At 43.8% G+C, this 142,635-nt stretch overlaps 2 protein-coding genes across 2 annotated transcripts; one reads left to right on the top strand and one right to left on the bottom strand.

Annotated features, from left to right (window-relative positions):
* Nucleotides 1-240: 240 nt before the first annotated feature.
* HORMAD2 (HORMA domain containing 2) lies at nucleotides 241-68,078 on the top strand. Its single transcript, XM_054594349.1, has 11 exons — nucleotides 241-291; nucleotides 3,950-4,091; nucleotides 8,813-8,876; nucleotides 9,617-9,653; nucleotides 13,178-13,198; nucleotides 13,816-13,842; nucleotides 18,490-18,557; nucleotides 20,604-20,612; nucleotides 21,722-21,870; nucleotides 22,046-22,299; nucleotides 67,974-68,078. The coding sequence occupies exons 1-11, from the start codon at nucleotides 241-243 to the stop codon at nucleotides 68,076-68,078; spliced, it is 927 nt and encodes a 308-aa protein (XP_054450324.1).
* A 56,335-nt stretch (nucleotides 68,079-124,413) lies between these two features.
* On the bottom strand, nucleotides 124,414-127,376 carry LIF (LIF interleukin 6 family cytokine). Its single transcript, XM_054594002.1, has 3 exons — nucleotides 127,358-127,376; nucleotides 125,481-125,659; nucleotides 124,414-124,824 (listed from the first exon to the last, which is right to left on the bottom strand). The coding sequence occupies exons 1-3, from the start codon at nucleotides 127,374-127,376 to the stop codon at nucleotides 124,414-124,416; spliced, it is 609 nt and encodes a 202-aa protein (XP_054449977.1).
* Nucleotides 127,377-142,635: the final 15,259 nt, after the last annotated feature.

Consider the following 142,635-nt stretch of genomic DNA (forward strand, 5'->3'; position numbering starts at 1 on the left):
GTGATTTAAAATATTTGTCTCCCCCAAGTGTATTTGGTAACGAGTAAGGCAACTTCATTTTCGTTGGGTGGTTGGAAACTAATTCAGAGACTTCATGCCAAATTTATAGAAAATTGGTAGTGGAGGTCAAAATTAATTTCTTAAACTAATTTTTCCAAAGAATATTGTAGCAAGGTCTCTAATTGATTTTTTTTATTTTGCAGTTTAGTCTTCTTAAAAGAATCCTGATACATTACTATAATGGCCACTGCTCAGCTCTCTCACTCCATCAGAATTCACAAGGCATCTAAGGTATTTATTAAGAATTAAAAGAAAATCGATGACTATTAGTAAATTAGTTCAGAATCATGACTTTAATCTTTGGCATTGTTTTAAATCAGCAGTTTATCAGTTAATTAGCACAAAATTTCTAGCAGAGTATGTCTACACTTCCACTGCTTAATGGGCCAAGAATGTTCAGAAAATTAGAATAGATTTCTACAAAATAACTTACTGGGTGCTTGCTTCATATTTATTTAGACTTTTCTAGGGTGAAGGAAATCAGAAACAAAAATGATATTTAAAGAGAGCAGTTCTTTGTTAGACATTCACTTCCTGAAACAATTAGGAAACTTCTGAGGCACAACATGATGTAGTTTTAAGAACGGAACGGGGGGAACAATGAGAAAAACTTGGATGCTGAGACCCTGGAGGAGCATGTCAGGTCTAGGCAGCCTTGCTGGACTCACCTGGTCAAATTTATCTTGTCCCATGACATTAATTAATGAATTATTTATGTATTCACTGAGAGCTTAATATTATATAATAGACATCTAATACTGTGTTACCTTCTGAAAGAATAAAAAAGAGTCTTTATCTTCCAGAAGTTTATAATCTGGTTGAATTAAGATTTGCTTGAGTTAAGTCAATATATAAAGTAGCATGTGCATTACTTTATGCAGTATATATGAAAAAGAGTAAAGCAATACAAATTATAAGCATTTATAGATTTTATATAGACTGGAATAGTTTGTATATTCCTCATGAAGGATGTGAGACTTAAAGAAGATCTTGAATGATGAAAATTATTTGGATAGAGGAGAGAAAAGAGAATTTCATGAGGAAAACCTAGTGTATGCCTTGGCTCAGAGTAAAAAAAAAAAAATGAGCATGACATAATTGAGAGAATAATAAAGAACTATTCTTACTGGAGTGGAGTGTCATCATGTTGAACAGAAAGAGGAAATAAAATTAAATGGGAACTTTGAGGGCAAAATAATATGGATCTTAATAGCCAAGCTAAGGAATTTATGCCTTATTCTGCAGTCAATAGAAAGTCAGTGGGTTTGATCAGGAGAGTGAGTAAAACAATTGTTTCAAGAATATTAAACTGTAGCAGAAGTAGGAAATATTGAAGTAGAAGGAGAATTAGGGCAGAGAGAAAGCAGTCATCTTTCTGGCTCAAATTCAATATACTCACCAGGCAGGCTCCTGATCTCATTTAGTTTTCTAAGTGTGCTTCCTTCCTGGGAGGGGGAGGAATGCTGAGCTAAGTATATGAATTACTATCAGCTTGGCAATTATTTTTCTTCTGATATAAACAGATCTTTGTAGTTTGGACTGCATGAGCTACTTCTCCCAGTATAAGTGACTGTGATTTTGCTATTTAATACTTCCAAAAACAATAACTATAGAAGTTAACATTTACTCATCACTACCATGTGCTGGGCACTGTGCCAAGGGCTTCATATTATTATTTCAATTAAACCTTGCAATAGTAAAGAAACTGAAGCTCAGAGAAATAAAGAAACTTGCCTTAGGTCATGGAACTTGCCAGCTAAACTGTCAAATATCACTTATGTCATTAGCATACTATCTTACCAAAATAATTTATAATAGTGTTGTTTTATTATCAACCGATAGTATTTTCATGTATTAGACATTTATAAAAACAATGATAGCTCTTAAAGTACTAGACCAGCTGGGCTGAGGAAAAAAACCCTGGTGTATAGAGAAGTAACAGATCTCCGGAGGCCTCTTCTTACCATTGATCTTATTTGCTACAAATAGATTTTAGATCCTATATTTAAAGTAAACATCTTTATACTTTCAAGTTGCTTAATTTTATAAATGATTATTGCTCAAGTATTGCCTCTAAGTTTGGCATGCTTTAAATAAATTACTATATATGCATGCCATACCAGCTATTACCGAAAAGCACCTTAATTTTTCAGGATCCATGGGTACAAATATCAAAGAGCAATTTTTTATAAAATCTTATACACATACATTCACACTCATACCACATACATTGAAAATTCTCATTCAGTATCAATATTTCCTTCTTTCCCTACAGCTTAATGTTCCTGAAACAATTATTTTACTTATTTACTTGATAAAACCTGCTGACTTTCCATTGATTGCAAAATAAAGCATAAATTCCTTGGCCTGGCATTTAAGGTCCACATTAATTTCTCCCCAAAGTTTTTATCATAGCTTCAAGAGTAATACTTTCATTATATACCTTTCTTTTTTAGATTCTGGAGGTGGTGGGATTGGGGAGGGGGGCATGGGAGAGAGAGAGAAAGGGAAAAAAACATCAATGTGAGAGAAACATTGATCTTTGCCTCCAGTATGCAAGGGCCAAGGATGAATCCACAACCTGGGCATGTGCCCTGACCAGGAACTGAACCTTCAACCTTTTAGTTTATGGGACCGACACCCCAACCAATTGAACCATACAGGAGGGGGTGGGAAATGAGGCAGGAGAGCTAGGCAAGGATGAGATTTAGATACATAATTCTCAAATGTCACTCTAAAATACTTGAACTCTATTCTGTATTTACACTGGGAGTGTCATGATGGCAATATGAAATACAGATTGAATAAAAGGAACTGTTGGCAGGGAGATCAGGAACTGCTTCAGTGATAAAGGGGAAAAGTGACTATGTCCTGAGCCAAGACAGCCACAGTAAGAAGGGAAAGGAGAAAAGAGATTTAAGAATTCTTTTACAAAAAATTAATAGAATTTAGTGATTGGTTATGGGGTATGAAGGAGAGAGAAGCCAGGTGATTCTACTACTGTTCTGGGTGACCAGAGTGATGCCGATTCACTTGAGAATGGATCTTGAGATCAGGTTTCAGTCAGGGATGATAGAGATAAACTGAGTTTGAGGGGGTCTATAAAGTGGTCTAGAAGCAGATGTTCAGAAAATAGAAATATAAAAGTGGGGCTCAGGACAGAAATGAGTATTAGGCTACAGCTATGGTTGAAGCAGCAAGACTAGACGAGATGACCCAAAATGAGAGAGTTTTTGAAAAGAGTAAAGAACTGAAGACAGAATCCTGGCATGGGACCAATATTTAAAAGGCAGAAAAACTGGAAAAAAATAAAAGAGACTGAGATATATATGGAGGGATAGGTGAAAAATCAAAATAAAATAGTGTTAGGGTAGCTGAGAGAGAAGAGTGAGAGTATAGGCAAAAGTGTCAAGCTCTGCAGAGAAGTTACATAGCATGAGGACTGAGAGGAGGTGGATGACAGGATGTGCTTGGTGACTTTGGAGCAAATAATATAGAACAAATGGAAAAAAAGACAGATGACAGTGGGTTCTGAGGATTGTGTGAAAGGGAAGGAGATTATATAATTATAATTAAACTCCAGTTTTACCTCAAATCCATGGATCATTGTGAGATAAATTATATTATTGAATAGTTTTAAATTACTTAGGTAGCTCTCTGCCTTTCTCCTCTGTCTTACCTGTGGAGATCCAATGTAATGCAATATTTAAAGCCTGTTTCCTTTTGATTACTGTAAAGGTACTGGATTTGAAGTCTTGAAAATATTTTCCATCATATGTGTGGTGACAGTGTGATGGGCTGACTATTACCCAATTACCCAAAAGAACCTTAATTTTTCAGAATATTAAAGAATACTAATCTTCTTCATCTTTGTTTTTCTTTTTTCCAGGAAACAATTTTCCCATCCCAAATTACTAATGAGCATGAGTCATTGATAATGGTGAAGAAACTTTTTGCTACTTCTATCTCATGTATAACATATTTAAGGGGTCTGTTTCCAGAGAGCTCTTATGGAGAACGCCATTTGGATGGTAAAGTTTAAGTGGTTATTTCAGCCGTTGTAGCTCTTTTCTGTATTTGGCAGGAATAAACCTTTAATTTCTCAGAGTGTCCTAATTCCAAGGCATGGTCCTTTTTTTCAAGAACAATTTTCAATTCATTTTCCATTTAAATTTCACAATGTTTAATGGTTTTACTTATAGGAACCATTTATTCCTGGCTAAATTCCAAATGACTGACTGAGAAGAACAGAATTCTGTGTGGACAAGCCCAATAATTCTAACCTATACCTATAAAAGCAGCAGTGAGATCAAAATCTATTTGGATGCTATGGGTTTGCAAATTTTTGTACTTCAGTTGAATTTGTTTTTTGAATTATACTTTGGCATTGAGAAGCTTCATAGATCCAGGTGAAAAACTCTTCTTCCTGTTAACATATATGTAAATATGCTGGGAAGACGCTTACTCATGCCAAACCCAATTGTTGATTAACATGGATATTTAGTCAGCTTTGGTCTATTCTCAATTACCAGATCCTCAACTTTCTTTTTGTTTCTTGTGCCCTTAAACATATCTCATTTTCTTATATTACAAACTATTTCTGGATCCTTTCCTTCTCTTGCATTAAAAAAAAAAGTACCTAGGACTGCTCAATTTTTCAAAATCTTATTATTTGTTTAAAATGTGGATTATGGTAACAATTCAGAAAATCTTGCTGCTTTGTTACTACAGTGGGAGCGACCATTTGAAAAATAGAGAGCCACAAGTGTCCTTGTAACATATTTTTTAAAATCTAACTTTACTTTCAATTTATCATATCTGCATTTAATGATTTACTTTGGCCTCATTCCAATTTAATTTTCTTAAATATTTGTTATTCTACAGGAGCATCAATGAAATACATGTATGCCATAAACAAAAAAACATGATATTTCTAATTATGAAAACCCCACTTGTATTGTGTCCTTTTTTAGTTTATTGGATATAAAACTGTAATAGTGAATATGTTTATATATAGCACATAGTTTTAGTTTCTCCTTTTGTTTGGAACATAGAATTGGAAAAAGACATGTCTAGGGTAGATAGTTGTTAAAAATAATTCATCTGAGTAAATTTGACGAGCTAATTGGCTTTATTTAACAATTCATAAATTGAGCAGCATTCCCTCTAGCAACTAGAAGGGCACCTTGAAGGGTTGTACAAAATGGAAGCTTTTTACAGGAAGAACAGTGGAGCAAGGAAGCTATTAATAAAAGAATAGATTATTTTTGGGCCAGGACACCTTTTCTTTGGAGGAAGATAATGGGAAGGGTTTTTATCATGCAGATTTTTGGAGCTGGAAAGAGACCATAGTGGCATATTACCTGACTGGTGCTGGAACAGAAAATTTGATACTGGTTGATTAAGATTACATTTCCCATTTCCGGCCCTGACCAGTGTTGCTCAGTTGGTTGACCATCCCCATTAAGTGAAGGGTCACTGGTTCAATTCTCTGTCAGGGCACATGTCTGAGTTGCAGTTTCAGTCCCTGGTCGGGATGTGTACAGAGACAACTGATTCATGTCCTTGCTCACATTATGTTTCTCTCTCTCTCTTTCTCCCTCCCTTCCCTTCTCTCTAAAAATAAATAAATAAAATCTTAAGCTTACATTTCTGGGAGAGGTTGAAACTGCAATTAGATATGGTATTAAATCTAGGTTTGAAATTATGGGCTTTTAGCATAATTGACTTTATTTTGAGCCTGTGGTTTTTTCTTTAACATAATTAAGCACTTACTGTGTGTCAGTTATTACCCTAGGCATGGCAGGGTTGGGAGGAGGGAGGAGGTAATACTATTCCTATAGCTTTATTTTTTGTGACAGTTTATGTGGAAGTCACATGTGTCGCTCTCTCTTAAAGTAGCATACATCATAAAAATGCTCAATACTTCTATGTTACTCTCTTTTTTTTGTAATCTAAATGTTATAACAACATGGAATAATTTTAATATCCTTCTATAGAGGTAGAGGTGACATTTAATTTAAGGACAGGAAACAGTATAAAAAGGTGAAGTGACTTATACAAAGTAATACGTGAATCGGTGATTGATTTTGGATTGAGCTAAACCAAAACTCTTTTAATACAATTTTCTTTTCTTCCTTATGTTCACATAAGAATATCCAAACCTGTGGAGAATTTTTTTAAGAGTTTATTTGAGCCAAACCGACACCATGCCAGGAAGCAAGATCTCAAATGCTCTAAGAGAATCAGTTTTGCAGCTTCTTTTACACATTTGGAATTAAGGAGGGAACATAAGAAAGATTACATGAAGATGGGAGAAAGCAAGACAGAGAATTTCTGTGACTGGATTACAGGATAGTTACCCACTCTTGAGGTGGTTAGGGCTAAAGGGGCCAGAAATAAAAGGATTACTCTGGCATTTCAAAGGTGTGTTAACCTAGATGCATAAGAACAATGTGCAGGGCTTGCTTAAGGCAAGGATAAACCTTTTATTAAAGATATTATATGGCTGGGGTGTGACTACTCATCATGACTTGCCCAGTTAGGAATTTATGATCAGATCACCCTGTTGCCAGTGGAAATGAGGTTCTTCAGATGTTGCAAAAAAATCATTTCAGGGACCATGCATGGGAGGATTAGTTGTAATGGTAAGATTTATTGAAGCTGGAGCAAACACAAAGGACTGTCCCCAGGTGCCCTGAGTCTGTATCGCTTCCACAGCCAAGTGGTTCAGCTCCATCCCACTGCAGAAGTCCTATCTTGTCTTCATCAAGCCCAGAGGAAGGACCAACGTCCAGAAATTCTGCACCATTAGTTCATTCCATCCCAAAGCTTAGTCCAGTTCAGTCTGTGTCTATCCGACTGGTTTAGTCTCTGTTCCTGGCTGTGCTCTGGCCAATGCTGCATTGCTGTACCCAGGCTTGCACTTGGAGCCACACTTGGACCTCACGCTTGGGCCCATGCCACTGCTATGGAGAGAGAACATGAGAATGAATGAATAAGTGACTGTGTATTACTGAGTGAGGCCTTTGTTAAGCTTTGATTATATTATGTTGGGCTTGGGGAAGACTAGGTGCCCTTTCAAACTAACCAATCTTTTTCCCAATTCTTTGTGGGCTTGTGCTGGGCCCTTCCCCTAACCAATCCATTTTCTAGATCTTCCAAGTTTCTGTGTCCCTTATCCAATCCGATCCTTTTCACAGGCTAGACTAACAGGCCTTTATGGGTGCCATCTTGGCTCCCCCTATTCATGTCTCATAGTAGAAGGGTGTCCCTTTGCACCACCTTGGCTTCTATTGGGAATGTGCCCAGCAGAGGGATTTCCCCCTTATTGTTCTATATCTACCCCGCCCTCCCCATTATTTCCCTGGGGAGATTGAAAAGCTAGTCCTGGAGGGATGTTAATCCTCTTGGCAGGGCAATTCAGCTATTCCCTGGAATGTGTGAAGCTGTAGCTTTCGATCTAATTAAATTTAACCAATTTTGCTCCCTTCTCTTTTATTAACATCTATGTACCTATGCTAACAACCCTATGAGACTACTTTTAATTGCTGGACTTGTCAGATGTATTACAGAGCCTCTACACCTAAGGCAGTTGAATTTCAGGTGGATATTAATATGTGAGAACAATCCATGGAAAAATTTTCTTTCTTTTTTTTTCAGTAAGAGAAAGAGAAATATCAGAGAAGTGACTTGATTTTGAGGTATATGTTTTAAATTAGAGATGATCTCAATACTACCTTATAATTATTTAGAATTCAACAGAAGCAAAGAAGTGACACAAGTTGATTTCATAACCAGTTGTGCTACTGTAGGGAATGAATTTTTTTTCTTCTACTCTTTTAAATTCCTTGAATTATCTAGTAATTAAGTTGACATAAGGCAGATTAAAATGAGAAAAACAAATTTAATTTTGTACATACTGGAGCCCCATACAAATATGAGACCAAAGACAGTCAAGCAATTGAGGCTTATATGCCATCCTGAGCTAAGGAGTAGGAGAACAGCCTGGGAGTTTCAAAGGACAGGAGAGCAATTCACAGGAAGGTAAGAGGAGCAGGTGTTTGGTAATCAGATGTTTTCCCTGTTATATAGATAAATCTTTCAGATAAAAAGTTATCTCTGGTAATAGCTCTCTTTCTGGGCCAGGTCCCATATCTAAATTCTTTTTTTTTTTTTAAGATTTTATTTATTTTATTTTTAGAGAGAGAGGCAGGGAGGGAGAAAGAGAGGGAGAGAAACACCATTCAGTTGCCTCTCACAGCCCCCAGCTGGGACCAGGCCCCCGCAACCAGGCATGTGCCCTGACAGGGAATGTAGCCAGTGACCTTTTGGTTTGCCTTTTAGTTTGCAGGACGATACTGAACCCACTGAGCCACACCGGTCAGGGCTCTAAATTCTTTTAGTCAGTAAGGAAAAGGGAAAAGTTTACCTTGAGTCAGCTGGGTCTTGATTGCTGTCAGCTCCAAATAATCCATGGGCCAAATTGGCAAATTTTGGGATGTCATATTTTGTTCCCCTTCACTACATTGCATAAGAGTAGACTACTAAACTATAATCAAAATTGGAACTAACCTAATTATCAATGTAGGATTTATTTTTTGATTATTTAGAGGTTCCAAAGGTTTTTATAAGCTATAAAACTAAGTTGTATAAATAAATTAGTTGAAGGAAATGCCTTTGTTTAGGATGGACAATTTTAGTACAGCAGTCATTTAGTAGATGAAAACAGACTATGTTTGTATTTTTGTAGACCTCAGTTTAAAAATCCTCCGAGAAGATAAAAAATGTCCTGGGTCACTGCATATTATCAAATGGTAAGTAAGTGAAATTTTACAAAAGTTCAGCATTATTTTTATCATGACTGAAATAACTCATAAGACTTTATTTAGTAACATCATTTCTTTAATATGATTTCTTTCTATCTTTTTAAATTCCTAAAAATTTGTAATAATTATTCAGTATTAAGATAATGATTTAGTGTTGTTTTTAAAGTAAATGGACTTGTATAAAGAAAGGAAAATACCAATCAATATTTAATTACTCATCATAAGCATGTCAGTGTCCTAAACATTATGGACACCAACAAGAAAAATAAGATGTGAATCTGTGCCTCAAAATTGCTTACCTATTATTTATAAATTTCTATTAACATATTAAAAGATACTGGGATTTTTTTTAATCCTCACGTGAGGATATATTCACTGATTTATTAGGGGGTGGAGAAAGAGAGTTAGGGAAGGAAGCATTGATGCAAGAGAGACACTTCGATTGGTTACCTCCCTTATGTACCTTAACCAGGGCTTGAACCCGCAGCCTAGGCATATGCCCTGTCCTGGGATCAAACCTGCAACCCTTTGTTGTACAGGACAACACTCCAAGCAACTGAACCACCTGGCCGGGGAAGAAGATACTGAGAGTTTTAAATAATTGATTAAATGGGAATGGTAGATGGTTATTGATTTAATGTAATTCAAAGCAAAATATGTAAATCAATTCTGTACTTGAATTACTTTTGGCTTTGCCAAGTTGACATCAAACATTTATTTCTTGACAGGATTCAAGGTTGTTTTGATGCTTTGGAAAAGAGATACGTAAGAATGTTTTAACATTTATGCTAGGATCAAAGGCTCATTTTTATCCCTTAAAAAAAGTTTAACCTTTATTTTGTTGCTGCATTTTAACAGTATATCAGTGCCTGCATTTGCATTCATAAACTAATTTCATTTTATTATGTCTTTGTTGTCCTATTGCTGTCTCATTTACATCAATTAGAAATGAAACCCTCAGTTTTCACTTTTACATACTCATATCTTTTGACCACAGAATTTCCTCTGAAGTCACTGGAAGAGATCCTCAGGATGTGGAAGAGGGAGACAAGAGTCTGGCATTTAGCGCACTGAACATGTTCAAAATAATGACGATTTAATTTGCAGATATAAAAGGCAAAAATGAACTTGAATAATCCATTTTTATGTTATTTTGTTAATTATGTTTGGTGCATATATAGAACCTGTTTCCTCAAAATAACTAGTATTGTAGCTCAAATTTTTTAGAAATGCAGCTTGAATTTTAAGTGCATCAAATCTTTCTTGCTGCCCAAGACAGCTAAAAGTGTGTAAAAATGGAAGTTCTAGTCCTAGTTGAAGAGAAAAGATATACATATATACACTTTCTATCACTGCTTCCACCACTTTATCTCCATCTGTGTCTTCTTTTTACTCTTTCTCAATTTCTATTTCTTTAAGAAATCTTGAAGTAAATAAGTCTTACATTGGATTATTTAGTTGCATACATACATTTCCTTTTTCAGTGAACTGTTACTATTTCTGATTTACTCAACACTGACCTGGGGAACTGTGGGATACAAAAATAAAACAGATGTGGGATTGTGCACTTAAAAAGTTTATAGACCATGGCAGGAGATAAATGATATTCATATGCATGGCTGGTGATCAGTTATTACACACTGATCCAGCTGTACCTTTTAAAATTTCTGTATCAGGTGGTGCATAGCTGCTTCTCTGAGACTCAATGACTCCCATAATGGCCTCCCTCTCACCCCACCAGTAGCTCTTTTGGGATCCCCCCAGTAAGCTTCACCATCTAGCAACTAAAGGGTTAACAACCTAGCCCAGGGGAGCTTCCAGAAACCCAGCCCCAGGGCTAAATTCTCATCCTTTTGATTAGTCAGCACCTATGCCATATTGGGCTCTTAAATATTTTTTTTCCATTTCATATTTTAACTATCACCTCTATCATAAATATAAGTACCTATAATACTCATTAGAAAGTGATGGATGCCAAAGGATTGTGTGCAATGGAAGTATGGAAAAGGAAGGGTTATATCCAGTGAGGGGCAAGAGGGAGATCTTCGGGAGAAAATGACTTTTGAGCATTGAAAGCCCTTAGAATCTGGATAGGTTGAGAGGGGGAGAAGATCATCCCCAGCATACTGAACAGTGTCATTCTTCTTCATCCATTCATTTAGCAATACTTCCTGAGTGTCCATCATTGAGGGGCAGAACAATATAGTTAAGACCTCGAGTTTTGAAATAAGACACAGTCTTAAGTGAATCCCAGTTTTGCCACTTGTGGACCTAAAAACATCCAAACCTGTAGAAAAATTTGATGAGAGTTTGATACTAAGAATAGCAGTTTTTCAGTTTCTTTTGTACATTTGAGACTAAGGAGGGAACTGAGGGAGGTTACTTGAAGGTGGGTGAAAGCAAAATGGAGATTGGATTACAGGATAGTATGATTTTGTGCTCTCCTGAGGGTAGTTATTTCAAACGTGTGTTAATCCTAGATACACAAAAACAGTGGACAGGGCTTCCTTAGGGCAAAGATAAACCTTTTCCTAAAGAAGTTAAATGTCTGGAGCATGACTATCCACCTTGCCCAACTAGGAATTTATGATCAAATCATACTGCAAGGTTAGTTTTTGTAGAACACCTTTTTCTGTCCACACTCTTAATACCTGTATGACCTTGGACAAATAACCTACCTCTTAGTATTCTAGTTTCTTTGCATATAAAATAGGGATAATAATAGAACTTAGCTCTTAGGTTGAGAATTAAATGAGTTAATCTAAAGCAGTGATTTTCAAATGTTAACTTGCATCAGAACCACCTGGAGGACTTTTACAACACACATTGATAAGCCCCACCCCAAAATTTTTGATTTGAGAATTTGCATTTCAGACAAATTCCAGGTGATACTGAAACTGGTGGTCTAGGGACCATATTTTGAGAACCACTGATGTAAAATGTTTAGAGCATATCTGGCACATGATAAGCATCACGTGAATGTTCTCTTCTTTCTCTCTCTTTTCCTCCCCCTCCTCTCTCTTTCTCTCCCCCACTCCCTCCCTCCTTTCTTACCTCCTTTTTCCCTCCCTTGCCCATTCTGTGCCTGACAGAAACCTAAGTCTGATCATGTCATTCTTTTGCCTAAAAATCCCCCATGGCTTTTAAAACAAAGTTCAGAATCTATCATATGATCTGGAAGGCCGGTATGATCTACTCTCCATCTGCTTTTCCAAGGTGTCACTCTCACCATTGTTCTCTGTGTTCAAGCCACACAAGAATCTAGAACATGCCAGGTGCCTTTCACCTTTCTACATATTGTTCCCTTTTGCCTGGAAAATTCTCTTCCCTACCCAATACCCTTTACCTGGCTAACTCCAATTTATCCTTCAGGTCTCAGCCTAAGGTCTCTGCCTAAATATTTACTTCCTCAGGGAGGACTTCCCTGACAGCTCGCTTCCCCTAGCCTATATTGTCCCTGTTTAATATTCTAAAACACCCTGTGCTGCTGTTCCTTCATAGCAATGAACACAATTGACACCTATCGGTGTGATTTTTTGTTGTTGTTGTTTAACATTTTCTTCTTTGCTGGTCTGCATGTTCCATGATCAGGGACCATGTTTATTTTTGAATGAATGAACTTTTAATTAAATAGTTGATATAAAATAGATTTGCACTGTGTAGTCTTAAAATCAGTTGTATGCAGTAACCAAATCAGCCACACAGTGTCACTAAAGTTTTAGTCCTTTGGGTGAAATAGGTGAATAATTTGTTATGGAATTGTGGTCCTGATATTTTCTCATTTATATTCTAGTTTTAAAAAATTTATCATAGACTTTATTATATCTCTATCTGTATATATATTTAAGCAGAGAGAATCTGTTTATAGTAATGGATATATATAGGGAGAGCAAGGGTTTTATAGATCTGTATAAGACAAAATTTTTTACTTTAGTAGATAAATTTCAAAAGGCACATTTTTAAAAATACTTGTGGCATATTTAATTTTTAGTAACATAAATTATTTTTATATCTTTTACCTCCCAAACTATGATATAACTTATAGAGAATAAGTTATTTCCTTTTCTTTTGTATCTTTCCTCTCCCCAGCAGAACCCTGGGTGTGTAATAGGCACTCACTTGAATGAATGAATAATTAGTATCCCTTTTTCTGGTCTTCTGCATGATATTTTTTTCTACTTAAATCTTTGAAACCTCTCTGAAACCAGATTTTACTTAACCTTTAATGAAAATGACAACAATATAGGTGCAAGTATATAAAATATAACAACAGTTTTTTTCTCTTTAAGCTACACATGGCAGTACTTACAGTAAGTACACATTTAAATACCAGGCCTCTATCTCTACTTCATTGTCTTTTGAAAAGTGAAATATTGAAAGAGTACTCTCCCTCTGCCCTCTTGAATTTATTTATCTGTCCTATGACATCTAGTAAATACTTATGACAGAAGTTTTGGTAAAAGACTACAAGCTATGTATTTCTTTGGTATATTATAATGCATGGAAAAAATACATAGAAAATGCTATCTGCTTCATCTGTTGGCTTATCAGAATTTCATTTTATTTTTCTTAGTTACTTTACAGATTGAAGTTTTATAGACTTTTTTGTAGTTTTAGATACTTCTGGGTATAACATGGTGAATGTAATTAAGAAAAGAAAGAAATTATTTAGAATTTATTTGTAGTTCAATAATCATAAATACCTGGTTATCAATGTCTTTATAGCCAGTGTTTACAGAGTACTCTAAAGACTATGTTTACAAAATGAGCTTATTCTATCTCTAGCTTGAACAATATATCTTAAGATACTTATCTCAGTACTCAATTAATATAGCATAAATTGAATTCTTCACATAGAACATGTATTCTGTGAGGAGTAATCTAATATCTTTCAGAAATTAAATGCTGTTTATTTTTCCTTAAACAGCTTTACGCAAATCCCAAGGAACCTGAGGTAAGAGCACACATAGAGATGGACAGTATATGTACATTATATTTAAAGATTTTCACCTAAGTTGAGGCCATGCATTCTGTTACTAGACTATCATATGAGCAAAGTAACTCGTAGTGAGCTCTTTCAGTGTGTTTTATTATAAACCACCAATTTTTAATTATGAGATTTAAAAAACTATTTAGGGACATTGAAAAAAGGGCAGTGAATAGAACTAAGCCTATTCTCTAACATGTTAACATTAAGCATCTCTGCTTGTATAAAACCACATTTTATATATTTTAACTGATTGTGAATCTTTTCTGTTTGTGGCCTTTTGGAAGATATGGTATAATTCTAAATTTTTTTTGCCAGCTAAATTCTCCCCTTTTGGACCTTTTCATAGATTTTCAGAGCTTTACCTCTTTGCTTCTTTCTCTAAATTTCTTTCCTCACTTAATGAGTTCTACTCATCCTCAAGCCCAACTTATGTCCAAATATTTCATGAAAGCCTCTGCCTATTCTGTTCACACTAATATCTTCCTTTTCTAAATTCCTTTTTCATCAGGACCTCGCAATTTAACACTCTCAATTGATTCATGGAGGTTACTTTATCTTCCCCACCAGATTGTAAATTCTTGAGGACAAGAGTCTTATCTATTTTCTGTCTCCCAAAGGGAATATTATATATATATGCTTGTGGTGCTTTGAAGGGAAGCTGTGGCCATGGTATAGAAATGGAGGGAGAAGCCTTCTGTTCTTCTTCTTATTTTCTTCCTAGCTTTCTTTTCCCTTTGCTTTCAATTTTCCTTCTCTAAGCCAACAGATTTAGCCAAATTAGTGGCATTCAAGACTACAGTAAGCATTTTTAGTCTTTAATATCTTTTCTTGGCAAGGTTATAAATAGCTGTTTGAGCAAGGTGGAAGAAAAACTGGTACATACAAATGGGTAACAATTCCTTCATGCCAAACTACCTCTCTTTATCTTTGTCTCTTGTATAATTTCAAAATGCTTTTCTTTCCCTATAGGTTTAAGGGGAAGTTTCCCAAACTAAACTCTCCTGATAAATTGTTAATAAACTGGTCACTTCCTTACTGCAATAAATTACTGTTTTCTTAAGTGGTTTTGAGTAGTGAAATGTTAATCAAATTGGGCTAACTATAGAAAAATCTTACAAAATGGGAAGAAAGCTATTAAATGAGTTTTGCTACATGCATTTTATATATATATATAATATATATATAATATATATATAATATATATAATATATATATATATAGTCTGTCCAGGAGGTACCCAGCCATGTAATATGAAAAATAGATACCTTTATTGAAGAAGATACAACATATAACAAACATTGAACGTAGAACAATGACCTTCAGTCCCCTTCAAAGTAGGCACCTTAGGACCTCATATATTTCTCCCAATCACCGTCAGCAGCCCTGTCATATTTTTCTGAATCTCATCAATGGTCTGAAATCTCTCCCCTGTCAAAGGTGATTTTAGTTTTAGGAAAAAACAGAAGTCGCAGGGTGCAAAATCTGGGCTGTAGGGGTGTGAGTCACCTGGGCAATTTGATGTTTCACCAAAAAGTTTATGAGATGTGATGCATGAGTGGGCATGTTGTTGTGATGAAGCTGCCAATCACCAGTTGCCCATAGCTGCAGCCTTCTGAATCATCTGCATAGTTTCCATGGAGGAATGTTCAAGTGTAATGCAAAATTTGATGCAGATTCGTTGCTCTACTTGCTCAGTCATTTTGAACGTGGCTGCCATACAGTACACGTGCTCACTTAATGTCATCTACCACCCCCACTGATTAGTACAGTGAAGTCATCGTTGTTCACGCAGGCACATGCTAATCACTCTCCTTGGCTGCTAGGCTACATTGATGTTGTGCAAACCATTCTCATTATATTAACAATGGCAGGACTTCTTCTGGACACACACACACACACACACACACACACACACACACCCTTATTCCTTATTGTATAAATTCTGAGCTATCATTATGACCCAGAAGAAATATTTTAAATGCTTCCCTATAGCAGTGATCTGTAACCTCTCTGTGTTCATGACACAATTTTGAGTAGTAGAAAACTTGGTTGCATATTTGAGAGTATTTAAAGACTCAAAAGGACTCCAAATAAGTCAGCAATAATTACAGTATATCTATGGTATAACAGTGTTCTTTGTGCCTGAAAGTATCCATGGGGTTACACTATGTTATGGTTGCTATTAACATCAAGTCATTAATAGAACTATTTACTTTACTGATCTAATTCGTTTATATACTCACAAAACAACATTCTCATATAAACACAGTCTTTCTTTGGCATTTATATGATATTGTGCCATGTTTCTTGACTCATATCCATAGAAGTATATCCTCCCCTAAATAAAACTACACAAACGATAATAATATTAATATTTACCTGAAGTAAAAATACACTTTACACATGGATTAAAATTTGTAGCATACCTCTGAAGAGTCTGTCATGGTACAATTGAAAACCTATGTCTTAAATAAAGTGTGCTTAACCAGTCCAGGACCCCTGTGGATACCAAAATCTGCAGATGTTCAAGTTCTTCATATAAAGTGGTGTGGTATTTGCATATAACCTATGCACATTCTCCTGTAAACTTTAAATCATTTGTAGATGACTTACAGTACCTAATACAATGTAAGTGCTATGTAAATAATTGTTATACTGTATTGTTTAGAGAATAATGGCAAGGAAAAAATGTCTGTACTGGTCAGTACAGATGCAGCCATTGTAGTCCTGATTACATAGTGAACGTCAGCAACCACGTAACATATTTTTTCCCAAATATTTTTGATGTGTGGTTTGTTGAATCTACAGATGTAGAACTCGCAGATGCAGAGGGAAGACTGTACTCACAAAGCAGCCTTCTGCACTTGGTTTGATTTTTCAAGTAGACCATCTTGCTGTAAAAATATTTTTTCTTTTTTAAAATTAACTCCATTATAAGTCAGTCTTCTTTGAGTTTAAGCAGATGAGCTAATTCCCCTAGGACCTAGTCACTTGTGATTAATGAGATACCAAATCTTGTAACAGAGAAAAGTATCAAGAACATTGAGACTGTTTCTGATCAATCTAATACCCTCATTCCCACATTGTCAAGGAACAAATAGTGAAACAGATGAATAAAGGGTACTTTTTGTGTTCTGACTTAAACTCATAGGTTTTGCCTGTCATTAGCACCTCCTCCAGCTCTGTGAACATGCTACAGTGTATCTGGGCCAAATGTTTGCTTCAGCTATTAGACAATCATTTTAATTTAAATGGAGTACATCTCATTTGAGGAAGTTTGCCCTTTTTATTTCTAGCTTTTTTAATAGTGAGGAGAGCAGAGAGTGGTAGTACCTAGTTTTTAGTGCAGGATCAAAAAAACAAGACCTGAAATCGTAGATCCTAGTTCTTTTCTAATTTTTCCAGTTTTCCTGTTGCCATTTTAGTCTTCCCTGAATTACTGCAGTAGCCTCTTAATTGCTCTCATAGTTTCCACTTCTTCCCTTATACCTCTTAAAATAGCCATGGTAATCCTTAAAGATGCAAATCACTGCCATGTTTAAAACCCTTCAATGGACTCTGGTTTACTTGGAATAAAATCTAAACCATTTACTGTGACCATGAAGGTTCCCAAACCTTCTCTACAACCTCATCCCCTCTACTCTCCCCTTTGCTCACTCACTGCCAGCCTCTCAGCCTTGTCTCTGACCCTGAAAGAGGCTTTCTTTCCTAGTTTAGAGCCTCTGTATTTCTGTTACCTCTGCCTGGGACAGCCCATCTCCCCCAGATTTGCACATGACTGACCCCTCTTGTTACTGAGCCTCAGCTCAAATATGACCTCTTTAGCAAGGACTTTCCAAACTATATCAGCACCTCTCTTCGTCTGTACTCTCTGCACAGCTTCATAAGGTTCACAGCACTTATTAACTGTCATTAACACCTCCTCCAGCTCTGAAATTATTTTATTTGTTTACTTAGTTATTGACTGTCTCTTTCACAAGGCTCTATATTCCAGAAAAACTGGGACCTTTCTGTCATGTTCACCACTGTGACTTCAGTGCCTGACACAAAATTCAGTAAATATCTGTTACAGGATTTTTCAACTGGTTCTACTCTCAATTTACCTATGTTGAGTCACATACTTGACTCTGTGCCTTAGTTTTTCCAGCTTTAAAATGGTAACAGTAGTACTTGCCATCTTACTCATTTTTAGCATGGAGGAGAAAAATTGTTATCTCTATATCTGCAAATGTTCCTCTGAACAATGTAATGTTGTAAGTAGGAAGTATACTAGATATGCAATGAAAATATTTCTTATCTATTATCGGATAAGATTCTGGATTTCTTTTTTACTATATTTTTATTTTTCATTTATAGTTTACATTCAATATTATTTTGTATTAGTTTCAGGTGTACAGCATTGTGGTTAGATAATCATGTACTTTACAAAGTGTTCCCTCCAATATTTCTAGTACCCACCTGGCACTGTACATAGTTATTATGGTATTATTGGCTATATTTCATATGTTGTACTTTACATCCCCATGACTGTTTTGTAACTCCTAATCTGTACTTCTCAAAGGCTTTCTTTTTTAAAATAATTTCCTTTTCTATTTCTCTCACTGTCTCTAGAAAGTGACTGAGATATACCAGTTCAAGTTCAAATATACAAATGAAGGCGCCTCTATGGATTTTGACAGGTAGACTCTAATTGTTCAATAAACATGAGAAATATATATGATTGAGGTAAACATAAACCTCTTGAGGCCAGAGATAGGCCTTATACTTCCTTTGTAACTTTCCCAACAATCCTACAAAAACTGTTAAAAAAAGGATTGTAATAATTGTTTAAATTTCTGGTGGGAATAAGGACTTCCTTTGCTTCTTTCTTCTTTTTCTCATAGGTATGTTAGTAAGGCCTAAAGGCAGTTACATTTAGTGGTTTACAAGTTCCAATTCCTAAGGCAGAAAGACCTAGCTTGGGACCCCAGCTCTGACTATTACTGGTTATATAAGTTTGGACAAATTACTCAACCTCCCTAAATATTAGCATTTTCATCTGAACAGTAGAGTTAATAATATCTACTTCTTATGGTTACTGTGATTATTAAGTTATAATGCATATATAATGCTTTGCTCATGCCTGACACATAATAAACACTCAGTAAATAGTACCTAGTAGTGGTGGTAATGGTGGTGGCCCTTGAAGGCAATGATGGTTGCTAGGCAGCACAGCAGATGAGATTATATTAATGAGGCTGTCCACATGGTGTTGATTGAAGAACATAGGCTCTAGCCACTAAACCAAAATTTCTCTATTGCTATGCCAAAATATAGATCCTCTCTGCCCTCAGTATAGCCAGGCTAAAGCTGGGGTAGATGAAACCCCTGAAATATTTGCTTTATAGACACAATCATTCTCATCTGCTTACCTCAGTATGTCATACAAATATAACTTTCTATGTGTGTCCAGGTATGGAAATGACTGGAAAGCATTGGACTTTTCTATCAAGTCTAAAATTCCAAGTTTTAGATATACTAATGGGTTAAACAGCAAAGACGGGACACTTGCTTCAGAAGGTCCTTAGTGCAGATGGAGATGTTTCATTGAGGAACGACATTCATTTTCTTCCCGTGAGCTTTTGGGTTCAGAGAGAGCTAAATATTGCTATTGAGATGGAATAGAAGTGGAGGGGGTGAATGGTGAGAAGTGCTTTGTAATGGAAGGCTCCATGTCAGGGGGATGCCCTTCCCTGAAAGGAATGACTCTGAAGAGAAATGTGGCCCCAGTCTCAATTTTCCGTACTATTAGCTTTGTTTTATCATTTACTTCAAGTTTGAGGATTTCTCTCCAAGATTTACTTCCTTAATCATTTTCTTATTTGTAAAACTTACAAATGGCACTAGGATGTAAAGAGGAAGTTCTAGGAATGAGAATTAAAACATTAACCATCATTAGCTAACATTTGTGTAGCACTTTACAGATTGTTCAGCATTTTTAATACATAAAACAGTTTCCCCATTGTTCTCTAAAATTCAAATATAAGTACTACTGACAACCAGGGTAATGTCTCTTGTTATGAAGGCATATATGTCCAAAGGTAAGCAGTAAAACAAATGGCCAAATCTTGCAGCTACTAAGAAGGGGAGAAGATGATACATATTACTAATTTCCTAGAAACCAAAGGTAGACATATGTTTAGATGATCATCATATAAAATTACCTCATCACCTCCTCCATGGTAAAGATAATTTCCCTTTTAAAAGAGTGCAAGGGGGTCTTGAATATTATTTTACATAAATATTATATGTACTGAAGGATTCCACAGGCTACATGGCTATGTCTGGTTACCTATTTCAAATTGGTTAAATCCGGGTAGACAAAACTTAAGGTTGTTCAAAACTGAAATAGGAACAAATTTATTTACTTAATAATGTTTGTTTTATGAATTTACACTGCCTCCAATAGTTATTAATTACTTAGGATTATTTACATAATATCCCAGTATTGAGTGCTTATTATGTGAAAGGCATTATGCAAATATATTATAGTCATACTTCTTCCTGGGAACTACTTAAATGTGAGACTAATTGAAGAAGAAAATATTGGAAAAAAAAGAAAGAATGTTTATAGAGTTGGAAGGTAACTTAGTCTAAATTGTTCATTCATTCCTTAACTCAGCAAATGTTTATTGTGTACCTACTGGCTAGGCGCCTAACTTAGTCTGTGGAAATGAAAGGTATAGCCATTCATAGTCTAGAGGGGGACATACAAACAGTTATAAACAAGGGTGAGGTATGGGGTTGTCAGGGAAGACATTCTTGACAAGGTGACACATGAGCTATGTATTAAAGAATGCATTTGGGAGAGACAAGAAGAGAAGTGGAAAAAGCACAATAAAGCAAAGAGTAAATGCACATGGATTAGAAGTAACTGGGTAGCAAGTGCACGTGAAGGTGGAGGTAAGGGCATGGCTGATCATGAAAGACATTGTTCAAGTGCCATTATCAAACTTGATTGAAAAGTGATGGATGTAATAGAAGAATTTTAAGCAAGAGAGTGACACGAGCAGTTTTTCCTATTAGGAATATTATTTCGGCAGTGGTATAGGGAATGTTTTTCTGTGTGGACAAGAAAAAAACAGGAAGAGTAGTCATTGCCATAACCCATATAAGAGTGAAGAGGAAAAACTTCTTGGAGATAACCAGATGACAAAAAGTCCCAGAGCTGATGATTGATTTTATACCTGAAGAGGTTTAGAAATATGTGTAAGCTTATCTTACAAATGAGCTAACTGACCTAGAATGTCTAAGTGACTTGACTGAGGTAATTCAGCTAGTTAGCAGAACCAATATTAAATGTCAAATCTCCTAATTCTACATCCATTTTTTATCACCATTATAGCATGTGATTACTGGTAATCAGATTTTCGAAATTCAGGTCCTATTGAAAATACTTCAAGGGAACTCACTATGTAAGAAGTCCTTTGTATATACATTGCAAAAAGTATAATCTTGAATTTACATTCTAAAAATAGTCTCAAAAGTGTCCTGATGTTTAATTTATATTTATTTGATCATATAATAAAAAGTGTTGGCACTGACCAATGTGGCTTAGTTGGTTGGGCATCATCCTACAAAGTGAAAGATCACTGTTTTGATTCCTGGTTCAGGGCACATGCCTGGGTTGAGGGTTTGGTCCCCAGTCTGGGTGCATACAGGGGCAACTGATTAATGTTTCTCTCACATATCAAAGTTTCTCTCCCTTTCTTTCTCCCTCCCTTCCCCTCTTTCTAAATATATATATATTTTCAATATTGTATATGATAGAAAAGCATGCTGTTTTTCTATGTGGTTATAGCAGTAATACAAGCTTTGAAAGTGGGACAAAGAGTGAAGATATTAAGAAGGCCAGTACTTTGCTGATCCGTAAGTTGTATATGCTGATGCAGAACCTTGGACCCCTTCCTAATGATGTTATACTTACTATGAAACTCCACTACTATAATGCAGGTAGGTGGAGACCTCTAATCAAATTCCTTCTTAAGTGTTGAAGTAATATTTTATATAAATAGAAGGATTTTTCCAAGCATCAGAAAAAGATGTCTGTTGCTACACGTGAAAGATTAATCTGATTTGTTCTGTTGAAACCAAGTTTTCTTGGTTTTCTGCCCTTTTTATTTTGCAGTGACCCCAAATGATTACCAGCCCCCTGGTTTTAAGGAAGGGGTAAACTCACACTTACTGCTTTTTGAGGGGGAACCTGTAAACCTGCAAGTGGGAATGGTCTCAACTGGCTTTCACAGCATGAAAGTTAAAGTCACAACTGAGGCCACCAGAGTGTCCGATTTGGAGAATAATCTCTTCCAGGAGAATAGCACCACCGAGATTGCTCATCAAGGTCTAGACTGCGATGAGGAAGAGGAAGAATGCAGCAATCATGTAAGGCAAAGCTTTAGTGAGCCTCTGTTGCTTCCGTTAAACACAGTTGACATTTTTCAGTTGCTATACAGGTCTTGTCGCAGCAACAGGGTCTAATGGAGTGTGCCAGGTACAAAAACTGAAACAAAACTACCCCCTAACCTTAAGGAGTATTTATCCTAAAAGAGTATTGTCTTTGTTAGATAAAATTGGCCCTGACTATGAGAAGAAAAAGACTTCCTAATATACTTCTTTTATAAAATATACTCATGAATTTAGAAAATTTTGGATTTTCTTTCTTTTATTTATAAGTAATAAACATACTCAAAAGAATCTTGAGGCTTTACTGGAAATAAATGATAGAGATTTGTTCAAGGGTCTTAGAATTTGCAAGCTAAAAACACAGCTAGGCAAAAACCTAGAAATGTTCCAAAGAGAAGGAAAAGTTAAAAATTGTAATGGCAAAAAGTACATTCTTGAGAATTATCAGTCCTTCATTTTTAGCCCTAGAACTGATCCAGGGTAGTTATCAGTCAGATGACAGGTAGTTAGGATGTTGGATGCCAGGTGGCACAGAAGATGGGTGCAAGGAGGTCTGGTCACATACCAGTGGTCTAGATATGGGTATCAGGTGTATGTATACGTGAGTCTGTTAAGGGGTAATCAGGTGGCCTTGATATGTGTGTCCTTCAGGGAGTAATTAGAGCGTTACCTGGTCCAGATGTATATCCAGGCATTGACACAGGGCTGGAAAGTTGATGAAGTTAATGTATATCTAGGCATTTACTCAGGATTGGGAAGTTCAAAAAAATTTAAGTTTCCAGGGTAGTTATAAAAAGAAGTGTCTTTTTTCATGCCTCACCTTTCATAATGTTAATAATTTTAGCAGCTTGGTTAAAGTGACTCCATTTTATATATTTCCTGTCTTCCCCCTGTCTTCAGTATTTTGGGAATAAAAAAATGTTCTAGGTGTTTATTTATATTCACTGGAAGTATAAATAAGTTCTTGATTACTGGGGTAATTGGGCGGGAGGGGGTTGGGAGAGACAAAAGTTATGGATATACTAAAGTCAGAGTGAAGACAAAATGAGAGTCAATTCTTGGTTACGTGGATAGAGACAAGCTTTGGGTCTAGGTCCCCATGGAAAGCTAGGGGACTGGGTAGGAGCCACTGGAACCAAACAGGCAGGTCTCTGAGCCCTTTACCTTCCTGCTTTCTCCAGGAGAGGCTTGGAGTTGAGTACTTGCTAGGGCCCCACTGTGTTCTAGGTAAATTCACACTCTGTTGTCTGGATAAAAAAGTTTGCTGGATGACAACATTGTATTAAAGGGGTTCTGAGACATAAAGAATTTTCAGATACCTAGTAGAAAGAGATGCTATAAAATCTTTTTAAGGGCTATTTTAAAGTTAGGATGCTAATTTGCTTGAGATAGTTTGAGTCCTACTTAAAGATAGATGTCTATAGTAGGTAAACTTTGAAGTTTCCTGCTGATTCTTTAACTCTGTATGATGTTTATTACATTGAAAAGAGTGTTAATTTAATTAATAAAAAACCAAACAACAGGATTTTTTTTTCATTTTTAGTAAGTATTTTCACAATGTCACACATGATAATGGCTTTAAAGTTTGATACAACTTTCTTCTGATTCTACTCAAGGAAGATATAGCTAACTAACATAGATTAGTTAAAAAAAAATAAAGGTTAAGAAGAGAATGAGCATGTATCATATGGATTTTTATCTTTTAAAGTTGAGAATTTTTTTTTTTTTACTGACTGAAATGAGAGCAGGACAACTTGAGAATGAATAATTCAATTGATAGATTAAATAAGACATGCGATGACACTTTTTAAGCATACATTTAGTAGGAACCATATAAAGTTGAGCTTTGAACAACGTGGGTTTGAACTGTGCTGGTCTACTTACATGCAGATTTTTTTTTTTTCCAGTAAATGCTTATACTGTTTTTGATCCAGGCTTGGGAGTCCAGAGATGCAGAGAGCCAGCCTTAAGTGTTAATCTACACCATTTTATATAGGGGATTTGAACATCTGTGGATGTTGGTATCTATGAGAAGGGGGGACCTGGAATGAATCCCCCATAGATACTGAGGGACAACTTAAGTTTTGAGTGAGTTAAAGAAGAACTCAGAGGCATGGACAACAGTGTAGTAATTGCAGGGGGGAGGGGAGTATAAGCAGACTAAATGATAAGGAAAAAAATACAATGAAACATTAAAAAATAAGTTTTGAGTTAGTTAAAAGTTATACTCAGATTTTCAATTATGTGGGTGTTGGCACCCTTGACCACTACGTTGTTCAAGGGTCAACTATATACAAAGATCAGGACTTTGTAGTAAACTCTGTCCGTTCAAGTTCATCTCTCAACTCTCCAATCACATGAAAGAATGATTTAGTAAGCCTAGTGAAGTTTTCTGATGTTTTCCCACTAAAAATTCTGTTGTTCCTTCATGGAATACACATACATATACACATTCATATGTACAACCCTTTATTATTTAAAAACTATTTTGAAATATATCAGGCATACAGTAGAATATATAGAAACAGTATGTACCATATAAAGAATAATGAGAACATCCATATAACCTCCATTCAGGCTGAGAAGTACCTGTCATTGTTACTAGCTTAGAAGCCACCATATGACCGTTCCTTATTGCACCCCCTCCTTCTCCTCTAAGGTAACACTCTACTAAATTCTATGACAACCCTTCCCTTACTCTTCTTTATGGTTTTACCACCTGTGAGTATATCTGTTTGTCTACAATTTTTATACAAATGTAATCATACTTTAGGTATTCTCTGATTTGCTTGACCATCAAAAATGAGATTTGTCCATTTATATTGGTTGTTCATTCATTTTCACTGCTGTAGAATATTCTATCTACTCATAATATATATTGTTTCTTTTTAATTGCTATAAACATTCATGTACACACCTCAGGGTATACATGTGCAAGAGTATCTCGAGAAAATATATCGAAGAGTCCTAGAGCTTGCACATTTTCAACTTTATTAAGTAATGCAAAACTATTTTCCAAAGTAATATCAACTGATACTCCACCAACAGTTGGAGGAGAATACCCTACATTCTTGTGAATACTTAACATTATCAGAGTTTATTTTTCTACCTGTCAGCTGGATATAATATAATAATGTCACACAGTTTTGATTTGTATTTTCCTGCTAGTTACTGAGTTTGAGCATCTTCTCATATGTATTGGCCATTCTGATTTTCTTCAAGTCTTCCATGCATCTTTCTATTGGGTTATTTATCTTTTCTTCATTGATTTTAAACATACATTCTGCATAATAATTCTTTTTTGTGGCTTAAAATAACACAAATTTATTATTTTATAGTTCTGTAGGTCTGAAGTTTGATACGGGCTCACCAGGCTAAAATCAATATTCTGGCAGGCTGTGTTTCTTTTGGGAGCTTGTAAGGGAGAATCCATTTCTTGCTCATTTGGGTTGATTGGCAGAATTCAGCTCCTTGCAGCTGTATACTGAGGTCCATGTTTGCTGGCTGGCTGTAAACTGCCGATCACTCCCAGCATCTAGCAGGGGTGTCCAACCTGCAGCCCATGGGCCACATGTGGCTTAGGATGTCTATGCGGCCCAACACAAAACTGTAAATTTACTTAAAATACTATGAGTTTTTTTGTGTGTGTGATTCTGTATTGCAATGTATTTAATGTGTAGCCCAAGACAACTCTCCTTCCAGTGTGACCCAGAGGTGCCCAAAGGTTGGACACCCCTTATAGAGGCTGCTGCTTTCCCCAGCTCATGGTCTCCCTCCTTCATCTTCAAAGCCATCAGTGATGGTTGAATCCTTCTCACATCATATCTCTCTGACGTGCATAATTAATCTTTCTTACTTATTCATGTCACTACTTTTTTTTCAAGTTTGTGGCTTAACTTTCAATTTTAAGATGCATTTTGCTAAAGGGTTTTTAATTTTAATGTAGTCAAATCTTTTCCTGTAATATTTACTTTTGAATATTCTTAAGAAATCTTCTTTACCTGAGGTCATTTATAATATTCTCCTATATTTTATTCTAAAAGTTTTTTATTTTTACATTTAGGTTTTATTCCATCTGGAGTTTATTTTCATTTGTGGTGTGAGGTAGACCAGACTCCTTAACACTTTTTAATCCAAGTATAATATATATACAGAAAAACACATCATAATGATATGGCTCAATAAATATTTACAAAATGAACACCAGGGCTGATGTGAGGGCGAGGCAAACAAGGTGAGAGTGAGTGCCTCCTCAAATTTTCTCCCTAGGTATCTTGTTTGCCTCACCCTTGCCACAGCCCTACGAAGTAAACATGTTAAATCAACACCTAGATTAAGAAACAAAATACTACCAGTCCCCTCCCCCCCCACAGAAAACCCGGTCTTACTTTATAGTGACTGTCCCACTCAACAAAAATATCTGTATTCTGATTTCTATTTGCATATATTAATTTCTCTTGTTTTTATTTTACAGATGTAGAATCACACAGTATGAACCATTTTTTCACTCAGCACTTTGTTGTGCTCTGTATCTATAGTTTTGCTTATTGTTGTAGGCCATACTCACTATCTATCTAGTCTTCATGGGCATTGGGGCAATTTCCTATTTTTGACTCTTATGAATAGTATTTCTCTGAACATTCTGAATATGTTTGTTAGTACACATTTTTGGTAGGAATAGAATTGCTTAGGAGCAGAATTTCTGGGTCAAAGGATATGTGTACATTTAGCTTTTAATAGATACTACAAAACAATTTCCAGTGTGGTTGTGCCAATTTACACTTCCATCAGCAATATATGAGAGTTGTGGTTGCTCCACATCCTCACCAACCTTTGGCATTTTCCATCTTTTTAATTTTAGCTATTCTGGTGGGTGTGTAGTAGTATGTCATTGTAGTTTTAATTTGCATTTCCCTGAATGACTAATGAATTGAACATTTTTTCATATGTTATTTGGCCATGTTGGATATCCTCTTTTGTAAAATGTCTTTTTAAAGTTTGTCATTTTTTTTGTGTTGGGTTCTATTGAGCTGCCTTTCTTTCTTACTGATTTGTAGGAATTCTGCTTATATATTCAATATGTGTATTATAAATATATCTTTGACTTTATAAGTGGCCTTTTTACTCTTTTAATGGTGTTGTGATAAAAAAGAATATTAATTATATTAATCTTAATACAGTCCAACTTATCAATTAATTTGACAGTTTTTATTTAAAATTTTTTGCCTAGCCCTGGTTGGTTTGGCTCAGTGGATTGAGTGCAGGCCTGTGAACCAAAGGGTTGCCAGTTCAATTTCCAGTCAGGGCACATACCTGGGTTGCAGGTCAGGTTCCTACTTGGGGGCATGCAAGAGCCAACCACACATTGCTGTTTCCCTCTTTTTCTTCCTCCCTTCCCTTCCCTCGAGAAATAAATAAATAATCTTTAAAAAAATAAAAAATAAAATTTTTTGTCTAAAGTTTACAGAGATGTACTCTGTTTTTCTCTAAAAAGGGGAAATAACTACAAAAAAGAGAAGGGATTTTTTTTAATTATAAAGGACTTCCATGAATAACTTCATACCTAGAAATATAAATACCTGACTTTTCACTGCTTTCAGGTAGTCATATATTTTGGTATGAGTTATTCATGGAGGCTTCATAATTTTAAAAATCTCTTCTGTTTCTGTAGTTATTTCCCTGTCTTTGTATCCAGTACTGTTTATTTGTGCCCCATGTATTTTTCTTGGTTATATTGGCCAAGAATCACTATTTTTAATTACTTTTTTCAAAGTCATCTCTTGTTTCTACTGCTTTTATTGTTTGTTTTCTATTTTATTCATGTCCTTCTTTTATCTTTGCCTTCTTCTGTTTCTCTGGTTTGGTTTTGTCTCCATCCAAATTAATCTTTCCATCCATATATAGACATATGTACCTACAAATACCTCAAATTCAACATCTCCAAATGGAATTTCAACTTCTGACCAAACATGCTCTTTTCCCTCCCAGATTCCTTTTCTTGGTATTGCATCATCACTTTACCAAACAGCCTGCCGAAGAATGTGTTCAACTCCTATTTGATTCACACTTCTTACATCCTTTTGTGTGCCATTTCCGTCTCTTTTGCCTTTGAAATATTTCTCAAGTCTGGGCCTATTGCTGCTGTGGTGATTCAGGCTATCATCATTGCCTTCTTGGTCAATGGCAGCTGAGTCTTCTAATAGGTTTCCCTGATGTCATCACTGCCTCTCTAATCTGTCTTCCAGAGTCACAGAGAGTGGGGTGCTAAAACTATGATGATCATTTTTAAATATTTCAAGTTAATTTATTTTGTGTAATTTCAAAGGACAGAATGAAAGTCAGTAACTGAAAGACAATGGGTGGGAGAGGGAAGAGATTGATTTTTGGCTCAATGGAAAGAACTCTTTAAAAATTTTAAAGCAATATAAAAATGACATTAAAGTAATTTAAAAAGCATTGCAAATCTTCCAACTGTCCTATCATCCTATCAATACTGTTTTCATTTCTATATGTTCCATCCCCTCCAGTGTTTTCTCACAGATAGACACATTTAATCATGTGTATATGTAAATTTGTTTTACTTTTATACTTGAGATTAATTTTTTATATATATGTCCCACTTAATCTTCATATTGTTTTAAAATTTTTATTTATTTGTTTTTAGTCAGAGGAAAGGGAAGGAGAAAGAGAGGGAGAGAAGCATCAATGTGTGGTCCATTACTGGGGACCTGGCCTGCAACCCAGGCATGTGCCCTGACTAGCAATCTAAACAGTGACCGTTTGGTTCACAGGCCAGCGTTCAATCCACTGAGCCACACCAGCCAGGGCCATATTTTTAATTTTAATGACCTTTGTTTCATTTAGGTACTTGCATTACCATTTTTCTACTTTAAACATTTAAGTTAATTCCTGATCTTGCTATTATAAAGTGTTTTGATAAATACTTCTGTATGCATGACAGACTTTTTCCTTATTGTCTAAGGATATAGTATTGGGAGTTAAATTTTTAGAAAATTTCTATAGCTCTCAAAGGAGTATTACCAAATTATTTTCAAGAAGCTTCCAGCTTATTTACCTCTTCAGAGTGAACTTTCTAGCAATGACAGCTACTTAATAAATCTGGCTGTCTTGAGAAGGATGAACTCCTTGTCACCAGCTGTGTTCAAATATAGATATACATTGTGTTCAAGGAAGAATATATATATATATATATATATATATATATACACACACACACACATACACACACACACACACACATACGATTGTCTCTAGGGTATTAAAAGAGAAAATTATGACTTAGGGAGAAGGTTAAACTAGATTGATCTGACCTCTGAGTTCCCTTCCATGCTAAGATTTTCTGGGATAATTTTTGAATTCCTTGTGAGAGCATGATGGCCTCTAAGCACTGTGAAGAAAAGAGACATATGAAATATAGTTTCTATCTTTGAGAAACCTGACTGAAGAAATAATACCTATATAATATAATGAAAAATAATATTGGAGAGTGCGCGAATGATAGAAATAATATTAACTAATAATATTGAGCATTTTCTCAGGGCTTTGCATATTAATACACTTTTAATATTTCCCACTATTTTATATTATTATCCTGATTTTACAAATGAGGAAACTGAAACTCAGAGATTAGGCCAAGGCTACATACACAGTGAATAACTAGCTGGGCCAGAATTCAAATCAAGGCAGTTTGACTCCAAAGCCTGTGTTCTTAGGATACAGAAATGAGGATAAATTGGCACTGTGTTGGAAGGTTTCACTGAGTTGGTGATTTTATGGATGAATCATATTTTTATTGGCAGAGACTAAGGCAGAAGGCATTCCAGGCAAGTTGGAAAGGACTTCTGTCTCTATGACTTGGAATTTCAATAGTTCAAGGTATGAATTTTGTACACCTTTCCCTGTATCCTACATGACTTCGCTGAAATCTCTACATTTGGTAAACTCTAACTCAAAGATTTTTTTTTTAGAAATTGAAAAATATGTATTTTTTTAAAATACATTTGTCTCTGCCTACCCCCCACCACTTTCCCTTACCCCCTCCTCCCTCCCTCCTTCCCTCCCTCAACTCTTCCCCTTTGGTTTTGTCCATAAACCATAAAATTTTCCTACTAAAATAGAAAGTTCATAAAATCTTGATCAAACAGCCTTTCACCAGTGATCCATAGTTAAGAAGTGATTTAACATAATCATCTTATGAGAGTATTGTAAAATTGAAAAAAAAGATTTTAATATAATTTCCTTTTGCAGGTTATTCCTTATCTTGGTCACAGAAATACAAATATAAGCAAATTTCTACCAGTAGTTGAAATTATTTAATATTTGTACTATTAACTTTCTGGTGTGGTCCTTAAGACCCGAGGAAAAATGTAAAAGTGAGATGGTAATTTGGCAATGGATTCAGAAGTGATAAAAAGCACACAGACTTGAAATTTTAAAATTCTTAAATTAGCCCTGGCTGAGTAGTGCAGTTGGTTAGAGTGTCATCCGATATGCCAAGGTTGTGGATTCATTCCTCAGTCAGGGCACATACATGAAGCAACCGAAGAATGCATAGATAAGTAGAACAACAAAGTATGGCTTATGGCTTATTACCCGGATTCATTTTTTTTTTCGATGTGAAGTCCATTTCTCACCCTTTTGTGCTAACACATTTGATTGCAGATGACTTTTTTTTTTGTTTTTGGAGAAATCAAGATGTAAATTACATTGGTGCCAAAGTAAATCGTACCATTGGACTAAAAAGATATTTTCTGAATTTCTTAGAATTGCTTTGTATTTTAGCCAGTGGATTGAACAAGAGCCTTTTCATTCAGAACCTATTTTCTCACACTAAACTGAACTGAAGTATAGCCTGATAATTTTCATAACATAACACCTCAGGCAGCATATATGCTTTGTTTGATACAATGTAATGCTGGCAAAAATATCTTAGATTCTTGGAAGTAGAGTCAGTTTTTGAAAATGTTGGAGGAAACGCATCATCTACAGAAAATATTCAGACTTAAAAACCACTAATCATTCTCTATCATGAGCTATAGTCCTTTTCACAAAGTTTCTTTTTGTCAAAAGTATTTTTTTCAATTTTTCTGTTTTGTGTATAGAATGTAATTATTATCCTCTTAACTACACAAAGGGGAATGAAAGTTGGTTGACTTTCCCATCAGTCTTATGTCATTTCTTTTTTTATATGAATCATTCTATAACATATCAGAGAAATATTTCCTTCCTATTGTGAGTGGGAAAAGCCACACTGATGATCTGTGTATGTTTCACTTACACAAGGAAAAAAAGAGTATATTGATATATATTGTAGCAGAAGAAAAGTTGAGTATGGTGAGTAATCTTAGGTAGGAACACTTTAGATGTTACTATTATTAAGTCCTAGAATTCAAGAAAATTTTTTTAAAGGAGTAAAACTGAGAATGTTCTGTTTGGCTAAAAAAAATGCCTGTAATAGTCTGAAATAATACAATGTTATCATTATACTAAAACCAGTGTAATACTAGGTTCTATTTAAATTATAATTTTTTCAAAATTAAGACTGTTGAGATTTAGTCAATTACACATTGGAAAAAATATAATAATATTAGTTATCTAGAACTATATTCAGTTGGCCAATTTTTCTAATACTTGGTATATGTGCTCTGGTTTTCCATTTGAAGCTAAATTGTCTATTGCTAAACAGATGAGGTTATGGTTTGTAACAAATCCAGCCAGGGTAGGGAGAATAATTTTCGTAGCATTTATATTAGGATCCCAAAATTGAGATCTAAGACTTCAGAAGTCCAGTCCTTTGGAGAGTGATAAAGAAGAGCCAGAAACAGAAGTATATACACTTTATGGGGCTACCTTCTCAAATTTGCTTCTTCATGCATGATGGAGGGCTCCTCTTGCTTTGATAAGCAAATTCAGAACAATTAGAAACATTATAGCTAGTGACACTTGCTTTTTACAGATTTTATTTATTTATTTTTAGAGAGAAGGGAAGAGAGAAGGGGAGAGAAACATCAATGTGTGGTTGTCTTTCGCGATCCTCCAACTGGGGACCTGGCTCACAACCCAGGCATGTGCCCTAACTGGGAATCAAACCGGTGATGTTTTGATTTGCAGGCCAGCACTCAATCCACCGAGTCACACCAGCTAGGGTACTAATGGCACTATTTTGACACTTAAACAAATCTATACACAGTTCATTGTGAAGAAAGCTTAAAATAATATTCTAAAATATCCTCATCAACCATCGGTTATCAACATTTATTCAATCAACAGATTTATATTGAAGCCTATCATGATTGAGTCACTGTATAAAGGTAGTGTACACAAAGATAAATAAGCCAAATCCCTGATTCAAAATTGCTTAGGAGAAATGAAACATAAACAAAGAGCTGTTATATAAATAATAATAATAGCCACCATTTGTTAAGTGCTTACAAAGGTCTTTATATACACATGGCTTCAATTAATCCTACAGCTTTGCATAACATTTTATAGCTGAAGACAGAAGTTCATAGTCATTAAGTAGCATGTCCAAGGTTACCCAGTTAGAGGACATCAGAATCAGTATTTGAAGTTATGTCTCTCTGCCTCCAAAGCTCACAAGAAAACAAAACCCACAAGAGAGCAAAAACCCTATAGAATGATCAAATTCCATTTTTAGTCATGAAGGAATAATCTAACAGGCTTATTCTCCTCCTGCCTAGGAAACTGGGCAAAATATATGAAACAACTGTTTTCAAACATTAGGTAACAGGAAGTGTAGAACTGGGATCCCTGAGAGAAGAAAAACAAGATGAGCCTTAAAATTGTTCTGACTTTCTGTCAGGAGGTACTTTCTGGACCTCTGGTGCGGGGAGCGAGAACCCATGCAGAACATGGCAGTCTTACTGGATTGTAGAAACAGAGATTGGAACTTGAGGAAGCCAAGACAGCTGGGGACAGAGCATCAGAAACATGGGACCTGTACATAGAAAGAACCCTAGAAATCAGCATAGGTGTCCCCTGAATCTTTGGTTGAATATTCAGCTTGTTAGGTGTGAGCTGAAATTCTATGAAGTTGGACAATGAAAACTGTTGGGGAACTGTAAGCTAAACAATTCCTAGAGCTCTCACAGAACTAGGAGATATTTACATAATGACCAGTTACATGGAGAGATCTTTCTGAAGAGCCAGAACATTTAGTAGAGGCTTGGGGTTTTACCTAGTATTGGTACTAAACCAACCCTTTTAGTAAAGGCCTCCAAACTTAACTCAGATAGCTTAAGAACAAGCCTTCAAAGGATCGAGCTTATTTGCCTGCCAAAACAAAATTGAACACTTCGTAAAGGAAGACAACAAAGTCCAAACACTCAACTATCTAAAATTCTTATTGTCCAGAATCCAGAAAAATTTATTGACATTTTAAGTAGCAGGAAAATTGACCCATAAACAAGGAAAATCAGTAGAAGCAGACCCAGAAATGTCAGCAATGATAAAATTAGATAAAGACTTTAAATTTTATTTTATTTTTATTATTGAATTTATTGGGGTAACATTGGTTAATAAAATTATATCAGTTTCAGGTGTACAATTCTATAATCGAACATCTGTGTATTGTATTGTGTGTTCACCACCCCAAATCAAGATGGACTTTAAATTTTAAAACAGCTATTATTACACCAAGTAACAGCTATTATTACACCAAGTATAGTAATAACCTATGTTTATAGAAAAACATGTATACAAATGTTTATAGTGGCTTTATTTGTAATCTCCCAAAACTGGAAACAATACAAATTTCCTTAATGGGGAGAATGATTCAACTTAAAATTAAAAAAATAAGCTACTGATACATGCAACAACATGGATCAATTACAAGTGCATTATGCCAGGTGAAAAAAGCCAGAATACCACAGACTGTATGATTTTACATTTTTTTATTTAACAACTATATTGAGATATAATTCATATACCATGCAATGTACCCATTTAAAATATACAATTCAATGGTCCTCAGAAAATTCAGAGTTGTGCAATCATTGCCACAGTCAATCTTAGAACATTTTCATTATCTCATAAAGAAATCCTATATCCTGCAGCTATCACCTCTCTAATTTCCCATTTTTCCTCTCTCCCAAGTCTTAAGCAACCACTAGTTTATTTTCTGTCTTTATAGATTTGCCTATTCTTGATATTTCATATAAATGACTACATTCAATATGTTATCATTTGTGACTACCTCCTTTTACTTAGAATTATGTTTTCAAGGTTTATTCATGTTGTAGCATATATCAGTACTCCATTCCTTTTATGGCTGAATAATATCCCATTGTATAGCTACATCCACATCTTAACTATTCATCAGTGTTAGAGATATGTGGATTGTTTCTACTTTTTGGTTATTATGAATAATGCTACTCTAAATATTTGTGTACAGGTTCTCTGTGAACACCTATTTTTTAAAAGATTTTATTTATTCATTTTTAGAGAGAGCGGAAGGGAGGGAGAAAGAGAGGGAGAGAAACATTAATGTGTGAGAGATACATCAATTGGTTGCCTCTCACACACCCCCAGCTGGGAACCTGGCCTGTAACATGTGCCCTGGCATGTGCCCTGACTGAGCATTGAACTGGCAGCATTTTGGTTTGCAGGCTGGCACTCAATCCACTGAGCCATATCAGCCAGGGCTCTGGGAGCATCTATTTTTAAATTCTTGGGTATATACCTAGGAGTGGCATTGCTGGGTCATATGATAACTCTACATTTAATCATTTGAAGAACTCTGGAACTAACTTCTAAAATGGCTGCAACATTTTATATTCCTACGAGCAGTGTATGAGAGTTCCAGTTTTCACGAACACATATCTTCTTTTTGATTCTAGCCATCCTAGTGTGTATGAAGTAAGTGGTCTCATTGTTTTGATTTGCATTTCTCTAATCACTATTGATGTCAAGCAGGTTTTTGTGTGTTTATTGTCCATTTATTTATATATCTTCCATCGAGAAAGGTTTATTTGGGTCTTTTGCCCCTAAAGTTAGGTTTTGTTTGTCTTTTTATTTGTGAGGTGTAAGAATTCTTTATATGTTCTAGTACAGTCTCTTAACAGATATATGACTTGCAAATATTTTCTCCTACTCTGTGGGTTGTGTTTTCACTTTCTTGATTGCGTCATTTGAAGCACAAATGGTTTTTAATTTTGATCAAGTCCAAATTATCCATTTTTGCTTATGCTTTTTTTTGGTGTCATGTCTCAAAATCCTTTGTCAAATCCAAGCTCATGATTTACCTCATTGATTTCTTCTTAGAGTTTAATAGTTTCAGCTCTTCCATTTAGGTCTTTGATCCATTTTGAGTTAATTTTTTGTGTGGTGTGAGGTAAGGATATGACATCATTTTTTTGCATGTGGCTATCCAGTTGTCCCAAACTCACTTGTTCAAAAGACTATTCTTTCCCCTTGAAATATTTCTAATGCACTTAAGAAAAATTAGTTGACTGTAGACAAATGATTTCTGGACTCTCGATTCTAATCCATTAATTTATATGTCTATCACTATGCCAGTACTGCAGTGTCCTGATTATCTTTGTAGTAAATTTGAATCAGGATTGTTTTTGCTATTCTGAGTCATTCGCAATTTCAAGATTTTTACTTTTTATTTCCTATTGATTTTAGAGACAGAGAGACAAAGACAGAGACACAGACAGAATGACATCAATTTGTTGTTCTACCTGTTTATGCATTCATTGGTTGATTCTTATATGTTCCCTGCTGATCAGGTATCGAACCTGCAACCTTGGCCTATGATGGTGATGCTCTAACCAACTGAGCAACCTGGCCGGGACTCATAGGATTTTTAGAATCAGCTTGTCAATTTCTACAAAGAAGTCAGCTGTGGTTCATATAGGGGTTTCATTGAATCTCTGGATGAATTTGGGGATTATTGACGATGATATTAAGCCTGTCAATCTATGAACATGTGATATTTTTCCATTTATTTAGATTTTCTTTAATTTCTTTCAGCAACGTTTGTAGTTTTCAGAGTATGTTTTACACTTGTTTTGTTAAAGTTACTCATAAGTACTTTATTCTTTTGATGCTGTTGTGAATGGCATTATCAAAATTTTTTTTCATTTCATTTTTGGTTGTTAATTGCAAGTATATAAAAATACAGTTGAATTTTGTATTTTGGCTTTATATCCTGTAATCTTGCTGTGATGGTTACTTTAATGTGTCAAGGGTATTTGGAAGGTGTTTTGATGAGGTTAAGATTTAAATAGGTGAACTTTGAGTGACACGATTGCCCGCTCTAATGGGAGTCAGCCTCATCCAACCATTTGAAGGCCTAAATAAAACAAAAAGACCAGCCTCCATAAGCAAGAGGGAATTCTCTAGCAGACTGCCTTCAGGCTTCATCGGTGCTATAGGCGCTCCTGAGTCTACAGGCTGCTGGTCTTCAGATTGGAACTGCTTCATCAGCTCTCCTAGGTTTCAAAACTGGCAGCCCCCATGGCAGATTTTTTATTTACCAGACTCTATAGTCATGTGAGCTAATTCCTTATGATAAATCTCTTTACACACACACACACACACACACACACACACCCCCTATTAGTTCTGTTTATCTGGAGAGCCCTTACTATACACTTGCTAACTTGTTAGTTTTAATTGTTTTTAGTGGATTCCTTAGGATTTTCTGTGTACAAAATCATGTCATCTACAAACAGAAAAACTTTTTCTTCTTTCTTTACATTCTCGATGTCTTTTATTTATTTTTCTTTTTAAAAATTTTAAAACTCTCTATTTTATTTTATTTTTATTTTTTATTACATTTTTTGGGTGACATTGGTTAATATGATCATGTAAATCTCAAATGTACATTTCTTTTTTTTAATCTTCATCTGAGGATATGTTTTTTATTGATTTTAGAGAGAGAGGAAGATCGGGGGGGGGGGAGAGAAACATCAATCAGTTGCTTCCCATATGCACCTTGACTGGGAATTGAACCCATAACCTAGGTATGTGCCCTGACTGGGAATCGAACATGCAGTCTTTTGGTGTATGGGATGACAGTCCAACCAACAGGGCCATTTGGCCAGGGCTCAAGAGTACATCTATTTTTATGAAACATGATCTGAATATTGCATTGTGTGCCCACTGCCCAAAGTCAAATCACCTTCCATCACCATATATTTGGCCCCCTTTACTACACCCTGACCTTCTTCCTTCTGGTAACCACCATACTATTATCTGTGTTTATGAGTTTCAGTTCTATATCCCACATATGAGTGAAATCATATGGCCCTTAGTTTTTTCTGACTGACTGATTTCACTTAGCATAATGTTTGCAATGTCCTCCCATGTTGTCTCAAATGGCAGTATTTCATCTTTTCTTATGGCTGAGTAGTATTCCATAGTATATATATACCACATCTTCTTTATCCAATCCTCTATCAAAGGACACTTTTGTTGTCTCCATGTCTTGGCCATCGTAAATAATGCTGCCATGAACATAGGGGTGCATGTATCTTAGTGAATACATGTTTTCTGAGTTTTTGGGTAGATACCCAGAAGAGGGATTGCTGGGTTATATGATAACTCTATTCTTAAATTTTTTTAAGGACTTGCCCTGCTGTTTTCCATAGTGGCTATACCAGTTTACATTCCTACCAGCAGTGAATGAAGGTTCTTTTTTTCCCACAGCCTCTCTAACACTTATTACCTGTCTCATTGACATTAGCCATTCTAACAGGTGTGAGGTGGTATCTCATGGTAGTTTAATTTGCATATCCCTAATAGCTCATGGAGTTGATCATCTTTTCATATATCTGTTTGCCATTTGAATATCTTCTTGGGAAAGTGTCTGTTCAGGTCCTCTGCCCATTTTTTAATTGGATTGTTTGTTCGTTTGGTGTTGAGTTGTACAGTTGTTTATATATTTTGGATATTAACTTTTTGTTGGAGCTGTTGTTTGCAAACATCATCTCCCATTTGGTTGGTTGCTTTTTTGTTTTGTTTCAGTCTCTTTTGCTGTGCAGAAGCTTTTTAATTTGATATAGTCCCATTCATTTATTTTTGCCTTGACTTCCCTTGCCTTGGGATCAAATTTATAAAATGTTCTCTAAGACCAAAGGTTCATAAGTTAAGTACCTATGTTTTCTTCCATGTACTCTATTTTTTAAGATCTTATACTTAGGTCTTTGTTCTGTTTTGAATTAATTTTTGTACATGGGGGCAAACTGTAATATAGTTTCATTCTTTTGTATATGGCTGTCTGATTTTCTCAGCATCGTTTAATTAAAGAGGTTTTTTATTCTCCATTGTGTGTTTTTGGCTCCTTTGTCAAAAATTATTTGCCCAAATACATGTGGTTTTATTTCTAGGCTCCTAATTCTGTTCCATTGATCTGTGTGTCTGTTTTTCTGCCAATACCATGCTATTTTGATTATTGTAGCTCTTTAGTACAATTTGAAGTCAGGTAGCGTGATACCTCTGGCTTTGTTCTTTTTTTTCTCAAGACTGCTTTGGCTATTTGGGGTTTTTTGTGGTTCTATACATATCTGATGATTTTTTTGATCTATTTCTTTAAAAAATAGCATTGGGATTTTAATGGGGGTTGCATTAAATCTGTATATTGCTTTGGGTAATATGGCCATTTTAACTATGTTGATTCTTCTAATGCATGAATGTGAAATATCTTTCCATTTTGTGTCTTTTTTAGTCTCTTTTAATAATGCTTTGTGGTTTTCACTGTATAGGTCCTTCACATCCTTTGTTAAATTTATTCTTAGGTATTTTATTCTTTTTGCTACAATTGCAAAAGGATTTTTTTCATTTCTTTTTTTGAAGTTTCATTGTTAATATATAGGAAAGAAGTCGATTTTTGTACATTGATTTTGTATTCTGCAACTTAACTGTATTTGTTTATTATTTCTTTTTTAATTTTTAATCATTATTGTATTTTTTCCATTACCATTTAGCCCCCTTAATCCCTCCTCCCCCCAGCAATCACCACACTGTTGTCCACGTCTATGAATCCTTTTTCCTCAATCCCTCCACCCCTCACCTCCCCATCCTGCCCCACACTAACTATCATCCTACTCTCCATCTATGAGTCTGCTCCATTTTACTTGTTAGTCCAGTTTGGTCATTAGATTCCACATATGAGTGAAATCATATGGTATTTGTCTTTCTCTTGCCCCTATCACGGTTTCATTCTCAGGAAGGCCCTTCTATGCAGTAGCAAAAATGGACCCTGACTGCCACTGCCCCACATCCCATTGGCTTAGGAACTCCATCAGGGAAAACTGTCCGTGTCCCAGTTCCAACAAAAGTCTCGTGGCTGGTTCTCATTGGCCTAGGTTGGATCATGTGACTACCTCTGACCAAATCACTGTGACTCCAGCCCGGGTCAAGTACTGGGTAGAATCAGCCCCACCCAAACTATAGGGGCAGAATCGGGCAGTGACTCCCAAACTGACGGCAGAAGGGGCAGTGATGCTGTCTGAGTAGAACAGTACCCCCGCAGTTCCCTTGATTGGTTTGCTTTAATCTGCTCCTGGAGACAATGAGCTGTCTCTCCAGGACGCCAGGGCTGTGCGTGGATCTGTTCTAAGGGCCTCCTTTTTCCTCCACCTGCAGGGCTCCCCTGAACCTTCTCTGTGACAATATGAAGTACTTAGTATAACGTTCTCCAGGTCAATCCATACTGTTGCAAAAGATAAAATTTTCTTTTTTATGGCCAAGTAGTATTCCATTGTTTATTATTTCTAATAGTATTTTGGTGGAATCTTAAGGTTTTTCTGCATACAGAATCATGTCATCTACAAAAAGTGACACCTTTACTTCTTTATTCTCAGTTTAGATGCCTTTTATTTCTTTCTCTTGACTGATTGCTCTGGCTCGGACTTCCACAACTATGTTGAATAAGAGTGGTGAGAGTGGGCATCCTTGTTTTGTGCCTGATTTTAGAGGAAGAGCTTTCAGTTTTCACCATTGAATATGATAGTGGTGGAGGGTTTGTCATATTTGGACTTTATTATGTTGAGGTACTTTGCTTCTTTTTCTTATCTAATTGCCCTGGCTACAACTTCTACTACATTGTTGAATAGAAGTGATGAGAGTGGACATTCTTGTTTTGTCCCTGATCTTAGAGGAAAACATTCAGTCTCTCACCATTAGATATGTTATTTATTATGTTATTTTTCTTGTAGATACCCTCTATCATGTTGAATAAATTCCCTTCTATTTGTAGTCTCTTAAGTGTCGTTTTTTTTTAAATCAAGTAAGGCTGTTGAATTTTGTCAAATGCTTTTTCCACATCTATTGAGATAATCATGTGATTTTTGTTTTATATTTTTTTGATATGCTGTGTTACATTAATGGATGATCAGTTATTCAACCAAACTTGCATTTCTGGGTCAAATCCCACTTGGTCACAGAGTATATATATACTTGTATAGGACTTTTACGTCCATATGTATAAGAGATATTATTCTGTAGTTTTATGACATCTTTGTTGGTTTGGGTATCAAACTGTCCCTATAAAGTGAGCTGGAAAGAGTTCACTCCCACATTTTGGAAGAATTTGTGAAGAGTTGGCATTAATTCTTTAAAAGTTTGGTAGAATTCAGCAGTGAGCTATCTGGGTTTGTGCTTTTCTTTGTGGGCAGTTTATTATTATTATTATTATTATTATTATTATTATTAATTCAATCTCTTGTAGATCTATTCATATTTTCTATTTCTTTTTATATATAGTTTCAATATATTATGCTAAAACATATGTACATACATATCTATGCAGTCATTTAATTATATTTTCTTGATTATGCTATTACAGTTGTTTGGATTTTTCCTCCTTTGCCCCCCTCCACCCAGCACCACCCAATCCCTCAGCAATCCCCACACCATTGTTCATGTCCATGGGTCATGTGTGTAAGTTCTTTGGCTACTGTACTTTATATCCCCATGGCTACTCTGTAACTACCTATTTAGACTTCTTTTTTTTTTAATTGTTCAATTTTAATTGTTCAAATTGTTAATTTGTCTCCATTTTCCTACCACTACTTTCCCCTGCCCCACCCACTCCTTCCTCCCACCCTCAATCCTTCCCCACTTTGGCTTTGTCCATGGGTCTTTTATACATGTTCCTTGACTTGATCTTTCCCCTTCTTTTCACCATTACCCGCTTCCCTCCTCCCCTCTCATTACTGTCAGTTTGTTTTTCCTTTCAGTGTTGCTGGTTATATTTTTTTTTTTGCTTGTTTGTTTTGTTGATTAGGTTCCACTTATAGGTGAGATCATATGGTATTTGTCTTTCACCTCCTGGCTTATTTCACTTAGCATAATGCTCTCCAGTTCCATCCCTGCTATCGTGAAGGGTAGTAGCTCTTTCTTTCTTTCTGCTGTGTAGTATTCCATTGTGTAAATGTACTATAGTTTTTTGACCCACTCACTTATTGATGGGCACTTAGGTTGCTTCTAGCACTTAGCTATTGTAAATTGTGCTGCTATGAACATTGGGATGCATAGGTTCTTTTGAATTGGTGTTTCAAGATTCTTAGGGTATAATCCCAGCAGTGGAATTGCTGGGTCAAAAGGCAGTTGCATTTTTAGCTTTTTGAGGAAATTCCAAACTCTTTTCCACAGTGGCTGCACCAGTCTGCATTCCCACTAACAGTGTACTAGGGTTCCCTATTCTCCACAACTTTGCCAGCACTTGTTGTTTGTTGATTTGTTTATGCTGGCCATTCTGACCGGTGTGAAGTGGTATCTCATCGTGGTTTTAATTTGCATTTCTCTGATGGCCAGTGATGCTAAGTATCCTTTCACATGTCTCTGGGCCCTGCATATGTCCTCCTTGGAGAATTGTCTGTTCAGGTCCTTTGCCCATTTTTTAATTGGATTGTTTGTCTTCCAGGAGTGGAGTCATGTGAGTTCTTTATATATTTTGAAGATCATATACTTGTCTGAGATATCATTGACAAATCTATTTTTCCACATAATTGGTTCCCTTTTCATTGTGCTGATGTTTTCTTTAGCCATGAGAAGCTTCTTATTTCGATGAAGTCCCATTTGTTTATTCTTTCCTTTATGTCCCTTGCTCTAGGGGACATATTGGTGAAAATATTGCTGCATAGAATATCTGAGAGTTTCCTGCTTATGTTCTCCTCTAGGACTTTTATGGTGGCCCGACTTATATTTAAGCGTTTTATCCACCTTGAGTTTATTTTTGTGTATGGTGTAAGTTGGTGGTCAATTTTCATTTTTTTGCACGTAAATATCCAGATCTCCCAACACCATTTGTTGAAGAGGCTGTTTTTACTCCATTTTATGCTTCTGCTTCCTTTGTTGAATATTAATTGACCATAGAGACATGGGTTTATTTCCGGGCTCTCTATTCTGTTCCATTGATCTATGTGTCTGTTCTTATGCCAGTACCAGACTGTTTTGATTATAGTGGCCTTGTAATATAGTTTGACATCAGGTATTGTGGTCCCTCCTACTTTGTCCTTCTTTCTCAAAATTGCTGCAGCTATTTGGGGTCATTTATGGTTCCATATAAAATTTTGAAATGTTTGTTCTGTATCTGTGAAATAACTCATTGGTATTTTAATAAGAATTGCATTGAATCTATAAATTGCTTTGGGTAGTATGGACATTTTGATGATGTTAATTCTTCCAATCCATGAATACAGTGTACGCTTCCATTTATTTATGTCTTTGTTAATTTCTTTTTTCAGTGCTGTGTAGTTTTCTGAGTGCAGGTCTTTTACCTCCTTGGTTAAGTTTTTTCCTAGGTACTTTATTTTTCTTGTTACTATAGCAAATGGGATTTTTCCCCTGATTTCTGATTCTGATATATCATTTGTGGAGTACAAAAATGCCTTTGATTTCTGAATATTGACTTTGTATCCCACTGTTTTGCCAAATTCACTTAAGTCGAGTAGTTTTTTTGGTGGAACCTATGGGGTTTTCTGTGTACACTATCATGTCTTCTGCAAACAATGACAGTTTTACTTCCTCTTTTCCAATTTGGATGCCTTTTATTTCTTTTTCTTGCCTGATTTCTGTGGCTAGGATTTCCAATAATATGTTGAATAGAACTAGTGAAAGTGGACAACCTTGTCTTGTTCCTGATCTTAGTGGGAAAGCTTTTAGTTTTTGCCCATTGAGTATGATGTTGGCTCTATGTTTTTTATATATGGTCTTTATTATGTTGAGGTATGCTCCCTTTACTCCCACTTTGCTAAATGTTTTTATCATAAATGGATGCTGTACCTTATCAAATGCTTTTTCTGTATCTATTGATATGACCATTTGATTTTTGTCTTTCCTTTTATGTGATGTATTATATTTATTGATTTGTCAATATTGAACCATCCTTGCATCCCTGGGATGAATCCCACTTGATCATAGTAGATGATCTTTTTAATGAATTGCTGGATGTGGTTTGCCAATATTTTGTTGAGGATTTTAATGTCTATGTTCATCAGTGATATTGGCCTGTAGTGTTCTTTCTTTGTCATGTCTTTATCTGGTTTTGGGATTAGGATGATGCTGGCCTCATAAAAAAGACTTTGGAGTCTTCTCTCTTCTTAGATTTTTTGGAATAGTCTGAGAAGGACAGGGGTTAGCTCTTCCTTAAATGTTTTGTAAAATTTTCCTGTGAAACCATTGAGTCCAGGGCTCTCGTGTGCTGGATTTTTTGATTACTGCTTCAATTTCACCAGCTGTTACTGGTCTATTCAGGCTTTCTGCTTCTTCTTCATTCAGTGTTGGAAGGCTATATTTTTCTAGAAATTTGTCCATTTCACCCAGGTTTTCAAATTTCTTGGCATATAATTTTTCATAGTAATTTTTTACAGTCCTTTGTATTTCTGTAGTATCAATTGTAATTTCTCCTCTCTCATTTCTGATATTATTTATTTGGGTCCTCTTCCTTTCTTTTTGATGATTCTGCTTAAAAGCTTGTCAATTTTGTTTATTTTTTCAAAGAACCAACTCCTGGATTTATTGATCCTTTGAATTGTTCTTTCAGTTCTTATGTCATTCAATTCTTCTCTGATCTTGATTATTTCCTTCCTTCTACTCTGGGCTTTGTTTGTTGTTGTTTCTCCAGTTCTTGAAGATGTAGGGTTAGGTTGTTTATTGAAAGTGTTTCTATATTTTTTAGGTAGGCCTGTATTGCTATGAACTTCCCTCTCAGGACTGCCTTTGCTGTGTCCCATAGGTTTTGGACTGTTGTGTGTTCATTTTCATTTCTTTCCAGAAACTTTTTGATTTCTTCTTCCATCTCATTATTGACTCATTCATTGTTCAATAGCTTGCTCTTCAGTCTCCATGAGTTTGAATGTTTTTGAGTTTTTTCCTTGATGTTGGTTTTTAGTTTCAAGCCCTTGTGGTCTGAGAAAATGCTTGTAACAATTCCAATTTTCTTGAATTTGTTGAGGCTTGTTTTGTGTCCTATCATGTGGTATATTTTTAAAAATATTCCATTTGCATTTGAAAAAAATGTGTATGTTGCTTCTTTGGGATGAAAGGTTCTATATATACCAGTTAAGTCCATTTGATCTAATGCGTCATTAAGTTCCACAGTATCTGTGCTGATATATTGTTTGGAAGATCTATCCATTGTTGACAGTGGGGTGTTAAAATCCTCTACTATCAGTGTGTTGCTGTCCATGTCTTTCTGGAAGTCCTCCAAGATTTTCCTTATATATTTGGGTGCTCTATGTTGGGTGCATATAGGTTTTCAATGGTTATGTCTTCTTAATGGATTCTTCCTTTGAGTATTATGAAGTGTCCTTCTGTGTCTCTTTTTATGGCCTTTGTTTTGAAATCTATTTTGTCTGATATAAGTATTGTTACCCTGGCTTTTTTTTCCTGTCCATTTTCTTGGAATATTTTTTTTCTATCCCTTTAATTTCAGTTTGTGTAGGTACTTTGTTCTGAGGTGGGTCTCTCGTAGGCAGCACATGTGTGGGTCATGTTTTTTAATCCATTCAGCTACCCTATGTCTTTTGATTGGAGCATTTAATCCATTTACATTTAAAGTTATTGTTGAGAGGTACTTATTAGTTTTTCCCCCTTCTACCTGTGTTTCTCTATTTCTCATTCTTTTTCTTCATCTTCTTAAAGTGGTCCCTTTAGCATATCTTGCAATGCTGGTTTCATTAAGGTGTATCCTTTTAGCCTTCTTTTGTTGGAGAAACTCATTATTTCACCTTCCATTTTAATTGAGAGTCTTGCTGGGTAGAGTAGTATTGGTTGCAGGCCTTTGCTTTTCATTATTTGGAATATTTCTTGCCATTCCTTTCTGGCTTGTAGTGTTTCAATTGAGAAGTCAGCTGCTAGCCATACTGGGGCTCCCTTGTATGTTACTACTTGTTTCTCCCTTTCTGCCTTTAGGATTCTCTGTTTGTCTTTGATATTTGCCATTTTAATGATGATGTGTCTTGGAGTGGGCCTCACTGGGTTCCTCTTGAATGGGACCCTCTGTGTTTCCTGGACTTGTGTGACTTTTTCTCTCCTCCAATTAGAGAAGTTTTCCATCATGACTTTTTCAAACAGGTTCTCTATCCCTTCCTCCCCTTCTTCTCCTTCTTGTATCCCTATTGTATAGATATTATTACGTTTCAGGTTGTCCTGTATTTCCCTCTGAACTCTATATCTTTTAGTTTGCTTGCCCCCATTTCATTTAGCTCTTTTTCTTGTTCTTTCGCTTGGGTCCTGTTTCTTTGTCTCTTCATTTTGGCTGCTTTCTTGTGGGTTTATTTTCTATGTATTAGGTAGAACTGCTATGTCTCCTGGGCTTGGTAGTGTGGCCTAATGTCCTAGGGTCCAGTGGCACAGCCTCTCCATTTACCCAATCTGTGCACTCCAGGTGCACCCCACCAGCCATGTGGACCGTGTACACTCTTCTGTTGTAGTTGAGCCTTGACTGCTGTTGACTCCTCAATGAGAGGTATTTACCCAGGCCAATTGACTATGAGGACTGGCTGGTACCAACATGGAGGATCAGCTATTCAGGAACCCATGCCACAGAGCAGGACTTATTCAGTACGGCTCTGGTACCTGCTGATTCCACCTCTTGAGTGTGTCACTTTCTGAGGTGGTTGGATGGTGCTTTGACATGGTCTGAAGCTTTCCACCTGCTGTGGTGACTCTGGGTCCTCCCAGGAGGGACAGGCCAAGGTGAGCCTCCATCTGTGTACAGGCCTTCCAGCATGAGCTACAAAGTGATCTGCAGGTGATTGCTACTTGTGCTGGACTTGGGGGTGCCCAGGCAAGGCACCACATATTTATTTTGTATGTTTGTTTTAAAAATGTCAAGAGTTAGTTTATAGAACAAGCAATGCATTTTTTTTTCTTTAGGCATTTTGGTCTGAAGATTAAAGACAATATTATTTGCCTTATACAGGATTTCTGAGAATTGATAAAGTCTTGTTTAACAGTTATGAAACACTTCATAATACTATAAAAATAACACAAAATTATATTTACAGTAATTTAAGTCTAAATGGTCTGAAGAAAAGAATTTTAGCTTATAGACTTCCACTTGGAAATAAACACCTCAGGTAGGTAAAAGGCTGCCACTGGATATAATCATGATATTATTTGAAGACATTAGTATGTTTTTATCTTTTTAAATCTGTTTATTGATTTTAGAGAGAGAGAAAGAAACATACATCAGTGTGAGAGAGAGAAACATCCACTGGTTGCCTCCTATACATGCTCTAGGTGGGGATTGAACCTGCAAACATACCCAGTCAGGTATGTGTCCTGACTGGGAGTGGAAGCCCCCGCCTTTTGGTATATGGGATGATGCTCCAACCAATTGAGCCACACAAGCCAGAGCCATTTATGTGCATGTTTTTAATTTCTCATTCATACTGTATTTTTTCAGAACTTGCCAGAACATCTGTAGTTTCAGTTGAGGAAAAAAATATATAGGTAAAAGATAGTTTGAAAGTCTGAAAAGATACTTACCTATTAATTTATAAGATCAAACAGAAAAATCAAATTCCTCCCCTTAGTTTGGGATGCTTCATGTCATAATTCAGACTTTATTCAAAAGCAAGACATTGAACTTCTCAGAGTAGACAGAGAGGAGGACAGTTTGAATGAAGTTGGATCCCATCAGGTAGAAAAGCCTTCACATGATTCCAATTACACCTCTAATTAGTGTTCTGTTTCTTTCCTCATCAAATTTCTCACAGGATGCTTTCCATTTATTGTACCCCTTCTCACCTGCTCTTCAACTCAGAACACTGGTTTCTTCATTTATCTTTACTTTCCTACTACTCTCTTAAAAATAAATGACTTTTTAATTAATTGATTTTGCTGTCTTTGCTCATGTTTTCATTCTTCTTGACCTATTTTGTGATGTTGACTATATACTCCCTTTTAAATATTTCTTCTTATTTTTATGATATACTATTCTCATTGCCTTTCCATCTGTCTTACTTGTCATCTGTTTCTCTCTGTCACTTTTGTTCCTTATCCTACTCCTAACTGCAAGTGAACCTAACATCTCCAAGGTCTCTGGCCACATACTCTTCAACCTCTATGTACTTCACTTTGCAGAAACCCTGAGAATGCGCAGGACTTCAAGAATCACAAGTATGGTGTTGACTCCCAAATGTCATGTCTTAAATCCTGACCATGCCCCAGAGCTCCAGTTGTATATCTTTAACCTTCTCTTGGGCATTTCCATTTTGATGACTCATTATCATGTCAAATCCAGTACACTCATTTTTTTATTCACCACTGCCCTCCGCCTTCCACACCCTGAATAAGTTCCCCTGCTTCTCAGCATCACCTTTTTCCTCTCCATGTCTTAAGTTCAGAATCCTGAAATCATTCTCCTTATTTAGTTAGGTACCAAATTCCCTGCAAGCCTTCCCTTTCCAGTCTGTTCTTTCTGCCAAAACTCGAGTCCAGGCCTTCATCTCACATTTGAATTGCTGCCACAGCCTCCAGGCTCTCCCACAGCCTCCTGCTCTATCCCACATACCACTGCCAGTCTAATTGTCTTTAAATATAACTTTCATCATCTCACTTCCCTTAAGTATCTCATGACTCCTACTTCCTACTATATCAAGTCTAAACACCTCTAACTGGCTTTTAGGCTGCTCATGATCTGGCTCCATGTTACCTGTCTTATTTCCCACTGTTACCCAACATATTCCCCTTCCTTGTTAGGTCAGTTTTTTTTTTTCTGTCACAACAACAAGCCAAGTTAATTTCTGCCTTCATATCTTAATAAATATACATTATCTTGCCTGGAACACCTTTCTTTTTTTCGTTGACGCCAAATCATATCCATCTTGCAAAAGAATTGTCTGAGCTTTCTATGTCCACTTCCCTGCTTTCTATTCTCTTTAACCTACTTTAATCAGGTGTTAATTTCCACTACTTCACTGTCCAGTTCTCATTATTTCCCCATCAATAGTCACTTCCTCAGTCTTCTTCATCTCAGTAAATGACACGGTCATTTACCTACCTGCTCCAACTAAACTCTCAGAACCATCCTTGGTTTCTCCCTTGGAACCCACATCTAGTGCACCAGCAAGTCCAGTGAGCTCTCCTTTTTTTCTGAGCTCTCTTTTTTCTAAAAAATAGTTTTCTTTCTTTCTTTTCTATTGTTGTTCTATTGCAGTTGTCCCAATATTCCCCAGTTGCTCTCTCCTTCCCTGCCCCCCACTGAACAGTCAGTCCCTACCCCATTGTCCATATCCATGGGTCATTTATAACTGTTCCTTGACTAGACCCCTCCTCTTCTTTCCCTTCTTCCCCCCACCTTTCTCCCCCTTTCTGGTTGCTGTCAGTCTGTTCCTTATCTTTATGCCTCTGGTTCTATTTTGCTCATTTGTTTGTTTTGTTCATTAGGTTCCTCTAATAGGTGAGATCATATGGTATTTTTCTTTTACCCCCTGGCTTATTTCACTTAGCATAATACTCTCCAGTTCCATCTATACCCTGGTTTCTCTTCAGATCATATAAATCTCTCACCTTTTTTTTTTTTTAAATGTTCTTCCAAGGACATGCTCATTGATCTTAGAGAGAGAGGAAGGGGGGTGGGGTGCCCGGAGAGGGGAGAGAAAAATCAATATGAGAAACACCAATCAGCTGCCTTTTGCATGCACCCCAACTGGGACCAAACCTGCAGCCTAGGCATGTGCTGTGCCTGGGAATGGAACTTGTGACATTTCAGTTTATGGGATGGCTGTCCAACCAACTGAGCCACACCAGCTAGGGCCAGTGAGCTCTCCTGTTAAAGTATATTTCAAATCTGACCATTTACCACTATCTCATTGCTACTACTTTAGCCCAATGGTCTCTCTAGTTTCATTTTGCCCTCACACAGTTTATTTGACATAAAACATCAAATCATTTTTTAAAGATATGAATCTGTTTATGTCACTACACTTTCCATGGCCTTCAAGGCCATACCTGATCTGCTCTAGCCCAAGGCTCTGACTCTGGCTCTGGCTCCTGCCAATTTCCCCCATTCCTTTGTCTACTCCTTCTCTGACATTTTTTTCTGTTTTTAGAACAAGTCAAGCCTATTGACACCTCCCTTACACATGGACTGACACATTTCAAAATAATCACTAGATAGGTTTGAACAGAATGAATGTCTTAGGTTTCCACAATATTTGTCTGTAAAGTGTGTATTATATTAACAGGAAAAATTAGAAAATGTACAATCTTTTAAAAAATTAATAGTTTTATATAAATTTATTTTTATTTTGAAACACTCTCTAATTTACAGAAAAGCTGCAAGTGCAACACAAATGTTCTTTCTGGACCAGTTGCTACACCACTCCAGAATACTGCAGTATACAATTCCTAGAAACTTGGACATTCTCCTACATAATCAAAATACAACCATGAAAACCAGGAAGTTAATTTTGATATATTACTATCATCTAACCTTCAGACTCCATTCAAGTTTTTCCAATTGTCCCAAAGTGTTCATTATAGCAAAAGGATCCAGGTTAGGTCACATGTTGCATTTCATGTGTACTGCCTGCCAGCTTTCCTTCTCTCTCTCTCTCTCTCTCTCTCTCTCTCTCTCTCTCTCTTCCTGCCTCCCTGCCTCCCTCTTTCCCTTCCTCCCTTCCTCCCTCCTTTAGTTTGGAATAGTTCCTCAGTCTTTCCTTGACTTTCATGACTTTGACATGTATTTATAGAATGGGTCAGTATTTTGGGGGAGGGCAGTTATTTTGTAGAAGGTCCTTCAATTTGGGTCTGTCTGATGTTTCCTCATGATTAAATTCAGGGTGTGCATCTTTTTCAAGAATATACCACAGAAGTGGCACCGAGTACTCATACTCATTGCTTCCTGTCAAGTGGCACATGATTTTGATCTGTCCATTACTGGTGATGTTTATTTTGGTCACTTGATTAAGGTGACTTCTGCAAGGCTTCTCTACTGTAAAGTTACTTTCTTCCCCTTTGTAATGAATAAGTAGTTCATAGGGAAGTACTTTGAAACTGTGTAAATTACCCTGTTCTTTATTCAGCTTCCCATTTATACATTATTTATTTATATCAGTATAGACTCTGGGTGCCTATTTTATCCATTACTGTTATTTATTTATTTTCATGCTTTCACTCTCTGATTTTGCCAGTGGGAGCCCCTTCAAGCTGTGTTTTTGACTTGTCCCACTTTCTTACATTCTGGCACAATAGGCAGTTCCAGGCTCACCTTGCACTTTCTCTTCCCAGTTCTGCCAGCCATTTCTCCAAGGTCCCCTGGTTTTTCAGAGGTTCCTTTTAGTTGCCTAGATGGGGACTCTTTTAGTGAAGAGAGCTCAAGAATATGTGTATGAACTTACCCACACACATAGGCATGTACACATATACATCTATACCCCTCAAATGTAACCAAACTCCCATCCTTGCCACCTCCCCGACCCACATATGTAGATATCCATCTCACCCCTCTAGGGCTGTGGACCTCTTCCCCTCTGACACCCTACTGTGTGTCAGTACTTGTGAGGCCCTCCTCCCTCCATTCAGCCTCTGACTCCTCTTGCCAGGCCTGTCTCCCACCTGGACACCCTTCACCCTGTTCAGGCTCTGACACCCTTCCATGTGGATGCCTATGTTGCTTTGCCACACCTAACACTGGCATTAGGACTAAGCTATTCATCAAGGGATGGGAAGATGAAGAATTAAGATCAGTATTTCATTTAGCAGAGACTTTCTGGATTGTATAGATTTGACTACAAGTCAAGAAGGCTATAACATTTCTGTTCCTTTTCCCCTAAAAAAAATCAGTCAGTCTGAAATATAATTGTAATCCCTGGGCAAGAAACCAAATCATATCTGAAAAAACACCCAACCTAGATCAATATAGAAACAAAACAACCAGATTTAAAAAGATATTCCTCCCATTTTTCCTATCTGTTGTTCAAATACTGTGGCATTTAGACACAGCCTCAGAATCACTATTAAGTGCTATTGATTATGATAAGTTTATGAACCTTACATTTCAAAGATGGTAGTTTCTGATGCCTGCGACCCTTGGATCAAAATTATTTTTATCTTTTAAAACTGAGAAATGCACATATTTGTTTACAATAACATTACTGTCATTCATACCACAAGACTTTACAAGGCAATGTCTACATTGAATTAACAGTTCTTGGAAACTTTAGAACTAAGTCCTCTGCAAGATCACCCTTGATAGCCATTGCACAGGTAGGAAGCACTGATGAGGAATCAGGACATTGCCATGAAAGAGACTGCAACCCCTGAGACTACAACTTTCTCAGGACAAAAATACCCAAGTTTGCCTCCAAATCTTTTCAAGACATAAATGAACCATTTCAAGAAGTAGCTTTCTCATTCCTACTCTTCAAATTTTCTTTGTCTGAGAAAGGCAAATTTAGCCTTTCTTCTAAATCGAGGTATGATATGACTGGACTTTTGTTTAATTCTAAGCCAAAACATTCCCAAACTCCCACTGCATTCCTGGGAAGCCCTAAATGCTGTTGAAGTGCTCTCTTGACCATGTCTCATTCCTTAGAGAGTCAAGCACTCTCCCTCTGTACCCTCCTGGAGGCCATGAAAGGGAACACAGCCTCCATGACTGCTCTGACCAGGTGGGTCAGATTAGCTTTACAGTCCACTTACGATGAAGCTAACAAGTCTCCTCTGTGGGTGTTTGATCACACTACAAAACTGCTGATGACCTCATGATCCAAAGAAAGCAGGTCTCACATTGTGGACTAAGCCTAAATATTAATACTACTTTATATTTATGTAGTGTCTTTTTTCCAAGGAGCTCCAACCTCTTTACAGACATTATGTCATTAATCCTCAAAGCATCGCTATTTGGTACATGGCAAATATTCTCCCCCTCCCTTTTTTTTTTTTTTTACTGTGATGGAAACTTGCAAGTCAGTGATGGAATCCAGTCCCCTAGTTCTCAGTCTTTGCACTATATCATGAAAAAAAAAAAACAGATGAATAATCTTTCAAGCTTATTCATTGCTTCTTGGGTGGGATTTGAGAGGATGTCTCAGTTTGTATGCATTTCAATTTTCAGTGTCTCTAGGTTCCACACTCTTATCCTTCTTCAATTTAAATTAAGCATTTTCAAGCATCTGTAGTTCACCTTCCACTGTTGCATTTATAGGAACACTAGAAATTTGTAGCTGAAATTTGAAGTGAAAGACTTCGTTAATGAATATGCAATCTCACTTATCATTTAGAGATCCCTTATACTTCTCATGCCCCAAGATAAGTTAGATTATTTTCTTAATCCCTATGTCAGTTCAGGACACATTTCATTTAGAGCAATCATGTATTTAATTTGTATTGCGTGATTAACACGTACCATATAGTGTGCCAAATAATTTCAAACACATGTGTAATATTCCATGAGAACCATTTAGATTAAGTCTCGTGTGTGGAAACATTCTCAGAGTAGGGCAAGAAAAAAAGGCACTAATAGAAATATGGCCTCAGCTGCTATAATCCCCCCCCCCCCCCCCCAAAAAAAAGCTCAATTAACTTTAATTCCTTTAGTGGAAATCCCCAGTGTAAATATTTCCAGAAAAAGGGAAAATTCTAAAAACCACCAGGAATTAGCTCAATACCGCCCCCCCCCGCAACACACACACATAAAACTTAAAAGATTGGTTTCTGCAGACTCAACAATTAATGCAAAGCAGAGAGAAGAACAAAACACAGCCATATCTAATGATGACAAATATTTCTTGATTTTACTTGGTTAGACATTTCCTAATCAGGAATATTAGAATGGAGTATTACAAATCATAGTGGCATAATTTTAAACACACAAAAATCAGTTTCACATCTCATTTTTAAATTCTTTTTTATGACCAACTGTCTTGCTATTGTCCAAATTGGGGGATGTCTGTACATTGCTGAATTAGATAATAGCAGTGAAAGGTGATACTAGGGGGAAAAAATCAGAAAAACTCTTCTAAAACAAGGAGAAACTTTCAACTTTTAATCATTAAATTCTGAAAGCCTCGAAGTAAGGCATGCCAGATGCCCTGCAACAATAATTCTAGTCTACTCTGGTCCCTGGCCCAGCCTGATGTGGAATAGCCCTATATTTCTAAATAAATAGTGTTTAATTTGAAACTGAGCAGTACTACCCCATCATGGAAAATCTTCATAGGTTGGAAAATATGTACAGTATGTCATACTTTAGGTATATAATCTAGCCATATTCTGTAGCATAGCTACACTGCAGTTTATATTCAACAACCTTGGGGTTTCAAGAAAATATATTCATAACATTCTAAATGTTTGTTTTTTCTTGTCATAGGAAATATTAGCCAAAAGGAATACCCTGTATTCCAAGAAAAAATTTAATGATGGGGAAATTTAGAAAGTGGTAGTCAAAAAAAACTGTTTGCCCTAGAAGGGTTGCCATGCATGGTTGTACTGATTGTGAACTGCTCAATTCCAGATACCTAAAACATAGAAAACCATATGAGTGGTGCCCCCTGGAGGTGAGCAATGCCTGGCAGCCCTAATTTTAACTAATTAGGAAAGCTTTTGAAAATGCTCCTGTTTTTTTTCTCTGATTCACAGCTAAAGACAAGTTGTGACTCGCAGTAGGACTTTTATTATTCCTTATGTTTTTATGTGTGTGCAAAGTTCTTAGTTTTCCCTCTTCATATTGGTTCCAAAAGACTTCCCTGCAGACTGAGCCTCAGCACACTGGTCTGGCATTCTCCCAGCTGTAGGTTTTCATGAGTCAGGGAAAACCTGTGCAGTTTGAGACGAAGCTCGTCAGACTTGTTCAACCAGCCCTGGACTTAACTTATGAAGTCCTTCCTCCTATTCTCCTTCTTCCTCTACATTCCTACATTCCAGTGTTAAATGTTGGTTGGAGTTTGTTGTGTACACATCTGTGTTCCTTACAACCTTGAAACACTGCTGCCCATTCCTGCAGTGCCATCCTGCTATTCCCATCACCAGCACAGCACTTAACATAGGACCTTGAATCTCTGCTTTCCTGACCCTTCTCTTTTACCCTTCCACTCTTTGATTTTCTTTTATTTCCTTTAGTTCTAAAGGAAACATGTGATCTCTAGACAGGGAAGATAACTGGAAGCAATGGGAAGAAAGCCCACCTCCACAGAATATGCGATCAGGAGTGACCCTGCAGATTATACTGTTATTTGGTCATAATCCTCCACCCTCTCATTTATTCTTACTGTGGCCAGGCCTGCTCCAGCTTTAGTCAAACAAATTGAAGAGAATGATATTGTGAATTTTATAGCAGTTTAAATTTTTTAGTGGTACAATTGATTCCAAAATGGAAACAACATACAGTTTCTAGAAGTATGTACAAGAAACTGTTAAGAGTGGTTGCTTCCTAGGGGGGAATCGAGGGGCTCTGGGGTGGCAGGGAAAGTCACTATGCCTTTATTTTACCTTTTGAATTTCATACTATGTGACTACATTAGTCATAGAGAAATAAATAGAAATTATTCATTTCTCTTAATTGAAATAAATAAAAAATGGAAGCAGGCAATTAAATAACTAGACATGAACTAAAGTGATACCATAGAAAATCCTGTTAATTACAGAAAATGATTCGAATATATTAGAAATAAAAGTAGATCAGAAAGAGAGGTATGATTATTTTCATCTTGTTTTAGAAACTGAAAATGTTTCACTGTTTGCTGGAAAAGTAAAATAAAAATTATGTTTAAGTGTCAGCTCCTCTTATAAAACTTACCCTCACTCTAAACATCCTATTTCTCTTTCTCTTTATGCTTTTTTTTTTCTTTTGACTTTTTTTTCCCTTTTGGCTTTTTCTTTTTTCAAATGAACTTAAGGCCAATTTAAAGTGAAAATCTGACTTCTTAGCAAATGTATCTTTGCCACTTTGCCTCCACCTTGTAAGGAAGAACTATTCAGGCGATGCCGGAGTTCCTAAGTGTCATCTACTTTTCCCTCGTCTGCCAGTGAGAATAGGCAGTTAGGACCTGAAATTTGGATATCACACCAACAGAGCTCTTCCATTTCAGACAGTCTTCACACCAGAGTGGTCTTTTTCTGTGTATTTTATGGGACCTATCTCTATAGTCATTTCTGCACTTACTATATTCCTTTCAACACCTGCTAAAGTACTTTATAGAGACTCAAATTCAAGCAAATGACCTACATAGCAAGTCTATGAGAAGCAAAGTATCACATCTCCAATTCTGTATCTATTATCTGTTTATCTCTTTTTTGAAGAATCAGCAAACCTATGTCTAGTATATCTAATAACACCATCATGTCATTGCGTGTAGGTTTCCTCCTACATGCCACAAACCAAGAAAAAAAAGTTTTAATTTTTATAATCACTTCAAAGATGTGCTTGAGTGTGATTTTTTAAAATTAAATTTATTGGGGTGACACTGGTTAATAAGGTCATATAAGTTTCAAGTGTACAGTTCTATGATATTAGATCTGTGTACTGCACTGTGTGCCCACTGTCTAAAGTCAAACCATCTTTTGCCACAATATAGTAAGCCCCCATCCACCCACTTCCCTCTGGCAACCATCACATTGCTCTCTGTGTCCATGAGTTTCAGCTTTATATCCCACATACACGTGAAATCATATGGTCCTTAGCTTTTCCTGACTCACTTATTTCACTTAGCATAATATTCTCAAGGTCCATCCATGTTATTGCAAATGGCAGTATTTCATCTTTTCTTATGGCTGAGTAGTATTGCATTGTGTATATGTACCACATTTTTTTAATCCAATCCTCTATCAAAGGACACATTGTTTGTCTCCATGTCTTAGCCACCATGAATAATGCTGCAGTGAACATAGGGGTGCATATATCTTTGTGAATACATGTTTTTGAAATTTTTTGGGCAGATATCCAGGAGAGGGGATTGCTGGGTCATATGGTAACTGTATTCTTAATTTCTTGAGGAACCACCAGACTGTCTTCCATAGTGGCTGTACCAGTCTACATTCCCACCAGCAATGAAGGAGGCTTCCCTTTTCTTCACAACCTAACACATGTTATTACCTGTCTTGTTGAAAATAGTCATTCTAACAGGTGTGAGGTGGTATCTCATGGTAGTTTTGACTTGCATCTTCCTAATAGCTAATGAGGTTGAACATCTTTTCATATATCTGTTTACCATTTGTATGTCTTCTTGAGAGAGGTGTCTGTTCAGACCTTCTACCCATTTTTCAATTAGATTGTTTGTTTGTTTGTTTGGTGTTGAGTATGTTTTTATGTGTTTTATATGTCCATCTTTAGTTACCACAGAATTAATAGTTAATTACCCAGGCATTTGAAACTTGGAAACTGTCATTTTTGTATTGAAAAGCATCTAATAATATTTTTGAATATTTTATAACTGTGAAAGGTAAGCCAAATAAAGTGTAAGGATTTTTGATGTTGTTGCACTACCTTTTCAGTTTACAAATAAAAATAGTTTCATAATAAAGCTTTCATCACATTGAAATAAAGGAGAACAAAGAAATGAAGTAACAAGCATGTTGGATATAAACATATCAAGTAATAAAAGACATAATTTTAACAGAATTAATAAGCAAATTAATGTGGAACTTTATATTTTTAATTTTAACTTTATACAAGTTATACATGACTACATTATCATAGATGATTTAAAAATTACCAATAATGATATTTCATATCTTTGTCTTTGTATTTAAAACACACACACCCATACACACATGCACATAAGATGTGCTGTCCAATATGGTAACCACTAGCTAAATGTGGTTATTAAGAACTTGAAATGTGGCTAATTTGAGTTAAGATGCACTGTAAGTATAAAATATACACTGGATTGTGAATATGTAGTAAGAAAAAAAAGAATAGAAACTATCTCAATAATTTTGATATTGATTACATATTGAAATGATAATATTTTATATATTGGATTAAATAAAAATACTTATTAAAATTTAATTTTATTTGTTTCCTTTCACTTTTAAAAATATATTTACAAGACTATTTAAAATTATAAATGTTGCTTGTAATTGTATCTTGCATTCCATTTCTATTGGGCAACTACGTATATATGTATTCATGCATGTATATAATGTATATGCATATATACATTATACATATATGCATATATTTGATTTGTAGACATCTTTAAAGCATAACTATGATAGTACTGTCTTTTTCTGAAACTTATTTTTTTCATTTAACATATGTATCTGGGAGATTTTTTCTTGTCAGTATAGTTTTATTCACCTCATTCTTTTTAACTACTGATAGCATTCCTTAGTACCAAAGTCCTCTGGTTTACTTCAATTTCTGATATTAATGGAACATTTAAGTGATTTTTGCTTTTTTGGTCTGCCTTTTTGCTGCTAATTTGAATGCCACTTTTATCATAAATTAAAAACCCATGGATACATAGTTTTGGGTTTAGACTGCTAGTCTATTTTGCTGATCCATAAGCCTACTTCTATATTACTGCTATTATGCTTTAATCAAGTTTTATATTATAATTTGTTATCTGAAAGAGCAACTCTTTTAGTAGTTTTAAGATTTTCACTTCTGGGTGACTATTAGAATCAGCTTTAAAGTTTCAACAGGCATATTACTGGAATTTTGATTGGGATTATATTGACTTGATAAAATAATCTTAGGAAAATTGACGTTGTTATAATAATGTCTTTGCATTTTGAGAAAAAAGCATTCTAGTTTCTGTATTTCTATTATTGCTATGGTCCCTATGAAACTTTATGTTTACCTGGATTATACATCCCCAGATTGCCTCTGTAAAGCAGTTCTGTCCAACTTGAACTTTCTCTGCTGATGAAAAGTGTTCTTTATCTGTGATGTCTAATATGTGTTATTGAATGCTTGAACTGAACATTCACATGTGGCCATTGAACACTTGAAATGTGACTAATGCAACTGAGGAACTGAATTTTAAATTTTATTTATGTTTGATTAATTTAAATTTAAATGGTCACATGTGGCTAATGGCTACCATAATAGACAGTGCAGCTTTAGGATATATGAATAACTGTGTAATTGAACACTTTTATAGATGTTAGCAAATGTAGGTAGCAAAAGAATTATTGATACCTACTGTATGAAAGACACTGCATAAGGCATTATAGAGAGTCTGAAGACCATAATATTAAATACAAATGAATTCCTAAAAAACTTAAAACCCAGTTCCAGGTAAAGGAAAAATTGTTGAAAAATATTTATACTGTCAGAAAAACACAATCACACACAAAAAAATCCTGTGATGATTTGCTAAAGAAAGAAATATGTGATTAAAGGAGCAGAAAAGGCTTTGTGGATGAAATACTTTTAGAGACTGATCTTGAAGGAATTATTCAAAATTTAAAATTAGTAAGAAATAGAAGACTTTTTGTTTTCTGAAAGGTGGAAGAAATAAAGAGGAAAAGGAATAAGGTGTATTTGAGGAATGTAACTATATTAGTTTCCTAGAGTTTCTGTAACAAATTACCACAAATTTCGTAGCTTAAAATATCAGAAGTATAGTCTCTCACTAGAAACCAGAAGTCCAAAGTTAGTGCTTCTGAGCTGCAGTGAAGGTAGGTGTAGAACAGAGCCACACTCCCTCTGGAGACTCTTGGGGAGATTCTGTTCTTTGTCCCTTCCAACTTCAGGTGGCTGCTGACATTCCTTGGCTTGTGGCCATATCACCCCAGTCTCTGCCTTGGTGGTCACACTGAAAAATGGTGCCCCATTCTTTATCCTCCTGCAACAATCCAGTTTGTCTGGAGTATGGGATACCAGAGACACTAGAGATAATCACAGATATCAGTCACTGAGTAACTTGCATATGTGTTATGTTGTACCAGGTGCTCTATCTGTGCTATTACATTTACTCATTATAAGAACTCTGTGTAGGCATTAGGAGGTGAGAGAAGAATCTAAGGTGTCTGTTTTTTTGACCTTTGATGACTGGGAAATGGTGATTAACACAAGTGGAAAAGTCATGAGGAAAAATTGGTTACAAAGGGAAAATGGCAAACTTGGCTTTGGCTGTATTTAGTTTGAAGTCCCACTAGGTTATGCCTAAAAAAGGATCAACCCCAGATAGAAGTCTATTAACCCTACATAGAGTTCTGATGGCTTCATCTGCAATTTCCTACCTTTGTTTTCCCCTTTGGGTTGAAGAAGCAAATTGTGAGGAGCACTAAATTTGAAATAAGGAGGTCTGGGTTCAAGTCTTCCACTTACTAAATGTGTGAACTGGACAAGTCATTTCACTTCGCTGAACTTCAGTTTCCACATCTGTGAAAGAGGAATAAAACCCCACTCCCTGCCCTCACACTGTTATTGTGGGGAATAAATGAGATAACATTTGTGATGTTGTCAGCACAGTATATGGTTTGTTGTAAGCATTCAAATGTTTGTAAAAAGAAGAGCAAAATTTTTAATATGTTAAACTTAAGTTTTTAAAAATACATAATATTTTAGGTTTAGTATAAAAGGATCAAGAACCAATGTCAAACTTAAGTTTTAATTTGAAGGTGATATATCTGAAATCTCTCTGGATCCTAAGTGACAGTTAACATTAATTTTAAAAGTCTATTGTTGACTCCCTTTTCCATTGTCCATAACTTCACAACATGTGTCTTAAGTACCACCCAAGGCCAATTCCCTCCCTTTCAAAGCTGATGACCTAAACTCTACTTCATAGAAATAGTTAAGGCTATCAAGTATGGATCATTCTATTTCCTGCCCCCACATTTAAATATGTACCTGTATTTATGTTCCCTTTTATCTCCTTCCTTCTAGACCTCAAGTAATTATCACACCTCTTGTCCAAAGCAAATATATCTTTCTATAGGTGCTCTTGATGCAAATTCCTCCATCCTGAACTCCAGGACATATAGTCAGTGCCCCAGTGGACATCTCCACTCAGATGTCTCATCTGCAATTCAAATAGTCATTATTTCTCACTCTACTCTCCCCACCATGTTCCTATCACCCACCCCCTCACTTTCTTTATTTCCCATCTTGGTCAATGGCATTACCAGAAACATGGGTAATTTTTGTCATTGTTTACTCCTTTCTTTCTTTTGCCATCCCTGTGCCCATTCCAGTCAGTGACCAAGTCATGTCAGGGTTTGGGTTCAGGTGTTCATTCTATTTCTCCTCAGCTTTCTGCCTGACTAGTCCTTTCCTCTCTAACCTCACTGCTGCTCTGTTCTTGTTCAGAAAAGTTCTTTTCTAAAGTAGCCTCATGGCTTTTTGTTTCACTCCTCCCCAGTCTACTCCACACTGCTGCCACACTCCTTAGAGCTGTCAAAAACAAGTAGGTCCTTAGAACCCTTTGGTGGCACAACATTGCAGCATAAAGTCCAAACTTCAGAGAATGACAATGTCTAACCCTGTGCCCTTCCTGTTAGCCCTACTGAACTATTCCCAATTCTCCAGGGGTATTCTGCTTTATATCCCTGTACCTGTGCTCCTTTTGTCTGGAATGTTCTCTCTGCAACCTCAATCTCTAATGCCACTTGCCTGGTGAATGCCTATTCATCTTGCACTACTTAGTTCAAGCTTCACAACCCCTTTGAAGCCTTGCCAGGCCTCCCCAGGAAGAGCTGATAAGATCTTTTTGGAACCTTTGCTTTACCCTATACATGACTCTATCATCTCATCTGTAACCAGTTTGTTTCCCCCACCGGGCCCTCTTTGAGGACATTAGTGTGTCTTGACCAGCTTAGTGTCTATAGTGCTTATTAGCACACAATGCCTGGCACAGAGAAGGTGCTCAAAAACATTTGTTGAATAAATGAATTAATTATAGAACTTTTAAAGCCATATGATGCCTTAGAAAATATGGAAAAAGAATTGATATAATAACTTTTGAAGATTAATGCAAATATGTGGTTAAGATTCTAAGAAGGATACATATTTACCTCTTAAATAAAGATAGCCATGGTCCAAAACCCTGGTACAGAGAATCAAGAATGTAAATGAATGGGCAAACTTCATTAATCCCAGTAAAACATGAGACACTTCCCAATATATCAGAGAGCTCACAGCTCCACTGGATTTGGAGGTGAGTGTTCTCTTTAAGCATTTGTTTTCTTACTCTTCACTTATCACGTGTTAACATGAGCTACGTTTATGCTGATAGCAATTTAATAATTGCTGTTGATCTGCCTTTCATTGTGCAAAAAAGGTAAATGTCAAGGTAAAAGAATCAAAACTACAATAACATCACTGCTATAGCAACTTATTTATAGGGGTACAGACCCTCTCTGAACCATAAAATTTCTTTCTCTGGTAATTTCCAAACCCAAAGATTCCATACTTAACACTTGATTATAAACCTATACTGGTAAGGAACTGGTTTTCTAAATTTGCCAGATTTGACCTTGCAAATACTTTTGAAGTAAGCAAAATTCACTATACTTTCACCCCACGCACGTAAACTACTCATTTATTTCCTGGTTGCCTGGGGCTCCCTGCCTTGGTTCCCCACACAGATCTACCGCTTAATGCAAAGTAAGTACTGTGCCTTGACTGCTCTTTCTATACCAAAACTTATCTGTCCTTGTTTCTGAAGCCTGCGAGACCCTGCTTTCAGCAGGTTGCCACTTGGAGACCATTTAATAAGTTAACTTACACTAACATCAAACTGAATAATAATTCCAGGGGGATTTACATTTTTAACAGAAGTGTGTTAGATACACAACACCTCACTCTAAGAGCCCATCTAATAAAGGAACATTTCTCACTGTCCCATGTACCTTCCTCATCATTTCGTGATTCAGTATCTTTAAACATGCTGAACCTTCTGCCTAGAATGACCTTTCTCCCCTCTCCTGTCTGGTGAACTCCTACTCATCCTTTAAGTCCCAAGTCAATGTCCTTCTTCTGCTTAGAAGCCTTCTCTAAATTCCCCAGGTGGAGCTGGTCATTCCCTCTCAACTTTTATAAAACTTTGTTTACTAGCTATCTCAATTTCTTTTATTTATAAAACTGTATACTTGTTACTTCAATTTTTAAATATTTTTTTCACTCTCTTCAACTGACTTCAAGGTGACTTCTGCCCCGACCAGTCCATTGCACCTAGTTGTCTCCATGTGGCTAAATCACGTGGACATATTTTAGTTCTCATCTTCCTTGACCTCTTAGCAACACCTGGAACTACCGATCACCACCATCACCCTTTTTATTTTCTCTATTTCCTCTTCTTAATATTCTCTTACATTGGCTTTCTTTTTTTCTATTTTTTAAATTAAATTTATTGAGGTGACATTGGTTAATAAAATTATATAGATTTCAGGTATTCATCTGTATACTGTATTGTGTGTTTACTCTCCCAAATCAAGTCTCCTTCCAGTCCCTTGGCTTTCTTTACATGACAATTTGCTAGTCCTCGTTTATCTCTCTTTCTCAGTCTCCTTTGTTGGCTCATCTCCTACCTAATCTCTAAATGTTGGAGTTCCTTAGGCTATGTCTTGGCCCCTTTCCCTTCTCACGGTCTGATCTCTCAATAAGCAAACTCTTCCACACCCATCGCATTAATTAGCCTTCATATCCTGATGACTCCCAAATTTACATCTCCAACCAAGACATCTCTCCTGAGCTCCAGACTTTCAAAGACAACTGCCTATCCAATATGTCCACGTGGGGTTTCACAGGTACTCCAGACTCAACAGGTTCAAAACTCTCATTGTTTTCTACCTGAGGGAACTGTACCTACATCTATGAAGTTAACTAAACCAGAAACTAGAGTCATTATTGACATACCTACCTCTCCTTTACCATCATATACAATTGGCCATTTTTCTGACTCTACTTTCTAAATATTTCTCACTGCTGACTTCCCTCTACCTGCACTGCTACCCAAGTTATCACCTGATTACTACAATGGCATGACTCATCACCCTGTATACACTTCATGCTTTCTACACTCCTGGCAGAGTCCTCTTTGAAGATTCATTCACTCACTGAAAAATATTTATTGAGCCCCTACTACGTGCAATTTGTGACCAAGACCCTGATCTCCTAGGACGCTATTTAAGAGCATATGATTAGAAGGACCTAACTTAATTGTAATGGGGTAAGGAAAATTTCTTTGAGGAAATATACTTTCATCTGAGATATGAAGAATGACTAGAAATGTATTAGGCAAAGAAAGAGCAGGTGGAGGGAAAAGAGCATTTTAGGCAAAGGAACATCCTATGCAAAGGTCCAGAATCAGGAATAAGCAAGGTATGAGAAAAGAGAGCAGACAGTGAGAAGAAGTGTGGAAGAGATGAGGATGGTACTCTGGGGCACATCCAGGCCCTGTGCGATAGTGACTCTAATTAGGAGGTATTCAGAGGGTCTCAGAGCCCCCTCAAATGACCTGCTACAGTAGATGAGTGGGTGAGAATTTTCCTTTTTTCTTAAAATTTTTGTGAGCATTTTTCTGAGGTGAGAGTGCATAGCTTTCACTAGGGTCTTACAGCGAATCTATGACCCCCTCTCCCTCTCCCTCTCTAGAAATGTAAAGAACCACTGATGGTGTATGAAAACCCAAGGTATGGACTTTGGACTTCGTCCCAAAACCAGTGAGATGCCATTGGAAATTATTAAGCCAAAAAGTGGATGGATTGTAAAATCTACAGGGCAGGGATTTTTATCTCTTTTGTCACTGATATGCCCCAAGCACCTAAAACAGTACCATACACAGGACTGATACTCAGTAAATAATTGCTGAATGAATGAATGTCTATTGTGGCTATTGAATGTCTATTATATCGTATTGCATTATATCATGATCATGTGCTTTATGCTTCTCCCTTATAAGACTCAATTCTTGATAACAACTGTGTCTTAGTCATCTTTATATCACTAGAGTTATGGTACTAGTGCTCAGCACAATGCCTGGCTTAAAATCAACTTCAAAATGCATTCATTCATTCAGCCAGTAATTTAAAAGCACCTACAAGATGCCAGGAACCTGGGAATGAAAAAGATGACTAATATAGTATCTAGAGGAGAAGACTGGTAAGTAGGCCTGATACTATGCGGTAAATGCTACAGAAAGGGTAAGAACAGAACACAGCCCTAGAGGTGTAAGGGAAGGCCAGTAGGCAAAAGAAATTCAAGGGCTGACTCTGGGCTTGGTGATAAAAGGGAGAGCAGAGCATGGGAGTGGGCATGAAAGGCAAGGTCTAGAGGGGAGAGAGCAGGGGCCATTTGGAGAATTGCAAGTGGCTAAGTAAGTCTAGGGCAGGATGGAGCTACAACGATGGGCCAGAGCCGTAAGGAGTCCAGATTTTATCCCAAAGACAATGGGAAGTCACTAATGGGTAGATAATGAATCTGAAGAGTGATGTCGTTGCATTTAATGTAGGACTACTTAGGCTCCAGAATAGCGAATGAATTGGAGAAGCAGTAATAGCGGGCGTCCAGGCCCAGTAATTGGGAGCGATCATGCTGGCCTGAGCTAATGGAGAGGCAAGGGCAATAGAGAAAAATGGATGGACTTGAGAGATATTAAGGAGGTAGAGTCAGTAGGAATTATGGCTAGTTAGGGGAGAATGATGGAGCAGCCATGGATGACTCCCAGGTTTTTAATTTGGACACCTCCAAGGGAATCAGAGAGAGTGCAAACAAAGAATGGGAGTAGGCTTACAGAGACAGATGATCAAATTCAATTTGGGCACATAACATTTTGAGTTTTCTTTGGAACATCCATGTGGAAACTTTTAGTAGGCAATTGATTATACACATGAGCCTGGGATTCAAAAGGGAGATCTAGGTTAAATATATAAATGTGGTGACCTTCCCATCTTTAGCCATGTACAGCCAGTAATTTGTGTGTTGGCTGCTCTCCTCTATGCTCTGTCGGCCTACAGGAAGAAAAGTAAGGGTGACAGAAGGGTGCTCCTTCAGAAGGAAGCAGCACTAAAAGCATTTGAATCAAGATGAGTGGGAACCGTCCCAATAAACACATTTAGATTTTTAAAAAAGAGGCGCCATTGCTTACACATGGGAACCGATTCCTAGGAGTCACACCTAGAAAGTGTAGAAAGGAGAAAAGACAGCCAAAAACAGTAACAAACATTCAAATACCAAGCTTAATTTTTGAGTAAATGAATAGAGAAATAAATAACAAGTGGGTTTATTTAAAAGAAGAGCCCCCTTCCGGTGCTGTTCAAATACTGCTACCAAGTCAGCTAACTAACCTATTTGTGCTTAAGGCAAAACCTGCTCTTTGGCTTCCCAAATGGAGAATATATTAGTTAGCACACCAAAAATGAAAAGTAGGGAAATATCATACAGCAGAATGTGTATCTTCAGGGCTTTTTCCAGACATATATGTAGATACTCAATTCCTGAGGTAAGTGGGTCATGATAACCTCTTGTTAGTCTGTATACAAGAAACACTTTAAAAGCTATCTGTTTAAAGCATAATATGACATGCATTAGAAATCATTTGATGATCATCAATATTGCTTGAATCACCCAGATAATCTCTCTAGCCTGCCTGATTGCTGACCCTTTGCTTGCCTCGTTGACTTTGGCATCAAATATGCAAACTCAGTCCATTGGAATACACCTGAAAAATGTTTCTTCATATGGATTTTGTTGATTTATATAGTTCATATAGATTATTCATCTATGTTAGGAAGTGTCTCCTGATGGAAAACATACTTGCTTTTGAACCCACTAGTTTTCTGTAAACCATTGAGAGTTCCCAGGCCTCACTGGTGTCCTTGACATTGTATACATTATTTCAAATGTTGCCATTAACTCACTGCAATAAAATTATAGTTCTGAAACTTGTAATAAAACTCTGGTTTACTTTTGAGCAAAGAAGAAAAAAAGAACAAAACTACTAAACCATCAGGTCAGCTTGTCATCTGAGGATTTGTATATCCATTTTCTCCTCTCCCCAGTGTACCCAGACTTGATAGAAGTGAGGATAATTTCATGAAAAGCATGCCCAAGCAATAGTTCTAAAAAAGTAAATCTTACCAAGCACTTTTTCTTACAGCCACACTGTAAGAAATAGATAAAGAAGTTGGTTTTTGTGCCTTGGGTTTTTATGTTGTTATTTCCCTTCCTTTAGAGTAGACCACTTCAACTTTTACATATCTAAGCAAGGCAGTGATTTGGTGAACAGCTCTATTTGTTTTCTCAGAGTTTTATTGTTTTATATAGTCAGTGTCTTAGTTTAAGCCAAAGGGAATTTGTGGTTTCTGAGATCAGAATTTCAACTGCTTTCTAAAACTTAAAGAAAAGTTAGTGATTAAATTAACCATTTGTAAACCCAGTCTTTGATACTTAAATGTTTTATTCATAGTCTCAGTATTTTGTAGGAATAAAACGTCAATAATAACTATAACCTGTATCTATAACAAAAGGAAAAAGGATAATGCTGGAACCCCTATTAGATATTCTGACAAGTCTTGCTTAAAAGTATTTATCTTATTTTATTTTTCTACCAAAGAAAGAACAAAGGACATGGAAAAATCTAGCCATCTAGTGGCTAGAAAATATAAAAATATCCTCTCTGTGTTTTCTGGAATTCAAAGCATTAGAGATTATCTGACACATTATAATACACTTAATTGTTCATTCAGTAAGCAAGAATAAGTTCTAGAATCTTTACCAAAGCTGAGCTCAATGGAGAATTATATACCTGTGATGACTCATTAATCAGCTTCCCTTTAATCTTTAACGTATACTTCTCTTCAAGAAGAAAAAAAGGGCCTTGGTCCTTCCCAATTCATTAGTCTGAACCTATGATGGAAAAGATAAGGTTGTATGTTTCTATTAACTGAAATTGGGACTTAAATTATCTTTGCCTCTAAAGCAACCAGTACCCTACAACTCTCCTGACCCTTAATTGCTCCTTGTTGACCCCACATCTTAACAACTCTTCCCTCAAGAGTTAGATGTGCTAGATTCCACTAAAGAGAGCCAAGAAATTGTCCCTAAAACTGGCTGCCTCCAGGGGACCTCAGCTCCTGAAACTCGGAATACCAGATGCTGATACTGGCAGCAGGGCCAAACCAGCCCACAGGAAAGCAGGTTTGGATCCGTTATGCAGCTAAAAGGATGGATATTTGGTCTGCCTGGCTTGTTTGTCTCTCGTGCATACATCAAAATCTTTGCTGAATTGTGCCTCTCTCTCTGGTGATTCTCACAGATTCAAAGAACGAATATTGTATACAGTCAGCAAAGTTCTGAGAGCTCCAGGAAGAAAAGGAAGGTCAGCGAACCAGCTAAAGTCTTCATCCCTGACGGAAAATGAAAGTTAGATGCCGTTGCTACCTTTATTCTAAAATAACTTTGTTTTGCAGCAAACTGCATGATGTGTCTTAGTAGGAAAGTAAGTTCCTATCACCAAAACCTTTTACTAAATTTGTTGCTCAACTTATTTTGTCCGTTTACTAAGTGGTAAATTACTGGCTAGTACATGTGTTCACTTTGCCACAAGGAAACATGGCCACCAGTGTTGCCCTAGGACAGCATTACTTCAAGACTGATTTAGAGATGAGACACCCTTCGTATTTATGAAAGCACCCACAGCAGCAATTTTGAAAAGAAATAAGCTGTTGTTCTCAAAGGAAAGAGGGTTTTCTTTGCGTAATTAAACTCCCCAGGTATTTAGACTACTGTGAAATGTTTTAACTTGCTGTAACCTGTGTGCTGGAATCCCTCTAGAGCTTTATTAGAATTCCCACAGAATTGCATAGGATGTATGTGCTTATCCAAGTGTGATTTTTGTGTTAAATTCAGCCATGAGGTTGATCAGCTAAGTGTTGAACCAAAAAGTACTCTCCCTGTGAAGGTCTTCAAATCTGGCCCTAAGCCCTGATCTGTTGGCCAACTGAGACTGGGAAAAAGGCTGCAATGCAGGAGGCTGAATCCCCTTGGTAGGCCCATGTGGAATGCTTCCCAACAGGTCTTCAGTTTACACATTAGCCTGTAACTTGCAGATGATGCTACTGGTTCCCTCTTGTTCTGGAAGAATTTTGATAAACTTAATGAATTATAAATGGATTAAAATGTTATTTTATTATTTCTATAACATGGAATTTAATAATTTAATTTAAATGGATAGGACTAATAAATGAAATGTTAAGTTTTCTGGTTAAATAAACCAAAATCCAAGGTGTTTTGGCGGGGGGTTTGTCTTTTCTTCTTCACTTATATTACTCTCTGCAAGTGCAGTAAGGACATCAGCACCAGGAGTGCTTGCTAAAATACAGCTTACAAGGCCTGCTTCATTTCTACCGAATCAAAATCTCAGAGCATGGGGACCTGTGAAAGACTCCCCAGATTCTAATGCACACAAAAGATTGAGAACCTGAAACCTCTGACACAACCTAACAGGGGAATCTTTGGGGCCAGACATTCACATTAGCTAGCAGAAAGCCGTGTTACTGTAAGAGAGGAGAATCTGAGGGAGCCTGCGTGTCCAGCACTGCCCTTTGCCAGACTCTAGTTCACTTCTGACCTTCTGTGGACAGCCTTCAAACTGGGGTCTTGAATTGGGCTGTATACCAGGGCCTGTCATAAAGGAGCGTTTTCTCTTCTCCCAGCATATTAAGTATAAGCACATAAGCTTACTCTGCCACTAAAAGGAGAAGGAGGGGAAAGGTATTTGTTATATCCTTGATAGAATTGTAGCCTGAGTCACCACAATTTCTTTTAAGAGAATCCTATAAAGAGATTAGCTGTCTACTAGAGGGATTAGGTTTATTTTGTGTCTCTCCAAGGGTAGATCTAAGACCAAATTGTTGAAAGCTATGGAAGGTCAATTTGGCTTAGTGTAAGGAGGGACTTTTTAACTCCACAGATAGTCAAGATTTTGAAATGGGCTGCTGCCTTGTGAGGTAGTGAGTGCACCTCCACACCAAGTGTTTGAACACAAAAAAAGCTTCACAGAAACTTTAGGAGCCTTTCACAAAGCAAATTAGTTATATGGAATAGTTAGTCTGGATTTCAGAAGGAACCATTTTGCTTAAAAGGAGAATTAGCTTTCAATCTAAGTTTATAATTTTCATAAACTTAGCCAGAGGTTAACAGATCCTTTAAGGTGAAGTCTAGAATCTGAATCTGTCAAGAAATTTTTACAGTGATTTTATCACATTTATTAATACCCCCTGTCCCAACAGAACAGTCTTTTATTGATGCCAGTAGGTGGCAAATGTATGTTTAATGCAGGGTGTGTGAGGCAACAGAGAGGAGTTGCTGGGCCTGTGCCCTCGGCCGGGTACACAGGAAAGGAGATCTGGTATCAGGAGGACCTGAGAACCATGAAAATGTGAACCAGCTGATTTTACACAGCAGAGCTCATGTATGCAACCAGATATCAAGATTGGAAGGTATTCAATTCTATTTACTGAATGATTTATTCAGAGGGAAAAAAAATCTTTTCTCTAGTCTGTTCATTTCTGTCCTTACTGGTAATGAAATGAGTAAACACAGGTTCAGCAAGAAGCTGGAACCTCAGCGAAAAGAATGAAAACTTGGAACCTGAGCTGGGGCGCTGGAGCTGTCCCACACTCGCCATTCCCTCACTCTGGCTGTGCTTGGTTCATTAGTGTGATTGCAAAGATTAGATGATGGTAGCTTGGAAACTGGGACATTGTTAAATTAAAAATTATGCAGGGGAAATTTGACTTCGGCTGTTTGGGGTTTTTCTGTCTTTACAGAAAGTTTGTCTAGCTGGAAAGTGATGGGCTAGGCTCTTGACTGCCGCCAGTCTTTGAAGCCAGGCACCGAAACTGCACCTTCATTTCCCCTCTCTCAGGTCCCTCTGGTGTCTGGGTGCTTTCATTCTCCAGCTTACCTCTGCCAGGAAGAGGCTGGAAATGAAGCTGAACATTTCATCAGTGTCAAAGTTGCACTCACACAAGTTCAACATCACATATGTGTTTTTAAAATAACATCAACCGTTACAGCCAGTTTCCATTGGGTCTTAAAATGTTCAATTAATTTATGGTTTCAAACCCAACAGTCTTGGCTCCTTAGAGGTTGCCACAGATTCTTATAGTAAAAATAATTCTTAGTTTTAATCATCACCATTCAGAAGGAGGACCCAGATAATTAAATGAGATGTAACACACTCTGCTTGTAAGAGATAAGATAAGGTCCTCCACATTGTATGATTCTACATTCTATACAAATGAGAAAATGCCTTTCTTTGTCCCAAATGTATCCTCTTTAGAAGTTACTAGTTTATTTTAAGAGTGATTTTGTGTTTGTGTACTCAGGCCCTGGCTGAGACTTGCTATGCAGTTCTCAGTTTCTGCAGAGGATGAGGGCACCTTTGAGGGCTTTAATGGGCCCCTCAGTTACTCATTGCAAGGCCAAGGTTATCCAGAAACGGAGAGAGTTGAGGTACTACTCTGCTCATAAACTTTCCCCTTGGGTGTGCTACACCTTTGCAAGTAGGGTTTTGCACACCTTCTGGGAATGTCAAAGTTACTGAGACTGACTCTTGTAGGAGACGGTGGTCTCACAAATGCTGCTAGTTGACTGTGTGGGGGCAGTGGGCAGGCTGATCTCTGCAAACTGGCTGGAAGTTGCATGTGAGATTTGCTCAAGAGGGGACCCGGGGAAAAAGTCTCATTAAACATTTTATTCTGGTCTTAACTGTGCCATGATGTTCAGCAGTGCAAGGGTTTCCCTATTTGCTGGAGTGATGAAGATTGGCAAGCTGATTAAGATAGCCGAAAACATCTAAGACACACTAGTGGAGCATGGAACATTCCTTGGGGACTCAAAGACTGAGGGATAGAAACCTGGTATAAGAGTGGACTTTTAGGGGGGGATTTTATTTGAATATTGCAGGACTCCGGAAGATGGGAGAAGATGGAGCATCGAGATTCCATTTAGATTGTTACTAATCAGCTCTAGGGTAAGCAGGCAAAGTTAGGTTTTTATCTTCCTTTTAGAAAGGTAATTAAGAAAAAGCCTAGGTTGCAGGCTTCAAAACCTGATTGCAATTTTCTAGGCAAGTTAAAAATTCTGTAGCCCTCATTTTACTCAGTCTGTAACATAGATAATAATGATACCCATCTAGTAACACTCTTGTGAGGGTTAAGTGAGGCAATTAAAACAAACTGCCCAGCACGCATATAGTCAGTGCTCAACAGATGTTCATCATGATGGCTGTTTTTTAAGTTGGCATGTCTTCTTCCTTAGTCTCAGGAGCTCAGGATCCCTGCGCTGTTTTTTTGCCTACCCAGAGATACTGCATCAACTGCTCTAAGCACGCTCTCCCCTCCTTTCCCCAAGTCGAAACTGACTTTCTCTCAAGACAGTTTAATGGAAGGGAGCATCAGATTAAGCTTAATGTGCTGCCCTTCCACATTTGCATTTTAAAACAGAAGCTAATAAGAACAATGAATCTCACCTAGGGAAATGCAATATAAGAAGAGATTGCATCAACAGGGAAGAAGAAAGTCTGGGGAGAACTTTGCAACTGTCTCCAAGTATACAGGGAACTGTTGTGAAATGCAGGGAACAACAGACTCAATCAGCGTTGTTCCAAAGACAGCACACAGACCCAGTGGGAAGAAGCTGCAGGGAGGCAAATGTTGACCCCCATGTTCTAGCAAAATGCCTGGAATATGGAAGGCGATTGACATTTTAATATTTTTGTTAGAAATCTGAGCTGTCAGCTGGTGACTGCTTCTAGCTGTAATGAGTTTCCCATCACTAGTGGTGTTCAAACCAAGTTGCCCAGAATGCTGTCCCTTTGGATAAGAATTGAATCAAATGTATACTGAGGCCTCTTCCAGCTGTAGTATTCTATGATACTTTTATTAATGGTAGCATTTCAATAGTGAGAGTTTAGAGCAAAGGAATATTTTAAAAGTCCTTTTCCCAAAAAGCAGTGAAGTGGTTATAACTGAGGATTCTGGAGTTAGACACTGCTTGGGTTCAAACCCTGGTCATCCTACTTACTAGCTGTGTGACTCTAGGTGAGTTACTCACATTCTCTGTACCTCAATTTCCTCATCTGTAAAATGGGAAGAATAAGTGTCTTCCTCACAGAGTTATTGTGAGAACTAAATGAGTTAATACAGGTAAAACAGAATTCCTGGCACATAGAAAGTTAATGCTCAAAACCTGTTGGTTATGAAGTATTATCTGATACCCTTGCAACTCTAGAGTTTTTTGTGTCTTTTCAGTATGTGGCAGGAGGTTCTTTGTAGCATAATTGCCCCGACCTTGTTTTTTCCTCAATCATAGGCCAGCCATGGCCATTGCAATTAACCAGGGGACCAGCAAGCAAGTTTTTTAAGCTAAACAAGCAGACAGGACCTGTGATGCACAGTTTATGAAGGATCCCACTGAAGAAGCAGTTATGGCTGTGGACACCTTAACCCTGCTAGAGGCCTGGCAAGTGGTAGAAACCCAGTAAATATTTTTAATTGCATAGATTAACTTGGCAAGGTTCTTATTTCCTACATTTTATTTACTTATTTTTGATTAGGTAATAAATTCACATGATTTAAAATTCAGAAGGAACTAAAGGCTACAGTGAAAAACGTCCCTCCCACCCTGTCCCCAGCCACCTAGTTCCCCTCCTTGTAGGTAACTCATATAACCGCTTTCTCATATGTCTTTCCAGAGCTATTTTAGGCATAAGTGAACAAATAGCAGGTTCTCCAATAACGTTGTTTTGTTCAATGTCATTTCATTATAACGTTGATGAGATGCCATAGGAGCTTACCTCTTGTTTATATCAATTAGCTTCTGGTAAAATTGGTTTCCTTACATGTCATTTTGCCGCAGTTCCAAAAACCCTATCGACAACATTAAGTAAGGACTTACAACTTCACTAGCATAGCACGTTCATTCTTTCCCTCCTTTAAAAAAAGAAAAAAAAGGCAAAATACACTGTACTTGACACATTTATTGAAGTGGTCCAAGAAGTGGAGGTGAGCACAGGCACACTAAGGAAGAATTAGAAAAGGAAAAGCTCAGAGACAAAAATCAACCAGGAGACTTTTGTATTAACCCAGATGTGAAGTGATTAGGGGGTAATCAGGGAAAGAATTGTTTGGGTTTTTGTTTTTTTTTTTTTAAGCTCACACCAGGGTAACTACTACCACAATCAAGATATAGAGTATTTCTATCACCCTCAGCTGTTCCTTTGTATCCTTTATAGCCAGTGTTCCTCCCCGGGCCCATTCACCCCCTCCTCTGCTTTGTCAGTTTTTCAACTTTTGTGTTTAGACCTACGTGGCATGGTGAGACCTGCACTCAGCAGAGCTAATCCTAGTGTCAGTTAACATCAGTGGTGCTTACTCTGGGCCAAGCTCTCTTCTAATCACCTACATGTGCTTATTCAGTTAATCCTTTCCACAACCAAATGGGGCTATCATCTCAATCAGATGAGATATCTAAGATACAGAGAAGTTAAATCACTTGCCCAAGTTTATACAGCTAGTAAATAGCAGAATTTTGAACCCAGAGTAATCTGCTTCCAGAGACCATATGTGAAAATAATCAAGACAGTAGTCAAACTCCAACAAAAAACCTTAAGTGCTATTTAACAAGATCAAGAGAGGGGGAAAAAAACATCCTTTGTAGGTTAATATAAAATAGGCTTGCCCAGCAGCCTTCGGGTGTGCTTTAAATGACTGGTAGCCTTTTGGATGGGTGTTAGCGGGCAGAGCTTCATTCCCTTTCCTTCAATGTGCACACCAGCCACATTGCTTTCTTCTAAGAAATTAAAACATTTAGAAGTATCTCTTTATGTTAAAGAACTGGTGTGGTCAGGGCATTACTGAGAACAACAATTTCTGCCTATCTATGGGTCCCAGAATATGCATGTCATTCTGAAACCACAAGGAATGTGGTTAAGTCCCCTGGTCGCATCTCTCAACAAAGATTTATCTGTTTCACTTTGCCTCCAAAGAGATGGACTAAGATGTTAATTCAGAGTGATGTCTACTAATGCGCCCTCCCTAAAGAGGAGCCTATTAAAGGAATTAATTACATTGCAGGCTCAGAAACTTCCCAGCATAATGAAATAGCTCTGCAGCTGTAATAGTGTGAGAAACCATGAACCTAAATCATAACCAAGACAAGTTCCTATAAAGTGAGAGGCAAGTCTGCTAAGGTACCTGCAGAAATTAAGGAGAAGCAGGATAGTGAAAATGGTAATAATGAAACCAATTTTCACTCACTGATCAAGTTTTATTAAATATAAATCACATTCGTCCAAACATTTCAAGTTTGTTATTACCACCTCTTATTTGAGGCTCATGTTTGCCACTTATTAATATTGCCACTTAACCTTAAAATGCAATATCGATGTGTTTTTTTTAATACAAGTTATCTCCAGTGAACATAGAAGATAATAAAATGGACTTCGGATGCATTTTGTGACATTCAAATTTGAGAGAAGATGGTGAAATGATCTTTTCTTAAAGTCTAGATTGGCTTCGATGCAGTGCTGTCTAGAGCCTGAGGAATAGATTAAATGACTTTCTGGTCTCTTATTCCTCTGTCCAAATTCTCAGAAATAACAATAGCAGAAGAAAAAGATAATGGCGAAAGCTTAACTGTAGTGCTAGGGATTGTGCTAGTTACTGGTAAACCACCAATTCATTGGTTTCTAGGTAGATTGGCGGTGGTGTGATGTGGTGAATTTACTAGAGATTCATCAACTGAAATCTAGAGTTTAACCTTAATCTTAGTTCTTCCTTTTCTCCTGGATGAATTGTTTATCTTCCTTCTTCCTCTGTTTCTTTAGCTGTGAGATGAGGGTGGTAGTGACCCACTTAGGATTTTTAACAACCAGGAGGTAGAAGCAGTAGGAGGTGGCAGTCTACCCCAAACCTGTGTGGTGCTTGAAGTCCCTCTGCATGGGCTTTGGGATAGCTTGGAGGAGGGGTGGAGAGCTCCCTTGGAGGGCCAGCCCATTCACCATTGGTTCTAGAGAGAAACTGAAGCCTAGGAGCCAAGGGAGACCAGGCAATTCTCTGGCCTCTCTTCCAGACATTGAGATTATTGTTGCGCATAAGTGAGATTCATCTGGACCTGGACTAAGATGAAGGATTACCTGAACCATGGGCTTCATTCAGATAAACTCAGCCTTAAAAATGGGGCCCAGGGGGAAGTTTTTTTTTTAATTAATGAAACTCATTTATGATTACACTATACATGGAAGAGTCATTTGCATGCTATAAACTATCTAAGAGATTATGGTGATGACACGCTATATAAAGTCTGTTTGAAAAGTTACAGAGGTTGCAGGATGGTAAAACACCTTTCAGTATTTTGCTATTTCTTGGATTTTGTGTTTCTTAGAATGGACAAGCTACATAAAATCTAACCCAGTTCTAGCTAAAAGTCTGGCAGTTCTAATGGAAACTGTTAAACCAATGCTGTAACTAAAAAGATAAATAGCTTAAAACTGCCAGGTATCAGTATTATTGGAATATTCCCTTTATCAAAAACCTATAACTGAAATTTATAGGTAAGAATTTACAGTAAGCAGCAGTACTTGGAAACTTGTCAGTTAAGGTTTCCCATTATAGAAGAACTGCTGTAAGCTTTTTAACCCTCTAAAGTCAGACAATTAAAAAAAAACTTTCACAATTAGTTTCTAAGGAAATTATATAAAGGTCAAGAAAAAAGCTTTAGATTGTCATTGCCAATAGGACATAGATCCTAAAGAAAAACCAACCTGTTTTGTTTTGTTTTGGGGGGGTGTATAAATAACAATCAAATTTATTTTATTTTTTATATTTCTTAAAAAGACAGTTAACTAAATCACTTTAAAGTGACTTCACTTCCTGCTGCTCCCCTAACCTCCTCAAAATTGAAAATACAACAAATATTTGCATAGGTTTATTATTCACATTTAATCATGAATAATTCACTTTGTACAGACAGCTGGGTAAACAAGAGATTTGGAGTTTCCTTCTTCTAGAATATTTTTCCCTCAGCTAAAAGGAAACAACATCAGTGTGGTTTTAAATGATTTTCAGTGCCATCTTGTCCTCCCTTCCCCAGGCAGGAGGCACCCCACCTTTGGCGTTGTTTACCTTTTTTTTTTTTTTTTTAATAATTTATTTCTGTCTGTCAGTTCTTGGCTACACCTCACCAAAACATCTTTATTAAAGAATGACAAATGAGCTCAATCATTCAGTTCTTTAGTCTGCAAGGCAACATCAAGTATGTTTATGGATTTGCTTTTGTGTAGATACTCTCTTAATGTTGGGAAAAGATCTTTCTGAACTCATTCTGCCTTGTCATTATATCCTTCATCTTCTCCTATCAGTCATTAACAATTTCACAATTATTTGATTATCTACCACAAAGCTGGTTCTCATTTCCCTCTGCTCCTCCCAGGCCTACGTGAGGAAATGAAGCATGCATCACCCAGCACTGGTTTATCCGGGCATTTCAACCTGGGCAAAGGGGCATAATTTTCCAAAGGTCAAGGATCCTTTCAGTCCTGTAAACGTCATGGATCAAATTGTGATAGTATAACTTGTGGTTTAGGAGAGAATTAGACTTGCTGTAATTCAGCTATGACCAAATTGGTGGGGGGCGGGGGGGGTGTCATACTATACCCTTGGGAAATTCCTGTTCTTTGTCATAACCTGGCAAATATCTTTTAAGAATTTTAGCTACCCATCAAATGTCATCTATCTACCCTAATTATATTAGTTGACAGCAAACATAAACATAGGGATATATGTATCCTCTCTTCAGCAATACGTATCATAAAATATGAAGGTAATAGAAACATGGCCGGTAACATTCCAGAGAAAATCAACCACAATTTGACTAACTTCAAAATTATAGTTTTCTCCATTTGACTAACACTTATATGGTGCTTACTATGTGCTAGATATTTTCTATGTACTTTATACATATTAACTCTTTAATTCTCATAACAACCCTATATATAGGTATAATCTTTATTCCCATTTTACAGATGAGGAAAACGAGACACAGAAAAAATAAGTAATATGCTTACTGTCACCACAGGAAATGACAGAGCAAGGATTTGAATCAGTCGGCCTGGCTCCAAAGTCCATGCTTTTAACCATTGCGCTCTACAATGAGTATGACACCTGCTTATGGCAGGAAGTTTGGAAAACTCAGAAAGGCATAAAGAAAAAAATTACCCATTGTCCCACCACCCATTTTATTGTATTTCCTATGTGTGTATGTGTATGTGTATGTGTGTGTACAAAAAAGCATTTAACTTAGTGGAATCTCTCTCCCTGTCTGTCTGTCTGTCTGTCTCTCTTTCAGTTAGCTGTATCTTGTGAACATTCTCCCGTAAAAAGATACTAATTTGGTTGAACATTCAAACAGGTTTCTTAGTCTACTTTGTAAATAGCAGCCCAGCCATGTTTGGAAGCACTTACCATTGGTGTGCCTGGCAGAGGATACTGATTTAGTAGGTGCCTAATTGTCCCAAGCTCAAAGAGCTTCCCTGAAAAGGGACTCAGTTTGATTTCTTTTAAGTGACCTGAAAAAAGTGTGTTAGCCTAAAAACATAGCGTGACTTTTTCCTTCAAAGCATTTCATGTTATGTCCACTTCATACTGTTCAGTTTTCTTAGGGGCGGGACAGGGGAGTTAGTCTTGGTGCAAAGAAAAATGTAGGCTAGTCAACAGGAAACCTAAAGTCCTTGATACGGCACAGTGGCCTCCAATCATACCCTGGCATGGCTGCTTTTTTTTTTTTCTTTGATATGTGTTGCAAAATAATAAATGTTCAGAAAAAAAAAACACCTGGTAAACAAAACTGTTATTACATGCCAAGATATTGAAGAGCAGTCTCTGAAGCCAAGACAATAGTGGTCATTGCTATGGCCAGCAATAGCAGTTGGCTCAGTCACGTGCCATCCTGTCAACAGCCACGGAGGTAAACAGCACAGATATGTGCTGACCTAACCTCAAAACCTCTCATGAGCACAAGGAAATTGGCTTGAAAAGACTTTCTCTTTTTTCCTCCTTGTTAATTGAATTTTTAGCTCTGATTACAGAGGCAGAAACAGAAATCAGTATTCAAAAGAGAAAGTCAAGAATGACACTGATCTGTGAAAAAAATAAGTCATTGAGTCATTAGAAACACGGCTGTATCAATCTTCTTTCCTTGAGCTGTTTCACCCATTTGCAGGTGAGGAAGTGGAGAGGAGGGCCAAGGGCCAACCTTTTCAAAGGGCCCTCTCTGGGAATTACTTTCATATGCACATAAATTTCCACAGTAAGTATCTTCTGGAGTTTGCATGAAACTGAATTGCTCTTTCAAGTTTCCTGTCCAATGTTCTAACTTGAGTTGTGCTACCAGAAAATCAGGTGTATCTCAATTGCTAAGTCCAACTTGGCTTTTTTTTTTTTTTTTTTTTGGAAACCCTAAGTACATCCTTCTCCTCCCCATTTTTCCCTTTACATTACCTTTTACCCAAAATTAGTGGTCCTAGGTCTCCTTGGAGCTGTTGCAGGAAGGAGCTGTTTCAAATTTAAGTTGCAATACCAGGAAGCCAAATGGATGAATGAACTTTTTCTGTGACCCTAAAACTAAGGTCAAATCTGTTGTCTCTCTCCTGGCTGCAGGTGTTTTGAAAACTAGTTCTACTTCTTTCTGTCTGAGTCTTCTAGTCCTGGGGGAATGACAAGGCATTGGGACAGGGAACTAATCACCTCTTCCAACCAACAGCCTGTTAGCTCCAATTCCATAGAGACTCCCTCAAGGACCGGGTTGAAGACCTGGGCAGCAGTGAATGGTGAGGGCAAGACTGACAACCTGTCCCCAGAAAGGGCTTGAGTAGTTAATAACTGCGACTCCGGACAATATAGAGTTCACCTTCCCATTGGATTTACAACATGCTTCCAGTGTGTGTCATTTCATTGAAGTTTTACAATTGTCTCGTAAGGTGGGTTATGTATGACCATGGTCCACAGCCCAGAGGTTGTGTTGGCTGCCCCAATCACACAGTTTATGTAGGACTTGGGTCTGAATGCTGTGATGTGGGCACTGAGGCCTTCTTCTCCCCTCACCCTCAGTCTTTCTCATCCACACCTTGTCCAGCTCTAATGGGGCGTCTTATACTGCGGTCAAAGGCAGTCTTCCTCCAAGGCATACTGATCAGATAAATGATTTTGTTAAATAGTCAACGTTTGCTCTTGGTGTGCCCCTAACTTGTTCTAAAGGCTCCCCTCCTGAGACCCGTCCTGCCTGCTGTCCTCATACCTCCCAGTCTCCCAAGACTCCCTGAGGCAACACCACCCCCAGGCATCGTGTTATCTCCTGGATGACCACTCATGCTTTGAACCTAGATCTTTTCTCCCACAATTAAACTCACTCTGCACCCCATCTCTCCAAGTCCTGTGGGGGAGCCTATTTGTACTAAGAGACTAAGAGCTGGCAATGGCCTGATACTCTAATACCCCAAAGCCCTAGGGACTGACTACCTACTAACTGTTTAAGCTTGGGCAAGTTTCACCTATAAAATGGAGAAAATTCTTTGCATGGGAGGATCACATTCAGAATGTTATGTATACCCTGGCTGATGGGGCTCTGTGGATTGAGTGCCAGCCAGTGAAGTGAAAGGTCTATCACTGGTTTGATTCTCAGTCAGGGCACATGCCTGAGTTGTGGGCCAGGTTCCCAGGTGGGGGAGTGTGAGAGGCATGTAATTGATGTTTCTCTCTCTTTCTGCCTCCCTTCCCTTTTCTCTAAAAATAAATAGATAAAATCTTTAAAAAATAAATAATATTATGTATGCCAACTGAATTCCTTCTCTCCTCCTAAACCCTTCTTTCTCTCCTAAAGCAAATTTCAGAGCACTGTCCTCTCTCTCCCAGATTACTGCCACAGCCTGTCTCCAGACCTGGTCTCCATTATACACTCTCCACCCCTGGCCAAAGAGATCTTTCCAGAGTGTAAGGATGACCAGATTTACCCCCTACCTAAAACCTCCAGCAGCCCCCAGGGCCTCAGAGTCAAGACCAGACTCCCTGGCGTGGCCCACGAGCCTTGCAGTCTCTGCTCTCACTCACCTTACCAGTGTCCCCCATGCTCAGCATCCGGTGTGTGCCCCGCTCTCCTTCACCCCTACGGCATTGAGCAGGTGGTTTTCTCTTCTACAAAAAACATTCTTTCTCTCCATTCTTTTCATTCTCTAGTTTAAGCAAAATTTCCTCTGGGAAGCCCGTTTCCCCTGGGAAATCTTTCTGAGTTGTGTCCACCTCCCCTGTCCTTCTTCCCATCCTAGCACCTAGAACGCACTAGCTGCCTGGCTTCCCACCCCTTACTTGCCCTTAGCTTGCCCCTCCCCTAGCTCTCTGGGTGCCTGAACCATTTTGGTTCCAGCCCCTACTCCTGACTCAGGAAGGCAAGAAAGGAGTGAGTGAATGTTTCTGGTACCTCTCCTGAAACACACACAGTGCTCAATTTTTTTTTTTTAAGTCTGTTACTCTTACTTGAAAATATTTGCATTTCAAAATCCCCACCCTTCTCTTTGCATTTCAATGCCTTATTCCCATCAGCCTTCAATGCCTATTCCAAATGAAAGAGTAACGTTGGGATATTAAGTGTAGCCAATAAATATAATATCTTTTCATCTAAAGGGGGAAAGAGGGAACTCAGATAATAATACCATAAAATAAATTAGCATTAATACTTCTATGGCACATTCATACAAATATCTCGATTTATTCTTACAATACTCCTATGAACTGGATTGGACTTATAATAGTTATAACTCAGCAACTGCAAGAGGCAGAAACCATCCTGAGTTAGCTTAAGAAAAAGAAAAAAAGGAGAATTTGTTTTAACTGTGCTGGACTATCTCATGGAACCCAGGGCATGAAGCCAGTTGTCGGAAAGGGGCTGGAGCCAGGAAGGGCAAAGCATTTAGAAACCCAGGGTACCCAGGGTCTTGTTTCTGCTTCTTTCCACACGTACAACTCATTCTTCCCTCTCTTCATTGTGGCTCTTTCTGCTACCAAGTTTATTGATGAGGAGAGAGGCGGTGGGGAGTGGGGCAGGGTAGGGAAGTTCCCAGAGAAAAGGGATCTCTTGCAGAGAGGTTAAGAGACTTGTCTGAGATCAAACAAGGCTAAGTGGCTACTCTCCAATAGGAGAGTAGGAATCAGACACCAGCTTTGCCCAAAGGTCTGCAAACATATTTTATAATCAAGAATTAAAATTATTGAAATTAGGCAGAGGTATGACATATGGATCAAAATATGCATTCTACAGGGCCCATGTAGTACTAAATGTACGTACTAAATGTCCATTTACAGAAATGGCCTGTCGGCAGTTTGGCAGGAGCAACATCCAAAGCTCTATGGAAACCTTTTGCCAGAGTTTAAAATTAAATTAAAACAACCTTACATTAAATCCCAGGCAAGAGCATTCAAAACCAATTAAGTTTATAAAACGATCATGTTTAAAATTCAACAATAATTCCAAAAATACATTAGTAATTTTGAAATTCATTTAATTTCAGCAGAAGTGATTTTTAATCCAATACTACTGGCTTTAAATTTGCTTTTAAGAATTCCGTAGATTCCCAGAAGCAAAAGAGAGAAAGCAAGTCCTGCCACTGAATTTCTCCTTTGCTCTGGTCCTCACACCCATCCACCTGGGAGTCCCCATTGTCCCTACAGGAAACCCTGGCGTTTGTTCTTCTGAGCAACAGTGCAGCCCCATTTGAAAAATTCTGGTATAGCCCTGATGGAAGACTAAGGCCCAGAACAGTAGTTCTTGAACCTGAATATACAAAAATACCTGGGGAGTATTTTAGAAATACAGACCCTCAAGACAAATCCAAGGAGTCTGTGATCATTCCCAGGTGGTCCAGCTGGTTCCGACGCAGGGGCTCCTCCAGGCTGCTTTGGCGGGAGCCGCCAGTCCAAGGCCACCTTCTGCAGGGCTGGAGATAAGACCCAGGTCTCCTAACGTCCAGTTCAGTGCTCTTCTCATTGTGCACCACAGACCCTTCAACCCCTCAGATGTTAAAATACAAACTTGACTATTTTTAAAAACCAGAATCAATCAGTAATGAATGGGTCAATTAAATGTGGTAAATACATTCGGTGGAATATTATGCAGCCTTAACAATTAGGACGGAAAGACTGACACGCTACAATGTGGATGAAACTTGAGGACATGTGCTAAGTGAAATCAGCCAGTCGCAAAAAGACAAATACTGAATTTATTCCACTTATATGCAGTGCTCAGAGTAGTCAAAACCCTAGAGACAGAAGATAGAATGGTAGTTGCTAGGGGCAAGGGGAGAGGGATGAATGGGAAGTTAGTGTTTACTGGGTGCAAAGTTTCATTTGGGGAAGACAAAGAAGTTCTGGAGATGGATGTTGGTGATGGTTACCCGACAACGTGAAGGTGCTTATTGCCACAAAACTGTATACTTAAAAATGGTTAAAATAGTAAAATTTTATGCATATTTTACCACAATAAAAAAAAGGAATCAGTCTTTCTTTGTACTTCAAGAAGATTTCATCTACCATCTAATGGATGGAAAGACGCATTTACAAATCAGCTGGTTTGTGGATGTGACTTCTGGACATTACGTTGATCCAGCTGGTTTAATTGTTTGCCTTCAGCCACCCTTAGAATGGTTCTGTCTTGCAGTCACTTCCATGGTGTCGCCTTTTGAGGCTACTGTTAGGTTCTGTGTTAGCACTTGTTCATACCTCGGCCTAACACCTGCTAAGGGGGTGACAGAGGCAACCAGGCTCTTGTGTAAGGCTCATCATGGAGGCTCACCCCAGAGGGAAAGAAGAGCAAAAGGAAATGAGGGAAGGAAAAATGGAGGCCGAAAAGAAACTGGAAACAGTGAAAGTGGCCTCAAGCCCACACCAAGTGAAAGACAGTAAGTGTTAAGATTGGAAACTTTAATGTGGCCCCTTTTCTAGAACAGCTGTGGCATTGCAAGTTCCTAGAAATATGGACAAACATGTTGAAGATAGTGACACACTGAAATGGAAATAACTGGGAAAAAGGCTTCCTCCTGATTTTGGAATGTCCCATTATGCAGAGGTTGTAAGAAAGAGCAACTCTAAGAGCAGGCCAAAAATCCACGTTTTAAGTCCTTGGTTGTTGCTGGGCACCCAAAACTCATTCTTAGCCAATAAAAGGGGCATAAATTGCCTGTGAGCAAGACAGGGGAGCGAGGAGAGAGCGAAAAACAAATGAGGGAGAGGTCAGTGCTAGCTTTTGAGAGTTTTCTTTCCTTTCTCTCTGGTGGTGGTCGTACGTTGATGGTGTTGGGCAATTTTCCCAACATTTGGGGAAGTTACTCATGAGGAAGAAGCCAACTCCAGACAGCTTGTTGGGAAATGTGAAGAGTCAGTGCCTGGGTGGTTTACATACTAATCCGGGGTTTATTAAAGCTCAGAGAGCAAGCAGCAGAGAGAGTGTTTAAAATGAGACTTTTTATAAGGAGAGTCATCGGCATTTCGATAGAAAGGAAAGTTTCTTTCTGGCCTGAAGGTAATGGCAAGCCCCAGGAGGCTGGGGAGAGGGAGGACTTCTTTTGTGAGTGCTGTGGCAGGTCCAGGGAACTCCCACTGTGGCAGAATCATTCCTTTCTGAGCCCCCTCCCAACAGGGAACAAACTTTTCAATTGCACTTGGGAGGAATTGGACTGGATGATCTCATAGAGCTAACTTTTTCCTCTCAAAATGGTATGATGTGGCATCAGCATCTCTGCCAGGTTCTGATGCTCCTCGGGGGAAGTGAAATGCAGGTGGGGAGCATTTGTAACATTGACTCCTTCCAAAGTTGTCTGGGAATTAACTCATTTTAAATCTGCAAAGATTTCGACTTGAAATCTTTTGTAAACTTAAACATGCTTCTGAAAGGTGAGTTAACACTTTTGAAAATATTTTTGCTCCTAGCTCTGAATTTTGATTTGTCTTCTTTGCCACTGGAACATTTAGGATGCTGTAATGTTGTAGTTTAGATTAATCATCTGTCACTACCCATCTTGATTTCCCAGAATGTTATGGCAAACAGATTGTTCTCCCTTAGTGTGAAAAAAATCCTGTAATTCTACAGCTTCCTTGGGACTCTATAATACTTCACTAAATTTTTCTTTTACCCTCCCCCGCATAATATATATAATCTATTTATATATATATTTATTTATTTATTAGATTTCCAAACACACTATAAGACCACATCATCTGGCCCTTGAACACAGCTTAGGCTGAAGTTTTAATGAAGGGCGTGAGTGGATGCCGATTTTTACTGGTCAACTGAACCCACACACTTCACTGGGTGAGGGTGTGCAAGGCACAGGCTGGACATCACAAGAGGAAGGCCTGTGCCATTCAGAGAGTCTGCCCACGCAGCCTCGGGAAGCCCTAGGAAGGGACAGGCTTAGCGAATTCCATAGGGACTCAGAGCACAGAGGGGCCTGGAATGGTGAGGGACAACTTCATAGAGGGGGTGACTTTCAAGCTAGATCTTAAGGAGAAGTCAGGATGTAGATACTCAGAGGCAGGTAGGAAGAGCATTTGCTATCAGAAGGAACAAAGCAGTGACTGCTCAGAGGTATGAGGATGGAGGAACATTTTGGGACAGAAAATGGACCGAAGTGGCAGTGCTGACAGAAAGGAGAGGAGGGTAGATCCTAGAAAAGTTTCAGAAGAAATTATGAATACTTGTGAGAGTACAGTAATTGTTAGGTTTCACTAAATATGGATTCTCTAGAAACTAGTGATTTACTGTTTTTTATAAGGTTACAAACGTGGATAACTAGAGGATGTTGTCAAGGAGATTCTTGCCATTTGGCTGGAAATTTCCATGGTCCTGGAGTGGAAAGGAAGGCCCTGAAATCTGTGCATCTCAGTTTCAGCAGAGCACCTGACATAGCCAGGTAGGCTCAGTGAGATTCTTAAGAGCGTTGTTTGTGTGAGTAGACGCATCACCAAAAGGAGTTGATGGTGAATTAATGGTAGTGCAAGGATGGGCTCTGGTACTGACAGGGGCTCTATCTTTGGCCCATTTCTTTTTTCCATCTTCATAGATGTTTGCCAGTGACATAGGGAAACACACAAGATGCATCTATCAGAGTTTTGGATAATATGAAACTTGAAAGGAAAAATAAATGTACCGGGCCCTGGCCAGGTAGCTCAGTTGGTTAGAACATCATGCCAATACGCATTGGAGGTTCGATCATTGGTCAGGGCACATACAAGAAGCAACCAATGAATGTATAAATAAGTGGAACAATAAATCGATGTTTGTTTCTCTCTTTTCCTTCCCTTCTCTCTAAAAAAATCAATAAATAAAAACCAGAAAAATAAATGTAAGTTGATTAAAAGAAGTCTTTTGAGGCTAGAATAATGGACAAAAATAAGCAGCTGAAATACAATAGATGTAAATATGAACGACTGTATTTAGGGTCAAAAAGAATCAACTTTTCAAGAAGGCAATGGAGAAATATGGGTCAGCCACAACTGATAGGCAAACAGACCTGGGGCTATTAGTTTGCCACAAATGATGCTGCCATGTGATCTGTTTGTATTCCAGTGTCAGGCACTGCATTGGGCAGAGAACACACCGAAGAGCAAAACAGAGTCCCTGTCCTCATGCAGCCTGTAGTTTACTAAGGGATAGAAACAAACACCAAAAAAAATACTAGCGAGACACAAACAAAGGCTGAAAAGAGAGTGATGAGGGGCCCACTTTCCCTGGGTTGGTGAGGGCAGGCCTCTCTGAAGAGTGGCTTGTTCAAGCTGAAGGAAGGAGAGGCAGGGAGACAGAACATTTCAGGCAGGACAGGGAGTGCACTGGCCCTGAGTGAAAAAGGAGTTTGAGAGGTTCCCGAGACTAAAAGACCAATGAGGCTTGTCCATATTCACGCCTACCAACATCCATTCTCCTGGCTGCCACAGTGTTGAGGCACTACATTTCCCAGCCTCCCTTGCAGTTGTACTACATTTCCCAGCCTCCCTTGCAACTGAGTTCTCACTAGTGGGATGCTTACAAACGGTTTGTGTTGGGAGCCAGGCGCTTAAGAGGCAGGCACACCCCTTCCTCACACTGTTCTTTTCTTGATGACTGCCTCCAGGACTTGGCAGCAATTCAGCTTGGGAACACCCTATGGAATACTGAAGCTCCAGTTAGGAGGAGCTTTGGGTCCCTGAATGACTGCAGACCGCAGGAACCACTTGCTAACCTGGATCACTCAGACAGTTATCTGAGAGAGAAAAAAACATCCTCCAGTTCTTTAGGCTGCTGAAGTATTGTCACATTGCTTACTAACCTTACTGTTGTAGAAGAAACGGAGATACTTGCTCTACCAACTGGTCCACATTTAGAACACTGCATTTAGGTCAAAGGGTCACTTTTTAAAAAAGAGACATTGACCATTTGAAGCAAGTTCAGGGAAAGATAAGGATAACAACATTTAGGAATCCAAAGACCAAGTCCATGAAAATCTGTTAAGGGCACTGCAGTTGTTTAGTTTAGTGTGGCAAGGAGGCCTGTCTTCAAACACCAAGGAAGCTGAATGATGCTGAATTGGAGTGGCTCCTCTAGGACCGAGGGTCATTGGGATTTATTAGAGGCAGATCCTGATTCCACACAGGGGAGAAATTTCTAACAATTAGGGATGAATTGAAAAGTATCAGGGGCATCTTCCCACCACCATGTCCAGACAGAGACCTTCTGCCCACTTGTAAGGTGATGTTTACAAGGTGATTATGGCATCATTGTGGAGGTTCTAGCAAATTTTAAAATTTTAGGTAGGAGGGGTAGATAATGCAGGTTGAAGCCAGGCCAAAGCAGGTATTGAATGTCAGTTTGGATTGAGTCTTAGAAGTAAAGGGGACTCTAAAAGATTTCTGAGCATAGTAGCAACATAACAAAAGCGAGGAGTTTTGCTTTGGCCAATGTAGGAGGAAGGAATCCTGATTTTCATCGCCCAAGTTAGTTAACTGGTGCTTGCATTCTCTTTGATTTAAGGAAAACCAAGATTAAAGAATGTTGATTTCAATTACTTTATTTTTGTATAGCCAAAAAATATTTGGGGGCTAGCATTTTTTAAAACTTGTCTTCCAAGATAATCATTTTAGTCCAAAAAACTCAAAGTACTTTATACCCTAGTGTCATTCAGCCTTGTCACATATCTAAGCTGCTATGTCAGAGGCAAGACAGTCGAGCCTCCTCTCTCAGATAAGGAGAAGGACTTACATAGAGGCCCAGTGAGTTGTTCAAGGTCATAGTGAGTCAGAGGAAGGGCAAGATGCTTGACTGAGGTCTCCAGTACTGCCCCCAGCCCATGCTATAAGGATGCCCTCAACTAGGAATATCTCTCACATACCAGAAAAACCAACCTGAACCTACAAGTCTTTCCAGAATTGGAAATTACCCGAGATATTTCAACTTCAACCAACTTCATTCTGCAGATGAGGAGAATGAGGCTTAGTGAGGTCACACAGGCAAAGGCCTAACTATGACTTGAACCCAGTTCCTGGGATGCCTTGTACCACCCCCCCTGCCCATACAATGGGAGGCCCAGGAACACCCCACACACAATTACCTGGAATCAACTGGGCCATCACCATGAGCTCCGCCGTCTGGAAATACAAAGACTCATATTGGCTTTGGCCACCAAAGAGAGGAAACATTCTGCAGTCCTTGAAAATGCACAGCTGAAGGGGGGTGGGGAGAATTGTTTGAGCTTGTACTACAAAGTCAAAAGGGAAAACATGTGTTTCACATTTGTCTTGGGATGGGAAAGAAAAACTTTTCCTTTCACTTAATCTCAGTTTAAACAAACAGAGAGACTGCCCTTTTTGTAAACTCATCCAACGTCAAATATTGTTCACCCACATGGCATCGGCTTACTAAGCCACTACAGAGCCACTTTCCTCACGTAATGCCCTCAATTAGAAGGCACTTCAGCTTGAAAAGGGGCGACTAACATAATACACGTTTCCTCTGATGAGTTGGACCAGAGTCAGCTGGTGGAATCAGATTTCCAAATCTATAACCTCTGGTTTCAGCCAGAGGCCCGAAGCGATGCAGCTTCAGTCATGACTCAGGATTTTGGGAGTGAAAGCAAGCACGTCAAGTGATGTAAGAAAATTTCCCCATTCCCCCATCCCACTGGTGTCCTCCTCCTTCGGGAATTCCATCTGAGAGCATGGGGGGAGGGGGTGCCTTGCCACCAGGTGCCTGGGTGCTGGGCACACCTCCTACCACCTTCACCGTGGCCAGCGTCAGCGCTTGACAAAGGAAGTTCTCAGTTACAATTGCTTTCCTGTTGGCCTGTACACTCAGATAATTGCTCCGCGATGTGTGTGAGAACCTCATAAAGTAAACCAAGAAACAGAAGGGCCAGGGCCAGGTCTGGGCTAAAGGGAAGTGTCAAGTGGGGGAGGCTAGTGATGCAAGGCTACCTTTGAAGTCACTTTGTTTGCGAAGAGTCTGCTGTGTTCTCTCTTAAGGAAACTCCGCTGGAATGAGGTTTCTGTGCATGTGGGGTTTAAGGCTATTGTTTTTGGCTCCTGTTTTCACCTCCAGCCCTAGCTAGGGCATGTATAAATCCCATAACAACAGCCTGACATGGAATTGCTCACCCTCTCATTACATCAGGGGACTTTTACTCAGGCGATTTTGAATGCCTTATTGTTTAATAGGACAGGAAGTTTACTCTTGGTGTAAATGAGGAATCTTTATTTTTTTTCCTCCCTACCTCCTTGGAAGCTTTTTACAGAGGCCTGCCTTGTCATCCCCAGTCTAGCCCCTTCCGTGAGAGCAGCTGCAGCCGCAGTACTGCCTGGGTTTCTTCTCAGAATAGGGGTTTTCTGAGGACCAGAGTTTTAGGCAGGGTTTTCCCCGGAGGGGATGCTGGGTGATGGGCTAAGGGTCACCCAGGGACAGAGAGGGACTGGATCTCCTGAAAAGGGTTGAATTTTCTCTTTTCAGTTTCTTTGGTTCTGACCTGGACCCATGTTTGTTTCTTACACACACACTCAGGGAAGCCCCATCCACAAACCTCACGATGCTTTTTTTCTTGGGATACACCGCACAGTGACCAACTCACAGTTGGAACATTGGGCTAGGATGTGTCTGAAGGAAGAATGTGTCTGACTAACTGGGCTCAGCCAGAAGACGCCTAATTTGGAACCATGGCCCTCCCGTCCCCGGGACAAATCCTTGCGAAGAATAGGAACTTCCAGAAAAGGTCTTGCAGTGTCCCCCATCTCATGACATACTCTGTAGGCAAACTCTTTATAAAAGGCACAAGAAGAACCCTTTCAACCCTTTGCCGATGGCCTCAGCCAAGAGACTGGCCAAGAAATACCCTCAAAGAAAGAAAGGATTCACACGTACAACTGTTTTTAGTCAGAGGAAACCAGATAAGGATGATGAAGAAGTGAATGACGGCGACACTGACCTTGTAGGATGAGTAAGATCTGGTTTTTCTGTTTCTGTATCTCCAAAATCATTTTTTTCCCTACATACCCACAAAGTCATCAATAATGAGTTAAAAAGGGAAAAAGTCAAGCTCTGTGCGTAAGTCCTAGAGACAAGGCTAACACTGAAGTATCATTGCAATTGTCATCTGTACACAGCTTCATCAACACGTCCCCAAGATGCACAATGATATCTGACAACATATTGGCTAAATATTTCTTTTTGTTTGAAATTGCAGTATTGGCCAGGAGTTTTAGGTGTGTGTGCATGTGTGTGTGCACATTCCTTCATGTGCACCAAGTCAATTACAACTAAGCAAGAACCAGCAACCTCATTCCTCTACTGAGCTCTGTTCTCAGACCTGCTTTCACATTAGAATCACTTGCAGAGTTTTAGTCATGAGACACTGAGTGTCTCCCCCAGAGATTCTGATTTAATTGGGCTGCACTTGGGATATGGGCACAGATTTTTTTAAAGCTCCCCAGGCATTATGATGTGCCTCCAGAGTCACTCACTATCCAGTGAACTAGGCCAGCCCCCTAACTGGCCCACAAGATTAGCCACACCCTCCAGCTCCTTGCACAACAATCCTTTTTTCTGGCATTTGTCTCCTCTCCCTGGTCCTAATCCTGGCTTCACTCCAGGCTTCAGCATTTGGGATCTAGCCTCCCCTGTGACCATCACCATGGCAAAAAGTGCCCTGAAAATGCCCTCGAGTATAACTTAACATTTCAAGTCACAATAACAATGATTATGTGTAATACCTCCAGTCATTCTTACGTAATGAGGCAAGAAACTCCAGGTTGTGCTGAGTGGCACTTGATTGCCTGGCTGGACCCTTCCTCAGTGAGTCTGAGTCCCAGCTTCACAAGGGGCCAGTGTGAATCCATCCTGTGCAAGGCACAGATAACTCCATGCCACGAAATTTCAGGGCCTTGGGCCTGGCCCAGAGCTTGGCACATCATAGATGCTCAGCAAACTTCTGATGAAACTGAGAATATTAAGTCTGCAAATTCAGGGTGTTTCCCTAACCTAATTTGGTTCTGGAAATTCAAACGAGTGGATTGAGAAAAAGATGTCCTGGTGATTACAAAACCCCCTCTCAGAGAACACAGTGAGCAGCAGCACTAGCCAAGGAAATGCAGCAGCTATCAGCAGATATGCATATCCACCTAACCCTCCCTGCCTCTCCCACCTCGAAGCACTCCCTGGGGAACAGCATTTCCTGTCACTGCAGAAATAGGACGCAGCTCAGGGGCTTCCTTCCCACCAAGAATGCAACTTAGTTGATGGGGTTACACACCTCTCGGGGTGGAGACCATGCTCCATGCTATAGACTGTAAATGGGGATTTTCTTCAGTCTGTGAAAGCGGCCAAGTGCCCCAAATTCTCAACATTGCCATTTTATCTTCTTTGGGCCCTAACACATCACACCCCACTTTGAGATCATTTCTGGGAGGGAGTAATAGACATTGAACCAGCATCTGTTAGTGTATGGTTCTATTTTGTATCATATGCTTGAGTATTTTTAGTTAATATGTTCTAATGTCTGGTCTGACAGGACTCTCCCAGCCCCACCTCACCCTCTTTTTCCAGAATTGTCCTTGCCATTTTCTCTCATTTATTAAAATATGGATTTGTTTCTTTTTAAAAAAAAATCAGTGAATCATCTGGGGTTTTGATTGAAATAATAATGAATCAACAAATTAAACTGTTGCTAAAGACATTTTCTAAATTGAATTTTTCCATTTAGCAACACCTATTTTACTCAAATCTCTTAAATTTTCCCAAATAACTGTGTAGTAGTCTTTATCGGGGCCCCACACAGGTTTAAGGGAAATGGTTTATGGCTTCAGGTGCTAAGGTGAATGGAATATCAGGATTAGTATTCTCAGTTTACTGGCATAGAAGAATGCCTTTACCTGGGTGTGTTTAGCTTATGTCAGTTGTTTTTCTAAATATTTCTACTATTAATGCCAGCAGTTTTTAGGTGGTCCCTTTAAATTTTTTAAGGTTGAAACCACAGTGTTACCAGGCATGATGTTTTGTAGTGATGTACAAGGCAAGGGGAGGAGGGGTCCCAGGGCTGCCATAACAAAGTGCCACAAGCCGAACAGGCTACCTCTAGGATTTTAGGTCCAGGTCATGAACTGTATTTGGAGATGCCCATTGAAAAAAATGCTTCTATCTGTATGCTATGAAGAATGGCTGTGGGAATTATATTCAGCTTGAATCTGGGAGGTGTTTAGAGGAGGATAATGTCTACTTGGTTACAGGGCTTTTGTGGTACAATTAATCTGTGTTTTTCCAGAGGGTGACATTCAGAGTGAAGCAAATTTTGGCACTGAACAATTTGATGCAAAGATCCAAGGGAATCGTTGGATTGAGGCCGTCTACCTGGAGCAGTAGCAAGTTACCTCATCCTGCCCACAGCCCACAAATCCTTACCCAGGCCTGTTATGTGCCAGGCAGTGGCCCCAGGCCCGATGCTGGGGCCAATGACAGGCGCCAGAGAGATACAGGTCTTTCCCTCAGGACGCTTACATTCTAGTGGCCCCACAAAGGTCCAGGCAGGTGGGGTGGGCATGATGCTTGACATTATAGAGAAGATTCTCTATGGAGAGGGTGTGGCCAGGTGACCCTCTGGCCCCTCAGAGCTGAGGCACTATAGCCTTTACGATCCCTGAGAGGTGAAATGAATTTAAGCAAAACCAAATAAGAGTTTAAAGGAACACAGGTGCTTTCCCCAGCAGGACACGTGCAGAAAAGCAGGTTCCCTTTTACTTCCAAGCACAGCTATCCTGGCTACCGGCAGAGGAGAACCTTTATCTGCATACGCCTCAGGCTTCACTATCGTGCTTCCATTACAACAGTTCTCAGCCTAACTCCACCCACTCTCAAGAACAGACGCTCAACAAACAGCCCAGACCCCCTGGGGCTGCTGGGGCTAGAGCCACTTCCGTGGGGAAACCAAATCCCTCTCCCCCATCTCAGCAGACAAAACAGCCTGGCCCCTAGGTGTTTCCCCTTCTGCCTGGGACACCCAGCCAGGGAAAGCAAAGTGAGAAGCTCTAAATCAAGTGTTTTCAGCAGAACCAGGCCCGGGGGTGGAAGGGAGAGGCCTCCACTCTCAGTGTCTGCTCCTCCTTAATGAGCCAAAACACGGCTGGTGCCAAGGAAGTTAATCTGCCCTGAGATAGGGGGAGCCACGCCCTGAAGTGTAGAGGGAGCACAGCCCAGGGCACTGCGGGGCCCAGGAAGCTGGACCTTGCAGAACCCGGGATGCCCAGTGGGGAGCAGGTCTGGTTCTCCAAGAAAAGGAACCCCTTCTTTGCTTGAATGCTGCCCTTTGACCATGTGAAAAGATAAACACACTTTTAAAAAAGATCTGTCATCGGTGCTGGGAAACGCCTGGTACTCAACACCAAGGAGGTCTCACAAAACAAAGAATCCATCTGGTGGTGATCACAGTGTTCCCGCCCCCACCATCCATCCGCTCTCTGCTTCCTGACACATGCACACAAGTGCTCACATGTGGCTGCACACACACACACCAACACACAGCCTCACGCACACGCACATATATGCACACCTGGGCACACGTGGCAGCGTGCATGTATTCAACCCATTTTTGCCATTTTGTGCCTACACCCACATGTGCCCTCACACATGCAGACATACACATGTGTACATGCCCTCACACACATGCATGCACATCATCTCAAACATACACACCCTCACACCAATATCCACAAACATTGCATACATGCAATACCCGCAAACATTGCATACATGCTCACACACACAGGCCCTCGGTCCTCAAGCATGTATGCCCCTACATATATGTACATGAGAAGATAAATACACTTTTTAAAAAGATCTGTAATAGGGGCTGGGAAATGCCTGAGGCTCAACACCAAGGAGGTCTCATTAAATAAAGAATTCCCATGCACTAGCATACAGATTCTTACACATAACTGCACCTTCACATATAACACACATGCGAGTACACATTCTCATATCACAACATGTCCTTGCACACATAGGCTCACATGCTTATGTGCATCCTCAAACACACACAGCCTTACATAAACATGCACCCTCACACCTTCCCACATGAACGCACACTTCACACACACGTGCACACCTTTTTTGCTAATGCTTCCCCAGGAGTTGATTTGACCCTCCTCCTTGATGAGGCAAGGCTAGTGACTTGCACACTGGGCCAGGTTTCAATTTGAAGCCCATGGTCTGGAACCCAGGTTGGTAGATGGCTGGTAGCAAAGGCCCGGAACCCAGGCCATGCACAGACTGTCTAGGCATGCTCCCAACATCTGTCTGCCATGGAGAGAGCCAGGCCTTTGGAGCTGGGCCACGTTGGGCCAAAACGGTCATCTCAGTAGGTTAGTGACTTTGGACAAGTTATACAGCTTCTCTGAGTCTCGGTTTCTCATCCAAAAACAGGGGACTAATATCACGTACTTGAGGGCTGGTAAGATCAAGATGACGTAGGTGAGGAGCGCATGTGTAGTAGGTGTTCAGGAGAGAGCTTGTTCTATTTTCCTGCCCTTGGTCACCAGAACTCCCCAGGCCACCATTCCCCAGGGCCTTGGGGTAAATGAAATCTGAGTGTGAAATACTAAAAGCAGTTAATGTTGCTACTGGAAAAAGGAACATTTGATAAGGTATCCAGCTGTCCCGACCCTCCCTTTGTGACTGACTGGCCAAAACATTTCCAGGGATCTTCTAAGGAAGGGACTGTGGTCGGGGGATTACGAAGGTGATGAGAAAGATGTAGTTTTTTTTGGTCTATAAAGCTACAATGGCCAGTTAGGGGAAAAGCAAAGAGAAAGGGAAGCTACCGGAAGGGAGATCCAACAAAACAGGACCTGAAAGAACTCCATGGGCTGCTGCCCAAAACATCTGGAAATGCGCTAATACGCAAGAAAGATGGAGCACGGCGCCAGGCCATCTCCTGGCATGAGCTCTGAGAGCCGCCTGAGGGGGCTGGAGCAGACACTGCAGGACTTTTCCCTGAGTTATTGCAGCTTCCTTCTGGAGCCGGCCTGGTGTGGCAGCTGGAACGTGGAAACACGGTCTGAGTTCTCCTCCCACCAACCGTCAGTGGGCCTCGGTTTCCTACGCCATAACACCAGCCGTTCAGTGAGGATGAACAAGCCCGTATTTCTGCGGAAAAAATAAAAACGTTGTCTTGTAAGTGCCGGACATCATGCTGAGTTTTGTGTGTGCATCATCTCATTGAATCCTTACAACTGTGGAGGTGGCAATTGGTATGTCCCTTTTACAGACAGGGTAGCTGCTCAGAGAGGGTGTGAGCCTTGCTAAGTTCACAGAGCCAGCAAGGGGGCAGGGTGAGGCTTTGAACCCAGAGCCATTTGTCTCCTACTCCCTGTGCTCCCCTAATGAAGAGGAACAAGTGTTCATCTGCCTGGCTCTCCCCTGCGCTCAGGAGCCAGAACCACTCCCCCCCCACCCCCCTCCCCGCCCGGGACCAAACTGCCGGAAACATATGACTTCAACCAGCCTCCTCCTTTCACAGGCACCGCTGGGGAGAGTGAAGAAGGCCAGCGCATGGCCCCAGGTCACGTCGCGCCCTGTGTCCCCATTCTCATTCCCAGACCTCACTCTCCCTGACAACCTCCCCCCGCCGCCCCACCCCCAGCCACAGAGCTGAGGATAAACCTTCAGAGACACCCCTCCGGGGGTGACAGCTGGAAGGCTGCTCCAGTGACGGTGACGCCGTGATGAGGCGATGACGACAGGACTGTATTTCCCCCTTTTGAGAAATGCTCTGGCAAGGCATGTCTTGGGGGGCGGTAGGAGGAATTTGGCAGGGACGTGGTTACGAGCCATCTGGAAGCCAGTGTGAGGACCAGAAAAGCTGCTGCCTATTCAGTGTACTATCATTCCCTGAGTGCAGTCACGGGAGGTTCAGCTGTGGCAAGAGATATTCTGAGAGAGGTTGGCTCTACCCAGAATCCCAAAGCAGGGCAGGGACATTCCCACCATGCCCTTTGCAGCCTTTGTCCTGTGGGACCCGGCGAGGGCCCGTTACACACTCACCCGCCTGCCCGGAAGAGTCTCACGTCATTGCATCAAAAGGGTGACATTCTAGCACAAATCACCATTGTTAAGCAACTCCTGTGTACCACGGATTGTGCTCACATCTTATCCACATTCTCTTGCTTCATCCTCTCTACTAAGAGTGAAGCTGAAACCATTGTCTGCCTCTATTTCCGCTCGAGGTCACTGAAGCCCAGAGAGGTTTGATGAGGTTACAAAGGTAATAAGGATGGAGCCAGAACTCAAAGCCAGACATCCAAGGTCCTGGCCCAGGCTCCCACCCACAACACCGTGCTGCACCTGTCACTACTTTCTGGGACCTCAAGTGACACGCGAGCATCACTGAAGCGGAAACAGCCCAAATCCTGGCCATCACGACTCCCTGCCCCACTTCCCCCTCTGAATTGGGGACCTGGACAGAGGCAGAGCTCCAGGAGATTCCACCCATCGCCTTGTCTTGGCCTTGCTCACCCACGGATGAGTCAGCCGGAATTTTCGGACATCCCGGGCTCAGAGCCGCAGTACCAGGAGCTGTCAGGAGGCAGGAATGCACGGAATGCCGCTCCCTGCGCTCCTGCCTGCCTGTGCCCTCCTCCCTAGCCCCCCAGGCCAAATCCACAGAGAGGTTGGGAAGGTGAATGACACAATGTTTGTCAAGGGTTTGGGACGACAGGTGCACCCGACGACGAGCACAAAGACTGATTCTTTTCTTGAGGCTGCCGGCACAGTTTCGCATGCCTCCCACGCATGTCCGCGTTCCAGGCCCGGATGCTCCATGCCCTGGGCTCTGGTGAAAGGCAAGAAACCACTGATTAGGAAGCAAGAAGAAAAAAAAAAATCCTGAGCTTCTAAAAGACAGAATGGTCAACCTCTTTGCCCACCTGTGGCTCATCTTTGCACCTCTTCCACCCTGAAACAGGACTTTGATTTTTGTCACTCAGCTGCTTAGATGCCTTTACACAGGCCACACAGACCTTTTTGGCACTTTCTCAGTGAAGGGCTCTGCCCTGGCACTGGGTAGAAAGTGATGACTGGGCGGTGGTGACCGTCTTTCCTTCTTGCAACTTTCCTTCTAGAGGGGGTTCAGGTAATAAACAAATTCAACCAAGGCGATGAGAGAGACAAACCAGTTCTGGGAAAGGGCTGAGGGTTACATTAAAATAAAATCCACCCCTCAGAGCTGTGTGCTGCCTAAATTTGTCACCTGTTTGGCTGCTTCCCATGTCATTTCCCTGTCCGTCCCAGTTCCCTTTCCTTCCACCTTTCCAGGGAAAAGCGGGGTGTGCCGCCCCTGAGACCTTCCTCGCCCACATGCCAATTTGCCCTGTGGATATTGGCTCACCTCTCATCTCCCTCCTTGGCTGTGGGTCCCTCAGGGGCAGGGAATATAGTTAGCTCATACACCAGTGGCTCGTGGGAATTCCCTCCGACACACATGCCCCAGAACCTTTTATTTTGGCACCAGGCACTGGGGAGACACATACTAAATAATTCTTTAGTGAATGAGCAACCCCAGGCTCCGGCTGCTCTGGAAGGTTGGGAGGAAGTTGGGGTCTGAGCAAAGAAACCATACGCAGGAAAGGCTTCGTCGGGGAGCAAGCCTGGAGCCCCAGGGATTCAGAGGGTCCACATCACACACATGCCGTTCGGGAAGGAAGAAGTGTTGAGGGTAAAAATTGTTTGATCAGCCCCTTTTCTGGAAGTTGGGGCCCACAGATGTTGCCTTGATTACCTATCGAAATGAGCAAAAGCTAGAATTCGCCCAAGGCCTTGCTGACGCAGGGCACTGGAGGGGGAGAAACCACCGGGCTGATTATCTTGGCTTTATCCGCCACATCTGTTTTAGCTCAGCATCTCTGCTTTTCATCTTTAAAGGGATGGCTGCAGCAATAGAGAATCTTAGAGCTGAAAAGGGCCTGAAAAGACCTCACGTCTCACCTCCTCCCTTTGTAGATAAGGGCCATGTCACTCAGTAAGGCTGTGACTCACCCACGGTCACACGGCTGGTGGGAGGCTCAGCTGGGACCACACCGTGGCTCTTGCCTCCCAGGCAGAAGATTTTCCCGGTTTTCCAAGCTGCCTTTCAGATCCTGCCAAGTCATTTCCACATTCGCCTCCGTTAGGCCTCATTAGCAAGAGAAGCTGGCCATGGCCCTTTCTCACTGCTTCCCCACTGCCTCACAAAAAAGGAAAGCGATTCCATTCCAAAACCAAACAGGGATAGTTTTTCTTGTCATCTGATGTCTTGTACTGGCCATGCCAGGCTCTCCTCCAGGGGTGCACATTCCCTGTCCTCACGTGGTGTCATAAAAGAATGCCATTCACCCTCCCATCAACCCTGAGAACAAGAGGCTATTTCTCAGCTGGTAAATCAAGCTACCGTGCATGCCAAGGCCTCCGAGGGACTCGACTTCTCCCTTATCAGCCACACATTCCTTGGCCAAGGCTTCCCCTTCAAGAGTGGCTCCTCCCTGAGGCATCTCAACCCTATTTCCTAGTCCCTCTGTTGGGACTGTCACCTCCCTTGAGGCCAAGTTGAGAGTCTGGAAAGCATTTTACATCCATGCTGGAGGAGAGGGATTATTATTCCCATGCCCATTCTATTTATTTAAACAGATATAGAAATTGAGGCTCAGAGAGGTTAAGTTACCTGCCCATGGTCACCCAGCGAGTAAGTGGCAGAGTCAGAATTTGAACTCAGGTCTGACTCCAAAGCCCATCTCTTTCTATGACACCTTTCCTTGTGTCTTGGAGGAGTTAGGGGGCATCTCAAGACACTCCTGAATGCGTGCTCAGAAACAGCTCCCCTGACCACAGGTCCAAGTGCCTGAAATCTCTCCATTGGAGTTCCCATCTCCTGGTGGCCCCACCCTTGGGTGGCCAGTTGCTATGTTCTAACAGGAGAGGCCAGGTATGGGCAGGAGAAAGGTTTACAAGAAGCCCCTTGGTTTGATTACTGTAGGATCCACCTGAGGCTTGACAGCAGCGCGGGGGATGAGGGCTTGGGGAGGCTCGGAATTGACAAGAGGAAAGGAGGAGGAACAGAAAACGGGCTCTGGAGAGAGAAGGCTGACCAGCAGGGCCCAGAAGCCGGTGCGGGCAGGGCATGAGAGCAGCTCAAACAGGGAGGGGGAGCCTCCCGCAAAACCTGCCAGCGCCAGGTCCGGGACAGGGGCTGGTTTTGGGGTGGAAGGGCCCAGTGTGACTGGGAGGCATTAGTCAGCAGCGGAGGTTTATGAAAGGAAGGATTGTCCAAAGTCTCCTTACTCACCGGGCCGATCGGTTGTCCCTAGCGCCTGGGAGCAGAGCCGGTATCAGAAGGAGACCAGGAACTCCATGCGGCTCACTGCCCAGGTTGAATGGCCAGGGCATCGGGGCCAAGCGCGGGGGCTCTGTCCGGCCTCATGGCCTGTGAGTCACAGCCGGGCTGGCAAGCTGAGTGTCTTCATTGTCCACTTGGCCATGGGTCAGTGAGGCCGGTGCCCTGATGGGGGGACCCAACTCCCTCCTCTTATGATAGAGGAAGCCCAGGGCTGATTCATGGGGTGTCTGCCCCGAGTTATCGCCCTGCTGACCTGCTGCCCCCCATCCGAAATTCACAGAGTGGGAGTCATTCCTGGGAGGCCCCCAGCACTCACCCACCCGTTCCTTCTTCAGCCATCACATCATCATACTTTTTGTTGGTTTTTAATCTTTTTTTTCCTAGTTGCAAGAGTAATCTATTGAGTATTATACAGCCTTAAAAAGGAATACAGTTCTGACGCACGCTACAACACATATGAGTGTTGAAGATACTATGCTAAGTGAAATTTGCCAATCAGAAATGGACAAGTACTGTCTGAGTCCACTTACCTGAGGTACCTGGAATATTCAAACTCATTGGGACAGAAAACTGAGTAGAGTTTGCCAGGGCCTAGGGGGAAGGTGCGTTAGTGCTTAGTGGTGCAGAGTTTGAGTTAGGCAACATGAAAAGGTTCTGGAGATGGTGGTGATGGTTGTACAATAGTTCAGGTGTACTTAATGCCACTGAATTATACACCTAAAAATGGTTAAAATGCAAAGTTTTACGTTATGTATATTTTTTATCACAGTAAAGAAACACAATCCACAAAAAGTAACCATTCAAACAGTACATACACATAAAAGATCATTGGTAGATGTCCTCACCTCACCCTCTATAATTAACAGTTTGGAATATTTTAAACCTTTTTATGTCCCCATATAGTCATGTATGTGTGTGTAATCAAAGTCGGCCCTGAGGTAGGAAGGAAACGTGGTCCCCAGATACCAGCCACACTCCTGGTCTCTCTCTCTTTTTGAAGGACAATATCTTATCTACCTCTCATTCCCAAATCCCAGGTGCCAGCTCAGGGCCTTGTGACAACATCACACCAAGTTCATGGCATTGACAATAACCACCATCCATTGAGAGATAGCCGTGTCTGACTCAGGGCTAAGCTCTCACGTATGAACTCACTTCATCCTTACACGAGCGCGGTGAGGGAGGGATGCGTTATGCCCGCCTCAACGCCCATTTCATTAATGAAGACTCAGAGTCTCTGAGAGTAAGGGAGGTGCCCAGATCACCTCACTAAAAGGAGGCAGAACGGGAGGCGTTTCTCCCCCTGAACCATTGGCTGCACTTCGGACCTACAGAAATGCCTCGGCCGCCCCATGCCCCCTCCCTGAACAGAATGAACATTTATAAGGCACTTTCTCGCTCTGTAGTAAGCCCTTCATTTCCGGCTCCCAGGGGCTGGGCCTCTGCAATCTTGTTCACTGGTCCTCTTTGAGCCCTGGAACCCAGTAGGTGTTCAACAAATATTTACAGAGACAATGGTTCTCATTCATGTCTCTGTTTGATCTTCCCTCACATCCCTGTTAGGAAATATGATTGCTGTTACTATTAGTCATCTGGCTAGTGGGCAAGTTGGAGTGACTTCCTCCTGGTCACATGACCTGGCCACTGAGCTGGAGCCCCTGGCTTTCCCAAGCCTTTCCAACTCTACTGAATTGGAAAGGTACTATCACTACCTGGGCCCTCGCTATTATGGGACAATGATAATAATCGGGAGGAGGAATCCTTTGAGTCAATACCAGCAACAATAACACTAAATACAGTCATACTCATTGTGATCTTTATTTCACATAAGCCTTCTATTTGTAGTATCAATGAGGTGCTATTACTATCTCAGTTCTATAGTTAGGCCAGGAGAGGTGGAGCCACTTTCTCAGCATTACACAGCTAAGATGCGGCAGACCTGGGATTCAGATGCTTACTCCAGAGCCTGTATGCCACATGCCTCTAACATTTCGAGATCAGTTAGCATCCTTAGTTGGACCCAGCAAGGCTTGCAACATAGCTAGGCTGAGCGTTGGCAAGGGATGAGGCTGAATGAAATGTCCACTCATTCCATTCTTCATTGATTCTGTCAGTCAGTGAGACTTCACTAAGCGCCCTCTGAATGCTCCGCCGGGTGTCTGGCCCCTCCCTGCCCCCACAGAGCCTGTGCCTGGCAAGAGGGGCCAGTGTCATAATTACACAGTTAATTGTTTCATTAAAGCAAAGCTAAGTGCCACCAAGGAGGGTCAGGGCTCTGCCAGCCCCTCATGGGCACAGACTGGGGCTGGGAGCTGGGGAAGGCTACCTTGCGGAGCTGACATCTCAGCGGAGAGCGGAGTGGGCGAAAGCTCCAGGTAGAGCGCATGGCCTGGGCAGCAGCTTGGCTCTGACGAGGGCAGGAAGGCAGCCTGTGTGGCTGGAGCTGGCGCGGGAGGAGGAAAGGAGCTGGGGGTGGGGATACCGGGCCACGTGGGTTGCCACCAGCCTGCCTAGCACCCAAGTCCCTCCATGCAGAACTAGGGTTGCTGTAATCGTCTTTACTTTCTCTATTATCCTTTGCGAGCAAGTGGGAAGGTGACTGTTAAGAATCCCTATTCCTCCCCACCTGCCTGGGTTTGGGTAGGTCCTCCAAAACGCATTTATTCTTCCATGCCATGAGTTTGGGCAGCTGTCTGCACTTGGCAACATGCTCGCTGTGCTGTTTGACCCCCACAACCGCTTGGAGGGAAGAAAGGGGAGTGGGTATCAGGCTCCTATGCAGCAGAGAAATCAGGTCTTCTCAGCGTCACGCCTTTAGTGCCGCCTGAGGTTCAGGCCTTCCTTACACGGTGACCTTTTCTCCTCTTTAAGATGTACTTGGTAGCTCCTGAGTCTCTGGGTTGTGTAACATATCCAGATAAAGAGCTACTGGGTCTCTGGCATCACGTGACATATCCAGGAAAACAGTGGGCAGGTAAAAAGCTCAAGGTCTGTGTTCAGGACACAGTGGCTGCCATCATCATCCTGACTATCATCTTTACTCTTACGATTCCGGCACTTGCTTCTCTCTGAGCACTTGCGCTCCTGGCTCCGTACCAGGTAGTGGGAGGCAGAGAAGTGTGAGCTGTGTCCCTTGATCCTGAAGAACTCGTGGCTGAGCCGGAAGGCAGTTAATTAGCGACCTGAGGCAGCAAAGAAGGAGCCAGGCTCAGCACAGGCGTGGCAGGGGAAGCCCAGAGGAGATGAAATTGGAGAGGCACTTTGACAGCAGCTTTGAACCTCAGAAATGAGAGAGTGGGCAAGGGACACCTAACATAGTTAGTGGTGGGTGTCCCCGAGGCTGCAATAGATGGGCCCTGGGGGTGCTCTCTGCTGTGGTTAGGAAGGAAAAGGAGCTTCAGGAGCCAGGCAGTCTGAGCGGTGAAGGAAGGGGCATGAGGGGACCTTCCATCCATCTGGTCGCTTGCTGCTGCGGCTTTATCAGGACACTGCAGATCTTGACAATTGCCACTGCCCTCCCGAAGCCAGGCTTCTTGGAGCACAGGCCTGCCCCCTTGAAGAGATAAGGCAGCCCCTTGCAGGTCATGTGGCTGTAACTATTGGTGACCAGGCAGATGGCCAGCTCAGAGGAGGCCCCACCAGAGTCTTCTGACCCGCTTCCTTGGGCTGCTGCGGGCAGGGTGGGAAGGAAGAGGGCAGATCTGGACGAGGAAAAAAGCAGTGAGAATGATAGTCAAAGCCCCTCATGTTTGTACTGCATTTTTTGGTTTGCAAAACGCTTTCATTTCCATTCTTGGCATGAAAATGGAAGGTGGGCCCTCAGAGCTGGCCTGGGGTCCAGTCCTCAAGCCTCCACTCACTAACACTGTAATGATGGGCAGGTGACATCACCTCTCTGAGCCTCGTTTTCCTCATCTGTCTAATGAAAGCAGCAACACCGTCTCTTTTTTTTGAGCTCAGTGTCCATCCTGTCTGCTGCCACCTTCCTGCTGGCCCTGCTCCCTCCCAGTTGTCTCCCCTTTCCCCAGGGGGCACCACTTTTGCACCACACCAGACGCCAGGCCTTTGCCAGGCTGGGAGTTGAGTCAGACCTCAGTCCACCAACATGCTCCTGGGGCGGATGGGCCCAGACAGCCAGAAGATTCTTGTCCCGACTCCCATCCGACAGCCAGTGTTTGCCAGGCCCAGCGGAGGCTGGATGAGAGGGAGGGCAGGGAGGAGGGGAGCTCCCAAAGAGGAGGCTCCTCTGATTTTGCCAGCAAAGGCTTTCGTGCTCTGGAATGCCAGGCCAGGGCAGTCAGCTCTGCCAATGAGGAGACTGGCCTCCAACAATAATGTTTTTCCCTGGGTTTTCCAGAAGGCATCAGCTGCTTTCTAATTCAAACCATCAGGAGCAAGCTTGCATGTGCTGAGTCTCCAAATGCCTGTACAAAGATAACTGTTCTCCATGCCAGACAAGAGCTGGCCTGGACAGGGCTTTAGCCAAGGGGCCCCTGTCGTCCAGGCCCGGTCTTTAGCTGGCACCCTCCCCGGGGCTCTCTCTCTGCCAGTCACTCCACCCACACCCACACCCATGAGGGCCCGCCATGTGCCAGAAACTTCGAAGCTTTTAGAGTGATCATCATAGATGGTATTGTCGTTCACAGTGAGCATGTGTCATATGCCAGCAGCTATGCTAAATACTTGACATTCACCATCTCTTGGCCACCTACCATCACTCCATTCCACAAGAGAGAGCCGTGAGGCTCAGCAAGGTGAAGAGATCTTGCCTAGCCCTGGCCAGGTGGCTCAGTTAATTGGAGTGTCGTCACATGCACCAAAAGGCTCCAGGTTCGATTCCCAGTCAGGACACATACCTACGTTGCGGATTCGATTCCCAGTCAGGGAGTACATGGGAGGCAACCAATCAATGTTTCTCTCTCACATTGATGTTGTTCACTCTCTCTCTCTAAAAAAATCAATAAACATATCATTGGGTGAGGATTAAAAAAAAAAGTTCTTCCTTCAGTTTGATGAACATCTATTTAAGAGAGAGAGAGAGAGAGAGAGAGGCAGGGAGGGAGGGAGACCTGGCTAAAAGTCCCCCAGCAGAAGCGAAGAGATGGGCTTCCAGCCCTGGATCTGCCCCCAGGGCCTGCCTCCATGGCTCCACTGCCCAGCAAATAAAAGATGGAAGGCTCAACACCTCACACCCACTAAAAGCAAAAAGTTGAAGAACTGGACAGGATGTGGAGATGCCCTCACACACCTCTGATGGGAATGTAAAATGGTACAGCTGCCACAGTTAAACATAGAGTTAACCACCGGACCCAGCAATTCCATTCCTAGCTATATACCCAGAGAAATTAAATAGATGTTCACACAAGAGTTGTACAGGAATGTTCTTAGCAGCATTATTCATAATAGCCAAAAGGTAGAAACAACCTGAACGGATAAACGTGGTCTGTTCATACAATGGAATATTACTCAGCTGTAGAGAAGATTAAAGTCTGAAACAAGCTATAACATGGAGGAACCTTGAAAACATTATGCTGCGTTAAAGAATTTAGTCACAGAAGCCGACATGTTGTATGATTTTATTCATGTAAAAAGTCTAGAATAGGGAAACCTATAGAGACAGAAATGAGATTAGTCGTTGCTCAGGGCCGAAGGGGGTGATAGCCAAAGGGTATGGTCTTTCTTTTTGAGGTAATGAAATTATTCAAAATTTCGCTGTGGAAATGGTTGCACATATTTATGAATATGCTAAAAATGATTTCAATGTGGGCCTTGAATGGTGCATAAATTCTATCTTAATGAAACCCTCTTAAAAAGAAAAGATTCAAGGTGCAGCATTTAGGGAGCTCACAAATGAGGGAGGACAGAGAAGGAATTTCACTCACAGTACTGGAAACCACAGGCAGGGATGGAGCGAGTGGGACTCACTGAGAATGAGTGCTGGAGCCCTGGCGTGAAAGAAATACATTTCACACGTGAACCCATGTTGGTAGTGCTGTGGAAAGAAAGAACGCTTCTCAGCCTAGGGAACTGGGGCGAGGGAGAGGCAATCCAGGTAGGCTTCCTGGAGTAGGTGGTACTGGGCTGGTACTGAGTCCTCAGAAATGAATTGGGCAAGAAAGTGTGAGAGAGAAAGATAACACAGGGGGTGGGGGACAGAAGCTCATTCAGAGAATGTTCTGAGGGACAGGGTAGGAGTTGGGGAGAGGCTTAGAAAGGCTTTCTACCTAGCATCGTGGGAAGGGCAGGGGACTCCTGTCTGCCCATACCGGGCTGTGTTCCCTCTAGCAAGCCCCTGCCCATCCTGGGCCTGTAGTCCCACAAAAACCCTCCTGTCTCTGAAGCTGTGAGTCTCTGAAGCTGAGATTGGAGAGAAGAGGGCAAGCTTATGACACACAGGAGGTAGAAGGGGGATGGAGGGTGTTGTAGGGTGTCAGGGCCTGGAAACAGAAGGACCAGGGCCTCTCTGATACCAGCTTCCCTGCCTGGCGGAGATGGATAATGACCTGCTGCCCTCGGACCACGTCCCCACCCTGACCTTCCCAGGAAACACGGATGCCTGAGAAGAAATTGAAACAGAAACACAGGTGTCTCTCCCTGGGCAGATTCCAAGAAAGAGAAGAAAGTGCCTTCTAAAGGAGAGAACCCATGCTCTTTGAAGGGAGGAAGGAAACCCAAGCCGCGAGAGGAAGCGAAAGAGGAGGGGAAGTGTGAGAGAGAAGCAGGTGCCCTGGGTGTGGGCCCACGGCCACCGCCCCCCCTCACCGTGTTCGGGTGAACCCAACTACGGGCAGCTTCAAAGGAACAAGAGAAGTGTGTGTGAAGAAGAAGCAGACCCTGGTGATGCTGGCATCAATGGAGCCTGTCAGCCTCCTGAGTCTCCTCGGGAGCCTGATGCTTCTTTATTTCGCCTCGCCGTGGTCTCCTTCTGCTGCTGCGGCTCTGGCGTTTATGGCCCTGAATTTGGAGAAGATAGGGTTCAGGATTTGGCCCTGCCATGTCTTAATTGCAGTCTCTGCCTCTCAGTTTGTTCATCTGTGCAATAGGATTACTGGTGCTGCTCTGCTTCTGCTATCAATGAATAGGGAGGAGGACAGTCACATGCATGAAAATACCTGCCTATTGATGAAGGCCATTGGTACATCATGGCATGTGTAGTGTTCTGTGCAGGGTTCTCACCGTTCAAAGCACCTTCCCATTTGATACCTTCTCTGAGCCTCATGACGCTGAGCAAGAAAGGCCAGGCAGGTGACCTACCCATTTGACAGAAGACAAAACTGAGGCTCAGAGAAGCCATATGACTGAGAGCACAATGCAGCAAGCAGGAGACTGGGGGCCTGGACATTGCCATCAGCTTGCCAGGCTGGCTCGTGAGTTGGGGGTGGTGCTGTTCATACAGGCAGGGGACCGCCCCCAGGCCACACCTCCCAGGTCCCACGGAGGGCCTCTGGACTGGAGCAGGGAAGATTCGCAAACACATGCTCAACTATTTGAAGGCCTCTCGTGGACATGCCGAATTAGGCTATTCCAGGCCAGACTGAGGACAAAGGCTTGGAGGTTTTACAAACATGGGAGAGATTTCAACTTACTGTGAAAAAAGGAACATTGTGAATACACTGAACTTACAGATGGAACCAGCTGACTGAAAGGTAATGAGCTCCCCATCACTGGGGGGTGCTCAAGTGAAGGCCTCACAATCAGCTGGTAGAGACAGCTCAGAGGGAGTAAATTTTGAGAGAGGCGAGCCGAGGGCTGGGCTTCTCAACCTCAGCATGACTGACGTTCTTTGAGGCAGGGGCTGTCCTTTGCACCTGTAGGATTTTCGGCAACCTCTCTGGTCTCTACCTACCTACGCCAGCAGCACGGTGCCGCTCACGCCCCAACTTCTGTGGCAATCCAAAATGTCTCCAGACAAAACCAAGTGTCTCCTGAAGCAAAATCCCCGCCCCACCACTTGAGAACCATTGTCTTAGATGACCTTTAAGATTCCCCAATTCTGTTATTCTTGAGGAACCACAGGAATTGCTGTCATAGTTTGAGCCCCTTGTGGCCTGTCTGATGCTAAGCGCCTCACATGCATCATCTCATTTAATGTTGCAATCTGCCTTGGTCCATCTGTCTTCTTACACCATTTTCCCCCAACTCCTCTGCCTGGCTTATTCCAGTTCCAATTTCCAGTGTCATTTTCCCTGCCATTGTTCCTCCCCTAAAAAGCACAAAGCCTGAGCGCCTCCATCCCTGTCCTCCTGTGAGATGGTGTGCTCCTGGAGGGCCACCTGGGTTTGCTCCCCAAAGGGGCCCACACAGCAGGGACTCCGTACACACGCAAGATGTCATCTCAGTGCATCGCTAACCCACCTGGTCAGCAGGGCTGCCTAAGTCTGCAGCCTGAGCCGACCATCACCTTGTGCTGCCCCTGAGAACCCCAAGAACCCCTTAAGAGGCCACCGCTGCCCAGCTGCTGCCCAGCTGCTCCCCAGCTCAGCTCAGCATAGGTCTCTGACCCAGAGGCCAGCGGGCGTCCAGACGTCTGGCAGCACAGGAAGGACGAAGGGCAGGCTGCATGGGCAGGATGCTTCCTCCCCTGCTGAAGGGACACCCTGGATGGGGAGAGTGACCACAGACTTGTTGGCAAACTGCAGGAGCCCTGGGTCCCTGAGCAGGTCGCTTTCTGCAAAGTTGGAAGGAGGTCACTTTGGGATAGATGAGGGAAGCCCAGTCAAGTTCTGGCCAAGAGACAGTCAGGGAAGAGGGTGTTCTGATTTAGCGGGAGTTGTGGCGCACGGTGGCAGGAAGCCCACCACCCTTTGTGGCTTTGCGGTCCAGCCCCCACCCCCAACGCAATCAGCTGGGTGACCTCTGGGTCACTCCAGTCCTCGGGATCCCAGAGGTTTCTTTGTGAAGTGAGGAAGATTTGAGCTGGTTTAGTGGTTTCTGAGCTTTTGTGGGTGTTTTTATTTTGTTTTTAGAGAAAGAAGCCCCCTTTCCTAATGGAAACGGTCATGTGATACCTTGGCATGTAGAACCCTGAGCCCTGCCTTCTCGGCCTGTCCTACTCCCCACCCCACCCCAGAATACCCCTGGGTCACCTCCCGCCCCCCCGGGCTCCCCTTGGAGGTTCTTCGAGACCCTTCTAGCTCCAGCAGTTTGCACTTCTATACCTGACCCCACCGAATAGAGAAATACAACGGAACATCATGGGTGTGTGTGTGTGTGTATATGTGTCTGTGGTGGGCCCTCAGGGTCTTACAGGGCCCACGGGACAGCTGTGACTCGGGTTATCTTTGAAGATGCTGAGATGGAAAATTCTGGTCATCCGAGTATTCTGTTTATTTCTGTGGGTGCCTGGGTAAACATGAATTCACAGTACCCAGCAAAGATAAACTTATGGAACTCATTACTCCTGAAAGGGTTACAGGCCAAGGCCATGAGCACACCCAAATAGGCCCCACAGTGTTTGGATGACAGAGACCAGAGAGGAGACACCCAGGTCTCATCCCAGCCTGACAGCAGCAGCCACAGCCCCAAGAAAGCAGCTGTCATGAGGCTGTCACTCTAGAATGCCACACAAGCACTTTCTTGTCCCTTTGAGGTTTGCGGTACTATTTTTTCTTTTTCTTACTGAATAAGAAACTGAGGCTCAGAAAGGTAGGATCACGTGCAAGTGGCTGGAGCCAGAGTTTCACCTCCACCGTTAGGGGCCTCCCACACCATCCGCCCAGTTGCCGTGAGCAAACCCGGGCTTAGTCCCCCCACTAGGAAACTGGGGGTGTTTGACTGGAGCGTGCCTTCCCATCAGTGCACGTGGGCTGAGTGATTACTCTGGGCTGGGGATTAAGTGAGATGCTGATAGTGGAGAAATAAAGACACAGGCCCTGCTACATGAAAGGTACCAGGGTCCAAGAGTTATCTCTGCCAGGCAGTTGGTAGGTGAGCATTTGGAGAAGGTTTCGTCAAGAAGGGGACGTCTGAGCCCACTTGTAGCCAAGTGGCAGATGGAGACAGTGGGGAAGAGCATTTGCCTCAGGTGGAACAAGCCCTAGCTAAGGCACAGAGACAGGAGGGAGGATTTCAAAAGATTCCTCCAGCTCTGACTGCCTCAGGTATTGGTAGGTCATTAAGGGATGGTGAAGGGGGGAGGGGGAGGTGTTCCAAGATCAATATCTTAGAGAAAGAATAAGGTGTCTTCATTTAGAGTCAGATTCTCAGGCTTCAAGGACCCTGAGGCTGCCCATGGGAACATGTCTGATAGTTGTGAGAATCTCTGAGTCAGCCCTTGTTGGCACTAAAGAGCTCTTTAAGGATTGTATTAGTTTCCCGTGACTGCCATAACAAAGTACCACAAACTGGGTGACTTAAAACAATGGACATTTATCCTCTCACAGTTCTGGAGGCCAGACTCCGAAATCAAAGCAGGGCCGTGGCCCCTCTGAAGGCTCTGGGGAAGAATTCTTCCTTGCCTCTCCCAGGTGGCTTCTAGAAAGTGACTCCAGGCATTCCTTAGCATGTGGCTGCCTCACTTCAGTCTCTGCCTCTGTCTTCACATGTTCTTTTCTTCTGTGTGTCTCAAAGGCCCGTCTTCTAAGAACACTTGTCATTTGATTCAGGGCGCACTTGGATAATCCAGGATAATCTCATCTAGAGATCTTTGACTTAATTACATCTGCAAAGACCCTTTTACCAGATGAGGTCTCGTTGACGTGTTCCAGGATATGGATGTATTTTTTTGGGAGAGGGGGCTACCGTTCAACGCACAATAGAGATCAACAATCCCACAGCCTTGCCCTGGCTGGGTAGCTCAGTTGGTTAGAGAACTGTCCCAATATTCCAAGGCTGGGGGTTCAATCTCTGGTCAGGGCACATATAAGAAGCAACCAATGAGTGCATTGGTAAGTGGGGCAAAAACAAAACAAAACAACTCCACAGCTTCATTCTGAGGTTGGGGATGCTGAGGCTCGGCTGGAAAAAGGCTCTTGCCTCGGTAGCCAGTCAGTGACAGAGCTGGCTCTAGGACCGGGTACTGATGTCACCATTGTCATCATAGTGTAACATGCATATTGCTTAGCACAGGCCAGACATTGTTCTATGTTGTACATCTATAAACTCAGAGTGGCTCACTCTACAGAAGAGGAGAAGGCACAGACAGTCCAGAAGCTTGCACAAGGCCATACAGCTGGTATGTGGGCCTACGCTCTTCCCTAGGATGCCCCATGTCTCCTGATATGCAGGAGTCAGCACACATTTGTAGGTGTCAGGACTGAAACAGTCTTCTGGGAAGCTCTGAGGCCTTCAAGGGACAGGACAGAGGTCTGCAGGCTAGCTGGGGAGATAAACTCATACAAGATTGTTTCCTAGAATAGGGAAAGGCCCGCCTGGGGCTACGGGGAGAATTCTCACAAGAGAAGAGGTTCACACTGAACCTCTGCGGAGGAATGAAGTCACACGCAGGAGAAAGAACAGGAAGTTTGTTTGGGGTATGGGGACTGGGCGCACAGAAGCAGGGAAGCAGTTTGGTTTTGCCGAAGCCTAAAGCAGGAAGTAATGGGGCTCAGGGGTGGGCAGAGCAGATGCCGAGGCTGTGGACTTGGTCCTGAGGGTACTGGGTAGCCAATGAAGGTTCTAAACAGGAGCTGCATCGGTCAGTTTGTGTTTCAAAGGATTATTTGGGCCTCAGCCTTGACTCAGAGCCTGGCGTGGCTGGGAGCGGATGGCGGCATCTCCGCAGGAACACCCTCCTGTGGGTGCCGTGTGCCCTGCACCTGGAGTTCAGCTCCAGTCCCTGGCTTGACGGGGGGTGAAGTGAGGCTGAGATTTGGGGGGATGTGGCAGGCGCTGTGCTCGGTTGACCCTTCCCTTTCCTTTCTGTTCAAGAAGCCCAAGCCATGCTGGAAGTCTGGGGGCGTGGAAGAGAAAAGGTCTGCAGACAAATTTAGTCCCGCACTGCCCTTTGTGTGGGTCAGGCAGGTGTGGTCTCTGGGAAAGATGCCTAACAGGACACTAAAGGAAGCGGATGGATCAGCACTTCCGAAACCATGTCTACGGAAGGTAGTCCTGGAAGATTTGGGAGCAACTGCACGCTTCACCCTGCCCGACTCTCCTAAGGGCTCTGAGAAGTCCCGCAGCAAAGACATCGTTTTTATTTTGTTTAACCCAGGGTTTCCCAAACTTTTTTTGGTACAAAGTTTTGTTTTTGTTTTTTAATCCTCTGACCACCAACGACCTTCCCTTGGGGATGGAGAGCAGTGGGGCCCACTTTGGGCCCTGCTGGCACCCAGGGAGGAGCCACAGGCTAGGAGTCCGAGGGCGGGGGCGGAAGCGGTCCTCGCAGCGACGGACGCCCACCGCTTCTCTGAGGCTCCATTTCCTCCTGGCTCCTTTTGGCAGTTGTCTTCTGCATTGCAGTGACCACACGGCCTCCTGGAAAAGGGATCTTGTGTTTTCACTCCGAGGTCCTGGTACCAGGCGCAGAGCCAGGCACTGAATGAATATGTGAATGAAAGTCTAAAATGACACCTGCCTCTCTAGTAGGGCTATTATGAAATTAAATAAATGAATGCCTGTGAAGTGAGGTTACCATTAGTAAACTTTATAGCCCTGTTCACCTGTAAGGGGGTATTTTTTTTATATACACTGTAACCCAAGGGGCCTTACCCCCCACTGACTTGCCATGTGCCTAAAATTCCACCATTAGTCACTCGTTTGCCTTAGGGCACTCACGGCCCCAATTAAAATGTAAATGTGTGACCTAGTGGTGTCTCTACTAGGCCACCAGCGCCTCTGACATGGCCTTATGCCATCCTCGCTGGCCATTTATTCATCACATTAAGCCAGCAGAAAACTGGCACAGATGAAAAACTCAGAATCGGGAGGCTCCCGGGTGGAAAAGGGAATGTAGGGCATAAAACAATGTCGTTGGGGGTTTGGGGGGTATGGGGAGCATGCGTGGGGCTATAAACCAGGCTTACGCCTGTCAAACCACCACCCTCAACCTCCGCTCCCACCCAGACAGAACTGGGCCATGTTCCTGACCTCCCGGGACATCCGGGTCAGGTGGCTGGGTGTGAGCCTCTGGCCCATTCTGCCCAGGGCTGCCCGGCCCGGGGGGTTGGGGGGGCGAGCTGTGCTCTGCAGGAAGTCGATTCGGCACAGCCCTACCAGTCCTCTGGCCTGGCTGCTAGGGTCAGACCAGCTTGGCCGGCTGTGGGCTCCGGACAGGACACTCCTGGGAACGGGTACAGGAAAACAGGAAGGGAGGTAGCTGCTGGCCATGGTCAGGATTAGGGCCTTCCTACCCTCTGACCTCTCCACCCTTTACTTCCCACATCCCCACCCTCACACCTCACCAGATGGCAGCCCTTTCGGTGGCCCCCTCCTCTCCATACCAAAAAGGGAGAAGGAAGGCCCCTCTCTTAGGGGGTCTCATGCAAAGAGGTTTAGTTGCCTCTGGGCCGGAGCTGACCAATTCCTGCACTAAGCAGCCTGGGCAGCCCAGAAGGCAGTAGCAGATGGAGAAGCTGAGGCGCCTCCTCCTTGTCAGGTCTCCGTTCCATTGTCACCTCCCCAGCCTCCCAGCTTTGCCACAGCATCCTCAGTATTTCCTCCAGGACATTTCCTTACCTGCTGACACCCACCAGCTGTGTAATTGTGGACACTTTTATCATCTCTCTCCCCACAGCTGGGATTGAAGCCACATGAGAGCAGGACTGTATCCAGCAGCGTCTAACATATAGCAGGGATTTAATAAATATTTGTTGAACAAATGAAGGAAGTAAGGATCGGGCCCAGAGAGGGGAACGGACTTTGCCAAGGTCTCTTGAAAATCAATGAAAGGCCAAGTCTAGATCCCAGGACCCCGTTTCCCAGTCCAGGGCTCCTTCTGATTTCTCCCATGCTGTCCCCCTCAGGGTGGGAAGAGCACCCGACGTTCTCTGCATGCATCCCCTCTCTCCACTGCCCCAAAAGGGAGCTGGTTACTCCATGGGCTGCAGATACACACCCCACCACCCTGAGACCATTATTTCCCAACATAGTCCAGAGCTCAGCCAACTTTTCCTGTAGAGAGTCAGATACTATTTTAAGTTTTGCAGACCATTAAGTTGCATTTCCTTGACTCTACTGTAGCACAAAAATCAGCCAGAGACAATCTGGAAATGAATGGGCGTGGCTGTATCCCAGTAAAGCTTTATTTACAAAGGCAGGCAGCAGGCTGGATTTAGCAAATAAAAATACATCCAGTTAAACATAAACTGCAGTGTCCTGTGTGTTATCGGCAACCTCAGGGCCACAGTAAGCTGACCCCTGGGTACATTCTGGGTCAATGTGAACCGTGGGAGTGACAGGAAAGCGAACTGTCATGGAATGCCTACCATGCAAGTGGCGCTGTGTGGGGCATCTTCTGTGTTTTTCTCGTTACGCCTTCCCAGCAGTCCTTTGAAGTGAGATGTGGGATTTTACCTACAATGAAATGGGAATTCAGAGAAGGAAAGTATGGAGCCCAAGTTCCTACAGCTGGGCAGGGACAGATCCAGGATCTAAAAGCCTATGCTCACTTAAGCCAACCTCATTTTATGAAGTGAGAACCGAGGTTCGAACAGGTGAAGTAATATGCCTGGGGCACACGGTAATGGGGAGAGGCCCATCCAGAACCAGGATGAAGGGTTCCTGGCTCTCCATCCTCTGAGATTTCCAGGGGCCGCCCAGTGCTTCTAGGTATGAGCTTGCATCGTTGTTGGCCTCCTGGATTCCTGTGTATGTACATGTGTGCACCTAATCTGTTTCTGGAGAGAGCAGGTCCTGTCTGGGAGCCGAATAAATGCTGAGAGATGATGGTCCGATTGATGGATGCATTTTGACCAGGGCTTCTCAACCTTAGCACTAGTGAGATTTTGGTCAGTGATTTTTTTGTAGTCCTGGTGCACTGGAGCATGTTTAGCAGCGTCCCTGGCCTCTCCCCAGTAGACACCAGTAAGTAGCACACCCACCAGTAGTGTCTGACAAAACAATATTTCCAGATGTTGCCAAATGTCCTGGAGTAGGGGGAGGGGAGGCTTCAGACAAAATCATCCCCAGCTGAGAACTACTGGTTTTGACTCAGATATTTGAACCTACTCAAGGGTCTGCTGGGGGAACCAGTACTTACCAGAAACCTCCCTAGGCTTTTGGCAAAAACGTTCTGGATCCAGAAAGGGATGATTGAGAAACCCTAAAAAGCAGAAGAAAGGATTTGTCTTGGCCCAGGGGTGATATAAGTCACTTGAACACAGGATAAACTACAGCGCATGCAGGCTGTGTTCTCTGGGCAGTGGATGACAATCGAAGCCAGAGATCCTGGAATCTGCCCGTGCGCCAGAGCGCTCCTGACCTTGCTCAAAGGCCCACTTGGGGTCTGTCCTCGTGGACCTCTGTGGACTCTGGAGGGTGGTCTGGGAATCTGCCTGTCCATGTTTCTTTCTGCTCTGCAAACCCAGCTCTGTGCCCTCAACAGGTGTCTGGGGAACATTCCTGAAGACCCCCAGGAGGGAATGAAGTGGAGAGAACTGGGGACCCAAGGCTGTTGACAGGAGACTTGGGGGTGCAGGAGTCCTGCCATGTGGGTGGCTGACTTCTCTGCATCGAGCTGGTCTGGTGGAGAAAATGACCTCACCTGCTTGGAGAAGCCCTTAGCGAGTGCTGGGATCTGGGGTCGGGGAGGGGTCCCGAGGGCCAGACAGAGAGGAGCTTAGGGGCTGAGAACACCTTCCCCCGGCCTGGCGGCAACCCAGCAGTGGCTGCCTGTGGTCTGGCCCCAGAGCAGGGGACAGACCTCCCCCGTGGCTGGCACCAGCTCAGTGGCCTCTTCCCAGCCGCGGCACGGAAAGTGAGAGGGGCTGACGTGGGACTGACCTCACACCGGCTCCCCCTCTTCCAGTGCCTCCCTGGGGAGGTTCACTGCGGCTGGGAAGCAGGACCTCCCGGGGGTCCTGGGGGTAGGGGAGGCACCTAGAGATGTGGCAGGCTGAACTGAGCGGGGGGTACTGGAGTCCCAGCCAGGGCCAGGGGCAGGTGCGGGGGAGACAGAAAGGGCCCCTCGAACCCCAAGCCTCCTCTGCTGCCTCTAGAAGATCTGAAGTTTCCTTCAGAAGAGTCACCATGCTGGGGGGCTTTCAAAAGTTCTACAGGGTAGAGGGGACTTGGACATTCATATGCTACCTGCCTAGTCCACTTGCCCTCTGTGCCAGGCATCATCACACCTACTTCTCTCAACGGCCATAAGAGTTCATGTGACAAATGAGGAAACTGAGGCACTGAGAATTTTGAAAAGTTGCCTAAGTTCCCACAGCTGGAAAGGATAGAGCCAGTATTCAAATCCGGGCACGTCAGAGCCCTAGCTCTATGCTGGGTACTGTAGAGCAGCTCTTCTCAGACTGGAATGTACAGGATCCCCTGAAAATCGCACTGAAATGCAGATTTCAATTTGGTCTGTCTGAGGTGGGGCCTCGATTCTGTGATTCTGCGATTCTTAGCTCCCAGGGCTGTAGACACAGCTGATCTGTGCTCTACTTATTTTACATAAGGTAATATGGTTAAGTGCTTGGCATGGGCCTTCAGTAACTGGAAGCATTACTTCTATTACCTGTTGGAAGTTGTTATTTCTGTTACCTGTTAAAGTACCAAAAACATGCTCTGTGCATGCTCAGTAAACAATAGGTGTCATTGTCCCTGTGAAACATTATCATCTTAAGGAAGAGGCTGGTGAAATCTAGAGCCCTGTGCCAACACATAATTGAGCTAAAGTGGACTTAAGAGAGTTAAACTGAAGGAGTCAAGGAAGACTTCATGGAAGAGGTGACATTCAAGATGGGCCTTGAAGGACCAGAAAGAATGTTCCATGTAGCAAAGGAGGAAAGACATTCTAGACAAAAGGGAGAGCCAGAGCAAAGATGTGGAGAGATGAAATAATGTGACGTTTAACAGACCATCAAGCCACATTGTAGCCAGAGGGAAGGGGATTTGAGGGAAGTGAGCTGAAAAGTTTAAGTTGGGCAAGACATGACTTGCAAAATGAAAATGCATGGCCCCTTGGAGGGGATAGGTGGTTGGATTAGTGTCCTCCAGCTGCTGTAACACATTATCACAAACTGGGGGGCTTAAAACAGCAGCCATTTATTTTCTCACAGTTACAGGGCCCAGAAGTCCCAAAACCAACGGGTAAGACTGAGCTCCCTCCAAAGGCTCTAGGGGAGGAGGGTCCTTCCTTGTCTCTTTCAGCTTCCCGTGGCCCCAGGCATTCCTTGGCTTGTTGCCGCATCATACCAATTTCTTCCTCTGCCTTCATGTGACCTTCTCTCCTTTTCTCAGTTTGTTTCTCCTAAGGACAATTGTCCTTGGATTTAGGGCTCACTTGAATAATCAGGGATGATCTCACCTTGAGATCCTTAACTTAATTATATCGGCAAAGATTCTTTTTCCAAATAAGGACACAGTCACGGGTTCCATGAACTAGGATGTGGATATATCTTTTGGGGGGACACCGTTTAACCCGCTGTAGCAGGCGATGCAGAACAGGCAAAGAAAGATGCTAAGAGTTCTGCCTGTGGGCTGCCGTGTCTGGCCTTTGCCTGTGACACACTCTTCTTCAAACAACTATCCTTCTGGGGATTGGGAGGCTTCCAGCTGGCTTGCTGGGGCCAGAGGGGTGGGGCTTTGGTGAGCAGGGCCAGAAGGAAGCCTGCTAACAGGTAGCTCCCTTCCTGGCTTTGATTCATTGACCGTCTGGGCAAGAGCTGGACCGAGCTCCTTGGAATTACAAAAATGCCTCACACATACTTTCCTCCGGCTGGTGGTTTTGTTCTCAGTCTGCAGAGAAGGCCTGTCTGCTCAGCTAACCCCGCTAGCCCCCCATCCCCTCTCCCGTCTGCACGCCGCCCACCTCTTCCCCTAGAGACACCCTCTCTTCACAGCCCGGCCATTGAGGCTGGAGTGGGCCGGGCTTGACCACGTCCTCATAATTGAAATATTTGGCCCCTGAAATGAGGCCAAAGCAGGGTGGTGCTTCCCCCAAGTCAAAGGGAGGGATTCAAGCTGGGCTCCACTCAGGCAGGAGGGGGCGCAGGAAGTGTCCCGGATGCTGAAGCCAGTGGCCAAGCAAAAGGCTTTCTGCTGGGCCCCCCGAGGACCCGAGTGGCCTTGGAGTGAGGCCAGGGCAGAGATTCGAGGCCCACAACCCCCAAATCCCTGCTTCTGTCCTGGTGCCATCCTTCTCACCCTCCCTCATGCCCCACCTGGCATCATTTCAGCCTCACAGAATCTTCCAAGAGGGAGGAAGTTATCTGATGTTCATGCTGTAGGCAGACCATATATCGACAAAGAGGTTTTCCAAAATCCTGGGGACAGCGGGCGCTTTTGAGGTATATTCAGCACCAGCCGTACCCTCAGGACTCAGAAGTCCATTTTTGGGTCAGGCCAAAGGCCCCATAAATGTCATCCTGGGTTCTTCTAAAAACCCCTTCATTGGGTTGCATTGAATGCTGGGTATTAGCTTTTGCAAAGACCGCTGCAGAAACAGCAGGTGGAGCCTATCACCTACTCCCATGAGTCTCAAGGGAGAAATCCGCCTCAGAATCTGTTTTCCCTGAGACTCGAGAAAGCCTCCTCCTTGCTGACTACGAGAACTGCTTGCTTGCGGTCACATTTCCCTTTTTCCTTTGTCTGACAGGAATCTCAAGACAACTTTGAAGCCCAGCCGTGGTAATTCTGTGGCCCCTCGTGATCTGAAACGTTTATTTTTTTTCTTTCTGTGGTCTTAGTTTTCTCACTCTCTTGCTATCTTCTCTGATGCTGATTCACTTTATTTTATCATTATTTTATCAGTATTTTTATTAAGTGCTTTCGGTTATAAGCTGCTTTACATGCTGTTGAGAACAAAGAGGACCATAACTAAGGACAGTGGTTCCATTATGAACCGGTCAATTTTTATCACTGAACATGTGGTTGTTTAGCGTGATAAGTGAATTCCCCGTCTGCAGAGTCTGAATTTAGGGCAAAGGTGACCTGGGAAGTTCTCTTTCTTCTACCTCTAAGCCCTTAGCCATCTTGACCAAATGAATGATGAATGTAAAAATAAGCAACTGTTTCACAAGCTGAGTGATATCAAGATCGTCCCCCAGCCTCCCAGAGCCTCAGGCTGTAAAATGGTCAGTCATCTCGTCCCGCCCTCCGAAAGGCTGGGAAGACCTGATGGGGGGGCGAGGAAATGCTTTGTAAACTGTAAAGCACGGAGCCATCACCAAGCCCGTGGGTTTGTGCATTCAGGGGCATGGCTGTTGACCATCATCCTCTTGGGGTGGAGGCCACCCCCTCCCCGTGACCATCCGAAAGCCAGGATGGCAGAAGACTCAGCTGGGCCTCTGGGCTGCCCCTGGCTCCACCATCCCTCTCAGGTGAGGAAGCCTCTCTGTGTAGGTTTGCCGAACTGGAGCTCGGGGCGCCATCGACTGGAAGTTTGTCCACCCTGCTCACCCCTTCCCATCACCCTGGCCCCCTGACCTTGGACTCAAAGTTGTCAGACCCTCCCTACTGCAGTCACTGGGGGAGAGGACCCCCTTTGCCCCGCAGAGATGGCGTCAGTGTCTGAGATTCATTCTTTCTCCATCTCCACCTGTGGATGCGCAGGACAGTCCCGACTCATGCAGCATTTCCGTCTCATGAGCTCCTTTCCGCAGCCTTGTGAAGCAGAGAGGACAGCGTGCACCACCGATTCCTCTTGCTACTTCACAGATAAGGGAGCTGAGCTCACCCGGGAGGGTCACAGGACTGCACTGTAGCAGAGCCAGAGGAGGACCCAAGTCTCAAGGCGTGGGGGGTGGGGGCCTCCCTTCCTCCCACCAAGTGATTGTTTTTACCTCCTATTGGGAGGGTGACCCGATAACCAAGTAACAGTCTTCTGTCCTCTCTGGCCAGGGCAGGGCAGAGAAGAGAGGGCCTGCCCCTTCCTCGGGGACCGAGAGCTTCCCAGACGGAGGCAAGGAAAACCTGAGGGCCCAGTGGCCCAGCCAGCCCCACGGGAGAGCGGTTAGAATCTGACATCCCTGCACTTCCCTCATTTTTGTGCTTTGGTGTTTGTTTTGTTTTCCTCTAGTTTCCTAGTAAAGTTTTCTTTTGAAAAGCCTCAACCTTGTCTCCCACGAACAAAAGGGAAGGGGGAAAACCCTGGCGAGGTGTGGCCTGGCGTGGGACTCAACCTGCAGGGAGGGGCCCAGACGCTGGAGCTGCCTAGGAAGCATCTGAAACAGCAGTGCACCTGGCTCCCGGAGCCCACGGGCCTTGTCTGCCCCTGAGGCTGCCTGCACTGCCCTTGGAGATTTGCACTTGGCGTCTCAATAAACTCAGGAGGAGCGAGAGATGGAAGACGTGCAGGGTGGCCGTTCTCAGACATTAACTTGCACACGAGTTCCCTGGGATCTTGTTAAAAGGCAGATTCTAACTCAGCAGGTCTGGGGATGGAGGGGGGGATGGGGCAAGGGGAAGACAGGATTTTGAGTTCCTGATCAGCTCCCAGGTGAGGCTAAGGTTGCCCAGTGCAGGTCAAGCTCCTTCATTGCACAAAAAGCAGCGAGACCCCTGGCCTGAGTGCCCTGCTGACCCTGACAGCAAGCTCTCCGCCGTGGCCTTGGCACCTTTCTGTGGGTCTTCCATTGCTCACATCCTCCCGGATGTGCTCGTTCATTGTCCCCACTGGCCTGGGAGCTTCCAGGAGGCATGGACTGTATCCTATTCACCTTTGGAACCCAACACAGCACCTGACACTTAGAAACATTCATGAACAAACAAGTAGGTGACTAACAGAAAAACTGCCTGGGTCCCCAAATGAATCTTGGCTGGGGGAGCCCAGACACAAACCAAACCCCTCAGAGCAAAGTACAGAGAAGAGATCTGGGGCTGCTCCAGAGCCCCCTTTCGACCACTCTTGTTCCCCAAGGAAGGTATCCCTGGAGGCTGGGAAGAAGATTGCAGTGGTGCCCAGATGTGAGACAGGAGGAAGAGGGCAGTGTCCACTGTGGAGAGCTGCTCAGGCCCAGAAGAACCCGACGAGAAAGCCCCGGTTCTGGCCCCAGCATCCTGCGTGGTTCCGGACAGGAAGCTTGAACTTCCTGTTCCAGAGTCATTCACGCCCGCTCACTTCATTTCCCTGTGAATGATAATGGTCCATTCCTTCAGGACAGAGGCCTCAGCCGCTGGTTCCTTCCAGGTCTCTGAGGCTACACGTAGGGTGGAGATCATGAGATTTGGAGCTGGAGGGGTGGTCCCAAGCACCTTGCCAGTGTGGCCTGAGCAAGTGGTTTCATCTCTCTGAGCCTCACTTTCCCCCTCTGTTTAATGAGGATGGTGACTCCCAGGGACTCATGGGACTATAGTGAGAGGTGAGAGGCTGAGAGTGAAGGAGCTGACATCAACGAATATCCCTTCCCACGTTTTGGGCAGCTCATCCCTGCTCTTACCCGTGATGGTGCCCTTACTAGGTAGAGAGTCCCCCTCTCCCCACTCCCTGCCCTTTGCCAAGCAGAGCCCCCTCGATTGGGTGCCCAGGACAGAGACCTTCCCGCTCCCCAGCCCCACTTCCCCACATCAGTACACTCTGGAGAGCTTGCCAAGAGCAGATTCTTTATTAATTTCTCTTTTTTCTTTAAAAAAAAAAAAAAAGGATTCCTTCAGTATAAAAAAATAAATATTTTAAATATGACATTGAATAAATAAAAATAATTCTGTCAGTATGAAACATTCCCACAGGGTACATTCATCAAAGAGGAATTTGTCCCCAAGGCCAAGTCCTTTCCAGTAGAGAGGAAGGAGGGAAATACAGAAGGACTCATGGAGCACAGAGCTAAGAGTGCAGGTGGGAGAGACGCCCAGGTACTGGGATTTGGCGGTGGAGGGTGGGAGGAGGGGGCGGGGGGAGGTGGGGTGATCCAAAGGTAAAAAAGTCTGTACCATCTGAAAGGGAAATGAACTTCTCACTGGATTCCAGGCCCCAACCCCACACGCTGCGTCTATTCTGGAGGGCTATCCAGGCAGAGCTGGATTGCTTCCGTCAGGGAGACTGTCCCCAAGGAGGGGGCAAGAAGGGGGAGGAGGACAACAATAAGGAGGAGAGACATATAAATCAGCGGTGCTTTCTTGTTTAAAGTTTTTTAAAAATAAATAAGGTCCCCAATATTCCTCTCTCAATAAACTGCAAAATGACTGTGCTACACACTCCTCGGCTGACGGCCTCTTCCTCCTCCTGGGCCCGGCCAGTGACCCAGGATGCAAGTTCGGGTCAACACGAGCATATGAAAAATGAGGGAAGGGACAGCTTCCTGCCCTGCAAAGGCAGAGCGTGGGGAGATGGGGCGGCTCTGGGCCCAGGAGAGGAGGTTCCCTTGCTCACTGAGCCTCAGAGGCTGCCCAGGTCAGCCTGGCACATCCACGGGGCGACGAGACGATGGGAGACCCAGCCTGCCCTGAGCCTTCGGAACCGCATTCACCGAAGGAGCAGAGAGGTGGGGGCAGGCAGCAGGCTGCGATGCCGACCCACACAGTTAGGCAGTATCGGAAAGCACACGGCTGCCATGGTCTTCTCCACCACCCCCCTTACACCTCAGTCTTGCCAGTGGGACAGACAACTCACACCTCCATCCCCTACCCCCACCCCAGGCCTCAGGGCCTGCCTGAGGCCTGCTCACCTGCCTCTGGGTGGGTGTGAGTAAAGTACTCAGAGAAAACAGAGAAAGGTGCAAAGTGAGTGCAAAGTACCATAATTGCATTGGTTGAACTGCTCGGACAGCCGCCCGGCCTGCTCAGGGTTTGAGAGGAAGCCAGACGCTGCTCTTAGCAGCTGCCCCAGCTCCGAGCCCTCCTCCCCTGTTCCCAGACTGGAGGGCGTTTCTCCACTAGCCTGGCCCCAGCACAAAGGAAAAGATCAGGTTCCCTGCCTGGGAGCCCAGACATGGGTGGGGGAGAGGGGGGAGGTGGGGCAGGAGGGACCACAGCTTCCTGGTCCGTGTCCCAGGGCCTCCCTGTCCTCTCTGGAGCAGGGGGCTCCTCCCTGCACTGCCCCAGCTTTCTGAGGTCCAGCCAGGCTCTCTCTCCCTCTGTGGGTGTTCGGGCCACCAGAGAAGGAGCTTCCCTGCTGTGTGTGAGCGTGCTGGGTGCTGGGTCAGGACGGTTCCAGGTCCCCTCGACTGCTAGCCTAGAGAAAGGCAGCGTGGAGACAAGGAAACAGCAGCAGGGCAGGCCACCAGGGCTTCCTTGCCCACTGTCCCTCTCACCACAATCCCAGGGGGCACCCAGAGAACACAGTGTTGCGTGACCTCCGGGAGCCAAGCGGCATGGTGGCCCTGGGAAAAGCCCCCACCTCCAGCCACTCCACAAAGCGCCCCAGCCTGCCTTGCAGGCAGGACCCTGCTATCCTTAAAGCAAGTCACAGCTGGGGTGGAGGGATGGAGCTGGGTCCCCTGCTTTCCCACCCAGGCTGACCAGTTCTCTCAGATTCTGACCCTTCTCTGACCTTCACCCGTAAGGCTTATCCTACTTGTAACATCTTCCAGACCGAGGCCTGCTGAGGCCTGGCCCTGGCCTTGGCTCCTAAGGAAGGAGCCATCATATTATTTCTATTGGGTAGGAAACAGGGAAAAGGAAACTAACTTTGCATTTAAAGCACCAATAAGTTAATATAAATAGGGCATCATAATAAATAGACAATTGTGCTGGGTCAGACACACAGCACTCTTGGATCTCAGGCTTCCCTGAGACCCTGACCTCAAGTTCTGCTGTCCCCTTGCTCTGGGGACCAGAGATGGCCTCTGTCCCCCTCAAGTACCTTTGTGTGACCTCACGGGGCCTCCATAGGCCTCGGGTGTGAGCTGCCACGCTGAAGTACCCTATCCACCCCCTCCCTTACAGACCCCCGCCCAGAAGGAAGAACCTGGGTCCTCTCAGAACCTCCTAACCTGACTTTGCCACCTGCCCGCCTCCACATTCCCTACCTCCGGGTCCAGCCACCAGACCCCGGCCATCCTGGGCTGCAGGAAAGACTGCGGGGAAGAGGAAGGAGAGCCCATCAAGGCTTTCAGGGCCTCTCTTCCTTTCAGTGCCTTCCTTCCCAGGCCTACAGGTGGCTTCTCTGCCTCCCCAGGAGGCTGAATGCCAATCACCTCCTTCTGGAACCTTCTGCCTAACAGCTGCTAGGCCTGAGCTCTCCAATTATGCTCAAGGGAAGGCAGCATCTCCAATCAGAGTTCCCTTCTCTAACTTCCACTCACCACACTAACAGAGGCCAAGGAATCCTTCCGGATACCCGCCCCAACCAAACCTCCCAAAGCCTACCGAAGAGGCAGCAAAGGCACTGATGGTGGTCATTCTGTGAGGCCAGGCAATGCCCCTGACCCCTGCTCTCTGCCCTGTGGTCAGGATCACCAGAGATAACTTGTTTGGTTTGGTCTCAAAGCCCGTGGCCGAGGGGACAAGTGGGAGCAGAAGTCCAGCCCACGCTCCCCTCACCAGCCTCACAGCCGGGTGCCTGGCTGCAGTCTCCCAGAGGACGGCGCCTTCTTCCAGGTGGCACTGTACATAGGCGCTGCCTATGGGAGTTTTGACTCTGCCTGGTTTCATCAGAGTCCTCGCTGGAGGGGAGTGGACCGGCCAGGAACCCCTCAGGGTCTGCCAGCAGCCTGCACTTGGGTTTGGCAATGCTTTGGGCCCTGCCCACAGTTTGAGAGCCACCTGAGTCTAAGATCTGGGTCACTGCGCAATTCAGACGTCTTGTCTAGAAGGCCTGGGCCAGCACAGCAATGACCTGCTTATACTTCCCCAGGAGCTGACAACCCAGCTTCTTCTTCTGGAAGACATCCTTGCCCGAGGTGTCAGGGCCATAGGCCACCTCCACATGGGCCACGTGGTACTTGCTGCACAGGCGGCAAAGTATGTTGCTGAGGAGGCCCCGCATGCTGTCCGTAGTGGCGTTCAGCTTGCTGTGGAGGCTGACGGCATTGGGATTGAGGATCTTCTGATCCCGTGTGATGTTGCCCAGGGAGGCGCCAAGGTAGGCGATGATGCGGTACAGCTCCACCAGCCGGGCCTTCTCCGTGCCATTGGTGTGGAAGGGCGGGAAGTCTGTCACGTTGGGGCCACACAGCTTGTCCAAGTTGTTGGGGAACGGCTCCCCCTGGGCCGTGTACTAAGGAGCAGAGGGGCAGAGGGGAGGTGACAAGAGAGTCAGGGACAGGTGTTCCAGCCCTGGCACCAATCCTCTGGGCAAGCTCTCAGATCTCAGTTCCCCACCTGTAGCACAGGGACACAGCCACTTGTCCTGTAGGCATCTCAGGATTGTCATGAGAGCCAGAGTGACCATGGGCATGAATGCGCTTGGTAAAGAACCAAGGCCTATGCCATGAAAAGTTCATCGTCATCATCATCATCCCCATCAGGACCGTGTAGGGGCAGAAAGGAAAAGGCCATGTCTCTCCTAGAACAGGTGTACCACACGCTTGCCCTCCCACCCCCAGACATGCACGGCTACTGTCTCTCCCAGCCGCACCTCCCCATCCACCTCACCACCTTCTCCTCCTTTGCCTCTCATCGGCCTCCGGCTCTACATCTCCCCCTAACTCTGCGCTACCTCACTGGGCACCCTGGGAAAGGGACTTCCAGCCCCTGAGCCTGGGCTCGGGCGGGAGCTGTGGGAGTCTGGTGTGGATGAACCAAGTCCCCTCCCCGTTCTCACCTTCCAGGTACAAGAATCCCTTCCCTGACCAGCCCTGCCAGCCCAGGTCTGCACGGCAAACACCCCTCCCTCCACCTCCCTTCTTCCTTGGTGCCCAGGAGGCGACTTACATAGAGAATGAAGAGGGCGTTGGCACTGCTGTTGAGCTGCGCCAGTTGGTTCCTGATCTGGTTCATGACATTGTTGTGACATGGGTGACGTGTGACACAGGTGGCATTGACAGGGGTGATGGGAAGGGGGCTCCCCGCCCCGTGTTTCCAGTGCAGAACCAGCAGCAGGGGCACGACTCCTGGGAACAGGCAAGAAGCCATGAGCAGGGAGGTGGGGGGAGGGCAAGGGGCTCAAGGCAGAGGATGGTCCTCATCTCCCCTGGAACCCCAGTGGCCCTCTCAGCCTCCAGTTTTATCTTTTTCTGGCCTGGCCAACACTAGTCTTCACCAGGCCACTGCATCTGTTTCTCCGTCTCCCTCTCTCCAGGTCTCTAACTCTCTCCACCTTCTTATCTCTCCCTGCTCTTCCCTGAGAAAAGGAGCAGAGGGGAAGGACGTGAGTTGTTCTCACCACTTAGAAGCTGGGTCCAGAATGACACCAACTGTCCAGCCCTTGTCCTCAGGAATGTGAAAGGCCCTGAGGCCTCCTGGCCCTCTGGCAGGAAGGCACAGTGCCCAGCGCCAGGAGGGTCTAAAAAAAGGAAAGGCCCCTATCTTCCCATCTCCCAGGATGGTCCAGATTCCTAAGCATTGTTTCATAGGTCCTCAGCTGACCCACTTATCCCTCCCAGACCTGTCACATGATTCTGGCTCCCTGGGCCATTTGTTCTCTAATTCTGTCCCCCCCCCCCCAAATCTCTTCTATCTCTGTCCTTCTCCAAATGCGGTCACTCCCCGACTAGGACCCTCAACTTCATCCAAGTCTGTGGCTCTGCTCCCTCACCCATCCCCAAATCATCCTTCAAAACTTTTCTGTCCGGCTCCCTATCTCCACGCCCTCCCCTCTCGTCTGCTACTCCCTGCCACAGGCCCTGCGTTAGGACAAGGGGAATCCAAGGGTCCCACGGGCCCCCAGAGCCTTGGGGAGGAAGAAGAAATGGTGCAACCAGAAAAGGGAAAAGGTCGCAGGCAGACAGGTGGGCCGGGGAGGAAAGAAAGTGAAAGGTGACAGGAGAGCGCGGAGCTGTCGGGGCCTGTCCTGGAGCGCCCCTCCCCCAGGACGCCCACTTTCCCCTCTTCACCCTCAGGCCCCCTCAGAGGGGTCTTCCCAGGTGGCTCCGCAGCAGGGGCTGGAGTCAGCAGGCCCGGGAGGCTGGGGAGAGGGGAGGTGCAGGAGCTTCCCGCTCCGATCCCCCTGCTGGGACAGCGGCAGCCTCGAGTTCACTTCTCTGGTTCCCCTGTTCCGCCCTGCATCCCCAGGCAATGCTGAGTCCCTAGGATGGCTGCCCGCCCCCCGGACAGTGCCCCCAGCTCACCTAGCACAGACCGCCGCTTTTCAGGTACTAGCAGATGGAGGCGGCACCTGCTCCCGTCCCAGCCAGAGTTTGCAAGCTGCTCGGGCGGCCGGCGCCCCTCCCAGGGAGCAGCCGGGACGCAGTTGGAAAAGAGAAAGCGGAAAGACAGAAAGAAAGAGAAGAGGGAGGATGAATCCAGGAGACAGCAGATCGGGAAGTGCAGCACGGGCGAGTGGCAGGATTGAGGAGGAGGAGGAGGAGTTGGAGGTGGAGGAAGGCTGCGGCGCCCTCTCGCTGGCCCGCCAACCTGTGGGCCACTGGGCGGGCGGGCGAGCAAACAAGGCGCACGGTGCTGGAACCATGTGCCTGCGCTCGCCCCCGGCCGTCGCCCAGCGCCTCCAGCGGCGGGGCCGGCTGTGCGGGCGCCCCAAGTGTCCGTGTGTCTGCGGCGGGTAGGTGTCCGTTTCGCGATCGCCAAGTGCCCCGAGTTGCCGCTGCACTCGCAGCGGGGCGCGGAAGCCAGCGCGGGGCGGGTGGATTTACCTGCTGCCAAGACCTTCATTATGGGCTGGACTCCCGAGGGCCTTGGAGGAGACCTTAGATGCCGGCAGTTTTCAGAGGTTCATGCTCAAATGGGGAATTTGCCTGATTTATATACTGGAGCCTGTGTTGTAAGACAGAGAAACGGCTATATTTAGCAGGGATCCCCACTCCAGGAAGTTGTTAGAGGTGCATCATAGGAAATTATGAATGGAAGAAAGTGAGAGTGAAGGGGGGGGGAGTGAGGGAGGAGGGTGGGGAGAGCAGACTTTTTCCCTCTTCTAAGAATTTGATTGATAAAATTATAATGAACTCTTCGACAAAACACCCTGTGGTTTTCCTGAGTGGCTTGCTCTGAAGATGAGGAGGGGGAGGAGGGTCCCCAGGCCGAGTCATCAGGGTCCCCGGGTAGTGGGTGCCCCAGACAGCCTTGACTCACCTGGGTTTAGGGAGGTGGCTTGAGACTAACCAAGCTGATGGAGGCTGGCACCTGTGGCCCCTTGACTGGGGGTTTTAGGGGACAGTGGGCAGGAGGCAGGCTGGGGCTTGGCTGAGGTTCCTGGAATTGGGACTGGGACCCAGCCTGGACTTTAGACAGTAATAAAGCAGAACTGAACATGGGCCCTGGAAGCCACCTCATAGGTAGCCTCATTCAACCTGCCCGTTGCCACTGGGCAAAGTAGGGCTGCAGAGGGGACAGTGCCCAGGGTCCCTCAGGCCAGGCCCCCTGACTGTTATTGGCAGCCTGCGCTATGACCACAGGTACCTGGGAGGCTGGGGAGGAGGCTGAGAAGACAGAAGGTGGGAGGCTGCTGTAACTGGGTTATCTGGGGACAGCCTGGGGAGGAGCTTCTGGGAAGGTGTTTTGTGCGTGGAGTTTACCTAAACTCTTTGCAACCCCTCCTCCCCCTCCAGGGGAGAGCAGGCCAGCATTTCCACTCTGGAAGGACACCTGAAGCAGAGGCCCGGAGGGACTCAGCACATGGGACCTGGGTTCCCTCCTCAGGACGCCCAGGGATGGCTGGGGAAGGCAGAAGCAGTTTGCCCCTCCCAGACCTGCCTTGGAAGCCCCTTGGGAGCCTCGGAGAATGACAGTGGCCCCAAAAAGTGCTTCCAGACTCTCTAAGGCAGGGTCACAGATTCTACAGTGGTCAGGCAGGTTCCAAACGAGTGAGGGAAACAATGGTGGGGACCAGGGCGAAATGAGCACAGGGACTCCTCCCCTGTAAAAAGCATTTTTAAAAAACAAGGAGGGGGAGTGCTGGGCAGAGAACAGACATCGGGGCCACACTGTCCCACAAGTTGCCGAGAGCACTCCCTATCACAGGAGATGTCTCACTTCTCTGAGGACCCCACTGCAGCCCTGCCACCTGAGCCTGACCAGAACACAGGGCATGAGATCTGGCTTTCGAGGCCAGGGAGCCCCGCAGCCTTTCCCTGTCCCCTAATGTTCCTCCCCACCTCTCTCCCACCCTCCATGGATGCCCCCCACTCCTGCTTCTTGCCACACCCCAGACCTGCCCAGCCAGGGGTTCCTCCCTCCTGATGCCAGATGGGCCCTAGCGCCTGCCGCTGTCCCCCTCTCCCGCCCCCCGCCACACCCCCAGCCCATCCAGGTGCTTCCCCTGTGTTCTGGGGACCTGGGTGTGGGATGAAAAAACTGAGAATCCCGCCTGGCACTTCCCAGCAGGGAGGAGGCCGGCAGAGCCCAGGCCAGCTCTCCTTCTTTTTCCCTGTGCCCTTCATCTTGTGTCTTCCTCAGGGAGGCCGTGGAAGGCCCCACCTGGCACTCGTCCTTCCCGTACACCTGCTCTGTGGTCAGCACACACACCCGGGACACCTGCCCGCCCCAGCCTGGCTCAGGCAACCCCACGACCCAAGGTATCCCAGCTCATCTCCCTCTTCTCACAGGCCCCCCTACCCCCCAGCCTCTCTGGCATAAAAGCCAGAACACTCAGAGCACGTGAATTCTGTCTGCGTCAGCCTCCAGTCCCATCCTCACATCTCTCAGACTCAGTCTGGCTCTTTTGAAATGGACCCCAAATTCATTTGACCATGGTCCCACTGTGCCCCATCTAGGGCTCCCTTTGTGTCCTGCCCAAGTCTCTCACTAGATGTCCTGAGTCCCCTGCCACGCTGTCCCCCCCCCCCCCCAGGCCCAGCCTCTCTCCTGCATCCATCCACGTGGACTTCTAGGGCCTTACACCGCCCTCTGTCCCCTGCCCCCCGCATCAGCACTATAATCACCCCCAGTCGCTGTAAAACCTCAGCCCCACCCCACAGGAAACAGGAAGTGGGGGGCAGAGTTTAGGACACACTAAACTCCTGTCCTGACTGGCCCCCTCCCATGCCTCAGTTTCCCCTCTCATGGTACCTGACTTGGTCCGTGCTCCCCAAGTGCCGTGGGCCCCTCGGCACCCCAGGCCCGGCCTCCCTCTCCTGTCCATGTCCAGGCACCACCCTCGCTGGGCCTCTGGGAGCAAGGCCGGGCAGGGTCCCGGAGCCGCCAGCCGTGAGCCGCCTGCAACGTGGCGTCGGTCCCCAGGAATCGGCAGCCCAGGCCGCGCTCCAGGCCAGCTTTGGTCTCCTGGAGTTTGTTTTCTTCCCTCCCTCCCTACACTGCTGTGTGTGTGTGTTTTCCCCAGCTTCCTCACAGAAGGCATCCTCCCTTCTTGGCTGCCTGCTCCCAGGGTTGTGACCCCAGGCCCCACCCTGGAGTGGCAGCCCCAGCCCGGCCCCTTCCAGCTGTGACCTCATCCGCAGCCTGTCCCGCTCCTGCACATTGGGCCTGCTGGGGATTTGACAGGCCTCAGGGCGAGGGGGACAGTGGGGGCCCACGCGGGGCCCCCCCAGCCTGGGCAGGGGGCTGCCGAACCAAGGCCCCGGGCGGCTGTGCCATCCACCTGCTCAGCGCTCCTCTCCAGAAAGCGAGCCCCGTGCCAGCCTGGGGCCTTCCCAGGGACCCCCGAAGCTCTTCCTCATACACACTTCGCTGCATGAACCACCCAGTCCCTCCTTTTCTGCTGATTCTCACCCCCCACCCCCCCACAAGCCTCTCCCAGAATGTCACAGATATTTTATTTTTCAGGTGTGGAGACTGAGGCTCGGAGAGGTGACACACTTGCCCAGGGCCATGGAGGGAGCTAACGAACAGCAGAGCGGGATCTGGAGCCCAGGCCTGTGGCCTGCAGGTCACAACGGTGCCAGCAGCACCTCACGCTACATGGGGCACTGAGGCCGCCTCCTCCAGGCTGCTTCCCATGGCCCGGATGGGCTGAGCCTGCCTGGTGCTGCGCACCGTGCTTTTGGGTGGGGACATCTCTTATTCTCCAGTCTTTGAGGACCTGGATGGGGTCTGATACTCATTCATATTCTTGATGGCACCTGCCTCAGGGTTATCCCAGAGGAGATGCTAAGTTGGTGTTTTTTTTTTTTTTAATTGATTTTAGAGAGAGAAGGAAGGGAGGGGGGTGAGGGCAGAGGGGAGAGAGAGATTTGTTATTCCGCCTGTTTGTGCATACATTGGTTGATTCTTGTACATGCTCTGACCGGGGATCAAACCCACAGCCTTGGTGTATCGGGATGACACTTTAACCAACTGAACTGCCTGGCCAGGACATGCTAAGTATTTTGTAAAAGCATTTTATCATTTCCAGAAGCTGTCTGTGCCAAATCTGCAGTGGAGAGAAGGTGTGGAATCTGGTGGTTTGAAGCTTGGACTTTGGCCTCGGTCAGAGCTATGTTGGAAGTTTGGCTCTGCCAGTTATGAGCTGGGTGACTTTAGGGAAGTGACCACCTCCTGGTCTCAGTTTCTTTATCTGCGAAATGGTAATTATGGCATCTACAACATGGATTTGCTGTGGAGGCTCAGAGCTCAGTGCAGCTCCGGGCACCCAGCAAGCCCTCTACAAATCAGCACTGGCCCTCGCCGCCTCCCTGTGAAACAGAGGTTCCTGTTCCCATTTAACAGATGAGAAAACCTGGGTATGCTCCCCGGCTGAGGGGGGAAAGCTGGGCAGGAGAGGGACCTGTCCGCCCTCCTCCGGTGGATAATGCAGGCGAGGAATGCTCCAGAGGATCCTCAGAACATCAGATGGGTTGTGTGGGGGGCTGACACAACAATATGCTCACTATCTCCCCATGTCCCGTCCTGGCCCCTGATCCACCACCCCCCCGCCCCACCACAGGCCTAAGCTGAGGACAGTGGCTGACCCGACCTCACCGCCCCCAGGAGCTGATTCACCCCCCAGGCCCCATCTGAGAAGGAAGGAGACATAGCTCAGCTCAGAGGGGCTTGAATCACCAGCCGCCCCCTGTGGAGCCCCAGGGGGTGTGGGGGCGGGGGCCAGTCCCCGTGTGTCTGTCTGTCTATTTCCCAAACCCCAGGGCCCTCGGGGGAGAGGGCAGCGTGGCAGCAGCGGTGTGCCTGACGGCCGGGCACCCTGTGTGGTCAGCCAGCAGCAGTTAGTCACCAGGTAAGCAGCTCTCCGGGCACTGGGGAATTCCCCAGGACCAGTGACCCAGAAACTGAGCTCTGGGCAAGCCCCGCTGACCAGGCTGCCCCCTCCTTTCTTTGCCATCCCCCTCCCCTGTGCCCAGCGAAGGTCTCAGTTCTCTGAAATCCCAACCAGCAGCTGCTTTCAACCATCAGTCCAAGGTCAGCTCCTGCCTTGATGTTCTCACCTGGGAAATGAACATAGAGGAATTGCCTGGCCCCAGGAGAGGAAGCTGAGGGCCAGAGGGTATGGCCCAGGACCAGGGCCGGGAGGCGCAGCCAGAGGAGGAGGGAGAAGCTCAGGAATTCCTGACACAGCCCAGGAAGTTGGACGTCTTTGCCAAAAAGGCAAAAACATCTCATTATTCAGCAGTCGAGAAACGAGGGCATAACTACGCCTGTGGCCCCCTCACCTCACCCTGTGGCACTATGGAACCACCCATGCACTCTCGTGGACTTTCCTGTTGCCCTTGGCTCAGCTTTGCAAGTCAATTTTGGAGCTAGGCTGGTGATGGTACCTGCGGGGAAGGGTATGCCTTCGAGCCAGGTAAACCCCAGTTCAAACACTTGCCCACACCACTTGCCAGCTGTGTGACCTGGTGCAACTGACTTCCTCTCTCTGAGCCTCGATGTCTCCTCTGAAAGTGGGGATCGCTGTAGTGCCAGCCTCATGAGGCTGTCTTGAGGATATTAAGAAGGAAAGGCAGATAAAGTGCCAAACACGTGACAGCCATTCTAATGAGGGCTGGGGGTTGGCCACAGGAAGAGATTGGGTCGAGCCTGGGAGGGGTCGGTGTACCACCTGTGGTCTGAGAGTTTGGCCAGGGAGGGCTCCTGGGTCCTCTCAGTACACGGAGCGCGGTGTGGGTCCTGGGGGAACAGCAGCGTAGAGCCTCAGCAAGGAGATAAGCAGTATTTCCCAGCTCGGGGTCCCAGGGAGCCCAGCTGTCTTTGGGGCTGTTCAGGCGCAGGTTCTGGGCCTATTGTCTGCCCCATTTCACCCTCACTCCATCAAATCTCTGGCAGGGACCAGTTACACCCCCTGGGGCCAAGGAAGTTACAGAAGCTGCCCTGGTCTCCTGCCAACTGCCCCCAGCATCACCCTGACATTTCTCCACGGGTTCTGCACTAGGAATCATTTCCTTGGAGGTGAATCAGAGTGGCTGTGTTTTCTCTTCAATTCTTATAGAAACTGGAGGGGAAGCAGCAGCCCATGAGGCTGCCATCACTGGCAGAGCTGGAGGCTTGGTTCCACGGGCCATGCTGCTGGGTGCATGTTCTGCCTTCTGCGTCTCCACCTGTGTAATGAGTTGCTCTCCTCCCCGTTCATTCACCAGCACGTAAGGGACGCAGCATTTTTGCCTCTACAAGCACTTTGACCTCCTCCAGGCTCTCTCTGAATCTCGGACTAACTGGAGACTCTTGCAGGCCAATGCAGAGTGATATTTTCACACTGTGGGTCTCTCTGCCTCTTAATGGATCACAAATTCAATTGAGAGGGTTGCCACCAGCAATTTTTAAAAGGAAATGGAATAGCAAAGTCATCGGGCATTGCCTGGAGCAAGGGCAAGCTCTGCTCCACAGAAGTTTTTCTTTCCGTTGTCTGTATAGGTCAGCGTGTGCATCATCCTCCTCTGGGTGCAAGGTGCAATGTGTTTCTAACTGTGGGTCGCGGTCAAAACGTTTGGGAGCTGTTGGTATCGATGATGAAAGCCAGGCCCTGAGGGGCTAAGGAGGGACTTGCCTAAGGTCACTCAGCAGTCATCAGCATGGGGCTCCTGGCTTGTGCCTCAGCTGCCCTCCCTTGCAGCTCAGGAATGGGCAGGAGGTTCTGCGGGCAGGGCGGGGCAGGCAGGTGCTCAAGCGGGGTGGCAGAGGCCTGGCATCACCCTGTGCAGGGACAAAGGCCCTCCCAGAGCCCAGCCTCTCACTGTCCATTCCCTTTTGGAGCCTCAGACCCCCCGGCTCCCCTCCCTGCCCTACTCCACCCAGGTGAGGTCCAGGGTAGGCCCAGGTCTTTCTTCATTCTGCCACGCATGGGAGCCCTTCAGTCTCACTGAAGGTAGGGGAAGACTGAGGCCCTGAGGCCCGGAGGCCGAGCCTGTGTCTGGCAACCCCCAGCAGGCTCCCATGGGCCTGTCTGTCTGGGCCTAAGTGGACATTCCCATGTGTGTTCGTGTGCGGTGAGGGCCTTTGTGTGTCTGCACGTCTGTGTTCAGCTGTGTCTGGCCCCGTGTGTGTGCATACGTGTGTCTGCGCTGTTTTGTTTGCCTGGGTGCGGGGGGGTGGGGGGGGGAGGGCTGGAACGCGCATGCCTCTGGCTGACTTTGCGAGCCCTCTGTGTAGTTGTGTGACCGTGTGCGTGAATCCTGTATTAGCGTGTCTGGCCTCACGTCTGTGCAAGTCTGCGTGTGACAGGAATCTCTGGGCACAAGTGGGAAAGTGTGACCCTGTGTGTGTGTGTGTGTGTGTGTGTGTGTGCGCACATGTGCCCTATGTCCGACAATCCCTGCTCTTTACCCTCCAGCCCCCGCCCCTGGGAACCGTGTGGCGGCCTCACGTCACAGGGGCCACCAGCAGCTGGTTTCCTCCCCACCCCGCCCCAAGGCTCCCCCCCCACACACCGGCCACCCTGACTCTTGGCCCAGGGACAAAGCTGATGTCAGAGCTGAGCTGACAGCTTCCTTCTCCCACTGGATTTTCCAAAAGAGAGAGACCACAGCTCGGCTCCTATTAAATAATCTCGGGGCAGGGGGTGGGGGAGGATGTTTCACTCAATGATTTCCTGAACTCAGAGGCAATGAGCAGAACAGGAAGCTGCCCCACGGACCCACTCAGCCTGAAACAGGCCAGCACCAAGGTGGGGCCTGGCCTCCCACCCCCCGTCTTTTGCCTCAAGACAAGCTCACTGGGGCCACCCTGACTCTACCCGAGATGATGTCGGGGAGGCAGCCAGACCCTCTCCTCAATCTGTCCCTCGGTGCCTGCAGGGACCGGGGAAATGTTTTGAGGATGGTGTTTGGGAGGTGATAAAATAGAAAGAGTAGAGTGGTCCCATCCCAAAGGGTGGGGAGGGGGGAGGGCATGAGGTCTAGTTGAGGTAGGACCATCCTCTTCCCTGGGAAGAGAAAGGATGAGCTCCCTGAAGGCGGGGGATGGGACCAGGTAGGACAGCAGCTCCTGGGGAGCTGGGAGGAGAGGGCAAGCCCCCCCCACCTGCCACATCCTTCAGGTAACCTGGGTATGATGCCTGTTTCCACCAATCCTGACCCTTGGGCCACTTCAGTCTGCTTCTCCTCCTTTCTGGGGCATGTGGCTGGCATGCTGCCAACCCCGAAGGCCTCCATGAGCCTCTCTCAAACCCACATCCCCCAAAGCAAGCCATCACAAAGTGCTTGCCAGAGCCCCCTACTCTCTCCAGTCCTAACCTTCTAACCTCCAAGGGAGGCATTTTTATCCAGGTTTTACGGACATGGAAACTGAGGCTCAGAGAGTGGAATAATTTGTTCTAGGTCTCACAGGGTGTAATGGAGTCAGCTATCCACCCACGCCGCCACAGCCTCCCCGAATCAGGAGCCAGGAGGCCAAGGGTGGTCTGGGCAGCCTGGCAGGGCTCACTGGCAGCAGGGGGCATGGTGGTCCTGAGGGTGACTCGCCCCCAGGGAGCCCCTCCTTCTGTCTGGGCTGGCCTCTCAGCTGCTTATCAGCCACAGGACTCCATGACACAATCCTGTTCTGATCTCCTGCCCAGCCGGCCTCCTCCACCCTGCCCCTCCCTGGACCCCATTTCCGCTTCCTCCCTTTCTGGGTGGGACCAGCCTGCCCTGGGATCACGGTGGGTTGTCTGGAGAGCCAGCATCCCATGCAAGCCCCTCAGTGGCCATGTCTCCCCCAAGTCTACTCTGACCAGTGAGCTGGCAGCAGGGGACTCTCACAGAAGTACAGTGGCTCCCCTCCCAGAGTCCACCGACCTACGGAAGTGAGGTCAGCCTGGGGGAACTTAGAGACCATCCCAGCCTCTGCCCACCTCAGTGCCCCCACTTGTAAAGAGAAAAGGCTGGAAAGATGAGGCCAGGGAAGGGGAAAATGGGGTGCTGGGGGCCCTGCAATCAGTCAGACCTCACTCAAGTCCAGGATTACCCTTGCCATTTATAAGCTGCATAACTCAGATAGGTGACCTCATCGCTCAGTTCCAACCTCTACAAAATGGGTCACAATGTTATCAACCTGTGAGGTTAACAACGCCCTTCGGAAAGCCCTGGCAGGCATCGAAGATGTGCCCGAGTTACTGATATTATCTTCACTATTAAAACTTCACAGGTTGGGCCCAGAGAGGGGAAGTCATTTTTCCATGGAAACACAGAAAATTAGTAGCACATCCCAAACAGCACGTGAATGCTTGCCTCACCTGGACTCCTGGATAGGGAGCCAGGAACCCTGGGTTTCAGCTCTGAGTGGCTGTGAGAATTCTAGAAAGGAGCCTTGGGGAGCCTGTCCCCCCATCTGTAAAACAGGCCGAGATGGCCATCAGTCTTAAAGGAGCGAGAAAAGGCTCTTTAAGGGGTGCACTATGGGTGAGATGCGGGGGTTAGAGAAAACCTTGCAGGCCCCCTGGAGAGCTGGGCCCAGTGGGAGTGAGGGCCGGGTCCCGGGCAAGCCGCCCAGCGTGCTGAGCCTCTCCGCTCGGCTCCAAGCTGCGGACTGCAGCGCCCCCCACTGCCCAGCAGGCAGCAGGCTCCATGGCCAGGACACCACCAGCTCCAGGCCGGCCTGGTTTGGTCAGGGTCTCTCGCAGAGCCCCGAAGGGCAGGATTTGGGGATTGAGGAAATGGACAGGGATACCTGAGGCTCGGAATGGAGGGTGGGCAGGGGCCATAGGACAAGGCGGGGTAAGAAGACACAATTCGAGGGGTCCTGGAGGGGTCTCCGCACTACCCCCCACTTCTTGTGGGGGGAGGTGTGGGGAGGGGAAACCGTAAGGACCGACCACTAGGGGGCGCCAGGACCACGCGCACTGGGCTTGGGGTGGGGGCAGCTGCCTTGGGCCAGCGGGAGCTCTGAGGGGAGGAAGACGGGGAAGAGAAACACTGCTGCCGCTTCCCACCCACCTCAGGCCCCAGGTCCACCTATTCCCTACTTAGGACAGGCCCTGGGGACGGTGTCCCCGCCCTCCCGGAAACCTATCCCCAGTCCTCGAGAACGGTTGATAAGATTGGGTTCAAGCCCCTTCTAGGATTATTGGTGCCCCACCTGAGGTTCCAGGCTCTGTGCAGACTTCGTTTCTGTTTCTCCTTCAGCCTCACTATGGCCCCTGAGCTGGTGCTTCCGCAATGGGGCCCATCTTACAGAGTAAGCAAAGCACAGAGTGGTCCAGTCCTGGGCTGGCCCAAGGTCAAGATCGAAGGGGCCACGACCTTGACTGACTACATGCCTCACACCACAGAGCCTCCCATCAGGAACTTCACTTTGGCAAAGGCCATATCACCCTTCTCCCCAAAACACAGGCAGACAGGTGCCACACCAAGACCCACCGCAGCCCCCGCCAGAAGGACAGGGACCCTCTGCCAGCCTCCTTTTCATTTGCAGAAAAAGGAACATGAAGGCCCCTTGGGAATCCAGGAATTGGCAGCCCCAGAGGGATAACTTCTCTGGGGTCACGAAAAGCCAGGATTCTGTCCTCCCCATCTCGGGCTCTGTCCTCTGCCCTTTAACCCTAAGAGGATCTTTAACCCCTCACGTGTCCACTTGACGCTTTCGCATCTGGTCTGTCCTCTTTACCTCAACATCCTCAGGGAGATGTGCAAGGCATGTCTTACTGTGCCCGTTACACAGATGGGAGGGCTGAGGCCCAGAGGACGTGTGGGCCACCAGGTGCCTCCCAGGCACACGAGGGAGGAGGTAAAGTTTGCTCTAGTGAGGATAAATTGAGGGGCTGGCATCTACCCCCACCCCCATCTCTGCCCCATCAGGGAAGCCTACCGTGGTCCGTGCCCACACAGGACCCTCCGGTGTCTCTCAGGGTGAGTGCTGGATCCTCCGTGGGACGCTGTCGTCTTCGGGGCCAGGGCCCCCTCTGCTTCCCTCTCCTGCCAAATCCTCTCTGGAGACAGCTCCTCACCCCGCCCCCCACTTGACTTCCCGTCAAGGGCCGGGTGGCTCTGAGGCTCCCCCCACTTCTACCCCACCCCCCAGATGAAGGGCTGGGGGCAACAAGGGCAGAGAACCCCAGATTCCTGGCCAAACTGCACCTGACACAGGTGAGGCAGAATCTTCAGGGTGGGTGAGGGCAGAAGCAGGGCCAGAGGTGGGGCGGGGGGCGTCCCTGTGCCTCAGGCCCCTGCCCGGTGCTGTGTGGCGAGGCTGTTGGGACCTGAGTCACAGCTGACTGGGCCGCGCCCAGCCCTTCTGGGTGACCCAGGCCGGCATAAGGCGATGACTGGGCAGCCCTCCGCATGACCGACCAGGGTCGGCCTTAGGTATTTTGACTCAGACCTGCCACAGGCCGTGTGCACCAGGGCCATGCTCCCTTGTCCCTGTCCCTAGAAGAGTCACAGGGCTGCAGCCACCCCCCTGGATACAGTCTCATTCCAAGCCACCACTCCCTGCCCTGACACCCACCTCAGAACCCTGGAGCCACCTGACCCATCTGGTCTGCCCTCCTCCACAGACTCCAGGGCCCCACCTGCCCAACACCCTCCCTCGGAGACCTTCGCCCCTCCCTGAGCCCAGCCCTCGGGACGCCCCAGGAAGCAGGGAGTGGGGCTGGCCTTGCCAAGGGCCTCCCCGCTCTGGCTGTGGACTGTGACCTTTCCCTCAGCGTGGGAAAGGTGTTCCGTGGACAGTTCTGGTTCCAGGCCTGGTGAGCGGGGGGGAGTGGAGGATGCAGGGGGACAGGGACAAAGAGCTGTGAAGAAAGAAAACCAAAGAAAAGAGAAAATGAGAGAGAGAAGATAAAGAGAATGTTGCTTGTGCACCTTCTCAGTGACAGCTTGTGACAGTTTAGATATACCACTGTGTGTGTGTGTGTGTGTGTGTGTGTGTTGTCTCCAGCCCGCGGGGTGGGCCAAGTGGGGCCATTGTACAGAGGGGAAAGTTGAGGCCCAGCCTGGGAAGTTATACAGCTTACAGGCAGGGGGTCTGGGGCTTAACCTCATTCTATATAATTCTCACCCCACGAGAAAGAGGGGGAAAGACATTAGAACTGGTGGCAGCAAAAGGCGTGGAGGCTGAAGACCTGGCTCTGCCACTTGCAGGCCAAGGGTCTGCCTTGCAGACAGGCAGTAAGCGCCAGCACCCCGTTCCTGCCTTTCCCCTGCAATTTCCCCGCCCTCCAGGCCCTCTCTCCTGGGGAAGTTTCCATCAGGCAGCGTTGACTAAGGGTCTGTGACTGCCACCCTGAAAACTTGAAAAAGAAAACCTGGCTGGGAGTCGAATTCAGCAGCAGGTTCACATGAGGACTCCTTCGTCTTCCCAGCCTGTGTCAGCTCACCCATGGCCCATGGCTACTTTGTCCCTTCACATAGACCATCGTGGGGAACACATGCTATTTGCAGGCTCATGGCGGATCTCCTCTCCAGGGGAAATGTGTCTTGTGGGGGCGGGGGGGGGGGATCAACACGCTCTATGACACAAAAGCTATTGTTAGAGCCCTGCCTAGCTGCCTGTCACCGCAGATGGTCATGGGAACCACTATCTCACAGCAGTGGGTGCTGTTTGTGGGGGACAGGGGCGATCAGAGAGGGGTCGTTCTGACTCCAGACGTGACCTCCTGCAAGCTGCCCACAGCCCAGGGAAGCCCCACAGTGCCCTCTGGATGGGGTAGTCAGGAAGGAGGGGACATTTGAGCTGACCCATTGCGGGAAGGGAAATGCAGGCTCTGGGGTTGTTGGGCTGCCAGCTGAGTGTGCTGAGATGAGCTGGCAGTGTCAGCCTGGCGTGCTGCGGTGAGGAACGTGGAGGTGATGCCACAGGCAGTCAGACAGGAGGGAGTCATCGAAGGCCTGTGAACAGCAGACGCAGTGAGATGACAGACCGTGTCCAGGGAGCCGGGGCCCAGCTGGCGGTAGGAACGAGGGCATGTGCCAGAGATGGGGCCTTTGTGATCAAGGAGAGGAGAGGAGAGGCTGCAGGAAGAGACAGGAATGGGTTGGGGTTCCGGAACTGCAGTGGGGGCACATAGGAAGCAGAAATGTGTGAGTTTGGGGGTGACTTTGACTTTGAGGAACCCATGGATGTTCCTGGCCGCTGAGTCTGTGGAGCTGGGCTTGGAGAGAACCAGGCTGGAGACAGCGATTTGGGGACACCTGCAACTGTAGTCTCATCAAGAGACAGTGTGGAGGTGACAAATCCTCACAGGTGAGACCCCCAAGACCCCTGCCCCAGAGTCAGGAGATCCTTGACCTGCTTCCTGTGGGGTGGGTGCTGCTCTAAGCCAGCCCCAGACCCCTCTCCCGGGGCTTATCCACAAAGCGGGGGCTGGCAAGGGGCCCAGCCAGAGGCGGGAGACAGCCACCTTGGGCTTCCCAGTTCTTCCTCCGCAGACCAACATCTGCCCTCTCCGTGGGCAACAGCACACCCACCGCAGCGCCACCTCACCTTCCGCTCCGAGAACCTGAGCATGCCTGGCTTTCAGTTGCCACCTCCCACCCACAGCTTCCCAGCAGCCCAGCCCAAGGAAAGCCCCCTACCCCCATGCTGGGGCAGGGCAGAGAAGAGGCCGCCTGCTGTTGACAACACCGGGCTGGCACCTCTCTGAGCCAGGCTGCCTGGCACACTCCTCAGCACTTGGACTTCCTCGTGGTCCTCTTCTGTCTTGCTCTTCACTGAGCTCCTGTTGGGCGCAGACACAGTGCTGGGTGCTCGACAGAGCAGAGAGAAGCAGATGTGGCCTCCTCCTTTGCCGCTTCAGGCTAGTGAGGGAAGTGGACGGTAATGCAAACATCATACTGGTGATGGGGCAGTTTTGAGAGAACAAATAACCAAGTTGCTGGGCCCAGACCATGGGAACAGCATTCCAGACAGAGAGAACAGCATAGGCGGAGGCAGTGTAGGAGGACAGAGCCCTGGGCATTTCTGCAGCCCAAAGGTGGCCAGTGTGGAAGGAACACGAGTAAAAGGGAGAGTCCAGTGGGGGGCAGTGCAGAACCCCTACCAGGCACTTAGTAAGTAGCCTGGAATACTTTGGGCTGCTACTCAGGAAGACAGCTGGTTGGGAGTCAGGGGCAGAGACTTCGGGCCTAAGCCCTGCACTGTGACCTTGAGCCAGATGGATCTCTTCTCTGGGCCTTTTTGATAACTCTGATCCTTGAAAGCTCAGAACCTTTGCCCTAACTGTGCCACTTGGAGGCACCCGTATCCTTTAGACTGCAGAGCGGATGTCACCTTTTTCAGATGCCACCTGACCACCCACATCACTCGACTCTCTCACTATTATATCATGCTGCTTTATTTTTGCTGAGCTTGCACTCCAATCGCAGATGCACCTGTTTGCACTTTTGCTTGTCTATTGTCTACCTGCCTCCTCAGCTGGGAGCACTGTGCCCTCAGGGGCTCATAAAATTGTCAGCAGAGTTATAGAGGCTGAGAAGTAACAGGAATATGCTCCGACTCTGGCATCTAATGGGCCTGAATTCAAAATGTGTTTGCCCTCAGTAAACAGCTCTGAGGACGTGGGCAGGTGACTCAAACTCTCCGAGCCTCAGTCTTTGCATCTTCCAAGTGGATCAAATCTATTGGAGAGAGTCCGCATGGGGATCTCCTCTACTTCAGTTATCAAGTCCTGTTTCTACCTTTGACCCCGATCCCAGGAAGTAAGAGTAGGTAGGGACTGATCCAGATCAATTCATAGGCTTCCATTAAATTAACCCTTCCTTTGTAGCTTCTGCCTTAGCACATTATCCATCGGCCTATAGGTACCCCTCCTGAGGTGGGCCATAGGGAAGCAGCCCAGTTTTCTGGTGGCCAGATGGAATCTCCACCTCCTACAGCCCTTCAGAAAGCAGTTTCAAGCACATAACCAGGTCACAGGCCACATCTAAGACAGGATCTATTATTATCTTGCTCATCTCATGCAAAACACATCAGCACACATACCCCAGCCATACACCCACAGGGGCCAGAGCAAGCCAGACACTCCAGCCAACATCCCTCCCCCCGTGCTCCCAAACCCCAGGCACCCCTAGTCTCCGACATCTCAAGGGAGACCCGTTCAGACACAACAAACTCTTTGTCTGTGTTTGAGACACCCCCACACTCCGACTGGTGCATGAGACTTCCCTTCCTGGATGGTGCAAGGAGCTTCAGCCCTCAGGGACTCAGACTGAGGGCTGGAGCTGCTCAGGTGGTGGCCGCCTTTGGCCTTGCCACCTAGGGACCATCCCCTCTCCGAGAGGCCAGCCTACCCCACCCAAATCCTCTCGCACAAGGCAACAGAAAGACACATGGGCTTTAGAAACCAGGCAAGTTTTAAATATATGTTGGCACAATATTAACATTAAATATACATCATAAATAAGCCTTATAAATAAAAAAACAGGTAAAAACGGATAAAAATTGATAAATTAATTCTGTCCCTACAAGGAATTGACCTATAACCTTTCAAGAGGACAATGGTTTCAGCATGAGAAAATTCCAAGATCCTCCACCAGGGGGAGCAGTCAACGGCCAGAACCCAAGACTGAGCTAGGCCCTGGAAAGTCTGCAAAGAGCTCAATCTGCACCCCTGGCAATTTGCACAGCATGTCCCGATTTCTGGAAAGATTTTGCATTCCACCCTATGTCATGGAGT

This window comes from Pteronotus mesoamericanus, unplaced genomic scaffold (genome assembly GCF_021234165.1).
Source record: "Pteronotus mesoamericanus isolate MK-2021 breed Mesoamerican mustached bat unplaced genomic scaffold, CSHL_Meso_final scaffold_507, whole genome shotgun sequence".
NCBI lineage: Eukaryota > Metazoa > Chordata > Mammalia > Chiroptera > Mormoopidae > Pteronotus > Pteronotus mesoamericanus.

Excerpts from the sequence above, each read along its gene's own strand:
- HORMAD2 (XM_054594349.1), top strand. The coding sequence starts at position 241 with ATGGCCACTGCTCAGCTCTCTCACTCCATCAGAATTCACAAGGCATCT. Across the intron at positions 4,092-8,812 it reads TGGAGAACGCCATTTGGATG|ACCTCAGTTTAAAAATCCTC; the intron begins GTAAAGTTTAAG and ends GTATTTTTGTAG. Across the intron at positions 13,199-13,815 it reads TACACATGGCAGTACTTACA|CTTTACGCAAATCCCAAGGA; the intron begins GTAAGTACACAT and ends TTCCTTAAACAG.
- LIF (XM_054594002.1), bottom strand. Across the intron at positions 124,825-125,480 it reads ACGCCCTCTTCATTCTCTAT|TACACGGCCCAGGGGGAGCC; the intron begins GTAAGTCGCCTC and ends TCTGCTCCTTAG.